The following is a 144,179-nucleotide window of genomic DNA, read 5'->3' as shown; positions in this document are numbered from 1 at the left end:
CCTGGAGGTGTGTTTGGGGTCATTGTCCTGTTGAAAAATAAATGATGGTCCAACTAAACGCAAACCGGATGGAATAGCATGCCACTGCAAGATGCTGTTGTAGCCATGCTGGTTCAGCATGCCTTCAATTTTGAATAAATCCCCAACAGTGTCACCAGCAAAGCACCCCCACACCATCACACCTCCTCCTCCATGCTTCATGGTGGGAACCAGGCATGTAGAGTCCATCCGTTCACCTTTTCTGCATCGCACAAAGACACGGTGGTTGGAACCAAAGATCTCAAATTTGGACTCATTAGACCAAAGCACAGATTTCTACTGGTCTAATGTCCATTCCTTGTGTTCTTTAGCCCAAACAAGTCTCTTCTGCTTGTTGCCTGTCCTTAGCAGTGGTTTCCTAGCAGCTATTTTTCCATGAAGGCCTGCTGCACAAAGTCTCGTTGTTGTAGAGATGTGTCTGCTGCTAGAACTCTGTGTGGCATTGACCTGGTCTCTAATCTGAGCTGCTGTTAACCTGCGATTTCTGGGGCTGGTGACTCAGATAAACTTATCCTCAGAAGCAGAGGTGACTCACTTTTTCAAGTATATAATTCCACATGTGGTAATTCATAGTTTTGATGCCTTCAGTGTGAATGTACAATTTTCATTGTCATGAAAATACAGAAAAATCTTTAAATGAGAAGGTGTGTCCAAACTTTTGGTCTGTACTGTAAGACCGAAACGTCACATGAACTTGTTGGGATTGCTTTACCTGAATACAGATATTCTAAATCATAAAGAGTGCCAGATTTGAAATTAATGTATTTAAGGAGTGGTATCCTTTCTGAGCCCCTTTCTCTAAGAAAATACGGAGTGACGTGTAGCCTATCTTATTATTTACATTTGTTTGTGATCTGAAACAAAGTGTGGCAAACATGCAAAATAATTGGAAATCAGGATGGGGCCAAACACTTTTTCGCACAACTATATATACATTTATAAGGTCTGCAGAGCGCCTGTGCAGATCTGGTATATACAACTATATGTGACTGCATGGCAGTAATATTAGTCGGTGTATAGTGGTTTTTAGTCAGTAAGACTGCATACGCCCCTGGGAATAGTCCAGATAATTATATCCCTTCACATCCAGAACACCTGCAAGACATTTACAGTATGTTCAAGTAAATAACAATGACTAACATTTTCTCTTGAACCTACTAATTACTGATTTTCCCCTCTGGTTCAGAGCAATTTAGTTACACAGTTGCTACAGTTGAAGAAAGACAGAAGCGCTGACATGTTGTTAAAGGTGTCATCAGATCAGAACATATTGAAGTCCTATACTATCTTGATTGAGAGCTATTCTGCAGATCTTGGCAGCAATCACTATACATTGAATGTAACTACGCAGTACACCTCCCTTCCATGTGCTTATACCTGGCCGAAGACTGTACTCTGGGATCAATGTACTCCGATCAGACAACCCCTTTAAGTTTATGCTGAGGATGCACTATAGGGCATACACTTGTCAGTTACAATCATAGCCTTCATAGCAAAGTCCCCATAAAAATGTCAGCAACCATGTCCTCATATCACTGGCAGTCACATGTAGGCTAAAGCACAACTTACCTACCAGACTTACCAGAGAGGTAGAAAGCAATTTTTCAGGCTTTTCCCCGCTTTAGTAATGAATATCATTACTGTGCAAAGGTTTTACACCCGGGTGAAAAAAAATGCTGCAAAGCAAAAATAAGTTGAAAAATATAAATGTTAATAGTTTATTTTTATTGAATAAAATTTTACTTAATACAATATTGACAAAATGCAAAGTGAATTTATTGCTATTTGCATGTGGAAACACAAGAAGCAATGGCATTAAACTGAAAGGGAGAAGACACAGACTAGATGTTAGAAAAAAATTTTTGACAGTGAGGGTGATCAATGAGTGGAACAGGCTGCCAGGAGAGGTGGTGACTTCTTCAATGGAAGTCTTCAAACAGAGGCTGGACTGACATCTGTCTGAGATGTTTAGTGAATCCTGCAATGAGCAGGGGGTTGAACACAATGACCCTTGAGGTTCCTTCCAACTCTAACATTCTATGATTCTATGGATAAACAAAAGAGAAATCTAAATCAAGTCAATATTTGGTGTGAGCACCCTTTGTCTTCAGATCAGAAAGAAAGAATAAATTCTGTTAGATACACTTAAATGCAGTTTTTGAAGGAACTTGGTAGGTAGGTTGTTCAAAAAATTTTGGAGAACTGACCACATATCTGTGGATGTAGACTTGAGCAAATCCTTCTGTCTCTTCATGCAATACCAGACAGACTTAAAGATGTTGAGAGCAGGGGACCATATCAACCCTCCTTGTTCTTCTTTAACCCCTTCATGACCCAGCCTATTTTGGCCTTAATGACCTTGCCATTTTTTGCAATTCTGACCAGTGTCCCTTTATGAGGTAATAACTCAGGAACGCTTCAACGGATCCTTGCGGTTCTGAGATTGTTTTTTCGTGACATATTGGGCTTCATGTTAGTGGTAAATTTAGGTCGATAATTTCTGAGTTTATTTGTGAAAAAAACAGAAATTTGGCGAAAATTTTGAAAATTTTGCAATTTTCACATTTTGAATTTTTATTCTGTTAAACCAGAGAGTTATGTGACACAAAATAGTTAATAAATAACATTTCCCACATGTCTACTTTACATCAGCACAATTTTGGAAAGAAATTTTTTTTTTGCTAGGAAGTTATAAGGGTTAAAATTTGACCAGTGATTTCTCATTTTTACAACAAAATTTACAAAACCATTTTTTTTAGGGACCACCTCACATTTGAAGTCAGTTTGAGGGTTCTATATGGCTGAAAATACCCAAAAGTGACACCATTCTAAAAACTGCACCCCTCAAGGTGCTCAAAACCACATTCAAGAAGTTTATTAACCCTTCAGGTGTTTCACAGCAGCAGAAGCAACAAGGAGGGGAAAAATTAACTTTTTAGTCACAAAAATGATCTTTTCGCAACAATTTTTTTATTTTCCCAAGGGTAAAAGGAGAAACTGGACCACGAATGTTGTCCAATTTGTCCTGAGTACGCTGATACCTCATATGTGGGGGTAAACCACTGTTTGGGCGCACGGCAGGGCTCGGAAGGGAAGGAGCGCCATTTGACTTTTTGAATGAAAAATTGGCTCCAATCTTTAGCGGACACCATGTCGCGTTTGGAGAGCCCCCGTGTGCCTAAACATTGGAGCTCCCCCACAAGTGACCCCATTTTGGAAACTAGACCCCCCAAGGAACTTATCTAGAAGCATAGTGAGCACTTTAAACCCCCAGGTGCTTCACAAATTAATCCGTAAAGATGAAAAAGTACTTTTTTTTCACACAAATTTTCTTTTAGCTTCAATTTTTTCATTTTCACATGGGCAACAGAATAAAATGGATCCTAAAATTTGTTGGGCAATTTCTCCTGAGTACGCCAATACCTCATATGTGGGGGTAAACTACTGTTTGGGCACATGGTAAGGCTCGGAAGGGAAGGAGCGCCATTTGACTTTTTGAATGAAAAATTATCTCCATCGTTAGCGGACACCATGTCAGGTTTGGAGAGCCCCTGTGTGCCTAAACATTGGAGCTCCCCCACAAGTGACCCCATTTTGGAAACTAGACCCCCCAAGGAACTTATCTAGATGCATAGTGAGCACTTTAAACCCTCAGGTGCTTCACAAATTGATCCGTAAAAATGAAAAAGTACTTTTTTTTCACACAAAATTTCTTTTAGCCTCAATTTTTTCATTTTCACATGGGCAACAGGATAAAATGGATCCTAAAATTTGTTGGGCAATTTCTCCTGAGTACGCCGATACCTCATATGTGGGGGTAAACCACTGTTTGGGTGCACGGCAAGGCTTGGAAGGGAAGGCGCGCCATTTGACTTTTTGAATGGAAAATTAGCTCCAATCGGTAGTGGACACCATGTTGCGTTCGGAGAGCCCCTGTGTGCCTAAACATTGGAGCTCCCCTACAAGTGACCCCATTTTGGAAACTAGACCCCCCCCAAGGAACTAATCTAGATGTATAGTGAGCACTTAAAACCCCCAGGTGCTTCACAGAAGTTTATAACGCAGAGCCATGAAAATAAAAAAATATTTTTCTTTCCTCAAAAATGATTTTTAGCCCGGAGTTTTTTATTTTCCCAAGGATAATAGGAGAAATTGGACCCCAAATGTTGTTGTCCAGTTTGTCCTGAGTACGATGATACCCCATATGTGGGGGTAAACCACTGTTTGGGCGCACGGCAGGGCTCGGAAGGGAAGGCACGCCATTTGGCTTTTTGAATGGAAAATTAGCTTCAATCATTAGCGGACACCATGTCGCGTTTGGAGAGCCCCTGTGTGCCTAAACATTGGAGCTCCCGCACAAGTGATGCCATTTTGGAAACTAGACCTCCCAAGGAACTAATCTAGATGTGTGGTGAGCACTTTGAACCCTCAAGTGCTTCACAGAAATTTATAACGCAGAGCCATGAAAATAAAAAAAATATTTTTCTTTCCTCAAAAATGATTTTTTAACCCACAATTTTTTATTTTCCCAAGGGTAACAGGAGAAATTGGACTCCAAAAGTTGTTGTGCAGTTTCTCCTGAGTACGCTGATACCCCATATGTGGGGGTAAACCACTGTTTTGGCACACGTCGGGGAGCGGAAGGGAAGTAGTGACGTTTTGAAATGCAGACTTTAATGGAATGCTCTGCGGGCGTCACGTTGCGTTTGCAGAGCCCCTGATGTGCCTAAACAGTAGGAACTCCCCACAATTGACCCCACTTTGGAAACTAGACCCCCAAGGGAACTTATCTAGATGTGTGGTGAGCACTTTGAACCCCCAAGTGCTTCACAGAAGTTTATAACGCAGAGCCGTGAAAATAAAAAATGTGTTTTCTTTCCTCAAAAATATTTTTTTAGCCCAGAATTTTTTAATTTTCCCAAAAGTAACATGAAAAATTTGACCCCAAAAGTTGTTGTCCAGTTTCTCCTGAGTACGCTGATACCCCATATGTGGGTGTAAACCACTGTTTGGGCACATGGCGGGGCTCGGAAGGGAAGTAGTGACGATTTGGAATGCAGACTTTGATGGAATGGTCTGCGGGAATCATGTTACGTTTGCAGAGCCCCTGATGTGCCTAAACAGTAGAAACCCCCCACAAGTGACCCCATTTTGGAAACTAGACCCCCCAAGGAACTTATCTAGATGTGTGGTGAGCACGTTCAACCCCCAAGTGCTTCACAGAAGTTTACAACGCAGAGCCGTGAAAATAAAAAATAATTTTTCTTTCCTCAAAAAAGATGTTTTAGCAAGCAATTGTTTATTTTCACAAGGGTAACAGGAGAAATTGGACCCCAATATTTGTTGCCCAGTTTGTTGTGAGTGTGCTGGTACCCCATATGTGGGGGTAAACCACTGTTTGGGCGCACGTCAGGGCTCGGAAGGGAAGTAGTGACATTTGAAATGCAGACTTTGATGGAATGGTCTGCGGGCGTCACGTTGCATTTGCAGAGCCCCTGATGTGCCTAAACAGTAGAAACACCCCACAAGTGACCCCATTTTGGAAACTAGACCCCAAAAGGATCTTATCTAGATGTGCGGTGAGCACTTTCAACCCCCAAGTGTTTCACATAAGTTTATAACGTAGAGCCGTGAAAATAAAAAATAATTGTTCTTTCCTCAAAATTATGTTTTAGCAAGTAATTTTTTATTTTTGCAAGGGTAACAGGAGAAATTGGACCCCAATAGTTGTTGCCCAGTTTGTCCTGAGTACGCTGGTATCCCATATGTGGGGGTAAACCACTGTTTGGGCGCACGTCGGGGCTTGGAAGGGAGGGCGCACCATTTGACTTTTTGAACGCAAGATTGGCTGGAATCAATGGTGGCGCCATGTTGCGTTTGGAGACCCCTGATGTGCCTAAACAGTGGAAACCCCTCAATTCTAACTTCAACACTAACCCCAACACACCCCTAACCCTAATCCCAACTGTAGCCATAACCCTAATCACAACCCTAACCCCAACACACCCCTAACCACAACCCTAACCCCAACACACCCGTAACCCTAAATCCAACCCTAATCCTAACCCTAATCCCAACCCTACCCACAACTGTAACCCCAACACAACCCTAACCCTATCCTTAACCCTAACCACAAGCCTAATCTTAACCCTATTTCCAACCCTAGCCCTAATTCCAACCCTAAGGGTACCGTCTCACATAACGATTTACCAACGATCACGACCAGCGATACGACCTGGCCGTGAGCGTTGGAAAGTCATTGTGTGGTCGCTGGGGAGCTGTCACACAGACCGCTCTCCAGCGACCAACGATGCCAAGGTCCCGGGTAACCAGGGTAAACATCGGGTTACTAAGCGCAGGGCCGCGCTTAGTAACCCGATGTTTACCGTGGTTACCAGCGTAAAAGTAAAACAAAAAAAAAACGTACATACTCACATTTCGGTGTCCTTCAGGTCCCTTGCCGTCTGCTTCCCGCTCTGACTGAGTGCCGCCGTACAGTGAGAGCAGAGCGCAGCGGTGACGTCACTGCTGTGCTGTGCTCTCACTTCCCGGCCGGCAGACAGTCAGAGCGGGAAGCAGACGGCAAGGGACCTGAAGGACACCGAAATGTGAGTATGTACGTTTTTTTTACTTTTACGCTGGTAACCACGGTAAACATCGGGTTACTAAGCGCGGCCCTGCGCTTAGTAACCCGATGTTTACCCTGGTTACAAGTGAACGCATCGCTGGATAGCTGTCACACACAACGATCCAGCGATGACAGCGGGAGATCCAGCGACGAAAGAAAGTTCCAAACGATCTGCTACGACGTACGATTCTCAGCAGGGTCCCTGATCGCTGCTGCGTGTCAGACACAGCGATATCGTATGGATATCGCTGGAACGTCACGGATCGTACCGTCGTAGCGATCAAAGTGCCACTGTGAGACGGTACCCTAACTCTAATTCCAACCCTAACCCTAAGGCTATGTGCCCACTTTGCGGATTCGTGTGAGATTTTTCCGCACCATTTTTGAAAAATCCGCAGGTAAAAGGCACTGCGTTTTACCTACGGATTTACAGCGGATTTCCAGTGTTTTTTTTGTGCGGATTTCACCTGCGGATTCCTATTGAGGAACAGGTGTAAAACGCTGCGGAATCCGCACAAAATTGACATGCTGCGGAAAATACACAGCGTTTCCGCACGGTATTTTCCGCACCATGGGCACAGCGGATTTGGTTTTCCATAGGTGTACATGGTACTGCAAACCTGATGGAAAACTGCTACGAATTCGCAGCGGCCAATCCGCTGCGGATCCGCGGCCAATCCGCTGCGACTCCGCGGCCGATCCGTGGCGGATCCGCGGCCGATCCGCTGCGGATCCGCGGCCAATCCGCTGCGGATTCGCAGCCAAATCCGCACTGTGTGCACATGCCCTAACCCTACCCCTAACCCTAACCCTACCCCTAATTCTAACCCTAGTTCTAACCCTAACCCTAGCAGAAAAAAAAAAAATATATTTTATTTATTTTTATTATTGTCCCTATGGGGGTGATAAAGGGGGGTCATTTACTATTTTTTTTATTTTGATCACTGTGATAGGCTATATCGCAGTGATCAAAATACATCTGAAACGAATCTGCCAGCTGGCAGATTCGGCGGGCGCAGTGCGCATGCGCCCGCCATATTGGAAGATGGCGGCGCCCATGGAGAAGCCGGACGGACACCGGGAGGCCCGGTAAGTATGTAGGGGGGGTGATCGGATCACGGGGGGGGGACCGGAGCACAGGGAGGGGGCACCGGAGCACGGGGGGAGCGGACAGGATGACGGAGGAGCGGACAGGACGACTTAGGGGGGCGGACCACGTAACGGAGCACTGGGGGGGCGATCGGTGGGGTGGGGTGGGGGCAGATTAGGTTTTCCAGCCATGGCCGATGATATTGCAGCATCGGCCATGGCTGGATTGTAATATTTCACCGTTTTTTTGGGTGAAATATTACAAATCGCTCTGATTGGCAGTTTCACTTTCAACAGCCAATCAGAGCGATCGTAGCCACGAGAGGGTGAAGCCACCCCCCCTGGGTTGAAGCACCACTCCCCCTGTTCCTGCAGATCGGGTGAAATTGGAGTTAACCCTTTCACCCGATCTGCAGGAGCGCGATCCCTCCATGACGCATAGGCTGCGTCACAGGTCGGATTGGCACCGACTTTCATGACGCAGCGTATGCGTCAAAGGTCGGGAAGGGGTTAAGCTGAATCTGAATCTCTAGCGTCTTAACAGTGCCTGTCTTTAGGAATCATGGCCTTACTATTCACTTACCCTATGGCTATGGGCATGAGAGTAGCCAGGGTTCTGGGCAATTTAGAGGGTGTGCCCCCCTCCAGCACCCGATGTATCATGTGACGTCACATGATTTCTTTGAGAGATCTAGGTCACATGATTAACACACAGTTTTTTCCCTTATGTACAGCACTATGCATAATAGAGGATACTATGTAATAAGAAACAGCGCTATATATAACAAGAGGACACTATATAATATGGGATGGTGCTATACATAGCAAATGAGAATACTATGTAATAAGGGACAGTGCTATATACTACAACAGGGAATGCTATAAAATACTGGATAGATTGCAAAGTGCACGTTATTTAATAGTCTGTTTACACAGATAGACCACAGTAAACGACTGCACATTGGTAATGGTTCACAGTTACACGCCCCCATCATTATAAATGTATGCCCCCCCTCCCTCCAATCTTTTATGTCATGTCCTCTCTCCCACCCGCATTTCATTAACTTTATTAAAAAAAAGTTTGTAATACTTACCTCTCCATACGTTTTCCTACGGCACCATTTCTTGTGGCCAGTGCATAATAATAATTATTTATATAGTGCCAACATATTCCGCAGCACTTTACATTTTATTATTATTATTATTATTATTTATTGTTATAGCGCCATTTATTCCATGGCGCTTTACAAGTGAGGAGGGGTATACATAATAACAAGTACAATAATCTTGAACAATACAAGTCATAACTGGTACAGTAGGAGAGAGGACCCTGCCCGCGAAGGCTCACAATCTACAAGGGATGGGTGAGAATACAGTAGGTTAGGGTAGAGCTGGTCATGCAGCGGTTTGGTCGATCGGTGGTTACTGCAGGTTGTAGGCTTGTCGGAAGAGGTGGGTCTTCAGATTCTTTTTGAAGGTTTCGATGGTGGGCGAGAGTCTGATGTGTTGTGGTAGAGGGTTCCAGAGTAGGGGTGATACGCGAGAGAAATCTTGTATGCGATTGTGGGAAGAGGAGATAAGAGGGGAGTAGAGAAGGAGATCTTGTGAGGATCGGAGGTTGCGTGTAGGAAAGTACCGGGAGATGAGGTCGCAGATGTAAGGAGGAGACAGGTTGTGGATGGCTTTGTACGTCATGGTTAGGGTTTTGTACTGGAGTCTCTGAGCAATGGGGAGCCAGTGAAGGGATTGACAGAGGGGAGAGGCCGGAGAATAGCGGGGGGACAGGTGGATTAGTCGGGCAGCAGAGTTTAGAATAGATTGGAGGGGTGCGAGAGTGTTTGAGGGGAGGCCACAGAGCAGAAGGTTGCAGTAGTCAAGGCGAGAGATGATGAGGGCATGGACTAGGGTTTTTGCAGATTTTTGGTTGAGGAATGAACGGATTCGTGCAATATTTTTGAGTTGAAGTCGGCAGGAAGTGGAAAGGGCTTGGATATGTGGTTTGAAGGAGAGATCAGCGTCAAGGATTACCCCGAGGCAGCGAGCTTGTGGGACTGGGGAGAGTGGGCAACCATTTACTGTAATGGATTTTAGAGGGAACTTGTACAGACAATAAAATACATTACACCATAACAATAAACACATAGATCAACAGATACCAAGAGGAATGAGGGCCCAGCTCGCAAGCTTACAAACTATGAGGAAAAGGGGAGACACGAGAGGTGGATGGTAACAATTGCTTTCGTTGTTCGGACCATCCATAGTGTAAGAATGTGTTCATGTAATGCTGCATGAACCAGTTAACAGCCTAAGTATGTAACAATACAGACACAGAGGGCTATTAACTGCATGTGTATGAGAACATGATGCGAGGAACCTGATTAAGGTTTAAGTTTTTTGAATTGGCAACACAGGGATAGTTCGGTTAATGCGTTGAGGCGGTAGGCCAGTCTGAACAAATGCATTTTTAGGGCACACTTAAAACTGTGGGGATTGGGGATTAATCGTATTAACCTGGGTAGTGCGTTCCAAAGAATTGGCGCAGCACATGAAAAGTCTTGGAGACGGGAGTGGGAGGTTCTGATTATTGAGGATGTTAACCTCAGGTCATTAGCAGAACGGAGAGCACGGGTAGGGTGGTAGACTGAGCCATGGAGTGCTTTGTGGATGAGGGTAGTAGTTTTGTACTGGATTCTGGAGTGGATGGGTAGCCAGTGTAATGACTGGCACAAGGTAGAGGCATCGGTGTAACGGTTGGTGAGGAATATGATCCTGGCTGCAGCATTCAGGACAGATTGGAGCGGAGAGAGTTTGGTAAGAGGGAGACCGATTAGTAGAGAGTTACAATAGTCCAGACGAGAATGAATAAGAGAAACAGTAAGAGTTTTTGCAGAGTCGAAAGTAAGAAAAGGGCGAGTTCAAAAATGCTTTTGAGGTGCAGATAACAAGAGCGAGCCAGTGATCGGATGTGAGGGTGAATGAAAGCTCGGAATCACGTAAGACCCCAAGGCAGCAGGCATGTTGCTTGGGAGTAATGGTGGAACCACACACGGAGATAGCAATGTCAGGCAAAGGTAGGTTAGTAGAGGGAGAGAACACGAGGAGTTCAGTTTTTGACAGGTTCAGTTTCAGATAAAGGGAGGACATGATGTTAGAGACAGCGGTAAGACAATCATTGGTGTTTTCTAAAAAGCATAAGTGCTGACATGATTACGTCATCACGTTGGCTGAGTCACATCACAGAGAAGGCTATGGGAGCTCCTCTAGCTTCACTGAGGTTCTCCATTGCCAACAGTGGAGTTTCAGGAAGGCTCCCTGTGTGGAGATATAATGAGGTCCCCTGGAGCCATGGGTCGTAGCCCAGAATGTCCTCATTACAATCCACTATGGCTGTGTGCACACAACAACTTTGCTCCGCCGATGGAGCCATTGTTGTCTTTCTTGTCGAAGCCACTTCAGGTTTGCCGCCAATTCTTACAGCTGTTCTGCCTCCGGTGTAATTTGTCTGTATTTCCGCCATAGTGGCGTACTCCTTTCTTGCAGAAACAACCCTTAGTATCAGCATGTAATAAAAGACAGAAAACGTGCACTGTTATTGCTGTGCATTATGTTCATTGTTTGCGGCATTTTTCTAGTGCATTTCATTCGGAATCCGCATGAATCCTAAAAAGCTGCAAAAAACACTTCAGGAAAAAACGTCTTTGAAAACTGTTTAAAACCGCATCAAAAAGTAAGTAAATTCCAAAAACTCCCGAAATAAGAAACGTTTCTTGAGGCAGTTTCTGCTTGAAAACACACATTACATATAAAACTGTGTGCACTTCACCTAATCGTTTACCACTAAAAAAAATGACACATTTTTTAATTTACAGTTATGTCTATTGGTAAAGATTTTGATTCTCTGGAAATGATTTGATGTAATACCATAATAGCTCTGCACATAAATACCAAAGCCATTAATAACAACCTAAATACATAAAATATGGCTGTTTATAAAGCCCTGATATCACTTTTCACTAACATATAAATGTGTCCCAAAAAGAAACAAGGCTTCAGAAATCAGTTATCAAAGATTTTCAACACTTTTGTATTTGGAAAGGTGTTAGAAAACCATGGCAGGTCTGACTTGGCTTTGTTTTGAGATAGTGGCTTATTAAATAAAATGTGGCTTAGTTATATAGACTCGTATTAATAAATCCTTCCCTACTGGTTTTTTTTCCCCAAAAAATTTAAATATTGAAAATGTGATGATAGTGTCATGTGTAAAACTGCAACAACTCATGAATGAAAAAAATGAAGATCCATTTTCTTAATAACGTACGTTTAGTCACAGCCACGTACAGTGGTTATCAGTGTGTGCTGGCTATGCAGTTTTACTTGGTGACCAGCAGGTGGTGCTTGCTGCATGCTTTGAAGGTAACAAAAATGCTTACATTGTATTATGTGCCTAACATGATTGGATCAGTCCCTGAGTATTAGGACCGGAATCAGTGCTGTAAATTCATTAAAGTCAAATGAATATCGACTAAAGTTAATGAATCTGTTCTCCAGTCCGCTGTTGCCTTCTCACTTTATATTCCTGAGATGAGTCTCATATAACTGTGTCAGCTACAGAGTTTACAGTTCAATGCATGTGACTGGGGTTCTCAGTGTAGTGATTTTCAGCAACTGACAAATTTTGAGCGCTGCTCCAACTTTTGAGTTACCAATATATGGTACTTCTTTTTACTTTCCACCTGGAATTGCTCTCTAAGAAGTCAACCACAGACTAAAGTGGCTACAGAGATGGACATTTTCGTTAAAGAAGACCTGTCACCAGGTCAAGAGTGACTAGTTTTTGCTATTATATTATTCCAGCTGCTAGAGTTTTTTTTGTTTTTAAATCTGCTGTATGGTTCCAGAGATATGTGCTTTTTTATCTAGTGTTAATCTTTGTGGCAGTTCCAAGGGGCCGGGGCTCACAGGTAATAATGCAGGACACCTTAAAGACATCCCCACCTCCCAAGTAACGAGAGCAGCGCCCCGTTAGAAAAGACCACCAAAAATTGCCTACAGTCAAAAGGCTCATATCCATGGAATTGTATGTCAAATTAGAAAAAAAATACAGATTACACAGAGGAGAAGCAGAATAAAACAAGAGCAAAAATTCCCTACTTCTGACTTGGGTTCATTGTCACCTAAAGCCACCATTTTTTATTCCACTTATCCAGTAACTCTCTCCAGACTCAACGCGTTTTCCACAAATCAGTTTTCCATAGGAGTTTGAAGTGACTTTAGCACAATTCTTATGTACGTTGTAAACCCCAAATGATCACTCATTTTGCTCCATGGATGATTTTAGCAAGAGGTGCACACGCGCCTGGCATGAATCTTATTTTTAGAGGCTTCAAATCCTTTCTTCCAACATGTTACTGCATGACGTGACCTTTTGGCAGAAATTTTTTGAATTTAGACGGATATATCGTTTTTATTATCGTATTTTAGACATTCTATACGTTGCTGAACAAATGTCTAGCCAGACACCAAACATTTGCTAGCAGGAATCTATCAACAGATGTAGGATGATGAATGGAGATGAAAAGCTGGAAATTTGCTCTCATGTTACAGCCTTGTCATAACACTAATATATATGGGATATATTTACATTGAAATGGTTATTACACCTAATAAGGCTTCATAAAATAATGTATTGTTTATAGAAAAAGCTGGAAAAATAGATCAGGAAAGATCTTTATAGTTTTATCATTCCTAGAACATTTGGTGATTGTGATTATTCAGGCATCAGGTTCCCAGGATTTTCTGTTACTGTGTGATTTCTACTTTGTTGATGCATCTGTAGTGAAAGTGTCATTTATCTCTCATCCTAAATTTTATTTACTGGTACTCTTTTTTTATGTTGGGTAAGACATTAGATGGTAGAAGTAGATTGTTACACAAGTGCCTTTTTTAAAAGATAAAGCAGGAGAAAATGTACTATGTGACCCTACCATATATTAGAGCTGGGAAAGATTTGTAGGCAGATTACTACAGTGGTATGTAAAAGTTTGGGCACCCTGGTCAAAATTACTGTTATTGTGAACAGTTAAGTAAGCTGAAGATGAAATGATTTCTAAAAGGCCAATAGTTAAAGATGACACATTTTTGTGTATTTTAGGCATAAAACATATTTATTTTCATTTCTTACATTTTAAACCTTAGAAAAGAAAAATGGTTCAATGCAAACATTTGGGCACCCTTGGAGATTTATGTGCTCAGATAACTTTGACCAAGGTTTCAGACCTTAATTGGCCCTCTGAATATGAAAATGGTGGAGGGCAACAAAGCAGGTGAAGGCTATAAAGGATAGCAAAGTGTTTTCAAGTTGCCCTCTTCTCAGTTTGAAATGTAACAGTGGAATTCAAGATAAGATCTGGAAGACCAAGCAACATTTCATTGAGAGTTGTTTGTAGGGTTGTTAGAGAGGCAAATCAGCATCCTCACTTGACTGCAAAAGACCTTCAGAAAGATCTAGCAGACTCTGGAGTTGTGGTACATTATTCTACTGTTCACAGACACCTGCACAAATTTGGCCTTCATAGAAGAGTCATCAGAAGAAAACCTCTCCTGCATCCTCACAATAAAATCCAGCTTCAGAACTATGCAAAAGAACATCAAAACAAGCCGGATGCATTTAAAATAGAACTATTTGGTCACAATGATCAAAGGTATGTGTGGAGAAAAAAGGGCATGGAATTTCAAGAAAAGAACATCTCTCCCACCATTAAGCATGGGGTGCATCAATCATATGTTGGGGTTGTGTTGCAGCCAATGGCACTGGGAACATTTAACGGGTGGAGGGAAGAATTGATTCAATAAAGTTTCAACAAATTTTTGATGCAAACAATAGCATCTGTAAAAAGCTGAAGTTGAAAAGAGGATGGCTTCTCCAAATAGATAATGATCCTAAACACACATCAAAATCCACAATAGTCTACCTCAAAAGGCACAAGCTGGCTGGAGTGCCTTGTAACCCAAATGGCATCATCATTGAAAAGGCAGTTTTCTCCTTGGCGTCTTGGGACATGGGAATTTGACAATACCCTTTTGTAAGGTCAAGGGTAATAATATACCGAGCCTGCCCTAGCCTCTCAATAAATTCATCAACACAGGGCATTGGGTATGCATCACACTTAGAAACCTCATTCAGCTTCCTATAGTCATTGCAAAACCACCATTCTCCATCTGGTTTCAGCACTGAGACTATTGGGCTGGACCCGCCACTCTTGGATTCCTTGATGACTCCCAGGCTCAGGATCCGCTTCACCTCTTTTGAGATCACCTCTCGGCGGGCTTCGGGAATCCGATATGACTTCAGGACCTGATGCTCTATAACCTTCGTACAACCAGGAAATTCTGATAACAGGTCTCTGTTTTGCTGTAGCAACTCTCGGCACTCCTGCTTCTGCGAGCAGGACAATGTGCCACCTTAACATCCTCCACACTGACTTCGGACTTGGCCAGCAGACAAGGAGCTTCCATGGGTTCTCTGTCCTGCCTCGGTTTAATCAGGTTCATGTGGTACACCTGGTAGGACTTCCGCTTTCCCGGTTGGTGGACTTTGTAGTTGACATCACCAAATTTACCCACCACCTCATAGGAACCCTGCCACTTGACCAGGAATTTAGTCTCCACTGTTGGCACCAGCATAAGTACTCGATCCCCTGGATTGAACTGTCTCACCCTGGCTGACCTATTATACATTCTGGACTGTTCTTCCTGAGCCTTGAGGAGGTGCTCCTTCACAATGGGCATCATGTTGGCGATCCTTTCTTGCATCTGGGTGACATGCTCTACCACACTTCTATAGGGGTTGGTTTCGGCTTTCAAGGATTCCTTTGCCACATCCAGGAGTCCTCGAGGGTGTCATCCATAGAGCAGTTCACATGTGGAGAAGCCGGGGGAAGCTTGGGAAATTCCCTAATGAAGAACAACAGGTAAGGAAGCAGACAGTCCCAGTCTCGGCTGTCCTCCACTGCTTTCTTCAGCATAGCCTTCAAGGTTTTGTTAAACCTCTACACCAGTCCATCAGTCTGGGGATTGTATGCTGAGGTACTCAGTTGGGGAATCTTCAGGGTCTTGCATAACTCCCTCATGACCTTTGACATGAAGTGGGTTCCTTGGTCTGTCAGCATCTCCTTCGGCAGCCCGGTTCAGGTGAAGATATGGATCAGCTGCCTAGAGATACACTTGGCAGAGGCATTTCTTAAGGCTACCTCCTCTGGGTACCGGGTAGCATAATCCAGGATCACCATTATATAATGATGTCCTCGTGCGGACTTTACCAGGGGTCCCACTAGGTCCATCACTATTCACTCGAACGGCACCTCGATAATGGGCAATGGTACCAGAGGACTGCAGAAGTGGGCCACTGTGGATGTCAGATGGAATGTGGGGCAGGAACGACAATAGTTCACAATTTCTCTGTAACACCCAAGCCAGTAGAATCTCTGCAGAATATGCTCCTCTGTCTTATCTGCCCCCAGGTGACCACCCAACACATGGGAATGAGCCATGGCTAACACTGTGCATCTATAGGGCCCTGGTACCAATAACTGGCTCCTGAGGCACACCATTTAACACAATTACATTTTCAAATGCCTCCTTAAGAGTTAGGTCCCTGAGTTGAGCAGTTCCAAAGTTTCCCTCGGACACCCCCAGCTCAGGGATGTTGGCCTCACTGGACGCTGCCTCATTCTCATCGCCAACAAGTACACAAAACAGAAATCAGTCAGCTGCAGCCTGCAATGAGGTTTCTTTGGAAGCAACCTGGCTGTTGTCTGGACAACCAGACATCCTCCCTTTCTCCTACAAGTCCCAAAATAATTCACAGTCCCGACCTATTATAATAGGGTGCAATAGGTCCTTGACCATGCTGACCTCATGGGACTCGGTGCCACAGTTTGTGTTTATGACCACTTGGGCCACAGGGTAGTCCTTAGCATTGCCATGGATACAGTGGATGCCCACCCTTTCAGGAATCAGCAGATAGGGAATTGTGGCCCTCACTATGGTTACCAAACTCCCCGAGTCCAACAGACCAGTCATTTGTACCTAGTTTACTGTCACAGGGCATGTCTACGGTCCCTCGCCTGGTTGAGGGACAGCAGTGCAGGTGGGATTTGCAAAATATGAGCAGTGCCGTCCTGTACTGCAGTCCATTGTCTCAGTGGTCATGGGGCAACAGGCGGTTTTGTGACTTGGGAAAACAAAAGAACAGGAGTAAAAGTCCAAAAAGTTACACTTTATTAATCCGAAAGATACATAAGTCAAAAAAAATCATAAAATTTACTGCATAAGTAAAGACTAGATGACATGGGAGGGCATAATGAGAACAAAAAAACACCAGTACAGAAATGTATTAAAAGTGGATATGGGAAGAATGTAAGAGAAAGATATATTTGTATAATACCAAATAGGTTATCTATAGAGTGCCAGTAAATCTAGCAGTCACCGCAAGTTGCCATTTAGTAGAGGGTATCTCACATAATGTAATCCACATCAAATAATGACACAAGTCCCCACACAATATCAACCAAATACTACTCTACCCCTGTTAACACATATGCGCTGCCAAAAAATACCATCTCTCAATGTATAATCAGGATAGTGTCCGGTTCTTTATGCCTTAGCACAAACCAATGCACAGGAGACCCACACATCTCCAGCTCCAGACCCTGAATGACTCGGACTCCATTTTATCTGCTAAACCACGCCCCTGGGGTTGGGATATGTGAGCAGTCATTCCCACCCATCTCTTATGACTGCTCGTAAAACCCAGCCCTGGAATGGCCTAATAACTCTCTCAGCACTATATGTGCTGGAGCATGCTTCCGAGCTCACATCACCGCAGCTAATAACTGGGATGACACATATCTCCCCTCAAGGACTCATCCGGTGGCCATCTTACATACCTCCCCCTCTGTCCAAAGCTGGGTGCTTGGCACCTTCTGCCAACAAACAGTGGGCTTTCGACAGAGCATCAGCATTGCCATGCAGTTTCCCTGGCCTATGCTCCACATGGAAGTTAAAATCCTGAAGTGCTGGAATGTGGCTGGAGCGCCTTGTAACCCAAACTGGAACCATAGTGTGCTGAAAACATCCATCCGGCATTGAAAAGGCAGTCTCCCATCAAGGACTCGTCCGGCGGCCATGTTACAGTACCCTTGTTTTTATTTTTTTCTCCCCATTTTCTCTTGTTTCAGTATACTCTGAACATTTTATGCCATGTGTTCACATTTACCAGATACATGTCCCATTTGTGGAGAATGATTTCTTATTAATACATTACATGTATTGTGAACTTTTTTTTACAATTTTATTTACTAATTTTACTGACCTACCGTATATACTCGAGTATAAGCCGAGATTTTCAGCCCAAATTTTTTGGCTGAAAGTGCCCCTCTCGGCTTATACTCGAGTCACCGTCGGCGGTGGGGTCGGCGGGTGAGGGGGAGAAAGCGTGTTGCATACTCACCTAGTCCCGGCGCTCCTGGCGCTCCCCCTGCCCATCCCACGGTCTTCGGTGCCGCAGCTCGTCCCCTGTTCAGCGGTCACATGGTACCGCTCATTAGAGAAATGAATATGGACTCCACTCCCATAGGGGTGGAGCCGCAAATTCATTCCTCTAATCAGCGGTAACGGTGACCGCTGACAGAGGAAGAGGCTGCGGCACCCGGAGACCATCTGTCCGGGATAAGGAGCCAGGGACGCCGGGAGCAGGTAAGTATCTCATAGTTACCTATCTGCGTTCCACACGCCGGGCGCCGCTCCATCTTCCCGGCGTCTCTCCGCACTGACTGTGCAGGTCAGAGGGCGCGATGACGCATATAGTGTGCGCGGCGCCCTCTGCCTGATCAGTCAGTGCGGAGAGACGCCGGGACGGGACGCTGAGGAGCTGCAAGCAAGAGAGGTGAGTATGTGTTGTTTTTTTTTTTTATTGCAGCAGCAGCATTGTATATAGCACAGATTTATGTGGAGTATCTATGGGGCAACGGTGCAGAGCATTATATATATGGCACAGCTTTATGTGGAGCATCTATGGGGCCATAATCAAAGGTGCAGAGCATTCTATATGGCACAGCTATCTATGGGGCCATAATCAAAGGTGCAGAGCATTATATATGGCACAGCTATCTATGGGGCCATAATCAAAGGTGCAGAGAATTGTATATGGCACAGCTATCTATGGGGCCATAGTCAAAGCTGCAGAGCATTGTATATGGCACAGCTTTCTATGGGGCCATAATCAAAGGTGCAGAGCATTGTATATGGCACAGCTTTCTATGGGGCCATAATCAAAGGTGCAGAGCATTGTATATGGCACAGCTATCTATGGGGCCATAATCAAAGGTGCAGAGCATTATATATGGCATAGCTATCTATGGGGCCATAATCAAAGGTGCAGAGCATTCTATATGGCACAGCTATCTATGGGGCCATAATCAAAGGTGCAGGGCATTGTATATGGCACAGCTATCTATGGGGCCATAATCAAAGGTGCAGAGCATTGTATATGGCACAGCTATCTATGGGGCCATAATCAAAGGTGTAGAGCATTCTATATGGCACAGCTATCTATGGGGCCATAATCAAAGGTGCAGAGCATTGTATATGGCACAGCCATCTATGGGGCCATAATCAAAGGTGCAGAGCATTGTATATGGCACAGCTATCTATGGGGCCATAATCAAAGGTGCAGAGCATTGTATATGGCACAGCTATCTATGGGGCCATAATCAAAGGTGCAGAGCATTTTATATGGCACAGCTTTCTATGGAGCATCTATGGGGCCATAATGAACTGTGCAGAGCATTATATATGGGGCAGCTTTATGTGGCGCGTCTATGGGGCTATACTGAACGGTGCAGAGCATTATATATGGCACAGCTTTATGTGGAGCATCTATGGGGCCATAATGAACGGTGCAGAGCATTATATATGGCACAGCTTTATGTGGAGCATCTATGGGGCCATAATGAACAGTATGGAGCATCTATTTTTAATTTTGAAATTCACCGGTAGCTGCTGCATTTTCCACCCTAGGCTTATACTCGAGTCAATAAGTTTTCCCAGTTTTTTGTGGCAAAATTAGGGGGGTCGGCTTATACTAGGGTCGGCTTATACTCGAGTATATATGGTAAATTTATCTCTATTTTAGTGAAAGAATATATTAGAGTGCTGTAATTTTTCTTACTGTGATATTCTCTTACAAGCACCTGCTCATACTGAGTGCCAACTTTCTTTTTAACATGATAACTTATCATTGGTGAGTCTGATCTAAAATATGGATTATAGTAGTGCATGCACGTAGACCATCAGTGTGTAAAATGTTCATGTGAACTACTACATTGGCTTGCACTGGCCAGTGTGCTGTCCGTATCCTCAGTGTCAGACTGGGGTACCAAAAGGCTACTGTTAAGCTACATGCAAATATTACTTTACCCTCATTCACAAATTTACCTTTCCTATAAAATAATAAACTGGGTAGTTTTTTAATTGAATAATTAGACACTGCCTTTGTCTGTCTATAAGAATCAAGTGTGTTGTGCCAACTGCTGCTTGCAGAGGGGCCTACCAGGGGATTCACCTGTGCCCCTGACGGCCAGTCTGAGCCTGTGCATGATATCTGTTACATACAGACAGTACATTGACAGATTACACATTCTTCTGAATAAGCCCCAATACTGATGATAATTTCCATGGGCTTTGGCGCAACCTGTTCCTCACCTTTTTGATGTTACAATGAAGTGCGTTAGAAAGCCCAAGACAGTGGCAACCAGGCCCTAATTCTCCCAGCTGTACATACCCTGTTTGCCTGAAGAATGACTAGTGACATACATATACCACTCCAGTGGCTACATTGTCACACTATGTGCTGCAGAAGGAATGTGTTGACTCGATGGATGGAGCATGAATAAATACTGAACAATTGGACAGTGGCAAACAGACAGAAGGGGTCAAAATATAAATACGGTAACAATGTATACAATGCTAAAAATAGTCATGTCTTAATCGGCCTAAATGGCCAAATCCTTAGAGTCTGCTCTATCACATTGTATCTAAAACTAAAAGGTCATTTTGCAAACTCCTGTGAAGGATTTGTAATTTCTTCTTGCTGCTTCATTTTCCTCGATGCCTTAATTGATTGTGACTGCATGTATAATCTTTAATTATGGCTCTAATAGATTCATGTGCCATAACTTTCTGTTGCTTGTATTACTTTATTCATTTTTATTTTTATTATGTCCCCAAATCAATTCCTTTTCAGAAAAATCTATAAACAATGCTGTATTAGTGGTGCTTGCATCTTTGTATGATTATCATGGTAACCTGTGAAAGGTTGTGAGAGGTTACAGCAGGTGATGAATGGATGATTGTTGGGAACACAATCTATAGGACGCCCACTGATCACAAACACTGGGTCCCAATTTCCCTGCGACTTCTCACACGCATGACTATAATTGAGTTTTCATTACTCCTATTCAACTTGAATTGACCAGTAGTTTATCAATGTATTTGCTGAAAAAAACATTAAAGGGACTCTGTCAGCACATAATGACTGTTCAAAAAAACTACAGTCACATCATGGCAAGGCAAAACATTTAAATATACCTTCCCACCTGTTTGTTTTACATACATCTCTGCCTCTTTAAAGTCTGAGCTGTCAATCAAAGAAGAGGAGGGGCGGAGATAGATGGAAAAGAAGCAGGTGGGAAGGTATATTTAAATGATTGGCGGTGACATGATGCAATGAGCCACAGCAGTTTGCACAGTCATTATGTGCTAACAGAGTCCCTTTAACTAGGGATGAGTGAACCCAAACTGTAAAGTTCGACGTTTGTACTGGACACTCCGCATGTAGGAGTACTGTACCTTTAAGCCTCTGTGTGTACTCTGCACCGCTGCCTGTTGGAATATTATGACTTTAAACTTCTGTGTGTGTTCTGAAACCATGCTTGTGGGAGTACTGTGCCTTTAAGCCTCTGTGTGTACTCTGCAACCCTGCCTCTGGGAGTACTGTGCCTTTAAACCCCTGTGTGTAGTCTGCTCCGCTTGTGGGAGTACTGTGCCTTTAAGTCCCTGGAGATCTCTGCACCCTCACCTGTGGGAGTACTGTGCCTTTAAGCATCTGGGTGTATTCTGCAACCCTGCCTGTGAGAGTACTGTTCCAATAAGCCTCTATGTACTCTGCAGCCATGTCTGTACGAGTGGCGTACCTAACAAATAAATGTACTGTGCAGCTGTTTTTGTGGGCCAAACAAATAATTTTACTGTACCGCTGTATCTATAGGAGTAGTGTACCTAAAAAAGAAATCTACTCTGCAGTCGTCTTTTTACCATTTGTAGGCCAAAAAATATTACTCTACCACTGTGTCTACATGAGTAGTGTGCCTAAACAATAATTCTACTCTGCAGCAGTCTTTTTGCGACTTGTGTGCCTAAAAAAGAAATCTACTCTGCAGCCGTTTCTTTGCCATTTGTGTGCCAAGCAAGTAATTTTACTCTACCGCTGTGTCTGGAAGTGTAGTTTGCCTTGACACACTGATAGCAACACTGCAGAAGAAATGCTAGCACAGGCTTCAAGTATCCATTGCTTTAGATGCTGCACATCTCGTATCTTCACAGCATAGACAGTTGAAACAACAGATACTGGAAGCCTGTGCTAGCATTTCTTCTGCGGTGTTGCTATCAGTGTGTCAAGAGTGGGAGAAGAGGGTTGCATTGACAATCCAACACAAGGGGCAGCACTTTGAACACATTTTATAAGTGGTCATAAACTTTTAAATAACTCATGAAAGAATAAAGTTATGTTAAAACCAAGCACACCATTGTTTTTTCTCGTGAAATTCTCAACGAGTTTGATGTGTCACATGACCCTCTTCCCATTGGAAAAAATAAAGTTGGATCCAAAATGGCCAACTTCAAAATGGCCACCATGGTCACCACCCATCTTGAAAAGTTTTCCCCCTCTCATATACTAATGTGCCACAAACAGGAAGTTGATATCACCAACCATTCCCATTTTATTTAGGTGTATCCATATAAATGGCCCACCATGTATGTAGTATATTAAAAACTGACCTTGACATTAAAATATTAGAAAAGGATCTGGATAAGATGTCTGAATGGGCAAACACTTGGCAAATGAGATTTAATGTTGATAAATGTAGAGTAATGCACCTGGGACGGAGTAGTCCTATTACTGCATATACATTAAATGGGATTATACTTGGGACTACAGAACAGAAGGACTTGGGTATTCTGGTCGCAAGTAATCTGAGCAGTAGTGCTCAATGTCAAGCAGCAGCCGCAAAAGCAAGCAAGATTTTAGGATGTATAAAAAGAGAGAGAAAATCTTGTGATTCCAACATAATGCTGCCCCTCAAGAAATTCATTTTAAGGCCACATCTAGAATGTGGGATCCAGTTTTGGGCTCCACATTTTAAAAAGGATATTCAGAAGCTAGAGTCCGTTCAAAGGATGGCAACTCAATTATTTCAAGGCAAAGGTGTATCTTGGTTTTGCGACACCATTGGGCAAGAATTCAGTTTGGCTCCCCTTCCCAAGCACATATGCGATTTACACAGTTACAGTTATGTGTACCTGATCCAGGTACCTATTAGATGATGTTGTCTCTAATTGGAGTTGTTCAAATTCTTTTCTTCATCTTGTATAGATGCCATGATGATTTTTTTTATCTGCAGCTCATCTCTGCAGACTTCCATCTCCTCTGTCCTTATGCAGAACATTGCACACATGATACCCTTAAAAATAGCAGTGTCACTATAATGCTCCTGAATAAAAATATCTGCAGAGTCACTGAATATATATATGCTGAGTCACTGAATCAATAATTGCCCCTCTCTATATTCCCTGCACAAAATATGATCCCCACACTGTCCCTCTTATGGTACATGCCCTCCACTCTGCCCTCTCCTCTCCATACTGAGCCCCCTCTTCACTTTGTCCTCTAACACTATGTCCCCCCTATAGATCCCAGTCTCTATGCTGTGCCCCCTAATCACACTCTCCCTCCTTGCCATACTGTCCCCTCTTGGCTGTGCCCTTACACTGTCGTCCTATGCTACCCCCACTACTCAGTCTCTATTTTGTGCCCACTCACACCTTTCTCCCACCATACTGTCTCCTCACACTATTACCCTCAATACTCTCCTCACGCATTTCCTTCTCCCTTGTCATGCTGTCTACTCTCACATCCCTGCAGCTACATACTGCCTCCTCAAATATCGCCCTCAATTCCCCATACTGTGTCTGCACCCATCCCATCACCCTCTCTCCCCATACTGTGTCCTCATACATTCTTCTCTCATTTCCCATATTGTGTCCTCATTTCCCCTCACTACTCATACTGTGATGCACCCATCCCCCACTCACCATTATGTCTGCACCTATCCCCACTTGCTTCCAGAACTGTGTCCACATACATTCCCCTCCTTCGTTCTCCATACTGCGTGTGTGCAGCGCCCCAGAGTCCTGGTCGTTGCAGTACTGATGCTCCGCCGCTAAGGGGGGCTATGGTACGTCTGATGGCACTGAAGGAGTTCACCTGACCAGGTATCACAGACACCAATACACTTCACAGTCTGGCCTCCAAGGGGAGCTAAGGGTGCTATGTATTAGGCCACTCCTCACAATCTGGTAAAACTGAGGGTTAGATAGGAAGTTAGACAAAAGCTGACTGGGTTGGAACCAGGCAACATCCTGTGGCAGAGGGTGTTGCAGGGGAAGATTCAGGGGGGTCCCTGTCAGGGGTGGGATCCTGACAGAGGCCTAGCGAACAGAAAGAACGTTACGGGACCGCGCCTGCACTTCATCGCGGTGGTACCCCAAGAAAGGACAAGAAGCGAGGTTTATTGTGCTGAGTGAGAAACGAGATCAACGCAACAAGGAGAAATACCAGTAGGAGTCGTGCTGTAAGACGAGGCAACATCCTACTGAGGCGCGTAGCCGGTGGCCGGAAACACCGAGGAAGTATTGAGCTCCAGGCCTTACTTCAAACCTACGGCAGGACAGTCAGTTATAGGCGGGCTGTCTCACTCAAATCACCTAAGAAGACATAGGGGGCAACATTTGGAGAGGGACGACACTAGGGTCCCGGAAGAGCTCCGAGCCTACCCGTCATACGGGTGCGTCCTAGCCATATCATCTGGGGGGATGAAGAAGAACATCATAATCGAGTTGTGAGGGAACTTCAGAAACAGACACAACAGTTGTGGGGACTATCCCGTAAGCACAGCAGGGGAGGACCACAACACACAAGCGCTAGAAGGTAGGCACAGATTTCCACCTGCAAAGGGAACTCTGGAGGTGCCATTGGACCGGCCGGACTCAGGTAGCTTGGTTAACCGTATTCCGGACTGAGGATCCTGAAGCCTTCAGTAAAGAAGTAAAGAGACTGCAACCTGGTGTCCTCGTTATTCACCGCGACCTGCACCACACCACAACAACATCACTCTCCACCTTCATTGGACGCCCCTCAGCAGGGTCACGGGCCGGGTCTAGCCACCGTGACAACCCCAGAACTGCGACAGAGAGGCCCGGTACCGGGTACCCCTCGGCCCTGCGGCAGTGGGGGCGCTCCATGTGCACCCATCCTCCCCATTCTGTGTCCGCTCAATACCCCCATATTTTCTTCATTATACTGTGCCTTGAAATTTCTCCCACCCCAGTTACACTAATTCGCCCCCACCCCTCCCGCCAACACTAAATCTACCCACAAACACACACTAAATCTCCCCATTGTTGCACTAAATCTTGTGTCTTCAGCTCCACTGGTCTGGAGCACTTACCACCATTACCTCTGCAGCGCTGGCAAGTGACATCAGCAGCATGATCACATGACCTGAGCTTCAATTGTACTCGCGTTTGAAAGACGCCCCAATGTCATATGTGGGTGCTGCATGACAACTGCACATCCGGAGCAAGGGCTTCAAGGAATCTTGGGCAGTTTCTAATAGATATAGTTTTGGCTTACAATTACGTTTTAATGGCTTTATCACCAATTCTTGAGAAAAACCTGAGAATGTTGCTGGTTTATGAAAATTATTGAATTCAACAAATATGATAAATGTAAAAAAGCACAAATATTTATTTAATATTTTATTTACAGAATAGTCCACAAACCACATGTCCCATTCATGTATATTCAGTGTCTTTCTTGTGCATTGTGTTTAAAAGAGATACCTGAAGCTTTGAAAACTGCAGGTATAGGCCAACATTTTTCCTTTTTTTGCAGCAGCCTTTGTAGAGCGGAAGTTTATTTTAAGAGCATATAAGTTGATTCATACAGATTGGTGCAGAATCTTTGAGGAAAATATAAATAAGGTATATGCTTAATTGAGAAAACATACCAATGGGGCATGGAGTGTGAAAATCTCCATACCATTTACCCGCTGGGGACACCATGTAAAATGATAGTCAATCAGCTTATTATAGGAATTGTGAGAATAAAATAAATTATTGCATGATACATCATGTTGTGTTTTAACAATATAGATTTTATTGTGGAAGAAATACAAAAATATCTTAAAGACTTTTTTTTTTCTTTTTTTCTTTTTGACAAGAGCATTAAAATAACAGGGTACCATGCTTCCTCAAACCGGCTGAAGTACAAACTGTGTCCTCCATCTCGTAACACAATAACTGTTGTATATATACACAAAGAGCTAACACAAAAAACACACTCATACAGAATCATATTGTTTCCACATTTCTACCCAAGGAGATCACAGGTATGGCTTCATTGCATCCCTATGCTGAAGGTTATTCGATCTGTAACACAATGATGGATACTGTTTAAGGCTTGAACAATGACACGAGTGTACAGTACCTCTTTATTATTGCTATATAACAGACCACATCCCTAGTTCAGTGGTATTCCACAGGTCTGAGACCCATAATATCAATGTTCCATTATTGTAGACAATACTTGGAGACTTTCAGAAACTTTTTTCTAAGAGACTTGAGGGTGCAGTGCACAAAGCCATTTTTTGTGGGGGGTCATGGCAAATAAATGCTGCTGTAAAGGTAACAACAGTCATGAGGGGTAATTTTGTGACTAAGTGATAAAAAAAACTGTTCTAGTCCCTTGCATGTGCATTTAGACGCTGTTGCTAAGTCTCGTGACGCCGCATCCAAGCATCACAGACAGGAATATTCAGGTAGTTCTGGGAGGCTTTTAGGTACCCTAAAACTTGCTAATTGATCCAGGGATCTAAGGGGTAATGTTCTCCTTGTGGAGAGTGACAAGCCAGGCCTGGTATGTCAGACTAAGGAGACTTATACGCCATGCATCCTGCGGAAATTATGAAATCTGCATATTGTCTCTTCAGAGGGGAAGAGGGCTTGAACTCTAGTTCCAACTTATTGGAAGTAGCAATCCTAATAGTCAAGGGTCTATACTGATTTTTAGGATTGCTACTTCCAATAGGAGGCACTAAAGTTCAATTCCTCTTCCTGTCTAAAGAGGCAATTTACATAGTCAACTTAAGGACGTTCAAGGGGCATCATTGAGTATATCCTAGTTACTTGTTGGGTCAGTATAGCATTGTTCTGATTTGTCATACTGACATCCTTGTAGGGGCACGCCATAACTTATAAAATCCTTTAGAACTTTTTTTATCTTACAATCAAAGAACCCCAAAAACAAAGTTTGAGATACCTAGCTACAGGTTCTGTACATCAGGCTTAAATCACATGTGGACTTTCTAATGGTTTATTAAATTAAACTAATTAGTTTTTCAGCTCCTATTTTACTAAATTATGCATTTAATCATAAAACAGATGAACAAATGAATTTCATACCAAAAAATACAACCTTCAATTTACAGCAAAAATAAAACAAATTATTTTAGAGGAAAATCAGGAAAGTAAATGGAAAAAAATGACTTAATAGATAACTCTATACAAATGCATATATTATCTTTGGATAGAATTTAAAGAGATACCAACATCAAGGATGAAACAAGCATGGCGACTTTCTTCTAAAAATAGCGCCAAATCTGTTCACAGGTTGTGTGTGGTATTGCAGCTCAGTCCTGTACACTTTGATGGAGCTGGGCTGCAATAGCCAACATAACCCATGCACAAGTGAGGGATTGTTTGAAAGAAAGCAGCTATGTTAGTCTAATTCAGCACAACTGTTTTAAGCCCTTTATCAATGCGAAGGTTAGAAACTATTCTTTAAAATATCTGCTCTGCCTATGAACTTTAGAGACTAGAACAACCATTGCAACATGGAAAGTATAGAAATAGTTTTTTAACTTACCGGTATTACAAATCTGGAAAGATAAAGTACTTTTTATGCGCTGACCTGTTTGGTCGCACTTATAACTCTTGGATAGTGACGAGGACTATAGAGAGAAGAGAAGAATTCAAAATTGTTCTTAAAGTTTGGGCATGTTTAGGTTTTGTAGGATAGACTCATCCTATGGTCATTAAACCGAAAGATGGGGCAATTACTGTATGAGCTCAACCATACAAAAATCACAAAAACCCGAAAGAAGAATGGAAACCAGAGCTAATAAAATATAAAAATATACATTTTACTGAGATACTCTAAAATAATTAATAATTACAAGACAATAATAATAACTAGATAGTAATGACGCAAAAAGAAAGAGAGGGACGACAACCTAGTACCACATGCAGGAAACAAGGAGGTAAAAGGATTGCAACTTGCTAAATACACCTTATAAATCTCATATATAGATAGATAGATTGTCACAAAACAGTACTAATCAAGGGTGTACGAGTACATGGTAGAAAATGCATATAATTAGATGATAAAATATAGCCAACCAGATCCTTCAATATCCACTAATGCAAATAAATATAAAACAGTATAGAAAGTGCCAATAGTGCAATGGGTGAAATAAATACCATATTAAAGTGCCAATAGTGCACTAACTAAACCTAAGTAGGTACCGCATTAGCAACTATAATAAGCATATGCACTGCACTCAATCCACGTATAGTGAGGTATGATTACCAAATATATATATTTATATATATAGAAAGAGAGTCCCACTGCTGTGGTAATCCTCTTAAAATATATATGCGCTGCCAAATGGCAAAGTGCAGAGTATATAACAAAGAGTTTGTGATGGTGATATCACATACAAAGTAGTAAACTTAGAGGAGACCACAGCAGACAGTATTTAAACCCACTGTACGAGGAAAGAGACTAAATGGTAGAAGGGAATCGTTATGGTAGGCTAGACCAACCTGCTCCTAGATGTGGGAAGAAAGACCCACATCTACTGTAGGAGCAGGTTGGTCTAGCCTACCATAACGATTCCCTTCTACCATTTAGTCTCTTTCCTCGTACAGTGGGTTTAAATACTGTCTGCTGTGGTCTCCTCTAAGTTTACTACTTTGTATGTGATATCACCATCACAAACTCTTTGTTATATACTCTGCACTTTGCCATTTGGCAGCGCATATATATTTTAAGAGGATTACCACAGCAGTGGGACTCTCTTTCTATATATATAAATATATATATTTGGTAATCATACCTCACTATACGTGGATTGAGTGCAGTGCATATGCTTATTATAGTTGCTAATGCGGTACCTACTTAGGTTTAGTTAGTGCACTATTGGCACTTTAATATGGTATTTATTTCACCCATTGCACTATTGGCACTTTCTATACTGTTTTATATTTATTTGCATTAGTGGATATTGAAGGATCTGGTTGGCTATATTTTATCATCTAATTATATGCATTTTCTACCATGTACTCGTACACCCTTGATTAGTACTGTTTTGTGACAATCTATCTATCTATATATGAGATTTATAAGGTGTATTTAGCAAGTTGCAATCCTTTTACCTCCTTGTTTCCTGCATGTGGTACTAGGTCGTCGTCCCTCTCTTTCTTTTTGCGTCATTACTATCTAGTTATTATTATTGTCTTATAATTATTAATTATTTTAGAGTATCTCCATAAAATGTATATTTTTATATTTTATTAGCTCTGGTGTCCATTCTTCTTTCGGGTTTTTTTTTTCATCCTATGGTCATGTTCAAACGTTCAGTATTTGGTCAGTAGTTGTAAGCCAAAACCAGGAGAGAAACAATCAGAGGAAAAGTATAATAGAATCACGTCTCCACTTCTAGATTTATCACCCACACCTGGTTTGGGCTTAAAAATACTGATGTGAAATACTGACCAAATACTGAATGTGTGAACATGGCCTAAACCATGTTCACCCAAACACATGAATCATTTTGAGTTCAATGATCATTCATAATTCTGTAATCAGTGACCGAATGCTAGAAAACTTGCTACAAAAGAAAACATAGGCTGCATTCTCATTATCATTGGTTGGCCTACACCATTGGGGCCTTTTAGATGTAGCATAGATAAGAAAAAATTACAGCAGTGGCAATAGCACAGCACAATTACATAAAATGCAGTCATTCATCAGCACGCCTAAATTTTAGGTACAATACAAGATTGCAGGAAGTGGTTTACAAATTTTGGATTATCCTTAACAAGTTTTATGTGTCCTTCAAACTCAGGTCTAAGAGGTAAATTTTCTCATTGAGAAGCTTGTCACAGTTGTGTAGAGCGACAAATAGGCCAGGCAAGGCTCCCTGGGATAAAGGTATGCAACTAGCCTCTTCAAAAAGGAAAAGAACAGAGTCACTAGAAAAAACAGAATCTTCTCTAAAAGGAAAACATGGAGTATATATCCCCCTTTGTAGAAGAGTCTGTTTTGGCTTTATGACTTAAAGGGAATCTGTCAGCAGGATTTCAGCACCCAAACTATGTGCATTTTGAATTTTCAAAGACAAGTCCAGCAACATATTTTACATGGTCAGAGCTTTCCTCCATTACTTAGAAATCAGCGTTTCAATTACCGTAGTATGTAAATAAGGCAGAAGAGCCATTTGTAGATCTGAAGCCTCTATCACTCCACATCTATTTACCGCCCCAAAATGGCTGCGTCCTCCTGCTTGACTGACAGCTTCTATGCTGTGTAACTTGAGGCAAATAAGTCGTCAGTTAAACAGGAGGAGGCGGCAGCGCTGGGCCAAGAATAGAGCTGGAGTGACAGAGGCTTCAGATCTACAAATAGATTTTCAACCTTATTTGCAAAACAAATGAAACACTGATTTCTCATTAGTGGAGGAACAGACTGGCCATGTAAAAGTATTGCTGGACTTGTCTTTGAAAGAACTAGATGTGCATACAAATAGTTTGGGGTGTGAATTCCTGCTGACTTTCCTTAAAGTCATACTATATGGCTCTTTAGAGAGTCAATATTGACTTCTAATATTGCTACCTCCAATAGTTGGTACTAGAGACCTTGTTCTCCTTAAAACTCAGATTATAAAAGTTTCACTCAATTCAAGTTTTCTCAGTCACACAAAAAAGAAATATTGTGGAATCAAGACCTTGCCCCTAAAGGAATGTGGTGTTATAATTATATGATGTGTCATTATATTTGTTTTTTAGTTGGCTGGAAAACTGACCCAACATTAAATTGTGTAAGTATGTACTTTGCACGCAAAACTGAAGTAAAGAATACAAAGAAGGTTCTTGGATAGAAAAATTAGAAAAAAAAGGTTAGAAGAATAACATTAAAGAGCTATGCAAAAGTCCAGCTTAAGCATAAAGCATAAAATCTAATTTAATTATAAAAAAAAAGAAAAAAAAATAGAAGGTACCTTAAGTATGCACAGGAACTCAACTTTTGTTGCATAAAATAATCTACACATGGCACTGTAAAGTATTTGCTATAATACAACACATATTTAAAAAAACTGGAATTAATAACACTGGTCTTGTACAACACTCTGCAGGGTCACTATATTCAGGAGAAATAAAGAAATACCATAACTAGTAATAGTTGCTGATATGCACCTTGCATAATGCAAAAAAATAGTGATCCAAATATGTGCAGAGATATTTGGATATTTGGCATTTACAATAGTTTCATGAGTCCTGAAGGTTAATGGCCAACCACAATTTGCTACAGGTGTAGGTTTCCATTAGGACCGATCATCTTACTTCCAATGTACCTTGCAAACAATTGGAAGAAATTCCATTCGGCTCATAAAGTCAACATTTTGTCAATCACACCAAAAAAAAAGCTAGATTCTTACTAGCGTTCTAAAATTATATTTTGTGCAGCTATCTGCCATCCTTTTACAATGTGCAGCTGTTTACCCAGTAATTACCCAGAATGGAATCTGCAATTTTGTGGGTTCTGGCGATATCCTTAAAATTGCAAACTATTTTTATAAACAGACTCCTGGCTCACAAAACGACTTCTTAGAAGGTAATTTATATGTAATTATACATTACTCAGTTTACCTTGGGTAAATAAACAGTATGCTAATCTACAGTGTTAAAAGGGGTTTTCTGGGTCTTTGCCTTGGGACAGTGATGCCCTTAAAATACGACTGTGCCCAGTACTGCAGCTCTGTAGATTGGTGAAGAGCTTGTGGGTCAGACCAACACTGATCATACACTCATAATCTATCCTATAGATAAGCCATCTATTGAAAAGCCATAAAAATGACCCTTAAATATGTAATCTTCCCATCTTATTTATTACCATGGGGTCATGTAGTCTTGATGTAGAATTCTTGATCATTGGGTATAATCAGCAAGCTTTACACTAGTACACGTTTTAGCCTATCTTATTCCCATATGTTGATTATAGCCGACCTTCAATATACCTGGAAACGTATTACCCATTTTAGTCTTGTTACACTAAAGCATCAAGTTTGATTTGTGAAGGGTTCACCAAAATAAGTATAAATAACGCCCACGTTGGAACTACCATACAATAATAAAATGTTGTAGACACCACCTTATGGCAGGGTTTATACATATGTACACACAAATACTTCCACTCATTGACTAAACCCTGGCTAAAACATCATGTAGTGGTTTAAAGAGGTTGTCCACTACTAGGACAACCCCTGCCTAAACTAAATGTTTGGCCCGATAAAATAATGAAGCCTATACTCACCTCCTGTGCCACTGCCGTTCCTGCAGTGTCGTCACTGTCTCCACCTTTGGACAAACTGAGCATGAAGAGGAAGCCAGTGCTACAGCTGATCCCGGACTTCCTCTTCATGTTTAATTTGTCTGAAGGCAGAAACAGTGATGCCAGCGCTGATTAGGCAGCAGGCATCATGTGTCATTCCACCGCATCACAGCCCTGGGACAGCGAGTGTCGACACCGCTGGAATGGAGGCGACACGGGAGGTGAGTAGAGACTATTATTTTATCGGGACCGAACATTTAGTTTAAGAAGGGGTTGTCCTAGTAGTGGACAACCGCTTTAACATGTGGTCTTCAAATTTCCATTCATGTGAGTTGTATCTCTACAACATCGCTACCATACTAATACACAGTACTATTATACACGCACTCACTGACTTGTATAACAAAGCCAGGTCAGTGCAAATCAAAGAACAATGTAAAAATGTATTTTCGCCATCAGGAAATTAGAACTGATCAATATGGATCTATGGAATGAAAGCTTTCCGGCTCCTGCGGGTAAAGTGTTAGTGGTATGTATTTCAAAGACTTGAAATATTCTCTATTGTTATACAGCATATCGGTGAGCTCAATTAACAGCCCTTGTATATTGTCAAGTCAGCATTGCTACTTCATCCATCGCGTCTTTAGGGTTGTCCTTCACTTGGCAAAACAGGTTTCCAGCTTTGCTGGTGCAGTCATGTAATGCCGAGGACAGTAGTCTCACTTGATAACAGTCTAGTGAACTGAAGCATACAGTTCAGCAGGAGTCAGCGTAGTATGCTGGGGAGTGATTGATTGCTACTATCATTCACTAGTTGCCTCAGTTTTAGTAGATGAAGTGCTGTCCCGGACAGGAAGAAGGTCGTAGTGGCATGGAATGTGACTGTTCTTAGGAAGGTCATAGAGATCCTGGCTGGCTTTACCGGTGCTGTTGAACCCTCCTTGGGCATGACTCACAGTAGGCTCTAAGGAAAAGATGTAAATATATAGTACTGTCATTAATTATCTTGTGAAATTAACCAATATTGGAATTGCAAATTTCTTTCTTAGAAACATTTAGGGCCTTATTCATCAAAGCTTAATACCAGAAAACTGGATTAAAATGTTTTGAACAGTCACTGTATGCAAATTGCCTCTTCTGAGAAAAAGAGGACTTAAACTCTACAGCGCCACCTATTGGAAGTAGCGATCCTACAAGTCACAATCAACCCTTTAACGAGTCGTGCAATATGACTTAGGATAAAAGCCAAATCAGTATCTCAATTCGCAGACATGGTGTTTCGGGCTGTTGGCCCTCGTCAGTGCGAAGCATGAGAACTGATTTGGCTAGGTGAGAGGCTCTGGACATGGGGTCTAAGGGGTATCGTTTCTCCTTATGGAGAGTGACATACCATCTCTGGCTTGTCAAGGTAAGGAGGCTTATTTGCCGTACAATGCTCCTCTAGGAATTTAAATATGCAAATTGCCTCTTCTGAGAAAAAGAGGACTTAAACTCTACAGCGCCACCTATTGGAAGTAGCGATCCTACAAGTCACAATCAACCCTTTAACGAGTCGTGCAATATGACTTAGTCCTAAGTCATATTGCACGACTCGTTAAAGGGTTGATTGTGACTTGTAGGATCGCTACTTCCAATAGGTGGCGCTGTAGAGTTTAAGTCCTCTTTTTCTCAGAAGAGGCAATTTGCATATTTAAATTCCTAGAGGAGCATTGTACGGCAAATAAGCCTCCTTACCTTGACAAGCCAGAGATGGTATGTCACTCTCCATAAGGAGAAACGATACCCCTTGAACAGTCACCACATTTTTGCACAAGATGAAGTTGCACAAAACTTTTTCAAATTATGAAGTTTTCACCCCAGTTTTAAGCATTTCCAACAAAATGGACATAGCTGGGGAAGAGCCAGCATATGGCTATGCATGCTTGACAAATTCTTTAAAGATGCCCGCATTTTTTACAGCAGAAATGCTACACCATTTCTGGTGAGGCATAAAGAGGTGAAAGCCACTGAGAAGACGCGCAGAATTAATTAAGTGGCATATCTTAATGAATTTTTTACGCATTGCACTCCAGCGAGCCGGTCATTAAGAATGGTATGCGCAATGCCAGTCTTGATGAATCTGCCCCTTAGAGTTAATTTTTCTCTAGCAAATCATTTCACAAAATCTAAATCTTTGTAAAGACAGTCATTTTCAAATACATAATTTTTATGTTGGGGGGTGGTTGCTTCTTTTCATTTCAACATATTGTATGTGCAGTGTGAGGTCAATCATTATTATTTGTTTTATGCCCTGTAGTTTTTTTTAATAGTAGGTTTAATAGATACTCCAGCTCAGGTAACAGTAATGGCATGGGAATATTGACAGCACATATTATTGTGTTCTGCTGTCACCAGGAAAGTCATAGCATTACTTAAAGGAGTTCTCCACTTTGAATAGTCCCTTTCTTATAGGAGGGTCACCTGACAAATTCATCACAGCGTGGAGTGCAACTGAGATCCACATGGATCAAAAGTAGCAGCAACTGAAAGCATTATGTGGTCTAGATTGCTGTCAACAGGCTGTCCATGTAATGCACAGACATGCCAAGTAAACCAGAAATATGTTAAAAAAAACCACAGCACACAAATGGTGTGATAAAGATGAAGATTTATTCTAGCAAATACATATTGTAGCATTTTTCAACCCTCAATAGGTCTGTCTCAAGCATCAAAAAGACTCAAAGACGTTCAAAATGTTTCAACAAACTTTTGGGAGAATAAATCTACATTGTTATTACACCACTGGAGTGTTGTGGTTTCTCTATACTTTGCATTGAGGATTTCCCTGAGCCTCGAATAGCTGTTTGGAAACCTTTCTGCTCTTCTATGTTGTATCATGTATGTCGTACTATTTGTGGTGCTGTTTTCTTGCATGTAAAGTCCTCCAGCAAGAGACTTTTCTTGCAAACTTTCTTTATTATGACTAATGGATCAGGATCTTGAATTGTGACCTGCCCTTGAAGTAGGATTTTTCTTCATTATCTTTTTTGCAAATTGGACAATTCCTTTAAAGTTAACCTGTCAGGCAGGATTTTGCTAAATAACAGGCATTGTCAGGTTAATGCTGTTATACTGATTGAAACGATACTTGGGGTGGAGAAATCCGTCTTGTAGTTCTTGTGTAATCAGTGTTCGAAGTTTTCAGCTCATGAGATGCTCGTGCTCTGGAGCAGGACTGGAGGCAGAGTCTTATCTTCCTGCTCTAAAGGTACCTTCACACTAAACGATATCGCTAGCAATCCGCGACGTTGCAGCGTCCTGGCTAGCGATATCGTTTAGTTTGACACGCAGCAGCGATCAGGATCCTGCTGTGATATCGCTGGTCGTTGAATAAAGTTCAGAACTTTATTTGGTCGTCAGACCGGCATGTATCGTCAGATTTGACACCAAAAGCAACGATACCAGCGATGTTTTACGCTGGTAACCAGGGTAAATATCGGGTTACTAAGCGCAGGGCCGCGCTTAGTAACCCGATGTTTACCCTGGTTACCAGCGTAAAAGTAAAAAAACCAAACAGTACATACTCACCTGCGCGTCCCCCGCCGTCCGCTTCCTGCTCTGACTGAGCGCCGGCCCTAAAGTGAAAGTAAAAGCACAGCGGTGACGTCACCGCTCTGCTGTTAGGGCCGGCGCTCACACAGTGCAGGGAAGCGGACGCCGGGGGACGCGAATGTAAGTATGTACTGTTTGTTTTTTTTACTTTTACGATGGTAACCAGGGTAAACATCGGGTTACTAAGCGCGGCCCTGCGCTTAGCAACCCGATGTTTACCCTGGTTACCCGGGGACCTCGGCATCGTTGGTCGCTGGAGAGCGGTCTGTGTGACAGCTCTCCAGCGATCAAACAGCGACGCTGCAGCGATCGGCATCGTTGTCGCTATCGCTGCAGCGTCGCTTAATGTGAAGGTACCTTTAGTCAGAGAAACCAAGGAAAGACCTGCCCACAGGCCACCCCGAAGCACTTAGAGCTTGTAGTTCGGGCAGTAAATTAATCCATGTAACAGGTTGCCTATAACCTAAGCCTTAGGGTCAAAAGCCCATCATGGACAGATAAATGAGTCTGCCTCATAAATAATCATTTGTCATCTATCCACAAGATAAGTGAAAAATGCAGAATCTCTGTACCTCACTGAAGATCCAAACAAGCTTAATCCACATAAACAGAAAGAAAAAACATTTCAGATAATCATACATGCACACTAAAATGTTTCATTCAAGAGTGCCTTACCATTTTAGGTGGCCTTGAAAAATAATGTGCTGCAATGAAAAGCAACAACAATGTAACTATCTAAAATAATTGCTTGCCTTTTATCCCATAAATGACTCATCTGTTGTACGACATAGCAAGCTTTTTGGGTAAAAGGAAAATTGCTAGAAATTAGATATTAAAGGGGTATTCCAGAGAAGCAAAATTATGTACAAAGGCATACTCACCACACCGATTCCCTGCCACTCGGGTTTGGATGCTGCCCACCCCCAGCCTATATTCCCTGATGCAATGGCCATTACAAAGACCTGCTCCAGCTAGTGATTGGCTGCTGTGCTCACATTTCTGTGTCGAAACATCAACGAAGCACCAGGAAATAATGATCAATGGAGAACTGGGCAGTGTGAGAACAGGAGCGGAGGGGGGTCAGTGATTGAGAACTTTTTTGTATCGTTGTACACCATTAAGGGCTTTTTTGAAAATGTTTTCTTGTTTATAGAGATGCCTTTAATTATTCCATGAATAACATCATGTTTATGCTCCTCCCTTTTAAATTCAAGTATGTTACCATTAAGAAAATTCAGGAAACAGATGTCCCATATCAAAGACACAGACTAAAGGTCCATTTACATGCTGCACAAAGAACTGGGAATTTTTTAAAAGGAACTTGTCAGCACTTTTTATAATATGGAAGCAGTTTTATAGTTGTTAAGGTTTTTTCTAGCAACTTTACGTGCCAGTCACTGGAAATCTAGCATAGCAGTCATGTGAAAATCAGTCTGGTAGAGCACTGGGGTGAGTCCATGCACTTGATCTGCTTCTTCCTCCATAGCACTTCCAGCCTGATTTGCAGTTGACTTCTACACTAGAATTCTTAAGACTGGCACATCGGATATCTACAAAAAAGGTGTTATTTTTATTGGGGATGATTGTGTCTACAGAACCATACCATTATTTCCATATGTAAAAATTTGCCGTCAAGTTTCCTTCTTAACGAGAAAAGGAAAAAAAAAAGTAAAGAATGAGTTAAAGGAACACTTACCGACTTCATACACATTCTTGGTGGCCAGGCTGGTATTACTTATCTCTGCATAGGCAGAGTCTCGGCGTGCCGGTGACTTCATCTCCACATAACCACACTCAGTGTGCTTTGGTAGAAGAACTGGTGGATCCTTGATGGTTGCATATGGGTTTTCAGTACTGCTTAATGAACAGCTGCTAATACTATATGCAGAACTCTTCAAGAGATCTGGGAAAACCATAAACCAAAAGGTTCAGATAAGTGTACTTGATAAAGAGCGTGTTATGGTATAATCGTATCTTTTCCTTCTAATAGACAGAATTTGCACTGGAGATATCAAATACTTGTAATTTATAGGATTAAAATGTGATGTCAACTAACTGCAGCATTTTGAAAACACCTTACTACATTCTACTCAGTGCAGGAGTTTTAGGGTCATTTACACAAGTAAAAATATTTGGTTGAAATTTCTTACAGTGGCATGTAAAAGTTTGGCAACCCTGGTCAAAATTACTGTTATTGACAACAGTTAAGCACGTTGAAAAGAAAATGATCTCTAATAGGCCTAAAGTTAAAGATGACACATTCCCTTTGTATTTTAGGGAAAAAAATGCCCATACCTATCTCATCGCCGCTAGCTTCCACGATTGGCTCCTAATCGGTATTCTTCTCCTTTCGAACGTTTCCAGGTTTTCTCTTTTCTGGCGACAACACTGATTAGACACCAAGCAGTCATGTAGAGGGCATCAGTAATGTCATTGACATGCGTCTTGCCCCACATGAATGTGTCAACAGCAAAGCCAGAAGAAAGAAGATCTAGAAGCGACCGGAAAGCAAAGAAGGCCGAAGCGAGACAATCGAATGATCGGACAGCAGTTGGGCATGTATAAGGGAGAATGAGGAGCAGACTGCATGAGATTTTTATTTTTTTTTTTCAATTTCTTCCAGGCAAAGTTCCCTTAATCACCCTAAATTAAGGGAATCTGCTCAAATCGAATTTCAGGAGATTTGCACAATGCTAGTTTACATTATACTATGAAATAAATAACTCTATATAAAACTACTTTTCCTCTTCATATACTGCTGATTTGCAGCCCATTCTTTGTGCACAGTGCATAAAGCTCATGTTGCATCCTTAGTATTACCATGTTCAGTCAGAAATCCTCCTTGCTTCCAGTCTGCTGGCAGCGTTCCTGTGTAATCAATAGTGTGTGATCTCTTCCCAGGATCCAAACTCTTGAGGTTTCCAAAGAGTTGACTGCTTTTTGACTGCATAAAAAATGAAAATGCAAATTCTAATGCAATAATTTGTTACAGATCAGTTCCATCACTATTACTGCATCTGTCGATAGCGGCTGTCATCTTAACAGATAATGAATAGGTCATGACAGTCAATCAGTCAATAACGTTTTATTTTTGTGGAACTCTACTTAAGGTTATTGCTTTAGTCTGAAGGACTTGTAATGACTTAATTAACAGACCAAAGAGAAATGTTAAATAATTAAATGGTATTATTGATTTATTGATAGAAAAGTCCTTTAAGAATAGTCCTCTTTACTCCTAGTAATATATAAATAGGAATTCATGATGTTGAATTTATAGACTTAGACCTAAATTAAAAAAGAAAATACAGAGCTAAGTAATAGATTTATTGTTTTGTGGTACATAGACCCAGATTCAGCTTTTGCACAAGCAACAAAGGTGTCAAGCTCCATCAGCCACAATTTGAAAGCCTTGTTAGGTTTATAGAATCCTGAAGTTGGGGTCTTAGAGAAGCTAGGAAGGAAGAGGTAACTATGTAATCATTGAAGATAAATCTAGTGTAGTACTTTTAGCCCCAAAGCTATTCCCATGAATGGCAAGTCAATCTAACCAGCAGGAATATCATCGTGACCAGTTGTCCTCAAAACACCCCAGCAGAACATGAGTAGAGGGCAGACTTTCTGGAACTCCTCCAGTGGTTGGTTCAATTTATACTTTACCAATATCATGTTATGCACATGTCATCATCATTTGCAATGTTTTTATAATCTTTCCATGCCACCAAGATGACTGTATGGAGAAGATAAGGTATGGGACAAAGGAAACAATACTGGTGGTAGAACATAGTAAAGGGTCATTCCCTTGTCATAAAATGATGTTATGTCGCTGGGATTTGTCATGAACTTATGATCAGTGGAGGTCTACCCTTCGGTACCCTAACCAATGCTAAGGATGAAGGGGCTAAGTACTGCAGCTCTTTTCAGCCCTAGTTGTAGTTGTGTAAAATAACCATGAAGATATGATGCCTTACCTTAGAAACCACCATTCTGTCCATATTACTAAGATGAAGTCCACTTGTGCACTGACTCAGTGTGTGATAGCTTGGATTAGAGAAGTACTGGCTGTTGGGATTTGCTCCATTATTGTGCGGGAGAGTATCTATGTGAAATAAATATTTAAAAATTAGTATTTCCATTGTTACAGCTAAACCTGCTTTTCCCCAATGAATACATTACATCTTCGAAATCTCAGGGGTTTTCATCTGAAGAGGCAGCAGAGTGTAGCATAGGGAACTCACCAACAAATCTATTTTATGTCTACATTTTTCTTTTGTTTGCTGTGGTCTGTAGGTGTGATGCGTTATGTAACATTAGATGTCCATACATGTTGAGCTTCTATGGCAGCACATGGCGTCTATAGAGCCATAGGCACTCGGCTGCTATATGGAGCCTGTGTACAATACAGAGGTTTTCTGAATACTTCCAGATAAATGGTTCTATTTTCTGGGTCACATTCCACATGAATCTTACAGAATCAAATCAGAGTACAGAATGGCCACATTGACTGCTTATAGCTATAATTGAAAGAAAATGCAATAGGAAAATGAATGAAAGCCAAAGAATGACTGACAATTGGTATATTCTTATTTCATTTTTTACATTTTTTTCCATAAAACACACACACTGGCCCTGATTAATTTCTGTGTTTTTTCTTTGAGAGTACTATTTGTGCAATATTTTATGTCCTGCAGTGTATAAATATGTGACTCTTCAGTTTTTGTGTTATAATATGCTATACTATTTGTGATTTTTGTTAGTGTGAAAGTCAGACATTTCTCTAAATGGCTCACAAATTTTCAACAAAATAACTAGATTTCATTAAATTTACTCTCTGATGAAATTGAGTACATTTGCGGCAAATTTTGTGACTTTTTAAAAAAAAGTTGCAAATGATGAATGATCCGAATACAAATCTGAAAAAAACACACCCACATTGATGAGCATAAACCCCCCCCCCCCCCCAGAGACCAGAAATAAAAATAAACTTTTAAAAAGGCACGAATTAAAAGAAGAATTAGCCATAAGTGAAAATCCGGCCCAATGAATGTATTATTCTATAGAAAACTATTACCTGCAATGGTATAATCTGTGCTGAGGACTCGGACGGTTGGGGTGTAGGATACAGATGGCATCGTTGTCTCTTTGCCCTTCTGTTTATGTCTGTAGATAATAAAAAGGGCTAGCAGGAACAGGACCACCAGGACAAGGATAATGATGCCAGCAATGGCACCAATCTGGTAAGTGTCAGCAGGGATGGCAGCACTTGTGCGGGTCAGGCTGTTCAGGTTTCCTACAATTATCATTACAGCTAGAAAGGAAGATAAATGAGAACATTAATTAGCACACATAGATATGAAGGGTGAATTGTGTAAGAGGTCATTAGCTGAGACAATTAATTGATCTTACAGAAGACAATAAATGACTATTTAATAATGTGGGCGCCTCATTGTACAGAACAGATAATTACACTTTCTACATATAATATGCTCATTGTGAGTCCACCATTAATAACATAATTAAGTGAGAATCACATTAAATCCAATAAAATATTACTACTTTTCTATATCAAAAACTGAAATAATCAAATTCCTTCATTTCCTTGTGTGATACTTCTTATTAAACTGTTTGGTAACTTCATTACTTAGTATAACTCCGTAACTAACACAAATAGTCACTGATACAGGCCAACCATAGGACTAACTACTAGACAGCTGCAGGATGGTTATCGCATCTAGACCCCTCACCTTGGTCACACCTTGTCCCTTTCCAGCCTGGGCTGCAGTAACAGGTTCCAGTAATGTGGTCGCATGTGGAATTATTAACACAATCACAAACTTGTCGGCATCCGTATCCGTACGAACCAGCTGGGCATTCTAACAGGACACAGAAAATGGTCATGAGTATAAGTAGATTAGTGCTCCTAGATAATGGAAATCTGTCGCAACAGTAATTGTCAAACAAAAGTACTATGGTTATTTGGACTTACTCTGTTCACAGTGTTTTCCCATGAATCCTGTGCGACATGTACATTGCCCAGTTATGTGGTCACAGTCGGCACCATTCTGACATTGACACACTCGGGAACACTCCTTTCCAAAGTAACCCAGTGGGCATCCTATGGGAATGATAATAATGTTATTACTTATAATATCGCGGGGGCCTCAGCAGTCACTATAGCAAAGGAACAGCATGTCCACATTCAGGTGGAGTTGTATGTTGTACCACAATAAAAAAAGAGCAAAGAATCTGCACCACTGCAACAAGGGTTCACTGCGCCTCACATTCACCACAGCCACGTGCCATAAATGCCCCAAAAGGATCGGGTGCTCAATCTGAAAAAACTATGCAGGAAAATTCCAATGAAAAAAGAAAACTGAGAGCACTCACCGTCCTAAAAATCAGTCCTTTATTGCAACGGAAGAATCTTCAGCAGGGGAGAATGTGAATTGTGACAGACGACGGCCGTTTTGCCGTGGAAGCACAGCAGCACGAAACGGCCATCGTCTGTCACAATTCACATTCTCCCCTGCTGAAGATTCTTCCGTTGCAATAAAGGACTGATTTTTAGGACGGTGAGTGCTCTCAGTTTTCTTTTTTCATTGGAGTTGTATGTTGTGTTGGCGGACCATGTGTACTGCTGCTTCATATGGTAGATATTTATTTTCATAAATCACCAGTACAAGCGATAATAAGAAACTTTGTGATATGTATTATAACAGAAAAATGCCTCTTTTTGAAGAGAACTTGTAATCACCAGAACCAATATCTACGTTATTTACCTACTGATATAGTGGTGATCTGCAGGTAAGGGCTCATGAAGACGTTCGTACAACAGATGTCAATGCATGGACTCGTCACGGTTCTTTTGACCCGAGCACAACGGTTTCACATGAGCCTGTCATGTTTGGGTTGGGATACCCATGGCCAGTGTGTGCATTGCGGTCCATGCTCGGACCAAGTTGTATGGATGACTGCATGACCCCTAAGTAGCACTTAAATCTTGTCTGGCAGGCTTACAGGAGCAGCAACTACAGGGAGAAAATGAAGCTTTGCTGTTACGTACGCAGGGGCCGCAAGTGGTTTGTGCAGCCACTGTGTCGTGGAGTCAGGCTTGGCTGCGGGTAGCCGCCAGGTACTATTCGTAGGCAGTCCCCGTTACTGAAGCTGATGACCCCAGGAGTCAGGTACGTAGACATGGATATGGACTCTGACTCCATTCAGACTACTAAGTTCTGGATCCTCTGGCAGAACGGTTACTGACACGGACACGGACTCAGGCTCTGTTCAGACTACTAGGTTCAGGATTCTCAGGCAGAACTGTTAGTGATACGGACGGACGCCGGCAATAGCAATACATACATTATTATTAAACCTATTTATGACATTGGGAACAACCTTTTAAAAGCTTATTCTCTTTTTCAATATTCAGGAGCCTACTTCTCCCCTGCCTTCTGGCTTCCTAGTTGCCGTAGCATCATTGCTGCGTCGCTGATTTCCATAGGGATATCTCAGATGCTGCTATCAGAGATTAGTGCTTGCAAGCGCTCGCTCCTTGCCTAGGAAACCGTCCACCTCTGATACTCTGCAGAGATCACTAGTAACCTAGCACAAGCTGTACACTATAGAAATAAAAATTCCTTCTGTCTAAGGTAAACTGCAAAGTTGTTTGCTTTACAAGCACTTTGCAATTTTGCCCATTTCAAAAGCCAGGACTACCCATTGTTGTTGTATTGTTGTATAATGTCCACCATGCTGCTGCTTCTGAGGGTGTGCTAGAATCATTGTGTAGCTGAATCCCCTCTTTTTTGTGTGCTGTGCATTGGAGACATAAAAGCAGCTAGTTTCCTCCCTTTTTGGAGCTGAGGGAAAACTAAAAATTAGAAATCAGTCCCACAGAAATCTGAAAATGCAGAATCCAAGACATACAGATATAATGTTAAAAAGTACATAAAGTATGACTGTCAATTCTGAAAAATCCACAAAAACAAGTCACATTGTAAGAGTTTGCACGCTGCTATTTTTGGTTACTCACTTTAGTTGAACGCAGGATAAATAAAGAAAAAATAATTGTTACATTGAATTTAATCAGCCATTGCACTTTATATAGTGCAATGATTCCCAGTCCTTCGCTGACTACCATAAGTTCATGTTATTGATACAGTTTATATAAAACACATTATAGAAACAATTGTTTTAATGGAAGTTAAATTCCTTTTAATCTAACAATGTATTACTTACAACTAATACATATTCTGCTGCAGAACGTTTAGATACCACGACCTCAAAATGATCAAAGTAGCGAGTCTCCAGGGGACAGATGATTACGACTCGACGCTTGAGTATTTTAATTCCTGGATTTTCAGATCATTCACAAATTCCTTCATCATGCAGAATGTATGCAAGTACAAATATAAATACCTGATGTTTTCTACTATCTGTTTGTATTGAGGGATATGAATTTTTAATATTGTAACATGATGCACAAATGAAGTTTGTATACAGATCTTACTTTGGGTGCAGTAAAGTCCAGTCCATCCAGGAGAACATTTGCACTCTCCATCATACGCACTGCATAAGGCCCCATTATGGCAGTTACAGGTGTGAATACAGTTGGGTCCCCAGTGACCGGGAGGACACGCTGAAATTAATCACATTTTTTATAAGTTTAGCCTCATTCTTGTAAAATTCTCTAAACTTATTCAATTCTGACTCAAATTTTAATTATTGACTTCGGAAATTATGTAACTTTCTAGTGTGTGTATCTTACTGTAATATTGCTTGTACAGATATTAAGTATTGTGCGGAATTCATACAATATGTCTCTGCAGGCTACTAGGAGCCTGAATATACATTGGTGGCTTAGCCATTATGTATTTCAATTCCCCATGTAATCTGATGTATCAAGGGAGGTTTCATTTTAATCAGTATAACGGCGCCAACCTGACAGTGTCTGTAGTTTACTGAGCAAAATCTTGCAGACAGGTTCCCTTTAAGTCATGTTATGGACTGAATGGATGCTGTGAGGGGGGAGTAGATGATGTAAAGTAAGGGTCCATTCACAGATCAGTTTTTCACGTCCCAGTGTTATCCATTTTTTTTTTCGAAATTAGCACTCAAACCTATGATAGTCTATGGGGCTGCTCACGTGTGCTTGATATTTTATGGAGATTGCTGATCTGTGTGTCTGATGAAACTCGGTAATGAAAGTCTACGTGTCTATGAAAAAAAAAAATCAGACGGCACTCGTACTGTTCGTTTTTCACTGACCGATAGATGTGAAGGAGACATTCTGATGAAAATCACTGATGAGACTCTGTCCATTAAAAAAATGACTGACAAATGAAGCCTAAAGGATGTGGCATTACAGAAAACTACGCAGTGGCTAATCTTTTAACAGCGTGAGTCTAGTAGTAAATCAGTAGCACGAAATTGGCATTTATGCTATTTCTAATAAATGAGAATAAATACTGTGTTGTCTTCTCAGGTTAATTCACTTTTCAAATAGTCTTGGAATGTCTGTGTAAAATTTTAGGTCATGTCCTCTTATGTGAAAGCCATGGCTTATATAATTAGAGAGTGAAAGGTCTCTTTTTTTCCACATGAATTGGATCATTTTACACCGAGGCCTTTGTCTGCATTTCACTCCATTTAGTTCCTGCTATTAACAGAGTGTCATAACTCTTTGTGCTCATGTCGGCTTCCTTCCTTGTGGGCAGATAGTCTTATTACTGAGTGTATTAGGATCTTCTGCCTCTAATGTGGCCTTAACAGACGTTTCGAATGTGTTAGATGTAAAGAGTTGGCTAACTCTTTGGTGTCCTAGATTCCTGCTCACTGTTAATTGCTCCTAATTCGTTATTGAATCTGATGACTGCCTCAGCTGCCGCTACATGTCTCTGAATAACATGATGTTTCCGCCTGTAACCAAAGCTACATAGGACAAACATTGTCTACAGATGATCTAAACTTTGTTGGAAAAATACATTTACAAGTATAAATACAACATGGCAGCACATAAAATAATGCTGGTCCAATAAACAAAATAGACTTACACTGGGAGCAATCGTTGCCAATCCACCCAGGGTAACATTGGCAAGATCCATCGATGGGGTTACAAGTTCCGTTGTTGGTACATGTACAAATACCAGCACAATTCTTTCCATAACGGCCGCTGGGACAAACTAATGGGGAAAGTAGTACAAGAGTTTGGTTATACATTATGAGTCCAGCAGTTCTCATATTGCCTTGTGATAAAAGAAGTGAAACGTCCTCACCTTCATTGCACAGTGAACCCATGAATCCAGCTAGGCAGTCACACATGCCCGTCATATGGTGGCAGGGACCATTGCTGTGGACACATTGTGGACAAGCTTGGCTACATCGATGTCCAAAAAATCCAGGAGAACAGACTGCAAGCACATAAAGCAAGAAGTAATAAGTAAATGTTATAGAAGCACATCCACATAGATTACAAGAATATATATATATATATATATATATATATATATATATATATATACACTCACCGGCCACTTTATTAGGTACACCATGCTAGTAACGGGTTGGACCCCCTTTTGCCTTCAGAACTGCCTCAATTCTTCGTGGCATAGATTCAACAAGGTGCTGGAAGCATTCCTCAGAGATTTTGGTCCATATTGACATGATGGCATCACACAGTTGCCGCAGATTTGTCGGCTCCACATCCCAAAGATGCTCCATACAAGGCAGGATGGATCCATGCTTTCATGTTGTTTACGCCAAATTCTGACCCTACCATCCGAATGTCGCAGCAGAAATCGAGACTCATCAGACCAAGCAACGTTTTTCCAATCTTCTACTGTCCAATTTCGATGAGCTTGTACAAATTGTAGCCTCAGTTTCCTGTTCTTAGCTGAAAGGAGTGGTACCCGGTGTGGTCTTCTGCTGCTGTAGCCCATCTGCCTCAAAGTTCGACGCACTGTGCGTTCAGAGATGCTCTTAGGCCTACCTTGGTTGTAACGGGTGGCGATTTGAGTCACTGTTGCCTTTCTATCAGCTCGAACCAGTCTGCCCATTCTCCTCTGACCTCTGGCATCAACAAGGCATTTCCGCCCACAGAACTGCCGCTCACTGGATTTTTTTTCTTTTTCGGACCATTCTCTGTAAACCCTAGAGATGGTTGTGCGTGAAAATCCCAGTAGATCAGCAGTTTCTGAAATACTCAGACCAGCCCTTCTGGCACCAACAACCATGCCACGTTCAAAGGCACTCAAATCACCTTTCTTCCCCATACTGATGCTCGGTTTGAACTGCAGGAGATTGTCTTGACCATGTCTACATGCCTAAAAGCACTGAGTTGCCGCCATGTGATTGGCTGATTAGAAATTAAGTGTTAACAAGAAGTTGGACAGGTGTACCTAATAAAGTGGCCAGTGAGTGTATATATATAAGACCGGTTATACTCACTTCTTTGACATGTGGTCCCTCTGTAGCCTGGTGCACATTCACAAATCCCTTCATCCGGTGAGCAGGAGGCCCCATTCATGCAATTACAAGACTTAGAGCAGTTCGGTCCCCAGTGTCCTCCTGGACAGACACTGTCACAGTGCATACCTGGTAAAAAGAACATATAAGATAATGTAAGAAGAATGTTTTTAGCCAATAATAAGCTTGTAATAGTGTTAATGTGATGTGTGCATGATGTGTGCTACTTCCAGATTACTTATGTATATAATAATAATCTTTATTTTTATATAGCGCATCGCTTTACAGTTTGCACACATTATCATTGCTGTCCCCGACGGGGCTCACATTCTAAATTCCCTATCTGTATGTCTTTGGAATGTGGGAGGAAACTGGAGAACCCGGAGGAAACCCACACAAACACGGAGAGAACATACAAACTCTTTGCAGATGTTGTCCTTGGTGGGGTTTGAACCCAGGACTCCAGCACTGCAATGCTACCCACTGTGTCACCGTGCTGCCCTTTATAAAGTAGCTTTACCAGTTTTAAGGCTTGGTATTAACCTGGAAGCATATTTCATTTTTCCCAGATTAATATTAAGTGCATTTTTTTGAAAGGCTTGTTAATTCAGTGTCTTGATTTTAGAAAGTGCCAGAGACTGCACCATGTAGCTTTGTCTGTATTCTCCGCTAACTCTAGATCTTAACTAACAAATAAAGTTGCACTCTGTATCCTACAGCATGCAAACATGAAATATACATTAGCGACAAAAAGTTTTGCTTTTTTTTAAAGTGTGATTACTTCTGTCTGGTTGTTGTGATGCCATTTTCATGGTGATTTTAGTAAACCGAAACCAAATGGTTATCAGCTATAAGGATGAAAATTGTGTTTGACATTGTTTTATTCCTCTGTGTGTTAGTTTCCAACATTTGCTAGGTCAAATGTTTCTCATATTTTATTATGGTTAGTCAAATTTGCCTAATTTTTTTGTGTGGTTTTTGGTTTAAACATGGCATAGACAAAGCCAAATTTATCAGCAGATGTCAGGAAGCTTATTATTCTGAGAGTGAAGTCAGTCAAAAAGCGAAAAAGAGGGAGCTATGGAATTCAACTGCTCTCAGAGTCAAGTGTCACATATAATAAAGAAAAATAGGGTTATGGAACAGCTGACAAACTTAGAAGTGGACGATCACGGAAAACTTCCTCCTAAGTTCACATTATTAAGAAAAGTCAGTATCTCATGTCCATAAAAGTGCTGTACAGATTTCTCATGAAATGAACCAAGAATATGGGGTCAAATTGAGTCGCCAAAGGTGGTGCTAAGAGCAGTAGGGTTGAATGCACCAGTTCCAATCAAGAAGCCTTTCATCTCTGCAAGAACCGGAACATCCAACTTGAGTTTGCCAAAGAACACAGCTAATGGAAAGAGTCAGATTAGTCTAAAGTGCTGTCGTCAGGTGAATCCAAGTTCAATCTGTTTGTTAATGATGGCAAGCAATATATATACTGCCCAATTGAAAAACAACGATACCTACAGTGAAACGTGGTGGAAATGTCATGGTTTGTGGCTGCTTTTCTGCTACTGCCATTGGACCTCTGCATAGAATTGATGGAAATATGAATGCTACTATGTACAATGATATAAAGGAGAATGTAATGCTGCCACATGGTAAAACCCAACTAGGCATGGGATGGAAATTCCAGCAAGACAATGATCCTAAGCAAAGCATTTATCCAATTTAGTAAAAAATTGGTTAGGAAAGAAAAAGGTTTGCCTTAGTGTTGCCTTAATGTTGTTGTATTGCTGATCTAGAAAATAGGAAAAGACAAAGATACAGTACTTAGCGTATAAATTGGCCAATTCATGTATGCACAGCAGCCACGACAAGGAAATCCTCTTTGCTGGGAACCTAACCTAATGTGATTCCTGTCGTGGGCTGATAGCCTACATTTATATGGGTAGGTAGGATCCTGCTGTGACTTAAACTGCCATAGGTTAATGGGTGGAGTGCTCGGTCAGACAGACTATGTATACAAATATCAAAGACTGAACGTCACTTCCAATCAAAGACCAGGTGTAAACAGGTGCATACTAAGAGTCTGCCACCTACATATATAACTAACAAATAAAGTTGCGCTCACATTAGGTTAGGTTCCCAGCAAAGAGGATCACTTTGTCATTGGCTGCTGGATTGGCCAATGCTATAGCATTCATGCTATAGCATTACACAGTGCAACTTTATTTGTTAGTTATATATTATTATTATTATTATTATTATTTATTGTTATAGCGCCATTTATTCCATGGCACTTTACATGTAAGGAGGGGTATACATAATATATGTATACACATATACAGTATATGGAGGTGGCTACTTCTAGTATGCACCTGTTCACACCTGTTCTCTGTTTGGAAGTGACGGTCAGACTTTGATATTTGTAACTCCAGATCTTACACATCTTCTGCCAGCTTCTTCTTGCCTTTAAGATGACATCTGTTCTTTATCCTCTGTTCAGCCTTAACCCCCGGAGCTTTTTTCGGTTTTGCCTTTTCGTTTTTCGCTCCCCTCCTTTCCAGACCATAACTTTTTTATTTTTCCATCAATATGGCCATGTGCGAGCTTGTTTTTTGCGGGATGAGTTGTACTTTTGACCAACACCATTGGTTTTACCATGTCATGTACTAGAAAATGGGAAAAAAAAATTCAAGTGCGGTGAAATTGCAAAAAAGTGAAATCCCACACTTGTTTTTTGTTTGGCTTTTTGCTAGGTTCACTAAAATGCTAAATGCTAAAACTGACCTGCAATTATGATTCTCCAGGTCATTATGAGTTCATAGACACCAAACATGTCTAGAATATTTTTTATCTAAGTGGTAAAAAAAAAAAAAAATTTGAGCAATTTTCTGATAGTCATAGTGTCTCCATTTTTGGTGATCTCGGGTTGGGTGAGGGCTTATTTTTTGAGTGCTGATGTTTTAATGATACTATTTCAGTGCAGATACGTTCTTTTTATAGACCAGTGTTGCATTTAAATGCAATGTCGCGGCGACCAAAAAAAGTAATACTGGCGTTTTTAATTTTTTTTATCGCTACGCCATTTAGCGATCAGGTTAATTCTCTTTTTTATTGATAGATCGGGTGATTCTGAACGCGGCGATACCAAATATGTGTATGTTTGATTTTTTTTTACTGTTGTATATTGAATAGGGCGAAAAGGGGGCGATTTGAACTTTTATGTTTTTTTATTTTTTTCATATTTTTAAACAAATTTTTTTTTTACTTTTGGCATGCTTCAATAGCCTCCATGGAAGGCTAGAAGCTGCCACAGCTTGATCGCCTCTGCTACATAGGAGCGATGCTCAGTTCGCTCCTATGTAGTAGAATTACAGCATTGCTATGAGCGCCGACCACAGGGTGGCGCTCACAGCAATCTGGCATCAACAACCATAAAGGTCTTCAGGAGACCTCTGGTTGTCATGCCGATGGACTGCTGACCCCCGATCATGTGACGGGGGTCAGCAGTGCGTGTATTTCCATCCCAATGACCGGAAGCCCTTGTTAAATGCCGCTGTCAGAGTTTGACAGCGGCATTTAACTGGTTAATAGGTGTGGGCGGATCGCGATTCCACCTGAACCTATTGCTGGCACATGTCAGCTGTTGAAAACAGCTGACATGTCGTGGCTTTGAGGTGGGCTCACTGCCGGAGCTCACCTCAAAGCGGGGAGTGATGTCGGACGTACTACTCCGTCCGACGTCAGTAAGGGGTTAAAGAACACTTCTCCCTGCAGCCTCTAGCTACTCCTATACACACTTATTTACTTCATGTGTATTGGACACATGACACATTGAACACAAAAAAATTTAGGAAAAAAGGCAAATTGGACATATTTTCACACAAAACCCCAAAAATGGGCCGGACAAAATTGTTCACACCTTTTCAAAATTGTGGGTAAACAACTTTGTTTCAAGTATGTGATGCTTGTTCAAACAGGTGTGGGCAATATGAAAATCACACCTGAAACCCTGAAATCAGATAAAAAGGGGAGACGTCTCAATCTTTGCATTGTGTGCCACACTAAGAATGGAGAACAGAACGAGGAGAAGAGAACTGTCTGAGGACTTGAGAACCAAACTTGTTGAAAACAATCTCAAGGTTACAAGTCCATCTCCAGAAATGTTGATGTTCCTTTGTCCATGGTGCGCAACATAATCAAGAAATTTACAATCCATGGCACTATAGCTAATTTCCGTGGACAGTAGAGAAAAATTGATGAAAGTTTGTAACGCAGGATGATGGATAAACAGCCTCAACATGCACAAAGTAAATAAACATGTGTATTTCTGGGAGAAATAATTAATTTTCTGGAACAATTTCAAGGGTGACAACACTTTCGGACATGACTATAGCTGAACGCTTCTCCTGCATCTTCTCCTTATTAGCCGCACCTTTTCTAAATCCTTTGCTTAGTCTTAGAGCTAATACTTCTGCAGCTACACACATGGGACACCAAACACATGATACTTTAGAATCTTGTATTCACTATCATACAGATGTCCTTATGCTAGTTATGTGTGCACCACTGCAACAATATCCTGAGTTATCTATAGGTGAGGAAATATCCTACCGATTGCTGGGAGTCCCAGCAAACCCAAAAACAGGACCGTGCACAGCCTCTTCTTGAATGGAGGTGAAGTGTGAATGCTCGACCTCTGCTTCATTTATTGTCTATGCCCATTTTGGGGGTTTTGTGTGAAATTATGTCCAATTTGCCTCTTTTTCTCTGTGTTTTGTTTAGTTGTTCCAATACACACAAAGGAGATAAACATGTGTATAACAAAACATGTATAATTGCAATAATTTTCTGGGTGAAACATTTTATTTTCTGAAACAATTTCTTGGGTGCCAACACTTTCAGCCATGACTGTAGATATATAAAGATGACATCACGTCAAACTATCCTGACAGATACATTCACATCATCTCTAGGAGTCTGCAGCTTGTTTTCACAAGATATTGAATCCTAGATTAACAAAAGGGTTAATTTCTAATGAGCCCTGAGCAGGTTACTATTAATCCTACAACAAATGATAGAGGCCACAAAGGAAATCACGTCATTTGACCGCTCCAGAACGCTGCACTGAGAAGCTCATTCATAGTGCCCTGTTTTGTTAAACTTTTTTCTCCTCCTTGTGTAATAAAATGGCACAGAAGAAAATCCTTGACCGAGCCACTAATCTCTAGCCAAGAACAAACCTATAACAAGAACTCCTAATTATGGCTCAGCCCTGCTTTAATGGACACGACATTTTAGTCCTAAGAAGAGTAATAAGTAAAATAGGGGGTTTTAGGAGGAATAACATATTCCTCTGCGAATACTCTGAAGATTACATGCCAGCAAGCGTCTCAAATCTAATTGTGTCTGCTCCGCTTTAACAATCAAAGCGGCCTGACAACTGAATGGATGATTTATGCTATAGTATAAAAGGAAAGTTGACAAATATTCACCTTCTATAAGTTACAGAAACTTGGCAAATTTACAAAGTGTGTGAAGCCTCTTGTATCACGCATACAAAATGTCCTGTACAGCGTGAAGGACACTAGAAGCCTTGGATGCTATCTACAAGAAGGTGCTTGTTGTGCTCTAAGTGCGGCCCCCAAAGGAAAACTGGTTTTCTGACAGATTTTGGTCTGTTTTGATGTCGATAAGGAGATTTGAGAAGGAATTTTTTTGCCAAGACTCTGGACAAAGAGGTCTTTGATGGTCTGCACAAGTTGCTAGGCAATTACTGAGGGCGCATGATAAAACTTCTCCCAGTTGCTCAGAAGTGCTCATGTCTTTATGCTTGCTGCACTATTGTAACTGACTGGTGTAACCAACATTCCCTCTCGAGCCACAGCTCTAATATAGCTTGTATCCAACAGACCGTAATGTACACCCATTGCCCAAGACAGGAGATATTTCCATTTTCCACTGCATTTTACTGTCATTTCTTTCCTGGCAGGTCACTAGTGTGTGGGTTTTTGGAGCTACAAGCTGGCCACAGTTTATTAGAAGTTAAGAAACAGAAACACAACTTAAAGAGATGTTTCCTTTTATCAGGGAAATCGTAAACTATGTACAATATGGTACAAATGTATAAAAGGTTAGAAACTTTTAAGTAAATTTATTATGTGAAAACATGAGCGGCTCTTGCTCTTGTCACAAGCAACCAGCCATCACTGAGTTTACTGGAAGTTATTGACTGACTTAAAGTAATGGAGCACCCATATTGTTTTTATGATGAGATTTTATTTTATGAATGTACAGTATGTACTTTTATTCTTGTATTGGTAATGGCCTGACTAGATACAAGCTACTCTACAGGGATTTGGCCTTTGCGGTTTGGGCCCAGTTGGTCGGTGGAGAGAGTTGAATGTAAAATTGTTAGCTAGCCTTGGTCAGTACCAGAGAAATGGGAACAATGACAAAATCAAACACCAGGAACATAGTCAATGGATAGCCAAAGTCAAGTCCAGAAAGTCAGGCAGCGATATGAGGCAGATAAGTAATCAGCAAGTAGGTCAACACCAGAAGGAAAAGGCATCAATGAGGTTAATCAGCAGAGTAGTAAAGATACAAGAGCTGAGTGTGAACATAGAGAGTCAATCCAGTATTAGGCGCATCAGGAGCAGAGTAATACATTGTAATAACTGACAAGGGCCAGGAAATATACAGTAATTAGGGTGCCATGCTCCCTCATTGAACCACTGAATTCGCCTTGCCATTGGTCAGCTGACTGGTCCCACCGATTGGCTGATCAGCAAGACATTCATTTACATTCCTTAACTTTGATATTAACTTTTATATGCATGACAACCAGCAGGTATAGAGAACAGATATCCTTCAGAGGAGTGAACTACAGTAGGTGCTGGGCACCACTCAGTGATGATGTCAGAACTACCTCTCCTGCTGTAAGAGCCACCCATAGAGTCAAAATAGCAGTGCCTAACAGCCGAAGAACTTGGGTACATTATACATGGAAGGGTAGGAGGGGAGATACATTCCTGATGTCAGATTACTGATGATGTAACGATATACTAATCTTTGAATCTGATAACAGCATCATGGCCTACAAACGTAACTTACCTGCCCATCCTGCTAAGCAGCGGCAGTACCCAGTGGCTGGGTGACAACCATCAGCATGACTACAGTCACAACGTTCAGTGCAATTCATTCCATAGGTGCCATCCTTAAAATAAATACAATATCAACAATTGTATAAGTGTAAAAAGAACACTGAACTTGTCTGTGACAGAAAATACGCTACTGTACATCATAAATGTGCTCAATCCTAACCACAGGCTATCCGTAGGGCCTATGTTAGCATAATACGGCCTCTGAAATATCGCAGTCCTGATACTTTTTTTGCCTTCCTTTGATTTTCACAAGATATATATTCAATACTGTCTGGTAACATATTGGTAGATCAGCTGTTAAGACATTTTATGGCTCAATCTCTCAGAGACACATCGATGGAGAATTTATTTATTGTGAAGGGAAGAAATATATATTTGTGTCAGGTACCAGTGCGGCAAAGGGCTTTTGGAGTCTATGGATTCATGATTTGCAGATTTTGTGAAGCCTAGACCTAAAAATTCCAGTGTATTACATAATATTTAGAGTGTATCTATCTTGGTTATTTTTAAAGGTGAATAAAGGAAATTGAAATATTGTCATCCTATAAAAAATAGAAATATCTGTGCATTTTACCTGGCATGAAAGTTCACAGTTCACCCCCCTCCAGCCAGGGGGACAGGTGCATGTTCCTATCAATGCGTTACAGGCTCCCCCATTCTGACACTGGCAGGTAAAATTACATCCCAAACCCCAGGATCCTCGGGGGCAGTTAATAGAGCAGTCCACACCATACCAACCTGAGAACAAAAATATATGTCCATACAAACAAACATTTACTAATACAAAATATGGCATAAAATATAAATATAGTACTTTGTACAATATTTAAGGGTTTACATTAGACAACAGAATGTTACCGTTATACAAGGCGGTTATATGTCCTTCACATACGTGTATGATGTTCTTCCAGGCACTTTTTGTTTGTTTTCTCTTACATTTTAAAAATGCACCGAAAAGTCAAGAAGCTTCCAACATGTCTAACCCCATAGGAAATTAGCCAACTTGTGACATGTCTGATTGCGATTTATTCCGCTCTCCCTACTAAAATGAATATGCTTGCTCAGCCAAGTATGCATATTTATAGAAGTGGCAGGAGGAATATAAGGCAAATGATGAAAGCACCTTTATTTGATATACAGACATTGGAGAAATTATTAAGAGGCATGCGCAAGAATTGTGGCTGAAAAAGTAGCACATTTTGGAGCATACCTAATTTGTGCAAAAATGGGTGACTTTTTTTTTTCAGTTTTTCACCACTTCTGCAGGCAGTTTTTGCAGGCAGAGGCTTAGCAAAATGGAAGGGGCCTCCTGCAGCCCAGCAATCTCCTAAAATCTATATCCCAAATTAGCATAAATTATAGCATTATGGATCTGATTTTCTGGCAACTGACAGCCAAGTAATAAAGTGGGCACATCTTACACCAGCGAACCTTTGAGTAAGGCTAAGTTCATACTAGGCATTTTTGCAGAGTGGTTTTTTGCACAATGGAACACGTCACTTCTTCCAGAATTTTTTTTGGGGGGGTTTTCAGCGTTTTTCACCCATTAAAATGAATGGGTGATGAGAAACCGCTGAAAAAACGCACCAAAACACAGGTATCAGGTTTTGCTGATTCTATAGAATAGGATTTATTTTTTCAACACTAAGCTTTATCAGCATGCACAAGAAACAAATCTAGCATGCCAAAACTGCAGCAAAAAACGCAAGGAAAACCTGCCTTTTTCTGCAGCTACTTCCCTGCCAAGAGATCAGGTTTTGTTGCAGAAAAAAAGCTGAAAAACCACCTAGTGTGAACTTACCCTCTGGCCGAGTCACACTTTACGTATGAAAAATCGGTCCGTTTCTCTAGGCTGAGAGTCGCACAAGTGTTCTCCGTATGGTCATCTGTGTGTATTACGTTTGCAATGCGATAATGTGATTTTCTCGCACCTATGTATCCGTATGACATCCATATGACATGTCTATGGCTTTACATGTCTCACTGCTTTTCCCCAATGAATTTAATGGTTCAATCGGCTGAATGAGGAAAATGTGTGTGTTTATCTCGCAAGTCACACTGATGGTCCTTGTGGTGTCCGATTTTTTCTCGTATACATAGACTTGCATTGGCGAGACTCAGACGATATACGGATACAATCACAGCATGCTGCGATTTCACTCGCACATAGAATACGCCCAAGAAAAAAAACAGTGATGTGAGCTGCCCCATAGATTAACACTGGTCCGAGTGCTGTGCAATGCTTTCTCCCATAACACACGTCCGTATTATACACTAGTGCAGTGATGGCGAACCTATGACACGCGTGTCAGTGCTGACACGCGTAGTCATTTTCAGTGACACGCCGGCCGCCGGCCGCGGCCCCATAGAAATTGCTTCTTTCCCAGGGTCTGAAGGAGAGGAAACTCTCCTTCAGGCCCTGGGAACCATATTAATATGTAAAATAAAGAATTAAAATAAAAAATATTGCTATACTCACCTGTCCGACGCAGCCTGGACGTCCGCGAGGGAACCGGCAGCGTTGTTTGCTTAAAAATCGCGGTTTTCCTTCCTTCCTTGAAGTCCCGGCTTGTGATTGGTTGCGTGCCGCCCATGTGACCGAGACGCGACCAATCACAGCAAGCCGTGACGTAATTTTAGGTCCTTCAGGATTTTAAAATTACGTTCCGGCGTTGTGATTGGTTGCGTCGCCCATGTGACCGCACGCAACCAATCACAACGCCGGAACGTAATTTTAAAATCCTGAAGGACCTAAAATTACGTCACGGCTTGCTGTGATTGGTCGCGTCTCGGTCACATGGGCGGCACGCAACCAATCACAAGCCGGGACTTCAAGTAAGGAAGGAAAACCGCGATTTTTAAGCAAACAACGCTGCCGGTTCCCTCGCGGACGTCCAGGCTGCGTCGGACAGGTGAGTATAGCAATATTTTTTATTTTAATTCTTTATTTTACACACATTAATGTTGTTTCGATACCGATACCCGATACCACAAAAGTATCGGATCTCGGTATCGGAATTCCGATACAGCAAATATCGGCCGATACCCGATACTTGCGGTATCGGAATACTAAACAATGGCATCCGATCTGATTTTTTATCGGATCGGATGCCATGCAGGAGGTCTGTGGGTCCAAACAACAGAGCTCCGGTGCAGAGCGTCTAGGCCTGGGACTTCCGGTAGGCCAGGCGCAGCTCCCGGAAGTCCCAGGCCTCTGCGTCGGATCTGTGTTGTTTGGGCGACATTGCGCTGCTCCCTGCTGCGCCGACCAGAAGTCCCAGGCTGCACTTCTGAGGCCTGAGGAGATAGCTGTCTGGAGGCCCTGTGATAGCTGTCTGGACTCAGGCCCTGTGATAGCTGTCTGGACTCAGGCCCTGTGATAGCTGTCTGGACTCAGGCCCTGTGATAGCTGTCTGGACTCAGGCCCTGTGATAGCTGTCTGGACTCAGGCCCTGTGATAGCTGTCTGGACTCAGGCCCTGTGATAGCTGTCTGGACTCAGGCCCTGTGATAGCTGTCTGGACTCAGGCCCTGTGATAGCTGTCTGGACTCAGGCCCTGTGATAGCTGTCTGGACTCAGGCCCTGTGATTGCTGTCTGGACTCAGGCCCTGTGATTGCTGTCTGGACTCAGGCCCTGTGATTGCTGTCTGGACTCAGGCCCTGTGATTGCTGTCTGGACTCAGGCCCTGTGATTGCTGTCTGGACTCAGGCCCTGTGATTGCTGTCTGGACTCAGGCCCTGTGATTGCTGTCTGGACTCAGGCCCTGTGATTGCTGTCTGGACTCAGGCCCTGTGATTGCTGTCTGGACTGAGGCCCTGTGACTACTACAGCAACCATCATCCAGTGAACTGTGGGGTGTCATTGGCCATTACTGAGATAAGTGAGAGGGAGGCATCAGTGATGGCGAACCTGTGGCAGTCCAGCTGTTGCAAAACTACAATTCCCATCATGGCTGGCCATTCAAAGCAAAGGCTTTGGCTGTAAAGACATGATGGGAATTGTAGTTTTGCAACAGCTGGAGTGCCACAGGTTCGCCATCACTGGAAGAATTCCCCCTCCCCCTCACTTATCTTAGTTCACGGCACCCCACACAAGTTAAATAATAGCAAGACCAACAAAAGAAACCAACTGACAGATGAACAAAGAAGTCACTAAGCAGGTAAGTTAATTCTAATTATACATATTTGTTATTTAAACTATACATGTCGCAAAATTATGTTTTTTTATCAAGGTGACACACCACCCAAGTTATGCTCGGTTTTTTGGCGAATTTTGACACACCGAGCTCAAAAGGTTGCCCATCACTGCACTAGTGTGACCCCGGTCTAAGAGTGATCTATAACACCTTGGTTTGAAAAAATCCCATTGACTTAGAGTAAAATGACGTTCATAGGACAAAGTGTGCCAAACTGTACAGTTTCTGCATGTGTAATTCTAATACTGCTACTGACAAATGTTAATCACCACCAGTAGTTCACACTGTAAAGAAAGATATCTTCAGCTTTGATGATTTAACAAATTGGAATTTCTCATCTTATACTTATGATACAGAATGTGAAGCAGTCCTACCTGCTTTACATGTGCAGGAGCCATCCACTGGAGAGCACACGGCATTATTCTTACACATACACGCAGAGGAGCAGTTACTTCCATATGTGCCAGCTGGACACGCTATTGAGCAAGCCACACCCTGGAACAGCAACGTTTTATGAGATCATTAACATCATCAGTTCGTGACACACTTGGAGTTGTTAAAAGATGGCTAAAACAAACACAGACTTAAAAACACTTAAAGGATAATTTTCTCATGTTCCTTGCACAATCTAGTTTCATAAAATGCTTGAAAAGACGTTTAGCCTTATCTAATGCATACAAAGCCTTCATATTAGTCTTGTTACAACTGATATAATGTTGTCGGAGTTACAAGATTCTTAATTGTGGGCACCAAGGATGGATTCACACTCAACATACTTTTAACTGCCAGCAACAGGGGCCAACAAATCATTAGTGCAACCTGTGCAGTTGCAAAGGGACCAAAAAGGTAAAAGGGCCCATTTCAGATGATGACTATTTTCTGTTCGAATGACAGCCACCTATGAACAACTGATGGGTACAGGTGACTGCCTCCTAAATGCCTCTAAATAAGTAATACATTGATTTCCAGGCAATAACGTATTCAAGTAAAGTCCTGATTGGGGTGATGCTTCCTCCTCAGGTGAAATCCTGATTGGGGCGGTGCTTCCACAACAGGTGAAGTCCTAATTGGGGTGGTGTTTTCCCTCAGGTGAAGTCCTTGTTGGGGTGGTGCTTCCCCTCAGGTGAAGTCCTGATTGGGGTAGTGCTTTCCCCTCAGATGAAGTAATGATTGGTGTGGTGCTTCCACCCCAATTGAATTCCTGATTGGGGTGGTGCTTCCCCCTCAGGTGAATTCCTGATTTGGTGTGGTGTTTCCCCTCAGGTGAAGTCCTTGTTGGAGTGGTGCTTCCCCTCAGGTGAAGTCCTGATTGGGATGGTACTTCCCTTCAGATGATGTCCTCTTTTGGGTGGCACTTCCCTTCAGATGATGTCCTCTTTTGGGTGGCACTTCCTCTCAGGTGTAGTCCAGATTGGGGTGGTGCTCCTCCTCAGGTGAAGTTCTGCCCAAGTTGGACTTTATCTCAGAAATTTCAGGTAGCTTCAAATAAAGATGTATTTTCAGGTAAATTTTGCAAATTTCTGCACAGAAGCAAATTCTGTGGATTTTTAGCACAGAATTATATTAATTCTGTGCCAAATTTTTGTGAAGGGTAAAACAGCAAGTGGAAATGTGTAGTTCACTTGACAACTGGTGGCATTAAATAATAGCCAATCACATGTTTGCTGATTGACGGTCTTTTAATTGCTTGTTTACACAGGCAGTTTTAGATGTGCAGTAAATGATCAGTAAGATTATTCAGTGCGCATAGGATGCCAATGTTCTCAGCAGCATCAGTCCTGTTTACATAGCACGTTGCGCTGCCAAGAATGATGATCTTTTATGAGAACTATTATCAGGTGATGCATGTCATAGATCTTGTTCACATGTTGCGCCTTTGCCTTGTTTCTTCCACATGTTTTTTGCTTTGAAAATCTCATGCAAATGCTGCTTATTTTTTCCTTGCAGGTTTGAAGAATTTTCAAGTCTGCAACATATCAAGTCAGCATTTTTCACCCATTCAAATGAATGGGGAATAAAATATCAAAAACTCATGCAAACAAATGACAAAAACATTTAATGCAGTGTCGTTCCATCCAATAGACACATTTTTGGTGCAAAAGTGTCTGCTGTAAATACTTAACGTGTGAACATACCCATATGTAAGAGATGGTTGACACTGCTGTACTCTGATTCCTTCAGGTTATTATATAGACCAGGCTGCTGTGGTAACTCATGGTGTCCATCACTCAGGACATACAAAATGTACTTGTTTAAGTATAACCATTATTATTATTATTATTATTTTATTATTTTCATTGCTGTCTCCTTGTCGAATGGCTGAGAACTACCTATGAGGCTCCGCAAGGACAGGGTCCTCTCCCCTCTGTACCAGTCTGTCATTGTACATTTGTTTACTGTAAACGATATCTATAACTCTGTATGTATCCCCTTTCTCATGTACAGCACCATGGAATTAATGGTGCTATATAAATAAATAATAATAATAATGAAATAATAATGAGGTGAATTTCAGCAGGTGACAAAGACATCATGACATTTATCGGGGTCCAGTTTGGAGGCATTCATACACATTATAGACCATCGAACAAACCTGTCAGTATGGACGGGCTCAGCCAACTTCACTCTAATGGCCTTTACTTTGGATATCTACTGCTTGTGTTATGTTTTCTTGATAATCCTTATCTCTTTTAAAAGAACTAAGGGTCATCAATTTTCTTGACTTTGGTCACAAAATGAATTTGTTATTATGAATATTTATGATTGTTTTTGAGAAATTGAAAGGAGAGAGAAAAGGGAAAGAAAGAGAAGATTAAGAAGGGAGGAGTGAAAGAAAGGAAAAAAAATGGGGGGATTTAAAAAAAAAAAAAAGTTAACATTTTTTTTAGAAAAGTTTTTATTTTTTTGCTTTTTATTTTTATGGTATTTTATATGGTAGTTCCTTATACATAGTGTATATATAGATACAAGTAAATTAGTGCATTAATGAGAACATGTCCTGGCAGGATTTGTCCCTTTGGTATAGGGTGTTTTTTTCATTTATCTGGGTGGAGCTTTAGAGCTCCTCCAGTAACTCCGCCCTATTTGATCCTTTGGAAGTTGAATGTATAAAAAGAGAGTGTGGCTGATTTTTTCATATTATTTATTTATTTTTTAATGACCTGAAGAAGACTCCAGGGTGTAGACGTTGTACTGTAATTTTTTGTTACCTCAGTAAAGCAGATATTTATACATAACATCTATGAGAATCTCTATATGGGAGTGCCGGCTACATACTGGGATTTTCCTTGCTATCTACTGTTTTACCACGGATGTCTGAGAGCCTTTTCCGTGTGCGCAGTCGGCCGAGCTGCAGACCGTTCCTGTCGGATCCCCTTTGAATGCTTCATTTTCACCTTTGAGTAGATGAGTGCGATTATATCAGCGTGCAATTTACACCTAGTTTCTACTGCACTTAGATCATGCGCGGCGATGTTGCCTTTTTTTTCCCTATCCTCTGGGTTGTTTGGATTCATACATTTTCTATAGGTAAAGGACAGCCACCAAGGAACAACGTCCATCCCGACCACCCAAATTTTGCCCTTTAATTATTCTCAGAATTGCATCACTTTTGTAATGTGGGCATAACTAACTGTATGTTATTTCCAACCAGGAGTGTAACTACCGCGGTCGCACATTCAGCTGAAATGTATTGCGGCACTCAAACCCAATGAGTATGTGCATGGCAATGCAAGGTGTCGGCCAATGAGAGGCCAGCAGCTGATGTTGGCATGCAGGTGACCGGAGGCGCATGGCAGTGAGGTCATGCGCTCTTGTTGCTTGCACGCTGAAGTCAGTTGCTGGCTTCCTCGGGGGACGTCCCATGGCAGGGGAGTGGATGAGAGGTGAGAATTTTTCTTTTTAAATCAGTGAGTATACAGTGGCCATACTACTACATGGATGACTATGGGCTGTGTATTATATGCTACATGCATGATTATGGGCTGTACATTATACTACAAGAATGACTATGGGCTGTACATTGTACATTCACACTGAAGGCATTAAAACTATGAATTAACACATGTGGAATTATATACTTAACAAAAAAGTGTGAAACAACTGAAATAATGTCTTATATTCTAGGTTCTTCAAAGTAGCCACCTTTTGCTTTGATGACTGCTTTGCACACTCTTGGCATTCTCTTGATGAGCTTCAAGAGGTAGTCACCGGGAATGGTTTTCACTTCACAGGTGTGCCCTGTCAGGTTTAATAAGTGGGATTTCTTGCCTTATAAATGGGGTTGGGTGTTATGATCCTTAGTGGTTGAGGATCACAAAATACTCCAGCTAAGTAACAAAACATAGGACAAGCTCTAGGGAGGTGGTAAACTGGACTGACCGCAAATCTGAACCTATCCAACACACTAGAGGTAGCCGGTGAACGTGACTAAAATCCTAGACGTCTCGAGCCAGCCTGAGGAACTAACTACCCCTAGAGAGAAAGAAAGACCTCACTTGCCTCCAGAGAAATAACCCCCAAAGATATAGAAGCCCCCAACAAATAATAACGGTGAGGTAAGAGGAAGGCACATACACAGGGGTGAAAGCAGATTCAGCAAATGAGGCCCACTAATACTAGATAGCAGAAAATAGAAAAGGGGTCTGTGCGGTCAGTAAAAAACCCTTACAAAATATCCACACTGAGATTTCAAGAACCCCCACACCAACTAACGGTGTGGGGGGAGAAACTCAGTCCCCTAGAGCAACCAGCAAGCGAGGAAATCACATTTTAGCAGGCTGGACAAGAAACATGATGAATGCTGATAATCAAAAAATAAACAAACAAAAACTTAGCTTGTCTTGGAGAGACTGGGAGCAAGGTAGTCACAAGGAATCTGAAGAGCACTGAATACATTGAGAGCAGGCAAGGAACTGAGTATCCAGGTGAGCTAAATAGGAAACCAACCAAGGATAACGAACCAGCTGATGCTGCCAACCTGCAGAAAGACAACACTACACAGTACCGCTTGTGACCACTAGAGGGAGCCCAAAAATAGAGTTCACAACAGTACCCCCCCCTTGAGGAGGGGTCACCGAACCCTCATCAAGACCCTCAGGATGAGCCGCGTTGAAGGCACGAACCAAATCGGCCGCATGAACATCAGAGGCGACAACCCAGGAATTATCCTCCTGACCATAGCCCTTCCACTTAACCAAATACTGAAGCCTCCGTCTAGAGATACGAGAATCCAAAATCTTCTCCACCACGTACTCCAATTCGCCCTCGACCAGCACCGGAGCAGGAGGCTCAACAGAAGGAACCACAGGTACCACATACCTCCGCAACAAAGACCTATGGAACACATTATGAATGGCAAACGATGCTGGGAGATCCAAACGAAAAGACACCGGGTTAAGGATTTCCAAGATCTTATAAGGACCGATGAAGCGAGGCTTGAATTTAGGAGAGGAGACCTTCATAGGAACATACTGAGAAGACAGCCACACCAAATCCCCAACACGAAGTCGGGGACCCACACCGCGGCGGCGGTTGGCAAAGCGCTGAGCCTTCTCCTGTGACAACCTCAAATTGTCCACCACATGGTTCCAAATCTGCTGCAACCTATCCACCACAGAATCCACCCCAGGACAGTCAGAAGACTCAACCTGACCAGAGGAAAAACGAGGATGGAAACCAGAATTGCAGAAAAAAGGCGAAACCAAAGTAGCAGAACTAGCCCGATTATTAAGGGCAAACTCGGCCAATGGCAAAAAAGTCACCCAATCATCCTGATCAGCAGAAACAAAACATCTCAAATAAGTTTCCAACGTCTGATTAGTTCGCTCGGTTTGGCCATTAGTCTGAGGATGGAAGGCCGACGAAAAAGACAAATCAATGCCCATCTTAGCACAAAAAGTCCGCCAAAACCTGGACACAAACTGGGATCCTCTATCAGACACAATATTTTCAGGAATGCCGTGCAAGCGAACCACATTCTGAAAAAATAGAGGAACCAAATCGGAGGAAGAAGGCAACTTAGGCAAGGGCACCAAATGGACCATCTTGGAAAAACGATCACACACCACCCAGATGACAGACATTTTCTGAGATACTGGAAGATCCGAAATAAAATGCATGGAAATGTGCGTCCAAGGCCTTTTCGGAATAGGCAAAGGCAAAAGCAAACAGCAAGGCTTAGCCCGAGCACAAATCCCACAAGACTGCACAAAGGAACGCACATCCCGCGACAAGGAAGGCCACCAGAAGGACCTAGCCACCAAATCTCTGGTACCAAAAATCCCAGGATGACCCGCCAACACCGAAGAATGAACCTCGGAAATAACTCTGCTGGTCCATCTATCCGGGACAAACAGTCTCTCTGGTGGACAACGGTCAGGTCTATCCGCCTGAAATTTCTGCAGCACTCGTCGCAAATCTGGGGAAATGGCAGACAAAATCACTCCCTCTCTGAGAATACCAGCCGGCTCAGAAACTCCCGGAGAGTCAGGCACAAAACTCCTAGAAAGTGCATCAGCTTTCACGTTCTTCGAACCAGGCAGGTATGAGACCACGAAGTTGAAACGGGAGAAAAACAACGACCAACGCGCCTGTCTAGGATTCAGGCGCTTGGCAGATTCAAGGTAAATCAGATTTTTGTGATCAGTCAAGACCACCACACGATGTTTAGCTCCTTCGAGCCAATGTCGCCACTCCTCAAATGCCCACTTCATAGCCAACAACTCCCGATTACCAACATCATAATTCCGCTCGGCAGGCGAAAACTTTCTTGAAAAGAAAGCACATGGCTTCATCACAGAGCCGTCAGAGCTTCTCTGCGACAAAACAGCCCCTGCTCCAATCTCAGAAGCATCAACCTCGACCTGGAAGGGGAGAGAGACATCTGGCTGACATAAGACTGGAGCTGAAGAAAACCGGTGCTTCAGCTCCCGAAAGGCCTCCACGGCCGCAGGAGACCAATTAGTCACATCAGAACCCTTCTTGGTCAAATCCGTCAAAGGTTTAACCACGCTAGAAAAATTAGCGATGAAACGACGGTAAAAATTAGCAAAACCCAAGAACTTCTGAAGACTCTTAACAGATGTGGGCTGAGTCCAGTCATGAATAGCCTGGACCTTGACTGGGTCCATCTCCACAGTAGAAGGAGAAAAAATAAAACCCAAAAAGGAGACCTTCTGTACTCCGAAGAGGCATTTTGAGCCCTTCACAAATAAAGCATTAGCACGCAGGACCTGAAACACCATCCTGACCTGCTTCACATGGGACTCCCAATCATCAGAAAAGACCAAAATGTCATCCAGATAAACAATCATAAATTTATCCAGATATTCTCGGAAGATGTCATGCATGAAGGACTGAAACACAGAAGGAGCATTAGAGAGTCCAAAAGGCATCACCAAGTACTCAAAATGGCCTTCAGGCGTATTAAATGCTGTTTTCCATTCATCTCCCTGCTTAATGCGCACAAGGTTATACGCACCACGGAGATCTATCTTGGTGAACCAACTGGCACCCTTAATCCGAGCAAACAAATCAGACAATAGTGGTAAAGGATACTGAAATTTGACTGTGATTTTATTCAGAAGACGATAATCTATAAAAGGTCTCAAAGAACCGTCCTTCTTGGCCACAAAAAAAAATTCTGCACCAAGAGGGGAAGAGGATGGGCGAATATGTCCCTTCTCCAAAGACTCCTTTATATAACTCCGCATCGCGGCATGCTCTGGTATAGACAGATTAAAAAGTCGTCCCTTAGGGAATTTACTACCAGGAATTAAATTTATAGCACAGTCACAATCCCTATGAGGGGGCAGGGCACTGGACCTGGGCTCATCAAATACATCCTGGTAGTCAGACAAAAACTCAGGGACCTCAGAAGGAGTGGAAGAAGCAATAGACACCAACGGAGCATCGCCATGAATTCCCTAACAACCCCAACTTGACACAGACATAGCTTTCCAATCTAAAACTGGATTATGAGCCTGCAGCCATGGCAGACCCAAAACGACAACATCATGCAAATTATGCAGAACAAGAAAGCGAATCACCTCCTGATGTACGGGAGTCATGCACATGGTCATTTGCGTCCAATACTGAGACTTATTCTCAGCCAATGGCGTAGCATCAATTCCCCTCAGAGGAATAGAAAATTCCAAAGGCTCCAGGACAAAACCACAGCGCCTGGCAAACGACAAATCCATCAGATTCAGGGCAGCACCCGAATCCACAAAAGCCATAACCGGGTAGGACGACAAAGAACAAATCAAAGTAACAGACAAAATAAATTTAGGCTGCATAGTACCAATGGTGACAGGTTTAGCAATTTTTTTTAAGCATTTAGAGCATGCTGAGATAACATGAGTAGAATCACCACAGTAAAAGCACAACCCATTTTGACGTCTATGACTTTGTCGCTCAATTCTGGTCAGAGTTCGGTCACATTGCATAGACTCAGGTCTCTGTTCAGAAAATACCGCCAAAGGATGAGCAGATTTGCGCTCCCGCAAACGCCGATCAACCTGAATGGCTAAAGCCATAGAATCACTCAGACTTGTAGGGGTGGGAAACCCCACCATAACATTCTTAACGGCCTCAGAAAGACCTTCTCTGAAATTTGCAGCCAGGGCACACTCATTCCATTGAGTAAGCACCGACCATTTCCGAAATTTTTGACAATACACCTCTGCTTCATCCTGACCTTGAGAGATAGCCAGCAACGCTTTTTCTGCCTGATTCTCAAGATTAGGCTCCTCATAAAGCAGTCCAAGAGCCAGAAAAAATGCATCTACATTAAGCAATGCAGGATCTCCTGGCGCCAGAGAGAAAGCCCAGTTTTGAGGGTCGCCACGCAACAAGGAGATAACAATTTTAACTTGCTGAGCGGAATCACCAGAGGAACGAGGTCTCAGAGATAGAAATAACTTACAATTATTCTTAAAATTTAGAAACCTAGATCTATCTCCAGAAAACAACTCAGGAATGGGTATCTTTGGTTCTGACATAGGGCTATGAATAACAAAATCCTGAATACTTTGCACCCGTGCAGCAAGATGATCCACACTAGAAGCCAGAGTCTGAACATTCATGTCTGCAGCTGAGCTCAAAACCACCCAGAGTTCAAGGGGATGAAAGAAGCTAAACAGACTGCAGCAAAGGAAAAGCGGGAGGAAAAAAAAAAATGTACTCAGGTCTTCTTTTTATCCCACTTCTGCGATGCATTAAACACTTTTTGGCCTGCTCTACTGTTATGATCCTTAGTGGTTGAGGATCACAAAATACTCCAGCTAAGTAACAAAACATAGGACAAGCTCTAGGGAGGTGGTAAACTGGACTGACCGCAAATCTGAACCTATCCAACACACTAGAGGTAGCCGGTGAACGTGACTAAAATCCTAGACGTCTCGAGCCAGCCTGAGGAACTAACTACCCCTAGAGAGAAAGAAAGACCTCACTTGCCTCCAGAGAAATAATCCCCAAAGATATAGAAGCCCCCAACAAATAATAACGGTGAGGTAAGAGGAAGGCACATACACAGGGGTGAAAGCAGATTCAGCAAATGAGGCCCACTAATACTAGATAGCAGAAAATAGAAAAGGGGTCTGTGCGGTCAGTAAAAAACCCTTACAAAATATCCACACTGAGATTTCAAGAACCCCCGCACCAACTAACGGTGTGGGGGGAGAAACTCAGTCCCCTAGAGCAACCAGCAAGCGAGGAAATCACATTTTAGCAGGCTGGACAAGAAACATGATGAATGCTGATAATCAAAAAATAAACAAACAAAAACTTAGCTTGTCTTGGAGAGACTGGGAGCAAGGTAGTCACAAGGAATCTGAAGAGCACTGAATACATTGAGAGCAGGCAAGGAACTGAGTATCCAGGTGAGCTAAATAGGAAACCAACCAAGGATAACGAACCAGCTGATGCTGCCAACCTGCAGAAAGACAACACTACACAGTACCGCTTGTGACCACTAGAGGGAGCCCAAAAATAGAGTTCACAACAGTTGGGACCATCAGTTGTGTTGTGCAGAAGTCTGGTGGATACACAGCTGATAGTCCTACTGAATAGACTGTTGGAATTTGTATTATGGCAAGAAAAAAGCAGCTAAGTAAGAAAAAACGAGTGGCCATCATTACTTTAAGATATGAAGGTCAGTCAGTCCGAAAAATTGGGCAAACTTTGAAAGTGTCCCCAAGTGCAGTGGCAAAAACCATCAAGCGCTACAAAGAAACTGGCTCACATGAGGACCGCCCCAGGAAAGGAAGACCAAGAGTCACCTCTGCTTCTGAGGATAAGTTTATCCGAGTCACTAGCCTCAGAAATCACAGGTTAACAGCAGCTCAGATTAGAGACTAGGTCAATGCCACACAGAGTTCTAGCAACAGACACATCTCTACAACAACTGTTAAGAGGAGACTTTGTGCAGCAGGCATTCATGGTAAAATAGCTGCTAGGAAACCACTGCTAAGGACAGGCAACAAGCAGAAGAGACTTGTTTGGGCTAAGGACGTTAGATCAGTGGAAATCTGTGCTTTGTTCTGATGAGTCCAAATTTGAGATCTTTGGTTCCAACCACCATGTCATTGTGCGACGCAGAAAAGGTGAACGGATGGACTCTACATGCCTGGTTCCCACCGTGAAGCATGGAGGAGGAGGTGTGATGGTGTGGGGGTGCTTTGCTGGTGACACTGTTGGGGATTTATTCAAAATTGAAGGCATACTGAACCAGCATGGCTACCACAGCATCTTGCAGCGGCATGCTATTCCATCCGGTTTGCGTTTAGTTGGACCATCATTTATTTTTCAACAGGACAATGACCCCAAACACACCTCCAGGCTGTGTAAGGGCTATTTGACCAAGAAGGAGAGTGATGGGGTGCTATGCCAGATAACCTGGCCTCCACAGTCATCAGACGTGAACCCAATCGAGATGGTTTGGAGTAAGCTGGACCGCAGAGTGAAGGCAAAAGGGCCAACAAGTGCTAAGCATCTCTGGGAACTCCTTCAAGATTGTTGGAAGACCATTCCTGGTGACTACCTCTTGAAGCTCATCAAAAGAATGCCAAAAGTGTGCAAAGCAGTCATCAAAGCAAAAGGTGGCTACTTTGAAGAACCTAGAATATAAGACATATTTTCAGTTGTTTCACACTTTTTTGTTAAGTATATAATTCCACATGTGTTAATTCATAGTTTTGATGCCTTCAGTGTGAATGTACAATTTTCATAGTCATGAAAATACAGAAAAATCCTTAAATGAGAAGGTGTGTCCAAACTTTTGGTCTGTTCTATATATCACGATGGAAGACATATATATATATATATATATATATATATATATATATATATATATATATATATATATATATACTGTATATCTATCTATCTCAAGATGAGGGGGCACCACCGTCCAAATTTTGGACAGTTGCCCACCAGACTCTAGTTGCGCCACCATTTTGTAATTGTTGTTTGAGCAACAAATGTACAGACGTCGATAAGAATCCTGGACTCAGGGGGCTTACTGTACCAGCAAAATGAATCAGATTTGTGAAATCTCACACACGCTGCTTATTTTTTCCTTGCAGATTTGTAGCAGCTTCACATTTACATCATATGAATTCTTTTTTTGCAGCAGCATTTTTCACCCATTCAACTGAATGGGAAAAAAACGCATCAAAAACTTTATTACTTTACGCAACCTTTTTCCTGCCAACACTCCGGTATTTGCTCCAATTACTGAATGTGTGCACATTAGAAGATATGGTGCGCGTATAAGTCTGTGAAGACCTTCTATAGTGGAGGTGAAATGTGCCATATTCGTGTACAGCCAACATCCTATAGACATTAACATCTCTAAGAATTTAGGCTTCTCTCTTTTACACATACGAGAACAGGAAATAGAGCAGCTTAGCTTCTGATTTACCGTAAAACCTGGAGCACAGATGCATTTCCCAGTCACGCTATCACAGTCTGCCCCATTTTGGCAGCTGCAGATCTGCTGACAGGATTCGCCATAGAAGCCGGGAGAACAAGTCTCATTGCAGTACAGTCCAGACCAGCCAGGCTTACAGGAACATTCTCCAGACATAGGATGGCAGCTGAGGGGACAGGATGAAAGAGACAAGTCAGCAAATGATCCTGAGCCTGAATATGACACCAAAAGCAAAATTATTACAGTTTTCCCCATCTTTGTTTTAAGGACAAAAGTGCTAAACTATTAATTTCTGATGAACAGTCATTTTTACCTTTACTTTATACCTTGTTATTACAGGCATAATTGTTTTACAATTAAAAAAATCTACCGTATATCAAATACAATTTGAAGGATTACAATGTTATTTTCTTTTCTTGCAAATTCAATTTTTAGATTTTGCCTTGTTCAATAATTTTACTATAGTATAATATAAAAATATTTTCAACAGATGTGACTATTTATTTCCCGAAATGTCATTTTGTCTTATTGGGTTTGTCCAGTCATAACATATTAATCACATATTTACAGGATAGCTCGGGATTATCAGATTGGCGAAGGTCCGACACCCAGACTTACCACTGATCAGCTGTTATGTGCTTCAGTGGTGTGACAGATATAAACACATGGACAGAAGCTACAAAGCCCAGCTCCATTCAATATGTTATGAACAGTCAACCACTTTAGCTTTAGTCCCACTGTAACCTCATGGCCTGGTCATTCACTAACTCATTAGAATAGTGAAAGCAAGGCCATTTGGGAATTTTGTCAAACTTTGCCTTTTCAACGTAAAACTGTCCATACAATTTAGATAGCTGTTGGCTGACAACTTGTTCATCCAGACCAACTTGCCCTTGACCAATAAGTTCCCAAAACAGAAAGGAGAAAGCTTTTACTTAAAACTCCATCTCCTGTTAGAACAAGAGAATGTATTTTTGTTTAACATGTCCTAACCTTCTTCCCCTCCCATCATCTGCTAATGTGGACATCGTCATACACATGGGATGGTCATCAGTTCATTTAAACTCCATGGTCATCTTTGCAAGAGTGCAAGTACAGAAGTAGGGTCTAAGGGGGAATGATTCTCCTTGTGAGTGCCAACCAGGTGTAAGGAGACTTATAGGCCATGTAATGTTCCTCTGGGAATTTAAATATGCAAATATCCTCTTCAGAGAGCAAGAGGACTAGAATGCTAGTGCCACCTATTAGGGTAACAAGCCTAAAAATCAATGAAGAAGTAATAATGATGAGTTTAAGGAAATAATAATAATGCATGGCTGTCCTTCCAAAATGTCTAGGAGAGATTCAAAACAAGATTAGAGCTATAAGAGCACCGATAAGAAGAATTGTTTCTTTTATATAGCTATAGTGATTACTATAAGAAGGCGCTATAGTTCTCATTATATGCTCACTGTGTCAGTTGTAATGAGTTCACTTCAAAGTGCTCCCTTCATTGTTAACATATGACTTACCGTATATCATACACTCCATGACTTACTGTATATCATACACTCCATGATTTATCATATATCATACATTCCATGACTTACTGTATATCATACATTCCATGACTTACCGTATATCATATACTCCATGACTTACCGTATATCATACATTCCATGACTTACCGTATATCATACACTCCATGACTTACCATATATCATACAGTCCATGACTTACCGTATATCAAACTCCATGACTTACCATATGTCACACACTCCATGGCTTACTGTATATCACGCATTCTATTACTTATTGTATATCATACATTCCATGACTTACCATATATCATACACTCCATGACTTACCGCATATCATACATTCCATGACTTCCTGAATATCATACATTCAATGACTTGCTGAATATCATACACTTCATGACTTACCGTATATCATACATTCCATGACTTACTGTATATCATACACTCCATGATTTACAGTATATCATACACTCCATGACTTACCGTATATCATACACTCCATGACTTACCGTATACCATACATTCCATGACTTACCGTATATCATAAACTCCATGACTTACCATATGTCATACACTCCATGGCTTACTGTATATCATACATTCTATTACTTATTGTATATCATACATTCCATGACTTACCATATATCATACACTCCATGGCTTACCGTATATCATACATTCCATTACTTATCATATACGATACATTCCATGACTTACCGTATATCATACACTCCATGACTTACTGAATATCATACACTCCATGACTTACCATATGTCATACATTCCATTCCTTATCATATATGATACATTCCATGAGTTACCGTATGTCATACATTCCATGACTTACCGTACAGTATATCATACATTCCATGACTTACCGTATGTCATACACTCCATGGCTTACTGTATATCATACATTCCATTACTTATCGTATATCATACATTCCATGACTTACCATATATCATACATTCCATGACTTACCATATATCATACACTCCATGACTTACAGCATATCATACACTCCATGACTTACCGCATATCATACACTCCATGACTTCCTGAATATCATACATTCAATGACTTACTGTATATCATACATTCCATGACTTACCGTATATCATACATTCCATGACTTACTGTATATCATACACTCCATGACTTACCGTATATCATACATTCCATGACTTACCGTATATTATACATTCCATGACTTACCGTATATCATACACTCCACGACTTACCGTATATCATACATGCTATGACTTACCGTATATCATACATTCCATGACTTACCGTATATCATACATTCCATGACTTACCGTATATCATACATTCCATGACTTACCGCATATCATACATTCCATGACTTACCGTATATCACACATTCCATGACTTAACGTATATCATACATTCCATGACTTACCGTATATCATACACTCCACGACTTACCGTATATCATACATTCCATGACTTACCGCATATCATACATTCCATGACTTACCGTATATCACACATTCCATGACTTACCGTATATCATACATTCCATGACTTACTGTATATCATACATTCCATGACTTACCGTATATCATACATTCCATGACTTACCGTATATCATACATTCCATGACTTACCGTATATCATACATTCCATGACTTACTGCATATCATGCACTTCATGACTAATGTGAGAAAGTCATCAATACCTCTCATTCTCCCCACACTATAGTGCTACCCTGCACACAATTTACAGTAATATGCATGAGCACTGTTAGTCGATTTCAAGGACATCGAACCATAATCATCCAACAAATGCCATACCATGTGAATAATTATGCCACAAGCTACATTTTTTGTTGCATTTGCAGTCAGAACAGTATGGAGACATTAGTTTCTGTGATTGTTTTATAATGAGAATTAATTTGTTGCTTTTTGTGCGCTGATTATTTTATCTTCTGTTCCGCACGTGGCAAGGAAACAAATGACTGCATTGACCTTTGCTGTTACAGACTCCGACCGTACATCTATTACCTGGCGAGGAGACCATCTGTCTCCACCTGGAACAGCGGTCCCATTGAGCCCACAGTTAAAGCAGCTGCTGCCACATTGCAAACTGACATGGTCAGCTGTGTAATAAGACGCGTGTTAACACCAGCAGTACAATAGGACACTTGTGCCTCTCTCTGGTGCAGTCCTCCCGCTCACTACAAGGGCAGGTCTAAGAAGTAAATCAAATGTGTTGTCAATGCACAGATTGTTTTATGAGGCTCTTCAGACTGTCAGCCTCCGCTGGGCGTCTGTGGATTAACATGCTGAATGGGAGGTAAAGCAATGAAAACTGAACTACTTGAATTATTACTGTGGGAGAAGGTAGTTAAAGGGATCTGCCATCAGGCTTTTGACAGTAAATCTGAGAGCAGCATAATGTAGAGACAAACACCCTGATTCCAGCTATGTGTCACTAACTGGGCTGTTTGCTGAAATTTTCATAAAAATCACTGATTTATCAGCAGGAGATTATCACTAGTAAACCTGCTGCCATGTAGTCCTCCATCATCATGAGCTCCGTGTAACCCTGCCCCACCATTGATTGGCAGCTTTCTGCCTATGCACAGTGTACACAGAAATCTGCCAGTGATGTAGGCGGGTTAGAGCTCAGCATTCAGAGAACTCGTAAATCTGCAGCAGATATTATATCAAAAGTGCAGCAGGCAGTCCGCTAAGTTATACATCTCTGGAATCAGGGTCTCTGCCCCTACATCATATTGCTCTCACATAGGATAGTAAAAATCTGTTGACAGATTCTCTGTAATAAAACCCAAAGTATGCCCTTTTCCTAATAAGAAATATCCTTATTTTGGCATACAGTGGGGAAAATAAGTATTTGATACACTGACAATTTTGGAAGTTCTCCCAAATATAAAGACTGGAGTGGGCCGAAATCTCCGCTGCAGTGTGTGCAAACCTGGTCAAGAACTAAGGAAACGTCTGACCTCTGTAATTACAAACAAAGGTTTCTGTACCAAATATTAAGTTCTATTTTTCTCTTGTATCAAATACTTATTTCATACAATAAAATGCAAATTATCTATGTAAAAATCATATGTGATTTTCTGTTTTTTACTTTTAGATTCTCTCTCTCACAGTTGCAATGTTCCTATGATAAAAATCACAGACCTTTCCATTCTCTGAAGGTGGGAAAACTTGCAAATTCGGCAGTGTATCAAACTGTAAATACAAATGCCCTGATCTATTGGTATTAATAGCCAGTTTTACAAAATCCTTAATGAGGAAGATCTTGCCCAATACAGACATGAGCAAACTGAATGTTTGCAATGTGCAGCTATGTGATTTCTGCAGAACTTGCAGGAGCAGCAGAAGTTCCTGTGACTAAATCTGCTTTTATAATGTGATTGCTCTGTAAAAATAAGGAAACGCTTACACTTTGTTGCACAATTTTGCTTTCTGTGTGTTTTATTAAGGTCACTATATAAATTAGACTTATGTTAAAGGGAATCTGTCCCCCCTAAAATCGTATATGAGATAAGGCCACCGGCACCAGAGGCTTATCTACAGCATTCTGTAATGATGTAGATAAGCCCCCGATGTAACCTGAAAGGTAAGAAAAACAGGTTATATTATACTCACCCAGGGGTGGTCCCAGTTCTGTTCTGGTCCGATGGGCATCGCGGTCCGGTCCGGCGCCTCCCATCTTCATACGATGACGTCCTCTTCTTCTCTTATTGCGGCAGCTCCTGCGCAGGCATACTTTATCTACCCTGTTGAGGGCAGAGCCAAGTACTGTTGTGCGGGGGCGGGGAGAAAGGTCAGAGAGGCCCGGTGGCCTTATATCATATACGATTTTTGGGGTGACAGACTCCCTTTAACTGAACCTGCTTATAGCGAGGGCCTCTCAGATCTCTTCCGACAGATGATATTGGGGTACATGAGGATTTGGCATGTGCAATTTCAGATAGCATCTCTCTCATAGGCAACACAAGAGCACTGGGACCTGCCAAACACATCCCAGCACTCCTGTGTATGGAGTAGTCAAGACAGTAGACAGTCATCGTTTGGCCAACAGCTGTCTATTGTGTATGGGGGGCTTTACTTTATCCTAATCTCTAACAAAAGACAATCTATTATTCTTACAAGTGCCGGTAGATGAATGGGTATTGCAATTATAGGATTTTCTGACATGTCAAATCACATATGTACTGTATAAATCAATGCCCAAATCAGTCCCTCTCTTTAAATAAAATGAACAATTTTTCATATTGTCAGCAATGCTGAAGACCGTGAATATCTGGAATGTAAATGAGGGTGTTGGCTGTTCTACAGTGCCACATAAAACCATAAAACATATTGATTTCAATTTGTCTGAATAAAACATTTTTAGGTCCCACTATCCAGCCATCTTACGCGTGAGGAGGCCTTCTGAACTCTGATAGATGATGTTTTGGGACTTGATGGGCACACGGATATAAAAACTTTAAATACAGAGCGACAAACAAATGTTGTGCTGTCCAGCCATCGTCTACTCAGTTTATAACTATTACAAGGACTTATTATTTTCTTTCTGGTCATAGACGGGGAGATTCTCCTAGGATTCTCCTTGTTACCACTTTCCTTCCACCCATCATCTTCTACCTCATCTTCACCCCTTCATCTTCTACCTCATCTTCATCCCTTCATCTTCTACCTCATCTTCATCCCTTCATCTTCTACCTCATCTTCATCTCCCTAGACATCTGAGCTTCATCATTTGTCAAGATACTGTGAATAAACTACCTACGTGGATGATCTTCGTTCCTGGATCATCCACGGGCAGTTGGTCAGGCTAAGGAGGAGGGGATAGCGAGTAACCTATCTACCATTGCTTGGACAGAGATCCGTGCTCACATCCCTCATTTACATCTCGCCTACATACATCAGTGGCACAATAAGTGTAATAATACATCTTGAACATTTATTCTTATGTGGAGAAACAGTCCTATCTAATGCGTGGGCACTTTTAGCCCATAGATTTTATTACACCTCATTATATAAAGGCAGGATTAGGCTTTGCTCTATCAATGTGTAAAAATCCATACGGATGTTTTAATAATTCTGGTATGAGACCCACAGGATATTTTGATTTTGTTGATTACAGTTGTGAAAAAAAATCAGTAAACTGATACTGTGAATAGCAACTGGCAAAACCATTTTAATTATGGTATTTCCAGGGTTGGCTTCATACTTGTTATATATAATCATAGAGGGGAAGTCTGTGGCTACATGTGTAGGTGTTGGTTTTTAAAGGGCAAATTCACACATGTTAATCCTAAAGAAGGAATGTGGCATTACTATTTGACCTAGGAATAGCAAGAGGTATTTTTGCCATTCTATTCCTCCAATACAAAGCTGATATACTTTATGTTCATATAAAACAGAATATAAAAATACTTAGGGTGTAGAAAACAAACATAAAGCAATGGGCACATGGCAGGGGACACACTGAGCCTTTGTACTGTACTTTGTGGATAGGACTTGTGAAGTAACTAAATACAATTGGGAGTAAAAACTTTTTGACCAAATTCACAAAAGTCTTTGTCATCTTGAAATACATTGAGCCAGGTTATCCTAACAGAATTAGGAGCTGTGCTTGTTTTTATGATTAGTATGGCTTAGTATGAGTAATGACCATGCATCCCTTTCAGATAGTTTCTGAGCCAGGTTTGCTTGGGGGTATGTGTCTGGAATGAGTAGTTATAATCATGCATAGCCAAGATGAGCAAGCAAAGCATTAAGTATCGTCTCAACGCTGATTAATCACAGCACCTAAAGTCAATAGATGAATGGGCAGTGTTGATTCTGCCATTTTCTTCTACTACAGACTAGTAAAATCAGAGAAATGAAGAATACACTGTATATTAAATAAACAAATGTGAATCCAGATAATTAAAGGAAGAGAAACAATTCGCCTTTATGGCAATCCTTCCCAGAATGATACACTCCTAATTACACAAACTGCTTTACTAGACAGCTCTTTTATTGTTACAGTGGTCTTAACTTGCAAACTATGGCTTTATATAGGATAATTTAACACCTTCCCGCATTAGAACGTGAATGTATATCCTGAACAGGGGTCTGCATGTGTGCTGATTGACACCTGGCTCTCTTCTGCCTAATTACGGAAAACTGGCTGTCAATCAACATGACACCAGTAGTCCCGCCCTGTCAACAGGAAGAAAAACTGCTGCTCTGTTGACAGGGAGCAGCTAAATCTCTGGCAGGAGCAGTCAATGACCGGCGCCAGATACAACAGACAGCTGCCTCTGTCAGCAACTACAGTTTTGCTCAAATGTTTACATACCCCAGCAGAATGTATGCTTTCTTGGCCTTTTTTCAGAGAATATGAGTGATAACACCAACAATTTTTCTCCACTCATGGTTAGTGGTTGGGTGAATCCATTTATTGTCAAACTACTGTGTTTTGTCTTTTTAAATCATAATGACAACCCAAAGCATCCAAATGACCCTGATCAAAAGTTCACATACCTGTTTCTTAATACCGTGTATTGCCCCCTCTAACATCAATGACAGCTTGTAGTCTTTTGTGCTAGTTGTGGATGAGGTTCTTTATTTTCTCAAATGGTAAAGTTGCCCACTCTTCTTGGCAAAAAGCCTCCAGTTCCTGTAAATTAATGGGCTGTCTAGCATGAACTGTGAGCTTGAAATCTCCCAAGAGTGGCTCAATGATATTGAATTACACCCCAGAGTACTGAAGGAGATAGCAGAAGAAATTTTTGAACCACTTTCCATAATCTTTGAAAATTCTTGGAGAACAGGAGAAGTCCCAGAAGACTGGAGAAGAGCAAATGTTGTTCCTATCTTCAAAAAGGGGAAGAAGGTGGACCCAGGGAACTATAGGCCGGTGAGTCTGACTTCCGTACCAGGAAAGATCTTTGAACAAATTATTAAACAACATGGATCAGGGAAATGCTGTAGATATAGTATATCTTGACTTCAGCAAAGCATTTGACAAAGTATCTCACACCAACCTTATTGAAAAAATGTCTAAGTATGGAATGGACAAGGCAACTGTTAGGTGGATTCATAACTGGCTTAGTGATCGGACCCAAAGAGTGGCTGCACATCCAGTTGGAAGAATGTCTCAAGTGGGGTACCACAGAGTTCCATCCTGGGCCCTGTATTGTTCAACATCTTTATCAATGATTAAGATGAAGGAATTGAGGGTACACTGATTAAATTTGCTGATGACACAAAGCTAGGAGGGATAGCTAATACTAGAAAAGAGAGAGAGAGGATTCAAAAAGATATAAATAAACTGGAGCAGTGGGCAGCATCTAACAAAATGTTTTTTAACAAGGAAAATTGCAAAGTACTACATCTGGGCAATAAAAATGAAAAAAGCATATACAGAATGGGAGGAATATGGCTAAGCAACAGCACATGTGAAAAAGACTTGGATATACTAATAGATCATAAACTGAACATGAGTCAACAGTGTGATGCAGCAGCAAAAAAAGCAAATGCAATTCTGGGATGTATTAACAGAAGCATACAGTCTAGATCACGTGAAGTCATTATTGCCCTCTACTCCTCTATGGTCAGAACTCATCTGGAATACTGTGTCCAGTTTTGGGCACCACATTTAAAAAAGGCATCAACAAACTGGAGCAAGTTCAGAGAAGAGCGACCAGAATGGTGACCGGTCTGCAAACTATGTCCTGTGAGGAACGGTTACAGGATTTGGGAATGTTTAGCTTCCAAAAAAGAAGACTGAGAGGAGACTTATTAGCTGTCTACTAATATCTCAAGGGCTGTCACATTGTAGAAGGATCATCTTTATTCTCATTTGTACAAGAAAGACTAGAAGCAATAGGATGAAATTGAATGGGAGGAGACACAGATTAGATATTAGAAAAATCTTTTTGACAGGGTGATCAATTAGTGGAACAGGCTGCCATGTGAGGTGGTGAGTTATCCTTCCATGGAAGTTTTTAAACAGAGACTGGACAGACATCTGTCTGGGATGATTTAGTGAATCCTGCTTTGAGCAGGGGGAAGTGTTGTGAATTCCGTTCTTGGGCTCCATCCTGTGGTTACGAATGGTATTTTTGGGAGTTCTGCTCTTGGGCTCCCTCTGGTGGTTTCGAGTGGAACTTAGCAGCTGCTTTCACTAATCGGTTCCCTGGCCTTGTTATTTAACTGGGCTTTTGGCTGTAGTTGATGCCAGCTGTCAATGTTTTTCCTGTGGATTCAGTTCTTTCCTGGAAGTTCTCTGTTGGCCAGTCCATTTCAGCTTAAGATAAGTTCGGCTAGTTTTTGGGTGTTTCCCTGCTTATGACCTTCTGTTCAGTTTAAGTTATGTCTCTTTTGTCCAGCTTGTCATTATGAAATATTCCGGCTAGTTGGAAGCTCTGGGGTCGCAGATTTGCCCCTCCACACCGTGAGTCGGTGTGGAGGTTATTTTTGTAAATTCTGCGTGGACATTTAGTTTTTATACTGACCGCACAGTAGCCTTTTCTATCTCTGTCTATTTAGATAGTATTGGCCTCCTTTGCTAAAATCTAGTTTCATTTCTGAGTTTGTCATTTCCCTCTCCACTCACCGTCAATATTTGTGGGGGGCTATCTTCCTTTGGGGGTTTCTCTGAGGCGAGATAGTTTTCCGTTTCCATCTTCAGGGGTAGCTAGTTCTTAGGCTGTGAAGAGGCATCTAGGCAGAGATAGGAATGCTCCACGGCTATTTCTAGTGTTGGTGTTAGGAGTAGGGATTGCGGTCAGTAAAGCTACCACCTCCTCAGAGCTTGTACATTATTTGTTTTACCCACCAGGTCATTTCAGTGCTGCTTCGTAATCACTAGGTCATATCAGTGATTTCTGTCTGTGGAGCTGCCACCTCCTCTGAGCTTGTCCATGATTGGTTTTACCCACCAGGTCATCTCAGTACCGCTCCGTAACCACCAGGTCATAACAGGGAAGCACCAGATGACCCAGGAGGTCCCTTCCAACTCTACCATTCTATGATTCTATGAGGTCAGGAGACTGAGAGGGCTACTCTAGAATCTTCACTTTATTCTGCTGTAGCCAATGACAGGTCGACTTTGCCTTTGTGTTTTGGATCGTTGTCATGTTGGAACGTCCAAGTATGTCCCATGCGCAGCTTCCGGGCTGATGCAAATTTGCCTCCAGTATTTGCTGATAACGTGCTGCATTCATCTTTCCTTCAGCTTTGACCAAGTTCCTGTGTCTTTGTATCTCACACATCCCCAAAACCGCTAGTTTTCAGAGAGTGCAGTTTTTCAGCTGATGTTATTTGTGGGTTTTTCTTTGCATTCCGAAAAATTTTCCTGGCAGTTGTGGAAGACATTATTTGTTGGTCTACCTTACCGTGGTATTGATTTTACAGAGACCCTGATTTTCCATTTATTAATCACAGTTTGAACGCAGCTGACTGGCATTATCAATTCCTTGAATATCTTTTTGTATCCCTTTCCTGTTTTATACAGATCAACTACCTTTTCCCGTAGATCCATTGACAATTATTTTGCTTTCCCCATGACTCATCTTGAAAGATGCAAGAGTGTGTCTGGATCCCAGAAACTCGCTCAGTTTTTATGCACACACACTGATTACAAGCAAACAGGTCACAGGTGAGGATGTTACCTTTAGTAGCCATTCAAACCCATTTGTGTCAACTTCTGTGCATGTTATCAGGCCACAATCACCAAGGTATGTGAAATATTGATCAGGGTCATTTGGATGTTTTGGGTTGTCATTATGATTTAAAAAGAGAAAACACAGTAGTTTGATAATAAATGGCTTCACCCATTCACTAACCATGAGTTGAGAGATAGTTTTGGTGGTATCATTCATAATCTCTGAAAAAAGGCCAAGAAAGCAAAAATTCTACCAGGGTATGTAAATTTTTTAGAACAACTGTACATGCCATTTTTTTTTTAAAGCCCCAGATATCCCCTTTAATGTGTCTGTGGTAGTGGTGCCCTCTACATCAACATCGCTGCTCAGCCCACTGCAACCACATCAACTAAGACTGAAGACAGCAGCGCAGAACTACAGCTGGAGCAGGAATGAGTATAGCTGTCTGTGTTCGTTACTTTTATGCACAGGAATCCAACTAATCCAAAAATAATTAAAATGAACAACCCCTGTGACACAAAGTAGAGCACTGGATCCCAGTACCACACAATGACTGGATGCATTAGGCTACGTCCCCATGGTCAGTAATCAGCAGCACTTTGGACTCAGCACATGTCCTCTGCGTCCAAAGCACTGGCGGCTTTTGAGCGCAGGTGATTCCACATGTGTTCATTGGACCATGCAGAATCACTGTGTCCTAATACATTGGACGGGTGAAATTTATCTTGCAGAGACTTGCGTCTCCACAAGATAAATAGACATGCTGCGGTCTGGAGAGACGAGCCGCATGTCCGTCTCCACAGGGAATCCGAGGGTGTCTGTGCACACATAGTGGACATGGGATTTCTTGAAATCCCTTCCACTATGCTGTAACATCTGGATGCTGTGGGTTCGACACTGCAGATTTACGCAGCGTCCAACCCGCAGTGTTTACTGACCATGGGAACATGCCCTCAGTTGCTGAGCTGGTACACATGCATGTCTTTGTGCACTCCTACTTATACAATAGCCACAGAATATGGCTACAGAAAACTAGAAATCAAGCTTTTATTTTTTTAGAATCTTTGAAAACAAATTCCAGGTTACCTGTGTGTATTCTTTCCATGGCATGGGCACTGTTTATCACACTTCATCCCATAGACGCCCTCTGAGCACAGAGTCTTTTCACAGTTTTTCCCGGTGTAACCTGGTTCACAAAGGCAGGCACCACTGATGTGGTAACATTTTCCACCATTAAGACATCGGCACGTCTCCGCGCAGTTCATTCCATACAACCCTACAGGGCATTCTTCCTGGCATCTAAACACATATAAAAACAGAATATGGCTAAAGGTATGATTCATTAGGATGGGCAATATGCAGAAATTCACCTCAACAGCTTACATGAAAACAACAGATGGGAGGATGGTTTATAAAACAAATTCTTAAACCAATGCAATTCACTCAACAGAACAGAATAAAAGAAAATATCAACTTGTACCTTAATTCTCAGTTCTACAAAACTAAAAGGCAAGACTATAATTAGATCCTAAATCTACACATCATTCCAGCTCTTCCTCACCGTTCTCCGTTGTATCCAGGGCTGCAGTGACATTGACCTGTGGCAGAGTCACACGTACCGCCATTGTGACACTGGCACTCCTGAGTGCAGTTTCTGCCATAGCGACCCTCAGGGCAAGGCTGGCCACAGACTGTGCCCTAAATTAAAACAGAAGGTTATCACGCAGCGTCCAAAAATGATGAACGCACTGTGATAGCAGATAATTACAATAAGCACCTGACCCCATCAATTGTAGGCAATTACCCTGAGGCACAAGAATATAAACTCTTACAGATCATACCATGAAAGGTCAGGTATTACAACACAATATTATCTGACATAAAGCAATGTATGAAATATATTTAATATCTATGGATCAAAGTTCTAGAGTATTTAGGTGTAAATAGGGTAGATATCATTTCAAAATACTCAGAACTGAATATTATTTCATCTTTATGCCCTGGCTGGTATGTGCATACAGAAGGTCAGCCCAGGGCCACAGAATATGTAATAACTGTCTGACAGCTGGGGCACCCCCATACTGGGACTTTTGCTGACCACTAGAATGGGGGTCCTGAGCTAACCGTGTTTTCTTGCTGAAGTTGGAATTGAATGCAGAGATATGGATGCCCATGCGTTATTAGATGTCTATGGGACTGTGAGGGGTTGACACGCTTAGCTTCATGTAGACATAGAAACACTTTCGTAGTGAAACACCTGATGGTTTATTGAAGTCTGCATAGATCAAGGAAGGGTTTTGAAAACAAAAGCAGAGCCTTCCTGGCTCATCGGGCAAACAAAACAAAAAAAGTTCAAAGGTCCTTTCTCTGCAGGTTTCAACCTGCAGACACCACACACTGTCCTCAGCTCCTCCTTGGAGTTATGTGGGAGTACCTCCTCTCCCAAGACACACACACTGACTCTCACAGCCAGGTATTTAATCACCATGTGATGGTCACATGACCATGACAGATTCTGCATGTGGAGATACGGTGGACCTCCGCCGACCCCCTCTATGAAGGTCCATTAAAACCAGCCCATAACATAGGTTCCTATTAACCCTCTCAGCACTTAGCATGCTGGAGGCAAAACATTCTGGATTTACATCACTGACCGCAGTATGTGCAGTGACACGTATCACCCTTCACATACTGTGCCAGTGACTCTGTCACAGGGACTGACAGAGATTGTCAGTTGTGTGAATGAGCAATATAATATTTTAATAGCTTTGACTTTATCAGTGCAGTAATGCCTAATTTTTTTTAGATATTTTAACAAAGTTTTTTTATGCGTTTTTTTACGTATCTTCTTTAGTCCCGTTGGCTGACATGAACATGTGATCACTTGATCGCTGGTACAATAAACTGCAATACTACGTATATTGCAGTCTATTGCCATATCAGCTTCCTCCTATTAAATGGTTGATAGATGTACCAACATAGCAGACTTGGGGCTCTTCATTAAGCCTCTGGCTACTATGGCAAATTATTCATAGTCCATGATCACATGGCACGGTGCTATGAGATGTCAGAGACTACTGTATATCTGCTTAGATGCCATGGTCATCCAGTGACTTTCAAAGTGCTCAACTCCTGCACCGGCGCCATATACTGATTTCAACATCGTAACATGGCAGGCATGGGGGCCTTATTTATGCTCCTGCAGCCGTGACATCCAATCTGTACCCTATGGTCATGCCTCCAGTGAGCTGTGAAGTGACAGAGACCCGCTCTGTTCTGCCTAACCACTTAGAGGTCACAGTCCATTTTGTCTATTTCATCTAAGGAGATAAACTGCCAACTAGCTCCGACACTGCTGCTAAGAGCGGGATTGCCTCCCCAGTCTCACGGCTTTCTGCTTGTCCAGGGGCAGTGCGCTTCTCATTGATTGATAGTTCAGACCAGTGGGATAGTCTTTCAAGACTTCTCCCATGCTTCCCCCATACTCTGGAACTCTCTACCCCAACACATCAGACTCTCGCCTACCATAGAAACCTTCAAAAAGAACCTGAAGACCCACCTCTTCCGACAAGCCTACAACCTGCAGTGATCCTGAACCTACTGAACCACCGCACAACCAGCTCTACCCTCTCCTAGTGTATCCTCACCCATCCCCTGCAGACTGTGAGCCCTCACGGGCAGGGTCCTCCCTCCTTATATACCTGTGTGCCTTGTTTTTTGCTCATGTTTAATGTATTTGTCTATATTTGCCCCGTATTCACATGTAAAGCGCCATGGAATAAATGGCACTACAAAAATGTATTATAATAATAATAATAGTCTTTCCACTGTCCTAAAATTTCCTTCCTCTAATGCTACACGCACAGAGATCTTTTCCTCTACAAGGTTGGAAGCGTGTAGGTGCACTGAAGTTGGCCTGATCCAGTGATCCTGACAGCTTTGAAGCAGCGCTGACAAGCTGGACAGAAAAGAGCTTGTAAGCCCTGCACTCCTGACCTAGGCACCACTGATAAACTGCGGTAACTGGTAACTTAGACAACGAGCAGTAATCAAGTCAGTGGTTTTTACAAGCACGTTGCAATTTTTAACCATTAAAGAGTATGGTAATAACCCTGAGAGTCAAGATTTGCAAGGTATTGCCTCACATCACTGATTCCTACCAGTGAAACATTCAAATGACTCCATAGCTGATGCAGAGACTTTTCTATAGTGGTGTAAACACATAGATACAATATTCAAACCTACGGTATGTAATAAGTCCAGTATTACTATTTGTCCAGTGTTACTAATAAGCTGTTTTGTGCTGCATTAAATTACTCTATATCTGCTAATATAAGTAACAAGTCCTGTTAATATAATTTTGTACATAATAGTGCTGGAGTGGATCGTTCTCCAGCAAATAAATCAATTACCTTAGACTAAGCTTTTAAATGTAATTATCTGACCTGCATCATATTATAATGGACTCACACTCCTTCAGGCGAGATTAAGAAGGCATTCTGGTGCATTGTGCCACTTAATTAATTACTATTTTCCCTAAAGGTCATTCAGCGAGATAGAAATGGCGTATTGACTGAATTAGTTAATTATTTTTCATTGATTACATTGCATAGTTAAAGCTGTTTGAATCTAAATAAAGTAATGAGTTCATGTGACGTACCATCCACCCCGCGGGGCAATTGCATTCTCCAGTGACATGGTGGCAAACTCCACCGTTCTGACATGGACATCTTTCTTCACACTGAGGACCATGTTTACCGGGAGGGCAAAGATCTTCACAGCTAAAGGGCAGACAAATGATATACTGGTTAATAGCTGGATAATAAAACTATATTACAGTGTATATACATACAGTATAGATAGATAGATATATATTAAAATGGCATTGATTAGCTCTTACTGTAACCCTATAGACTGCAATGGAGATGTTTAAGTTGCGGCCTGTCCTTCCTACATATCATGTTTTAGGAGGTCTGAAGAAAAAAAAATCCTATTGATAGCACTGAATCGATCATAAACTACCGATACAGTAATGTCCCAAAGAATTTTCTGGCTACATTTTTTACAAATAGTATGAAAATCCATGGAAAAACAAAAGATTAAAAAGATGACACCATTGGATACATTAAATTTCTTAAAGATAAATTGAAATTATTGAAGCTCAGTACTTTACAATACAAATCGAAGGGAAGGCTCGATAGATGCCTGGAAGAGACCGATTGTCTGTAAATGAGCTAGTGGTTTCTATCTTGTTAAAAGGAGTTAATGGCAATAAAAAGTTGCCATAAAAACACTGGAAAACTCTAAACAAAAAAATTAAAAATGTTGAAAAATCACACAGAAAATGGGAAAAAAAATTCTACACTAGCTTTTCCTGAAGTGTCTTCATGTTAAAACACTCAGTGGGTTTTCCTGCCTGAAAAAGATGTTGTGCACACACACCCCAAGGTGCCCAACATTTCCCCCGTACAGATGTACACAAGGTTCGGCTGTTCTAAAGGATGACAGTATTATGGGCTAGACCCAACAGACCTTCATTCAAACAAAATGGTCCTCCATTCCCTCCAAAATTGGTGGATTTGGTCAACTTTTATGTATTCGACTTTTATGTATTTGGGGGCTTGTAAGATTTAGCCCATGATACTGCAATCCGTTGGAAAAGCCTGTGACACTGAAAGGGAAATGCTGTTTACCTGCAGATAAATAAGGTAAAGCCCCCCTCTATAGTGAACAGTGACCATCATAGCCCCTTACACTGCCCCAATGAAGAGAGCGGCTGCCAGGAGAATAAAATGTAATTTTTGCCCTGTAGCTGTTGCTCCAGTAAAGGTACCGTCACACTCAGCAACTTTGCAACGAGAACGACAACGATCCGTGATGTTGCAGCGTCCTGGATAGCGATCTCGTTGTGTTTGACACGCAGCAGCGATCTGGATCCCGCTGTGATATCGCTGGTCGGAGCTAGAAGTCCAGAACTTTATTTCGTCGTCAGGTCGGCGTGTATCGTCATGTTTGACATCAAAAGCAACGATGTCAGCAATGTTTTACATGGAGCTAACAACCAGCGAGAACGATCAGTGAGTCGCCGTTACGTCACTGGATCGCTCCTGCATCGTTCTGGAGCTGCTGTGTTTGACGTCTCTACAGCGACCAAAACAGCGACGCTCCAGCGATCGGCTCGTTGTCTATATCGCTGCGTCGCTGAGTGTGACGGTACCTTAAGACTGCTACACAGCTGTGTACTTAGGAGATTAACCATATATCTGCAGATAAATAGTGCTTCTTAAGGTGCCCCCTTAAACAAAAGCATTTACCAACTCAGGTTGTGACAGTGTATTGACATAAAACAATATACATCTTTATAAGGTACTTACAAGGCTCCAGTATAACCGGGGGCACATTTGCACTCTCCAGTGGTATGATCACAAGTTGCTCCATTCTGACACTGGCATTTTTGCTGGCAATCATTTCCATATGTCCCTTGGTCACATCGTTCCTCACAACGCCAGCCCTTAAAACCAGCAGCGCAGTGACATGCTCCAGTAATGGGATTACAAAGAGCTCCATTTTTGCACTGGCATCGGTTGCTACAATGTGGCCCCCAATGATCAACATCGCAAGCTGCCAACAAAATGAGGGTAACATTCTAATTAACATCTAGCCAAGGAATCAACAATCACAACTGTTCATGAATAAGGCAACAGGCTTTTAATATTAGTTGAACTGGATCCAAATACTGAGTAATAATATATTAAACATAGCAACCATGTTTGAGTTAAAGCATAAATCCCACAGTGGTAAGAAGTGAATGCAAGTTGTTAATGACCTATTAGATGAAGAATGAAAAATATTGAAATGTCAGATGTCTTACATCTTTCAACAGCGTAAATGAGAAGATGGCACAAAGCATTGGATCAGGAGAGTCGAAGTCGGTTCTTCTGAGGCCAACATTGCACACACCACCCAACCAAGGAAAATATGACTTTCATGTCTTGGAATGCCAACTTAAACTTAAGCTCTTAATTGTTCCAGGATATGGTGGTGAAAGCATGAGTTGTACAAGAAATGCTATAAACTGGTAAATTTCTTTAGGATAAAATCTGGTGCTGTTATACAGTAATGGACAAGTTGTAACCTAAAGCGTATTGGTGACTTAAACAGTTATATTGTTGTCAACAGTTTTGCTGTTAACATGAACAAGTTGTACTGGGCTACATGAACACACTTACGTCGTGTTCACGAGTTGAGTATTTGGTCAGTATTTTACATCAGTATTTGTAAGCCAAAACCAGGAGTGGGTGATAAATACAGAAGTGGTGACGTGTTTCCATTATACTTTTCCTCTGATTGTTCCACTCCTGGTTTTGGCTGATGTAAAATACTGACCAAACACTGAACATGTGCACGTGGCCTAATATCAAGGCATTCATTTATACTTGATTATTCTCTGATGGACACCACTGAATGTAATGGTGCCCAATCAGGGACAGTTATTTTACATCAATAGCATTGCATACCATGCTATTTTTGCCATAAAAATTGACAGAAGCCCAAACGAAAACCCCACTGATGGCTCAAAATTGCAGTATAAATAATAGACGACATTGCACAGTTCATTGCCAAGGTACAGAAATTTTGCAATGTGATTATCTACTCATTAGAAAGCGGTTAATAGACCACAAACATAGGCTTATGTCTACAAAAACTCCAACCAAATCAAGACAGTAATTCATACAAAATCCTTATTAAGCAAAAGCTGGAAATCTACTTATTATATTTTCTAAAAGTTGGGTTTGTGAGAAATGAGCTTTCTTTTTGTCACTGGACTTTACACATCCTGGACAATTCTTATCCTGGAGTCTTAATATGGATTAATCCCAGGAACAGACTTAAGACGCCGGAAATGTTTATGCTCGGCCCAGTGTGAGGACTGTTGGGCAGGATAGCAAACTCAGCTGTTCCAAACAAAATACCCAAACTACAAGTAGGCAGAGATGACTCAGTTCGAGTTGAGCTCTTTGCTAAGTACCATTATGGGTGTGGTATTTATTGGCATGCACAGTTCTCAGATTTCCTAATCATTTTATTACAACTGGGTTTTGTAAATGTATTTCTGGATAGAACAGAAGATAAATTAATTACGTGAGAATGGTAACTCATCACCTAATCCATTGGACAAAAAAGATATAATTATTTAATGTTTTTCAGACCAACGGGTTTAGTGAATTAAGGAACCAGAATCTTGATTTCCAAAAAGCAGACATACGAACTAGGATACAGACTCTTGAATTACATGGGCATTAATATTATCCCAAGAAGAACAATGGATGTATGAGATATCCTAACATTTCTATCAGCAATACTGCAGAAAAAAACAGTTGCAAAGCAGATCATCCTGTAACGTAAAAAATAAATGGAGCTGGTTCAAGAGTTTAGTCTGGGAATGGAGAGAGTCTTAAAACTAACTTAAATGAATGTACATAGTTTTAAATGAGGTTTCATCACTTCTCACCCTGGGGGACCGAGACTTCCCATCTATGGACTTGCATTTATATAAGGGCAGTATGTAGTGCCATATTTCTTCTGTAGTAGCTGCTGTAGGTAAAACGAGCAACTAACTTCCTCTGATAAGATCAAGACCCGATTCATCAAAGTGTTGATGCCAAATGTATGGTGTAAAACATTTTCAAAAGTTATACGTTTTATGCACAATGTAAGGTTGCGCAAACATATTGTGACTTTTTGTATTTTCATGCCAGTTATGGCCAGTCTGGACAAAATTTTCAGAGTTGGGGTGAGACAGAGGTGCAATGGGGAGTGGCGATGCCAGCTCATGTAGTTCTTGAAGAAGCTGTGACATTCCTTATGCCACAAATCTTACTCTAGTTCCTGTGTGCACCTCTCAATGACTCAGGCTCCTCTAACTCCAACATGCCTTCTCTTGAAGACTGACGTGAACAATGCTGGCCTTGATGAATCAGGACCCAAGTGTTTGTACGTGATCTCAGTCAGTGGTGCCCCTCAGGTTAAAGAGGTTGTTCAACTGGTTTATGATGTATAAGCCTCTTTAAACACATGCATAGAAACAAAAAGGCCATTTCTCATCATTCCCAGAAGGTATCTTTTTCAAGACTTTCTAAATCTGTTACATTAAAAAATATACAGTTCTCGAAAATGTCACAGTCTGGCACAAATTTAAAGGAGTTGTCTACATCATACATTGTTGACTAAGAGGTGCTTTTGCCATTTTGCCATTGTTGCTTTTGCCTTTACTTTGTCTTGGTGTTATCATCTGCTACATCTGTTTTATTATCATCATTATAGCTAACACTAATCAGAAAAATGATTTGCTCTACAGAAATGTGTTAAAGACTAATGCATACAACTTAATTATCACAGATATGTTGAATGAATGCCATCTATAATGGCTGGTGGGTAACCTAAGAAGCACAGCTGCTTATCTGAAATAAAGATGTATTTGGGTTACAAGTCGTCATACGGAATTTAAGCTGACTTGGGACCACAAGGTCTGCTCTGTAACTTCAAGGTCAAGCTTATGGCCAATTGTCTGTCTATGTTACCCTAATTTTGTAGCTAAAAGCTCCATTATGGTAAAGAAATGAATCCTTCTGGTGACACTGTATTCCCCAAAGGTACCTCTTGCTGCCTGACAACTACCCAGTACTGGCAAATCTTATTTCATATGCTCCTACTCCATTCATACAGACATGGAAAGTAGTCTACATTTATGAGTTCTTGAGGAATATAAAAGTAATTTGCACGTTTCCGTTTATTTGTCTTCCCATTTAGCCATTCTCTCCAAATTTCCAGCCATAGTTATCCAGGTTTCTCCCATCTATATCTGTCATTATGTATTTTATGCGCAGTAGAAAACTGTTACTGCCATGCTGTAGATTATATTTTCTGGTGTATGTTTTTTCCACATTGCAACCGTAATATTGTATTGTTTTTCCTCTTGTGATACACATGGTCATATTATAGTTGTGCCTACTGTATATAGCTTTACATACTGATATAGCTGATCCTGGGCATTTCACAGTAGCTCCACCAAAGAGATGTTCTTGAGTGAGGACAGTAACCACCATACAGAAACACCATCTTGGTTTGTGGATTAAGCCACCAAATTTGCCTTTTGGGTCAGGTATCGTCCACATAATATATCACCCATGGAAATCTAGGAAGCCTTACCGGACCTCCATTTGTATCTGGAGACATAGAGTTTTTTTTTCACGATGACTCCAATAGAAAGAAAAACGTTGGTTGGAAGGCTATATGAGATAACTGTTGATCCTACAGAGCCGAAGAGTCAGTATATTTTGGGGTGCAGTTGTCAGTATGAAAACAAGATTTCAGGATTTTTTTTAATTTAAGAAAATAACATTAAAAATATACAACTAGATTCAAACAATCTGTCACTAATTAAACTTTTTTGCTTAAAAGCAAAGATGCAATATGGAGGCAAACTCCAGGGCCTTAGAACCTCCATGTGTCCATTCTTAGGCTGTGTTCACATGCAGTGTTTTTGCTACATTTTTTCTGCATCCACAACCTGTTCTCGTGGCAGTAAAAGGGTATGTGCACGCTGCGGATTTTGCTGCGGATCCGCAGCGGATTTGACGCTGCCGATCCGCAGCAGTTTTCCCAAAGTTCACAGTACCATGTAAATCTATGGGAAAAAAAACGCTGTGCACATGCTGCGGAAAAATCTACGCGGAAACGCAGCGGATTATTTTCCGCAGCATGTCAATTCTTTGTGCGGATTCCGCAGCGGTTTTACACCTGCCCTAAATGCTGCATTAAAAAAGTTTTGCGGTGTTTTTTCTGCTTTCTTTGATGCATTTTTGCTGCATTTTTTGGTGCGGATTACGGTACATGTGTGATTTGTCTACAGTGCATGTTTGATAAAGTTAGTTTTATTCACCAAAAATGCAGCTTCTTTTCTGCTGAAAAAAAACGCAGTAAAAATGCTGCAGTGCTCAAATTCTGTCAGGCAAAAAAACAAACACGTGCAAGTTCTACAAAAAAATCTGCTGTAAAATCTGCATGTTTAACATATTAACAATGTGCACCACGTGTCAATTTAGCCGCAGAATTTTTCTCTTAAAGATTTGTTAATCTCTCATACACATTCCTGTTACTGTATCACACTGTGGATTTTCTGTCCACCTGTCAAGATGGAAAATCTTCAATATTTCCTCTATGTGTTAACATAACCTAATAGTTCTCAACTGTGTGGGACGCTGAGGTGTAATATCGATTGGAAAAAAACTTAGTCTGGTTCTAAGTTGCATTGAGTAACTTGGTGATTGTGGTAAGGTTAATTACTGTGGAGAAGGCAGAAATATCACTAAATTATTATGAATGATCTCAGCGGCAATGCAGGCTCTTGACCTAATACTGACCGTGTAGCAGAAAGCCATAATATCTAGAGCAAGAGTATGAAAATCGATCCAGGCTCTCGTGTCCTACATAAAAGCTGAGCTGCTTTGAAACTCAAGACAACAATATCAAAATGTGGATTTTATTTCCAACCCTTTGTTTCTCTGAGATTCATTTACTGCACGGTGGGTTTTCTACCCCTATGGCAACTGTGCCCTCATGCAGTGTCCTGCTTTCTAAAGAAGGATTTCTATTGAAGAATCTAGGCCATTTTGTCATTTTGTCGATGCTTTCTGAGCCATGAAGAGCACACACAAAAGAAATGTGCAGTTTTGTTTGCTTTCTTTGAAGATTTTCAGTCAGCTTTCTTTTGCGTACTCTTCAAATCCATTTCCTGAGGTAAAATTTTCTTACTCACTTGCGCATGTATTGTAATACATTGCTATTGTCCTAAGAAATTCAATTCTTGTTCTTTAAATTAAAGAGGGAAATATAGATTTAGCATCAGGATTGTGTTACTAACAAGGTCGAGTAGTTGTGAAAAGTATCTACTAGTGTAAACCTATGGGTATGGTATGAAAAGTAAAGGAAAATAAAATAAAATAAGCAAGCAAACGCATAAAAAATACAATTAAAGGTAAATAAAAAAGTTCAGATATCAACCTGACACCAGGTTGGCCTCCTAAATCCCACAGATCATGTGCAGCTTTCCAAACAATTCTCCGATAGCAGCTATTGTGGGTGAACTGTAATACTGGGTGGTATGTTCATATGTTTCCTGTAATATTTGGACATGCCAGGTCCAGAAAAGCAGGAGCTGTCGATGCTCCATGGCTCCTAGCTCTAGCTCATAAAAGGGAATATTGAGCAAATTAATTTGCTCCTCAGACCATGTGGGGTCTTCATAACAGAACAGACCCCAATCAGAGGACAATAAAACATTCCTTATCTATTAACTCCTCCAATATTTATGGACACAACTGTTTATCACTCATATAATGGCAATTCTGCTTCACGTCACCTGTCTTGTCTATGGCATTTTTCTGTGCTGTGTTGTGCATAAATATGTGATTCTTCAGAATTTCTTTCAGTCTATGCCTGATGAAGAGATCTGAGTAGTCTCGAGAGCTTGCAATTTGTTACCATCTTTTCAGTTAGCCATTAAAAGGTATCAACTACTGAGGACTCTCAATTCTAAATATTTTACAAGTAATAAAAGCAGGCAGGGACTCGGAAAAATCAAGTGTTGATTATAAAGAACAATACTTTATGGTCACAAAAAGTAAGTAATGGAAAATGCTGGTATTTAATCAAGAACAGTTACTTTTGACCATATATGAATACAATCAATACAGATTACTATGGAAAAGCACAAATATTGAAAACAGACACTGAAAAGTATGGCGGTGTGTGCCATAGAAATTACCAGCAAATATAGCACAATAAATAATCAGCTTTACAATAGAGATATATATATATATATATAATTACTAACAATAAAGTGCAAGTGCAGGTAATAAAATTGCAGCTAATAGTATGTTAATCAGTACAATGTTCAACAAAATTCTTCACATAGGATGTAAGGCCATAAGTGTAGGTATTATCATAATAGGGGTCACACCCCTAGTAAAAGCAGTGGCGAAACGTGCGTCGGAGCAGGCGGCAGGCGAGCACTCCTTTTCTGTTACTATGGGTAATCAGTAATTATCTTCTTCCTTTACATATTGTTTACCCCTATTATGATGATAACTACACTAATGGCCTTACATCCTATTAAAGACTTTTGTTGAACATTGTACTGATTAACACAGTCCCCGCTTGTCCTTTATGACTTGTGTCACTTATGCAAACCTCTTTTTTATTTTGATATGTTTTTATTTGCATTGAGATGTATTCTTAATAAATTGTTCTAAATATATAGTACAATTACTGATCAACATTTACAAGGATTTTTTTGAATGAAATCATAAAGGTCACAATCATTTTCTCATCTCCTTTAAATGTCTCAGCATGTGTATCCTGTAGGACAGTGCAGTGGAGGATACATTGACGCTCATAATGTTGTAAATCAAGTCACCATTCATGTCGATAATTGCTGTGATCTGTAAGTAGTACTTTTGGGAGCAGGAGGGAAATGTGAGCACAACACATAAAAGACTAGGGGAAAAGTTCCAAAATGAGTATTTGGCAGACTGACTCTTTTTCAGGTGTGGTCTAATTATAACACTGTACATAATTAATATATTTTACATCATTTCGATACAAAATCTGGAAGAAGCCTTCTCTTACTTCTCTAAAAGACCTGTTTGCTGCCAAGGACAGGTGATGAAAGATTGACACAAAGTACTAATAATAATAATATGAGGCCTTTCTTTGATGAATATCGTCTACATGGCTATTATAAATGTTATATTTGCCCTACATTTTTGTGCACCTTTGTATATCAGCATGCAACTTTATCTTACAAATCCAAGTGAAACTGAAAAATAAAAAAAACAACTGGTTTACCGGAACACAATGTACCAGGTCTCCTTAATTCCTCTGCTTTTTGCTGCTTTATAACTAAACCAACAAAATCGCCAAATCAATGTTAGAGCCTTTAAAGTCGATGAATAGTATTTTCCTACGTGATCCTGATCATGTCTGATGGATGGCTTGATAGAGTAGCTCCAAGGGATGAGTTCAACACGTCTGCTATCTTGTCAGGTTACATGGAGGGCTCTATTGTGTTTGCTCAATAAATCTTTATTGGACTAATTTACTGCACATGCATGTCAATGGGTGTATACGTCAGTGTTAGCATATTACAAGGAAAGCCTTGTTATTCACCCATGGTTCCGTTACAAGGATACGGTTTTGTCACATTTTAGAGCTGAATACAGCTTTCAGCATTATATACCACAGTGATAGAGAAAATGCCGGCTTCAGAGGAACTGAAAAAAAGATGGATTATGTTGAGGAATTTCGGTTGTGATATCGGTACCAATTCCAGTTAACAAAACTAATTTCAGAAGGAAAATCCTCAATGGACAGACGAATCCATGGCTAAAATGAACAACCAATCTGCAGCATTATTTTTATGTGACATGCGGAGTTAACATTAGCATTCCATATTCTATTCATGGCCCTGTTCCTTATCAGTTAAGAAGTAGTGATGAGTAAACATCCTTGGATAAAGTGTTATCCGACCATGCCCGGGTGCTAACCGAGTGTCTTCAGCGTGCTTGCGTGCTTCAAAAATATGTTCGAGTCCCCGTTCCTGCATATCTCACAGCTGTTCGACAGCCGCAACACATGCATGGATTGCCTAACACATTTTAGGCAACCTATACAAGTGTTGCCGCTGTTGAACCGCCGCGTCGCACATGAGCATGCTCAGATAAGCGCGTTCACTCATCACTATTAAGAAGATGTCCCCACGATATATAGGACCATAACTATTGTTTTTGCCCCTAAAAAGTGACTTGTTATCACTAGGCATTGGAAAAACCCACACATTCAAGAAAATGCTTAGATTAAAGAGTAACCATCATGTTACTTTATTTTGTATAAATCAATAGTACACATTAAAATGAGAAACTTTGGAAAATATCTTATGAAAGAAATCTACACCAGGACTGATCAATCATTTTCAAAATTCTCAGTTCCTGCGTAAAATCTATATTCAGAGAATAAAGACTTTCCCATTACTGAGATAGGAGATAGCGGTTGGTGCTGATAAGATTCTATGTACACGGGAGAGAGAAGGAGGAGCTAGTGGCAAAGCTCCTCCCCCTTCTCCCGTCTATATGGAATCTTATAAAAACTAATTGACATCTCTTTTCTCAGTGATGTAACAATCTGTCTTCACAGAATACAGATTTTACCTGTGAATTGAGAATTTTGAGAATGAACGTTCAGTCCTTGAAGATATGATCAGATATATTACAAAGTTTCTTATTTTCATGTGTACTATTGATTTATAAATCATGTACCGTAACTCTTCTGTGTATTCTGCTTTTCTTTGTATTACATGAAAAATGTAATAAAACATTGGAATAAAAAAGTTTAATAAAAAATGTTATCTGATATTATAAGAATGATGGGGCTATAACAATATTATGGACACATGGACATAGATCATATTATCGATGCAACAGAGGAACCAAAGAAGCCTTGGAATTGCAGTGTTTGAGAGATGAAGGATTTAGTGGGTAAATATTGGCAACTTTTCGGAGTTTTTTTTTTACACTTTTTATAAGGGATTTTTTTACAATATCATTCCATAGGTTAGGTAGGGTCAGCTTCTTGATCACACTGGCTAATTATTAATATCTAATATATAAAGCTGAATGTGTGTGTGTGTGTGTGTGTATGTCCGGGATTGGCATCTGCACTGTCGCAGCTACAGCCACAAAATTTTGCACAGTCACATGTCTGGACCCTGAGAGCGTCATAGGCTATGTTGTGAGGCAAAATTTTAACCCCGCGCGTTCCAATTCACCAAACAATTTTGCCCCTATCTACATAATGGGGAAAAAGTGAAAGGAAAAGTGTTGGAGGCAAATTGACAGCTGCCAGATGTGAACAAGGGCGACTTAAAGAGTGAGAGCGATGGCGCCAAAGAGTATATACCGTACAGTTGCTAAGGTGGGGCCCCGACATGGGATACTCACCACACACGGGGATATGAACACACACACAAAATGCGCCACACACTACCACGTGCTTGAACACATATACCACCCTCAGCACACATTTCACCACACATACACCAACCTCGCCACATAAAAGTCGAAACACAAAAGTCGCCGCTCAAAACTCGCCACATGCAAAACTAGGCTCACGCAAAACTCGCCACACGTGCAAAACTCACCTCATGGAAAACTCGCCACACGCAAAACTTGCACACGCGGAAAAATTGCCACATGCACAAAAGTTGCAACACATGCAAAAGTTGCCTCACACAAAACTTGCACATACTCAAAACGCACCACACATAAAACTCGCCATGCGCAAAACTCGCCATGCGCAAAACTTGCTGCACACAACTTGCTACACTAACCTGTCACATGCAACTCGACACAAACAGTTGCTACACGCATGTCGCCACACAAAACTCATCTCACAAAAGTCGCTACATGCATGTCGCCACATGCAACTCAACACACACAACTTGACACATGAAACTCACCCTAAAACACACACAAGTCTGGTATTATCCTTCAAAAATAAAAATCTGATTAATAAGCAAACTACAAGAGCAACAAATGTACCATATAGGAAATACGGCAGCTGTCAGTCACATGACCTGTCTATTATGTGTATGTGTGAGCTAATATATACTGCCAGGGGGGAGGGCTTCCTGTTGGCTGGGGATTTATCAGGCTGCCAATTTAGCTTACAAATACTGAGGTAAAAATACTGACCAAATAACGTGTGAACAAGGTCTAATACAGGAGGAGATGACACACTGATATATACTATATACATTAGGAGATGACATACAGGTACAGTATATACTATTTACAGGGGAGATGACACACAGGTATATACTATATACAGGAAAGATGACACACAGATATATACTATATACAGGAGAGATGACACACAGGTACATACTATATACAGGGGAGATGACACACAGGTATATACTATATACAGGAGGAGATGACATACAGGTATATACTATATACAGGAGGAGATGACGCACAGATATATACTATATACAGGGGAGATGACACACATGTATATACTATATACAGGGGAGATGACACACAGGTATATACCATATACAGGAGGAGATGACATACAGGTATATACTATATACAGGAGATGACACACACATATATACTATATACAGGGAAGATGACACACAGGTATATACTATATAAAGGATGAGATGACACACTGGTATATACTATATACAGGGGAGATGACATACAGGTACATACTATATACAGGGGAGCTGACACAGGTATATACTATATACAGGGGAGATGACACACAGGTATATACTATATACAGGGGAGATGACACACAGGTATATACTATATACAGGAGGAGATGACACACAGGTATATACTATATACAGGAGGAGATGACATACAGGTACATACTATATACAGGGGAGATGACACACAGGTATATACTATATACAGGAGGAGATGACACACTGGTATATACTATATACAGGGGAGATGACACACAGGTATATACTATATACAGGAGGAGATGACACACAGGTATATACTATATACAGGAGGAGATGACACACAGGTATATACTATATACAGGGGAGATGACACAGGTATATACTATATACAAAAGGAGATAACATACAGGTATATACTATATACAGGAGGAGATAACATACAGTTATATACTATATACAGGAGGAGATGACACATACATATATACTATATACAGGGGAGATGACAAACAGGTATATACTATATACAGGAGGAGATGACACACTGGTATATACCATATACAGGGGAGATGACATACAGGTACATACTATATACAGGGGAGATGACACACAGGTATCTATATATATAATTGTCTAAGGGTTTTTCCGTCTGTCTGTCTGTCCCGTTTATTCATTCTCTGATTGGTCGAGGCCGCCCGGGCCTCGACCAATCAGCGACGAGCATAGCATGGCGACGATGATGTCATAATGGAAATCCCGCCTCTCTGATTGGTCGAGGCCGCCAGGCCTCGACCAATCAGCGACGGGCACAGTATCGACGTAGATGTCATAATGGTTGCCATGGCGACCATGATGTCATAAAGGTTGCCTCGACCAATCAGCGATGGGCACAGTCTGCCGCGAATTCTGGAATCATCATTGTCCATATACTACGGGGACATGCATATTCTAGAATACCTGATGCATTAGAATCGGGCCACAGTCTAGTATAATATATACAGGAGGAGATGACATACAGGTACATACTATATACAGGGGAGATGACACACAGGTATATACTATATACAGGGGAGATGACACACAGGTATATACTATATACAGGGGAGATGACACACAGGTATACACTATATACAGGAGGAGATGATGCACAGGTATATACTATATACAGGAGGAGATGACATACAGGTACATACTATATATAGGAGGAGATGACATACAGGTACATACTATATACAGGGGAGATGACACAGATATATACTATATACAGAAGGAGATGACACACAGGTATATACTATATACAGGGGAGATGACACACGTATATACTATATACAGGAGGAGATGACACACAGATATATACTATATACAGGAGGAGATGACACACTGGTACATACCATATACAGGGGAGATGACATACAGGTACATACTATATACAGGGGAGATGACACACAGGTATATACTATATACAGGGGAGATGACACTGGTATATACTATATACAGGGGAGATAACACACAGGTATACACTATATACAGGAGGAGATGACACACAGGTATATACTATATACAGGAGGAGATGACATACAGGTACATACTATATATAGGAGGAGATGACATACAGGTACATACTATATACAGGGGAGATGACACACAGATATATACTATATACAGGAGGAGATGACACACAGGTATATTCTTTATACAGCGGAGATGACAAACGTATATACTATATACAGGAGGAGATGACACACAGATATATACTATATACAGGAGCAGATGACACACAGGTATATACTATATACAGGAAGAGATGACACACAGGTATATACTGTATACAGGAGAAGATGACACACAGGTATATACTATATACAGGAGATGACTTACAGGTATATACTATATACAGGAGGAGATGACACACATATATACTATATACAGGAGGAGATGACATACAGGTATATCTATATATATAATTGTCTAAGGGTTTTTCTGTCTGTCTGTCTGTCTGTCTGTCCTGGAAATCCCGCGTCTCTGATTGGTCGAGGCCGCCTGGGCCTCGACCAATCAGCGACGGGCACAGTATCGATGTAGATGTCATAATGGTTGCCATGGCGACCATGATGTCATAAAGGTTGCCTCGACCAATCAGCAACGGGCACAGTCTGCCGCGAATTCTGGAATCATCATTGTCCATATATTACGGGGACATGCATATTCTAGAATACCCGATGCGTTAGAATCGGGCCACAATCTAGTACTATATAAAAGAGGAGATGACACATAGGTATATAGAGGAGGAGATGACATACAGGTATGTACTATATACAGGAGGAGATGACACAGGTATATACTGTATACAGGAGGAGATGACACACTGGTATATACTATATACAGGAGGAGATGACACACAGGTATATACTATATACAGGGGAGATGACACACAGGTATATACTATATACAGGAGGAGATAACATACAGGTATATACTATATACAGGAGGAGATGACATACAGGTACATACTATATACAGGGGAGATGACACACAGGTATATACTATATACAGGGGAGATGACACACAGGTATATACTATATACAGGGGAGATGACACACAGGTATACACTATATACAGGAGGAGATGATACACAGGTATATACTATATACAGGAGGAGATGACATACAGGTACTTACTATATATAGGAGGAGATGACATACAGGTACATACTATATACAGGGGAGATGACACAGATATATACTATATACAGAAGGAGATGACACACAGGTATATACTATATACAGGGGAGATGACACACGTATATACTATATACAGGAGGAGATGACACACAGATATATACTATATACAGGAGGAGATGACACACTGGTACATACCATATACAGGGGAGATGACATACAGGTACATACTATATACAGGGGAGATGGCACACAGGTATATACTATATACAGGGGAGATGACACTGGTATATACTATATACAGGGGAGATAACACACAGGTATACACTATATACAGGAGGAGATGACACACAGGTATATACTATATACAGGAGGAGATGACATACAGGTACATACTATATATAGGAGGAGATGACATACAGGTACATACTATATACAGGGGAGATGACACACAGATATATACTATATACAGGAGGAGATGACACACAGGTATATTCTTTATACAGCGGAGATGACAAACGTATATACTATATACAGGAGGAGATGACACACAGATATATACTATATACAGGAGCAGATGACACACAGGTATATACTATATACAGGAAGAGATGACACACAGGTATATACTATATACAGGAGGAGATGACATACAGGTACATACTATATACAGGAGGAGATGACACACAGGTATATACTGTATACAGGAGAAGATGACACACAGGTATATACTATATACAGGAGATGACTTACAGGTATATACTATATACAGGAGGAGATGACACACATATATACTATATACAGGAGGAGATGACATACAGGTATATCTATATATATAATTGTCTAAGGGTTTTTCTGTCTGTCTGTCTGTCTGTCTGTCCTGGAAATCCTGCGTCTCTGATTGGTCGAGGCCGCCCGGGCCTCGACCAATCAGCGACGGGCACAGTATCGATGTCATAATGGTTGCCATGGCGACCATGATGTCATAAAGGTTGCCTCGACCAATCAGCAACGGGCACAGTCTGCCGCGAATTCTGGAATCATCATTGTCCATATATTACGGGGACATGCATATTCTAGAATACCCGATGCGTTAGAATCGGGCCACAATCTAGTACTATATAAAAGAGGAGATGACACATAGGTATATAGAGGAGATGACATACAGGTATGTACTATATACAGGAGGAGATGACACAGGTATATACTGTATACAGGAGGAGATGACACACTGGTATATACTATATACAGGGGAGATGACACACAGGTATATACTATATACAGGGGAGATGACACAGGTATATACTATATACAGGAGATGACACACAGGTATATACTATATACAGGAGATGACATACAGGTACATACTATATACAGGAGGAGATGACATACAGGTACATACTATACATACTATATACAGGGGAGATGCCACACAGATATATACTATATACAGGAGGAGATGACACACAGGTATATACTATATACAGGAGGAGATGACACACAGGTATATACTATATACAGGGGAGATGACATACGTATATACTATATACAGGAGGAGATGACACACAGATATATACTATATACAGGAGCAGATGACACACAGGTATATACTATATACAGGAGGAGATGACACACAGGTATATACTATATACAGGAGGAGATGACATACAGGTACATACTATATACAGGAGCAGATGACACACAGGTATATACTATATACAGGAGGAGATGACTTACAGGTATATACTGTTTACAGGAGGAGATGACACACGTATATACTATATACAGGAGGATATGACATACAGGTATATGCTATATAAAAGAGGAGATGACACATAGGTATATAGAGGAGGAGATGACATACAGCAGGTATATACTATATACAGGGGAGATGAAATACAGGTATATACTATATACAGGAGATGATATACAGGTATATACTATATATAGGAGGAGATGACATACAGGTATATAGTATATACAGAAGAGATAACATACAGGTATGTACTATATACAGGAGGAGATGACACATAGGTATATACAATATACAGGAGGAGATGACATACAGCAGGTATATACTATTTACAGGGGAGATGACATACAGGTATATACTATATACAGGAGATGACATATAGGTGTATACTATATGTAATGGAGATGACAAACATATATATATACTGAGGGGAAAATTTGGTGTCAGGTGAAAATGAGGGGTGTGAGGTGAAAATGAAAAAGTGTGAGTGCAAAATGAGAGGAGTGAGGGAAAATAGTGGATTGATAGGAAAATGACAGATGTGAGGTCGAAATGACAAGTGTTAGGGGGGAATGAGAGGAGTGAGGGGGAAAATAAGTGGAGTGAGGGGGAAAATGACAGATGTAAGGGAGAAAATAAGATGTGAGGGGGAAAATGAGAGGCGTGATGGGAAAATAAGAGAAGTGAGGTGCTATAACTAACCACAGATATTTACTATGCCCAGGCAACGCCGGGCTCTTCAACTAGTATATATATATAACTGATATTCACACTACACAGACAATGAAATCTACATAAGCTGACATGGATTTTATAGGCCGCTGTATGGTCTGGGCTTTATCACTGTAATATAACACCTACTTCTATGAGACATTCCAGACAAGTCCACAGAAGTGGAGCGTTAACACGGTAAACCCAAATTAGGAGCCTCCTTTGTCTAGTGGCTAGTCATGTTACTGCCGCATAACATGGAGAGATTTAGAAAAACCCAGTCAATGAAACAAGATCTGAATTTGTATGTCTGTGTGACCACTGGAATCTTTCCAAACCAATGTCTGACAGTCTGATTCAGCGCCCTGTGAGGAGTTTGCTCCTTTCTTTATAATCCTCTTCTGAATGACAAGATGTCAATGCAGGACGCAGTCTGGAATGCAGACACATTATGGAGGTGCCACTGAGTCCCCATGGCTCCGACCAATTTCTTTATATGACGTCTGAATATGCTCCTACTAAGTATATTCATGATATACGCCTCCTGATTCAAATTAACTTGACTTTATACATTATTAAATAGATCTCTTAGACCTGATAAGGCTGTTGTTGTTACTTTGAAAATCCTTGGCTGAATGGCTATGTGATCCACCATTATAACGATTTTATGAGTCCAGCTGCAGCATTAAATAGCTCATAAGACCGTGTGCATTCCGTCTCAGTCCACCCGGCCCAACTGACAGCTTCATCTTGTACTGAGCAGTGTGAGATTGCAGCAGTGAGGAGGAACACTTATGAGCTCTCAATCTGGCTATGTGTGTGTGGAGATAAAGTTACATTTTCAGAAAGCATTATATAGCCACTCTTGCATGTGGTTTCAAAGTAAATGCAGCATTCGAAGTACTAAATTTGATGAAAAATCTAGTTTTAGAAAAAGGCAAGTTACATTGTCAAGAAGGGCCACAAACAAGTTCCTATCATCTTATTTAACATAATATTACTTTACAAGCATTTTCAGAAATGTCTTATATTTAATATAAAAAATAATGCTGTAATATTTTTGTGCATATTAAATTATATGACAAATTATATGACAATTGTCTAAGTACTTGCCCAATGTAAAGTGCATACACAGTATCTTGATATACAGTGTTCTTGACGGGTATAGGCTAATGCAAAAGTAAAACTTAAAGGGGTTGTCCACATTTGACACAGAACTCTGCAGTCACTCTACATGACTGCAAGCTTGTGACTACTCACAGTGCGCACGCAGCAGGTGCTTGGTTTCGCTGAATACCAGTGAATTGAGTGGGGTTGTGCACATCTAGTCGGAATGTGGCTAGAAGTATGTACTGCGGATGAAATAAGTATTGAACACGTCACCAGTTTTCTAAGTAAATATATTTCTAAATAAATATTTTCCTATTGGATTCAGGTCAGGTGATTGTCTAGGCCATTCTAGCAGTTTTATTTTATTTCTCTGAAACCAATTGAGAGTCTCCTTGTGTTTGGGATTAATCCACCTTCGTTTCATCTTCATCATCCTGGTAGATGGCAGCAGATTTTCTTCAAGAATGTCTCGGTACATTCTTCCTTCGATCATATGAAGTTTGCTAGTACCATATCCTGAAATACAGCCCCACACCATGATGTTCCTACCTCAAAACTGTTGGTATGGTGTTTAGGGGTGATATGCAGTGCCTTTTGGCCTCCACACATGCGTTCAATTTTGGTGTCATGTGACCAGACTATATTTTCCCATTATTTCACTGGCTTGACTAAATGTTGTGAGCAAACTTTAAGTGAGATTGAACATGCTTTTTGTTCAGCAATGGAGTCTTGCGTGGTGAGCATGCATATAGGCCTTGGAGGTTGAGTGTTTTAATTATTGCTTTCTTTGAAACAATTGTATATGCCAATTCCAGTAGTTCCTGGAGTTTTTTCTGTAGTTCTCCACAAGTGTCCCTTGGCATTAGGACAAATTTGCAAATAATTCTTTTCACTCCTCTGTCTAAATTTTTGCGGGAAGCACCTAGTTCTGACCGGTTTATGGTGAAATGATGTTCTTTCTACTTCTGGATTATTGCCCCAACAGTGCTGACTGGAACCTTCAGTAGTTTAGAAACTCTTCTGTAACCAATGCCAGCAGTATGTTTTGCAACAATAAGGTTGCAAAGGTCTTGAGACAGCTAACTGGTTTTACCTATCATGAGATGTTTCTTGTGTGGCACCCAAGTCATGATTTTCCATAGCTTTTTGCACATCTCTTTCTTCATGTGTTCAATACTTTTTCCCTGTGTCATTTCTCATTGTTACACATAACTTAATTTATAGATATCTATGGTTTGATTTCTCTGCCTGTGTGTATTGGATGGGTTGTTAAGCACTCTGAGCACATTGAAAATTCACAAGTCTGCAGTGACAGAGTGACTGCAGACCTTTGTGCCACACCTGGACAACCCCTTTTAGCTGGCTACAGGCATACAGCAAATTATGGGGTCTTGTATCAATAACCATCACATCTACGGTACCAGAAGACTCAGACATGATCAACTGAAATTAAATGTTAGGAAAATGTAAATGTTATTATGAAATATCAATTCCATGTGCATAATAATTAATTAGATTTTACATTCACAAACAAATTAAGACAGTCAGTATTTTTATCAATGTCATCACTAAATATATACAGTACATATCTATACACTATGAGAAAAAACTACTTATAAGAGATTACGTAACAAATGTGGCAGATATTACTAGCACCACCTAATAATTAGAATTCAATAAAGTAATCCCAAAAGCTCAGCACCACACACCAAGATAAGTAATAGGTAATAGCCAAATTACACACCACAGAATGTGTCAGTGTACACATACATAAATAATAAGGTACAAAATACATTGTATAATAATAACACAACAAGCCTCATGTTAAGAAGACAGCCCTCTTAGGCCTCCCATTCACACACTTTGTTTCAATGATTTAAAATGTACCGTATGTAAAAAGAAAAACGAGATTCAACTCTCCAACCTTTTTGGACCCATCATCTGCCAATGGGGAAGAGGTGGTGGTCCCACATTAAGGGAGCAGAGTATCAGGCAGGCATTTATTTTGGTAGAGGATAACTGAGTGTTTTTTCTGCACTGCTGGTGGAGTCCCACAGGAAGGATCCAGGACACACAGACATGCGGTTTTATTATCAACACGTTTCAAAGGTTGTGACTGTATCCTGACAAAGGAGTTCTAAAACTTCAAAACGCGTCGATAATAAAACCATATGTCTTCTACCTCTGTGTGTCCTGGATCCTTAATGCGGGACTCTACCAGCAGCACAGAAAAAAACACTCAATTTTAGTCTACAAAATGCTCTTGGTTTTGTGACCGGCGGTTCTGAAGCAGATGTTCTACTAAAACTGTTGTCAGCTACAGACCCCATCAGGTGAGCAAGTACTCCCCACTAATATACCTGTTGCTATTGGATAAGACGCTATTGCTCTTTTTTTGCTCCCCAGCTCCAGTAGGCAGACGTTTATGAGTATTTCTTTACACTTACACATTTGTCATACCTCCTGGAGTTAGGACTCACAGTATTGGAGTCTAACAAGTACAAAAAGAAAAACTCTCACAACTCACAGTATATTTCCAGCACTGAATGACTGGTGCTAAAATACAAGTCCCTACTCGAGTGGCAATTTTACTAGATATTAGAACAGACACCAACTTAGTTATAAACTTACAATTGCTCTTTTCACTTGTATCTAGAACTATTCAAAGTTTCTTGATAAATCAGATTATTACGTCCCCCAAAAATGATTTTTGAGGTCACACTTAACCTATAATCGGGATATTATCTAAAGAAAGTATATATTAAAATGTCTAGAAATGTAGGAGATCATTACTACTGTGAACACAATATCCCCAGAGACAAGAGCAGAAACATCCGGAGACAGACAACGGCAGCTGTGCACTTACCACTGGAGCAGTTGGGTCCTCCCCATCCCGGCTCACACTGACAGGTGTTGGGAGCGATGCAGCGGCCGTGAACACATTTATCAGCGCAGTGAGCTGTCACACATCAAAAGAAAGAGAAGAGTAAACCGAACAGCACCAAATGGTCTATAGCAGATCTGGACTGAATCATATTTATTCAGCTTTACTAATTTGTTCAAAATATATAGTGTTTCTTTACTTCCAATATTTAATCTTTATGTATATTTTGAAATATATTATTTCCAAGAAACAGGAATTAAAAACCAGATGACGACGTACTGTATAAATTACAGTTAAATAGGGGGAAAATTATCCAGGCCCCTGATCATCATTTTTAAAAAAAAAAAATCTTTTTATTAAATGTTTAATGGGGAAATAATGTACAACTATTACAAGATTAGAATAAAATATAAACACTATTTATTTTTAATGTTTATTCCCCCCTCCCAATCACCTCCCTACCCCATGTGTGTCTCAATCAAATTGTGAATGCCATCAGCTCAACAACTCAGTGATCTGCTGATAAAGTAATGAGTGTTCACCCATTAAATATCTCAGTCTAGTACCAATTTGTGACTTCAAGCTTAGATACCAACCTTTTCTTAATTCTCAAGGAAAGAGGGGTAACCAAATTTCCAAGAAACATTTAGGTATGTGCACACGTTGCGGATTTTGCTGCGGATCCGCAGCGGTTTTGATGCTGCGGATTCTCAGCTGTTTTCCATGAGTGTACAGTACCATGTAAACCTATGGAAAACAAAATCTGCAGTGCACGTGCTGCGGAAAAAAACGCGCGGAAACGTAGTGTTGTTTATTCCGCAGCATGTTCATTCTTTGTGCAGATTCCGCAGCGGTTTACACCTGACCCATAATAGGAATCCGCAGGTGTAAAACCACATGTGAAATCCGCACAAAAAATGCAAAAACCACGGTAAATCCGCGGTAATTCCGCAGGTAATCCGCAGTGCGGTTTACCTGCGGATTTATCAAAATCAGTCCGGACAAATCCACACACCAATCCGCAGCGTGTGCACGTAGCCTTAGTAAGTTTTTCTGTATCTGCTAATGTATTTAATCATTTCATATTATTTAACGTTTTGTATATCTTTTCATACATCCCGAATGCCCCCATATGATTAAAACTATCCAAATTGTATAGACCAGATTTTGTACAAGTATATGTTTCATTTTGAAGAATCATTAGGGCCATATCTCGATTGGTAATGACTGATATACATATATATATATATATATATATATATATATATATATATATATTTATATATATACAGTACAGACCAAAAGCTTGGACACACTTTCTCATTTAAAGATTTTTCTGTATTTTCATGACTATGAAAATTGTACATTCACACTGAAGGCATCAAAACTATGAATTAACACATGTGGAATTATATACTTAACAAAAAAGTGTGAAACAACTGAAATTATGTCTTATATTCCAGGTTCTTCAAAGTAGCCACCTTTTGCTTTGATGACTGCTTTGCACACTCTTGGCATTCTCTTGATGAGCTTCAAGAGGTAGTCACCGGAAATGGTTTTCACTTCACAGGTGTGCCCTGTCAAGTTTAGTAAGTGGGATTTCTTGCCTTATAAATGGGGTTGGGACCATCAGTTGTGTTGTGCAGAAGTCTGGTGGATACACAGCTGATAGTCCTACTGGATAGACTGTTAGAATTTGTATTATGGCAAGAAAAAGGCAGCTAGTTAAAGAAAAACGAGTGGCCATCATTACTTTAAAATAAATGAAGGTCAGTCAGTCCGAAAAATTGGGAAAACTTTGAAAGTGTCCCCGCGTGCAGTGGCAAAAACCATCAAGCGCTACAAAGAAACTGGCTCACATGAGGACCGCCCCAGGAAAGGAAGACCAAGAGTCACCTCTGCTTCTGAGGATAAGTTTATCCGAGTCACCAGCCTCAGAAATCGCAGGTTAACAGCAACTCAGATTAGAGACCAGGTCAATGCCACACAGAGTTCTAGCAGCAGACACATCTCTACAATAACTGTTAAGAGGAGACTTTGTGCAGCAGGTGGTGTTGAGCGATACCTTCCGATATTTGAAAGTATCGGTATCGGATTGGATTGGCCGATATCCAAAAAATATCGGATATCACCGATACCGATACAAGTCAATGGGACACTAATATCGGAAGTGATCCTGGATGGTTCCCAGGGTCTGAAGGAGAGGAAACTCTCCTTCAGGCCCTGGGATCCATATTCATGTAAAAAATAAAGAATAAAAATAAAAAATATGGATATACTCACCCTCGGACGAGCCCTGGCTGTCACCGCTGCAAGCGTCTGCCTCCGTTCCTAAGAATGCAGAGTGAAGGACCTTCGATGACGTCGCGGCTTGTGATTGGTCGCGTGACCGCTCATGTGACCGCTCACGCGACCAATCACAAGCCGCAACGTCATCACAGGTCCTACACTCACTGCATTCTTAGGAACGGAGGCTGCCGGTTGCACCGCTGAGGTCCAGGGTCTGTCGGAGGGGTGAGTATATCCATATATTTATTTATTTTTATTCTTTATTTTTTACATGAATATGGATCCCAGGGCCTGAAGGAGAGTCTCCTCTCCTCCAGACCCTGGGAACCATACGCACCGCACACGCCTGGGAACTTATAGGAACTTCCGATTCCGATTTCCGATATCACAAAAATATCGGAACTCGGTATCGGAATTCCGATACAGCGAATATCGGCCGATACCCGATATTTGCAGTATCGGAATGCTCAACACTAGCAGCAGGCCTTCATGGTAATATAGCTGCTAGGAAACCACTGCTCAGGACAGGCAATAAGCAGAAGAGACTTGTTTGGGCTAAAGAACACAAGGAATGGACATTAGACCAGTGGAAATCTGTGCTTTGGTCTGATGAGTTCAAATTTGAGATCTTTGGTTCCAACCACTGTGTCTTTGAGCGACGCAGAAAAGGTGAATAGATGGACTATACCTGCCTGGTTCCCACCGTGAAGCATGGAGGAGGGGGTGTGATGGTGTGGGGGTGCTTTGCTGGTGACATTGTTGGGGATTTATTCAAAATTGAAGGCATACTGAACCAGCATGGCTACCACAGCATCTTGCAGCGGCATGCTATTCCATCCGGTTTGCGTTTAGTTGGACCATCATTATTTTTCAACAGGACAATGACCCCATTGGAAGGAGAGTGATGGGGTGCTACGCCAGATGACCTGGCCTCCACAGTCACCAGACCTGAACCCAATCGAGATGGTTTGGGGTGAGCTGGACCGCAGAGTGAAGGCAAAAGGGGCCAACAAGTGCTAAGCATCTCTGGGAACTCCTTCAAGATTGTTGGAAGACCATTCCCGGTGACTACCTCTTGAAGCTCATCAAGAGAATGCCATGAGTGTGCAAAGCAGTCATCAAAGCAAAAGGTGGCTACTTTGAAGAACCTAGAATATAAGACATAATTTCAGTTGTTTCACACTTTTTTGTTAAGTATATAATTCCACATGTGTTAATTCATAGTTTTGATGCCTTCAGTGTGAATGTACAATTTTCATAGTCATGAAAATACAGAAAAATCTTTAACCCCTTAAGCCCTGAGGGTGGTTTGCACGTTAATGACCGGACCAATTTTTACAATTCTGACCACTGTCCCTTTATGAGGTTATAACTCTGGAACGCTTCAACAGATCTTATCGATTCTGACATTGTTTTCTCGTGACATATTGTACTTCATGATAGTGGTAAAATTTCTTCGATATAACTTGCGTTTATTTGTGAAAAAAATGGAAATTTGGCAAAAATTTTGAAAATGTCGCAATTTCCCAAATATGAATTTTTATGCCCTTAAATCACAGAGATATGTCATGCAAAATACTTAATAAGTAACATTTCCCACATGTCTACTTTACATCAGCACAATTTTGGAACCACATTTTTTTTTGTTAGGGAGTTATAAGGGTTAAAAGTTGACCAGAAATTTCTCATTGTTACAACACCATTTTTTTTTTAGGGACCACATCTCATTTGAAGTCATTTTGAGGGGTCTATATGATAGAAAATACCCAAGTGTGACACCATTCTAAAAACTGCACCCCTCAAGGTGCTCAAAACCACATTCAAGAAGTTTATTAACCCTTCAGGTGTTTCACAGGAATTTTTGGAATGTTTAAATAAAAATAAACATTTAACTTTTTTTCACACAAAATTTATTTCAGCTCCAATTTGTTTTATTTTACCAACGGTAACAGGAGAAAATGGACCCCAAAAGTTGTTGTACAATTTGTTCCGAGTACGCTGATACCCCATATGTGGGGGTAAACCACTGTTTGGGCTCATGGCAGAGCTCGGAAGGAAAGGAGCGCCATTTTACTTTTCAATGCAAAATTGACTGGAATTGAGATGGGACGCCATGTTGCGTTTGGAGAGCCCCTGATGTGCCTAAACATTGAAACCCCCCACAAGTGACACCATTTTGGAAAGAAGACCCCCTAAGGAACTTATCTAGATGTGTGGTGAGCACTTTGACCCACCAAGTGCTGCACAGAAGTTTATAATGCAGAGCCGTAAAAATAAAAAATCATATTTTTTCACAAAAATTATTTTTCGCCCCCAATTTTTTATTTTCCCAAGGGTAAGAGAAGAAATTGGACGCCAAAAATTGTTGTGCAATTTGTCCTGAGTACGCTGATACCCCATATGTGGGTGTAAAGCACTGTTTGGGCGCATGGCAGAGCTCGAAAGGGAACGAGCGCCATTTGACTTTTCAATGCAAAATTGACTGGAATTGAGATGGGACGCCATGTTGCGTTTGGAGAGCCCCTGATGTGTGTAAACATTGAAACCCCCCACAAGTGACACCATTTTGGAAAGTAGACCCCTTAACGAACTTATCTAGATGTGTCGTGAGCACTTTGACCCAACAAATGCTTCACAGAAGTTTATAATGCAGAGCCGTAAAAATAAAAAATCATATTTTTTCACAAAAATTATCTTTTCGCCCCCAATTTTTTATTTTCCCAAGGGTAAGAAAAGAAATTGGACCCCAAAAGTTGTTGTGCAATTTGTTCTGAGTACGCTGATACCCCATATGTGGGGGTAAACGACTGTTTGGGCGCATGGCAGAGCTCGGAAGGGAAGGAGCGCCATTTGACTTTTCAATGCAAAATTGACTGGAATTGAGATGGGACACCATGTCGCATTTGGAGAGCCCCTGATGTGCCTAAACATTAAAACCCCCCACAAGTGACACCATTTTGGAAAGTAGACCCCCTAAGGAACTTATCTAGATGTGTTGTGAGAACTTTGAACCCCCAACTGTTTCACTACAGTTTATAATGCAGAGCCGTGAAAATAAAATTATTTTTTTTTTCAGAAAAATGATTTTTTAGTCCCCAGTTTTGTATTTTCACAAGGGTAACAGGATAAATTTGACCCCAAAAGTTGTTGTCCAATTTGCCCTGAGTACGCTGATACCCCATATGTGGGGGGGAACCACTGTTTGGGCGCATGGCAGAGCTCGGAAGGGAAGGAGCGCCATTTGGAATGCAGACTTAGATGGTCTGCAGGCGTCACGTTGCATTTGCAGAGCCCCTGATGTACCCAAACAGTACAAACCTCCCACAAGTGACCCCTTATTGGAAACTAGACCTCCCAAGGAACTTATCTAGATGTGTTGTGAGAACTTTGAACCCCCAAGTGTTTCACTACAGTTTACAACGCAGTGCCGTGAAAAAAAAAAATCCTTTTTTTCCCACAAAAATGATTTTTAGCCCCCCAAATCTTTATTTTCCCAAGGATAACAAGAGAACTTGGACCCCAAAAATTGTTGTCCAATTTGTCCCAAGTACGCTGATACCCCACATGTTGGGGTAAACCCCTGTTTGGGTGCACGGGAGAGTTCGGAAGGGAAGGTGCACTGTTTTACTTTTTCAATGCAGAATTGGCTGGAATTGAGATTGGACACCATGTCGTGTTTGGAGAGCCCCTGATGTGCCTGAACAGTGGAAACTCCCCAATTCTACCTGAAACCCTAATCCAAACACACCCCTAACCCTAATCCCAATGGTAACCCTAACCACACCCCTAACTCTGACACACCCCTAACTTTAGCCCCAACCCTAACCCTAACTTTATCCCCAACCCTAACCGTAACTTTAGCTCCAACCCTAGCCCCAACCTTAACCCTAGCCCTAACCCTAGCCCTAACCCTAGCCCTAACCCTAGCCCTAACCCTAATGGGAAAATGGAAATAAATACCGTACATTTTTTAAATTTTATTATTTTTCCCTAAGGGGGTGATGAAGGGGGGTTTCTTTTACTTTTATAGCGTTTTTTATAGCGGATTTTTATGATTGGCAGCTGTCACACTAAAAGACGCTTTTTATAGCAAAAAAGTTTTTGCATCTCCACATTTTGAGACCTATAATTTTTCCATATTTTGGTCCACAGAGTCATGTGAGATCTTGTTTTTTGCGGGTCGAGTTGTTGTTTTTATTGGTAACATTTTCGGACACGTGACAGTGTTTGTTCGCTTTTTATTCCGATTTTTGTGAGGCAGAATTACCAAAAACCAGCTATTCATGAATTTCTTTTGGGGGAGGCGTTTATACCGTTCCACGTTTGGTAAAATTGATAAAGCAGTTTTATTCTTCGGGTCAGTACGATTACAGCGATATCTCATTTATATCATTTTTTTATGTTTTGGCGCTTTTATACGATAAAAAACTATTTTATAGAAAAAATAATTATTTTGGCATCGCTTTATTCTGAGGACTATAACTTTTTTATTTTTTTTGCTTATGATGCTGTATGGAGGCTCGTTTTTTGCGGAACAAGATGGCGTTTTCAGCGGTACCATGGTTATTTATATTCGTCTTTTTGATCGCGTGTTATTCCACTTTTTGTTCGGCAGTATGATAATAAAGCGTTGTTTTTTGCCTCGTTTTTTCTTTTTTTCTTACGGTGTTCACTGAAGGGGTTAACTAGTGGGACAGTTTTATAGGTTGGGTCGTTAAGGACGCGGCGATACTAAATATGTGTACTTTTATTTTTTTGTCTTTTTTGTTTAGATAAAGAAATGTATTTATGGGAATAATATATATATTTTTTCTCTTTATTTAGGAATTATTATTTTTTTTTTACACATGTGGAATTTTTTTTTTTAACTTTTTTACTTTGTCCCAGGGGGGCACATCACAGATCGCTGATCTGACAGTTTGCACAGCACTCTGTCAGATCAGCGATCTGACTTACAGCGCTGCAGGCTTACCAGCGCCTGCTCTGGACCCGGAAGTAGTCCCTGCAGGACCCGGATGCAGCCCCGCGGCCATTTTGGATCCGGGGCCTGCAGGGATACGAGGTAAGAGACGCTCAGAGCAACGCAATCACATCGTGTTGCTCCGAGGGTCTCAGGGAAGCACGCAGGGAGCCCCCTCCCTGCGTGATGCTTCCCTATACCGCCGGAACACTGCGATCATGTTTGATCGCAGTGTGCCGGGGGTTAATGTGCCGGGGGCGGTCCGTGACCACTCCTGGCACATAGTGCCGGATGTCAGCTGTGATAGTCAGCTGACACCCAGCCGCAATCGGCCGCGCTCCTCCCGTGAGCGCGGCCGATCGCATACGACGTACTATCTCAACGGGATAGTACGTCATATGGGATTAAGGGGTTAAATGAGAAGGTGTGTCCAAACTTTTGGTCTGTACTGTATATATATATATATATATATATATATATATATATATATATATATATATACTCACACACTTTTTTGTGTTCTTAAGGGGAATCTTCCATCATTTTTGCCACCCCATCTGAGAACAGCATAATGTAGGGGCAGAGACCCTGATTCCAAAGATGTGTCACTTACTGAACTGGTTGTTGCTAATGATAAAAATCTGTGTTTGTTGCAGATCTGCCAGCTCTCTGATTGATGAGCTCTGTATAACCCCGCCCACACAACTAATATGCAGATTTATTAATATATACTTTATATGCTTTAGTAAGCAGCCCAGTAAGTGACACATCATTAGAATCAGGGTCTCTGTATCTACATTATGCTGCTTTTCGAGTAGGTGGCAAAAACCTGTTGAGATTCCCTTAAAGTAGTTTCAGAATTTTTGTTAGGTAGATTTAAAGGACATTTTTGTGGTACTGAAGACATGTCATCCCAAGAAATGGGTGATTTAATCAGTTTATATAAAGAACTGATTAATGAAATCTGAACTCTAGATCTCTTAAGAAATAAATTTAAATTGACCTTAAAAACTTTTGTTTCCAGATTACATAAAGTATTTGATAAAAATGAAACCACTGGCTTGTAAAAATGAAAATTGTCACCCGCTTCAAGTCAATTCAAATGAGAAAATAGAGTAATTCTGGTCTGCCAAATGAAAAATGAAGTGTCAAACCTGATCTGATATAGGATGAATATAACAAGTGGACATCCTTCAAAAAAAATATGGCTTTCCCATAAATGATTGATACAAGGAGATTTGACTTGGTCATCACTTTTTAAACCTTTCTTTTTATTTGAAAAGTAAAGAAACTAAAAATCAAATATAGGTAAAAACAGTCACGTACGCACAAAACCCGCCTGTGCACAATATATTTTGTATCGATAACACTAGATGGAGTCAGTTTCTCTGCATCTCATCGTATTCCACATAACAGCATTGCAGTGATCTTGAAAGGAAATGTGGAAACACTACATAAGGTATAGTACTACATACAGTAGATTGTGAGTGTAATTCCGATAATATTATTACTGATATAAGGCGCGGGGTTCTTATCTTTAACTGACTATTCATTGATTAGCTTGTTATAAACTAAGACCACCCCCCCCCCCCCACTCCGGGGCAGAAAAGAGAGTCTGTGACAAGCATGAAGTGGGCAGGGACTGACACCAGCTGTTCCCAAACCTTTGGAATTTGGCAGGACGTGTTTTATGTACAGAGACTGCTTGTTCCTATGGTATAATAGAATACAGTAAGTTTTTACACATTGCATGTTCGGAGTCTCCTATCCATCGATCACAGTTCAATAGGTTTTTTTGCCATGCATAATGAAGGAATCAAAGATTTCCAACTGCTCAAAGCCATGGCGGGAGGTCTAGAGGACTTGTGTTGGATGATGTGCAAGTATATCGTGGATACTAACTCACGAAGGCCTTAAGACTTGATGATCTCAATAAAGATGAAATGTGAAGTTTAAGAAGCACTCCATCAACATTGTACTATATAGCACTGTGTACTTACAATTGCTCATTTTGCCTTTCTACCCAGTTCATTCTTCTCATTTCCATTAGGTCTATGACATTATGTGATTAAACACAGACTAGCTGCAGCCTTCTAAGCTCTGTGTAGAAACACGAGGCCAATTTTCCCTACATGAGTCATCATTAGACCTATAATTCTACATTACTGCAAAGTGACTGGCACGGAGGAGAAGCGAAGCAGCTGGGTCAGGAAATGAAGACGGACATGACTCGTGCAGGGAAAAAGACTTCCTGTTTCTACACAGAGCTTAGAAGGATTCAGCTAGTCAGTTTTTAATCGCGTGGTGTGATAGACCTGATAGAAAACAGAAGAATTAGCTGGGTAGAAACGCAAAATGAGCAATTGTAAGGACACAGTGCTATATAATGTGATGACTGCAATATACTAAGAGGATAAAAACTTTGATGGGAGGAGGAGGAGGAGCGCTTCGTTAAGGGTTCCGAAACTGAGATAAAAAAATGCTAAATTAAAAATATTTGTGGAAATGGGATAAATCTGGAATGTGGCTTGTTCTTGGTTGAAGGACAGCAGAATAGTTTTTTTCAAGAATGCAAAAATGTTGTTTGGAGTAATTTCTCCCAATTCCTGCCAGTATTAGCAATCCAAGCAATCATTACTGGTGATGTAGTTGTTAATATCCCAGTGCCTGGCACTTTCATCATATAAGTGGCTGAGAGGTGTCAGTTGCACCCAGAACCTAGTGATAAAAGAGGCCTAAAGATCCCTCCCTACACTACATGAGGAGACGCCAGTATCAGAGATGTCTTGTAAGGTAGAAGGACCATTACCAATGCTGCCTTGTGGCCCAGGAGCTGTCATCTCTCTGTAACTGAGCAGACTATACAGCAGATCCTCCAATATGTTTGCTCCAAATGTCTTCAAGATGCCATAAATCCGACCTTCACCAGTCATGAAGTCATGGTATATCCTGGCGACATGCTATCACTTTATAAACTATCAATAATCCTTTGATGTTCTCAGGTTGTGTAGATTAAGCTAAATTTGCTACCTCTCCAAATCTATTGTACACTATCTTAGGCGAATAAACGCTTTGTAACTTCCTCCTCTCTGTCTTCGGCTTAGTAATTAGGGGCGTAATACGGCATGAAGCGTTATGTTTGAGCAGCTGCTTATACAATAATATTAGCAATGCCAAGTCCAAATTGGGGAAACTTTTACTGGGAAGTCTCTGAAATTGGAGCTGAAAAATGTGATCCTTATAATAGAAGGAGTAGGAGTTTGTAGCCTTCCTCGAGCTCCATAGGGTTAATCCTGAACTCAATACCGTTCTTCCCCCGCACTGTGAGTTGGCCTATTATTTCAGTTTGGCTTACTTAATTGGCACACTGCCATCCGGAGTTACCAACTGAAGGGAACGCTTGGGCGCAGCAGCTGGCAGGAGACCCGATGGTGGTATTTATGTAGTATTATGTTGGTGCCAGATGTAGCGGAGGAGCGTCTATTGTTACATATTCTGAGATTAATCCAGGTAATTAAAATGGGGACTACATTTGAAATATGTTTAAATCATAAAAGCAAACAGGTTGGCTTACCAATATTTTCTATTTTTCCAAATCTACAGAGGACTTGTAAGATAGAGAACATGAGATGCTGAACCCTCCTGCCAGGTCTCCTTACACCATCCTCCCAACTTCTCTGCAACGAAACTGCAGAACATATGTAGAGCTACTTTTCTCAGACACCAGCTTTCTTCCTACACAATATCCTGTTCAGAAATTACTTGAGGATAGATTAAGTTTGCTACTTGTTAAAGTAAAAAACTATATGAACTCCTTCACTCACTGGCATTTTTTGATTTTAAATTTCTTTTGCAATTCCATTTTTAATCTTCCCTTTTTCGAGAAGTCGTAATATTTGTAGCCAACATAACTATATGAGGACTTGTGTTTTTTTAGGCAGGACAAATTGTAGTTGTGAATGCCAATATTCATTTTACCATGAACTGTGAGAAATATTTTAAATCCCGTAAAATGAAAAAAAAAAATGCAATTCAGCCATTGTTTTTTGTTGTTGTTTTTTTTGGTATTTTTTTTTAAGTTGTTCATTTTGAGTTAAAAATAACCTGGAAACATGATTCTCCATGTCACTAACATTACTGTGTTACTAAACATGTATACCTTTTTTTTTATTGAAGTGGTAAACAATATCCAGAATTTTGTAAAAGTAAAAAATTGGTTTGTGTCATCAACCAGAACTTTTTTATTTTTCCGTTGATGGATCTCCATTAGGGCCTGGGGTTTTTAATACTTTTTATTGCATTTATTTTAGAGTGTTGCAGTGACAAAAGATGCAATTCTTGCATTTCACTTTTTTTTTTCTCTCTTTGGCGTTTACCATTTTGGTTAATTCATTTTATTTTTAATAAATTGAACTTTTTGGACATAGCAATATCAAATATGCGTATTTTTTATTATGTATTTGCAGCGCCCCAGAGTCTTGGTCGTTGCAGTACTGTTGCTCCGCCACTAAGGGGAGTGATGGTACGTCTGATGGCACTTAAGGAGTTCACCTGACCAGGTATCACAGTCACACATTACACTTCACACTCTGGCCACCAGGGGGAGCAAAGGGTTCTATGTATTAGGCCACTCCTCACAATCTGGTAAAACTGGGGGCTGGATAGGAAGTTAGGGAGAAGCTGACTGGGTTTGATCCAGGCAACATCCTGTGACAGAGGGTGTTGCGGGGGAAGATTCAGGGGGGTCCCTGTCAGGGGTGGGATCCTGACAGAGGCCTAGCGAAAAGGACAGATCATTACGGAACCGCGCCTGCACTTCATTGCGGCGGTATCTTAAGAAAGGACAAGAAGCGAGGTTTATTGTGGAGAAGTGAGAAACGAGATCACAGCACAAAGGCGAAAGAACCAAGAGGAGTCGTGCCCCGAGATCGGCAACATCCTACTGAGGCGCGTAGCCGGTGGCTGGAACGCCGAGGAAGTATTGGGCTCCAAGCATTACTTCAAACAGCGGCAGGACAGTTGATTATAGGTTGGCTGTCTCACCTAAATCACCTAAGCAGACATAGGAGGCAATTGTGGGAGAGGGGCGACTCTAGAGTCCCGGAAAAATTCCAGGCCTACCCGTCATACGGATGGGTCCTAGCCATATCATCTGGGGGACGGAGAAGAACATCAGAACAGAAATGAGAGTTGTGAGAAAGAACATCAGAAACAGACACAACAGTTGTGAGGACTATCCCGTGGTGCTCAGCAGGGAAGTACTACAACACACAGGCGCTAGAAGGTAGGCACTGATTTCCACCTGCAAAGGGAACTCTGGATGTGCCTTCGGACCGGCCGGTCTCAGCCAGCCCTGTTAGCAGTGCTCTGGATTGTGGATCCTAAAGTCTTCAGTAAAGAGGTAAAGAGACTGCAACCCTGTGTCCTCGTTATTCATCGCGACCCGCACCACGCACCCTCATCACACCTTTCATTGGACGCCCCTTAGCAGGGTCACGGACCGGGTCTAGCCACCGTGACAACCCCAGGACCGAGACAGAGAGGCCCGGTACCGAGTAACCCGCGGCCCTGCGTCTGGGGGCGCTTCAACTTGTTATTAATAAGAGGAAAAATAATGAGATTAAAATATTAACTTTTTTAATTATTATTTTCATATTTAAACAAAACCCTTTTTTTTACTTTTTAGTCTTTAGGGGATTTGAACCTGCGATCTACCACATTATTACAGTATACAGACAAAATGACATTTTGCCATGAAGGTCAGCCACAGGCTGCGCTTTACAGGAGGTCAAAAATAGCAGCTGTGGGAACCTCCAGCCTTGGCTGCCGATGACCCATTGGTATCAGTGGGAGATAAGCCAGTGCACACAATCATGTAACAGCAAGATTCCGGCTATGTATTACAGCCGGCATTACCGGCACTTGACGTACTATTACATCACTTTTCGGTAAGGGGTCAATACTCATACACCAAGCTTCCACTCTCTCAGCGTGGGTTGCTATGTATGGTGGAATATCTCAGTTCAAAAATAAAATTATCCATACTTTGCCATTTTTTTCTTGGCAAGAAATCCATCAGAACACGAGTACATTTCATTCCCAACTTCATGACTATTCGGAACAAATAAGTATTGTGTAAGTTACTGGAGTTTCAATTGCATGATTGCACATGGTGTTATATACTGGTAGTGTCCGAGTTCTGCAAACTTCTGCATGAGTTTCATATAATGTTCTGTACAAAGCTCAGAATATGGCATGTAGCAATTATACATTCTTATGCCTGAGACTTTAAAGGGAATGTGCCGCAATTTTGTTTTTGTATTAAAAATGATTGTTTATATAAACAATTATTTTTAATACAAAATTTATTTTTTTAACTTTAAGATTTTTATTATTATTAATTATTTTTGCAGCCACTGGGTGCCGCCATTTTGCTTTGCAGGAGTGTAAGAGTCCCAGCATGACACTTACACTCTGCAAATACGGCTGCCCTGGGCATAGGAGGCTGCGGTCGGCGTCCGACCCCATACCTAGCATTGTGCTGCTCCCTGCTGTGATGTGGCCACGCCCCCTGGGCTGTCTCCACATCATAGCAGAGGCAGGAGGTCGGCGCCATCTTCCTTCAGCCCACAGTGTGTGAGCTCCACTGTGACTTGAGAGCTGCGCTGTTATAGGAGGGACAGCTCCAGCTGCCTCTCCTTTCACACTGTCAGCAGTCGGCCATTCCCTGTCCTCTGCTGCCTGGTGCACTGGCTCTAATCTCTAGAATCGCTAGAGAGGGTGAAGTGCTGCGGTTTGATGTCCTCTTATCAGGAGCTGCAGAGAGGTAACAGAGGGGGGATGGGGGAGGCTCTCAGTGCTGCTCTGACCCTGCCTCTCACTGCAGCTCCTCACAGGACATCAGACCATGTATCTATCGCTATACTGTGCTGAGCCGTGTATCTAATCCTCTCCTGTGTGATATTGTCTGCTGAGCCGTGTATCTAATCCTATCCTGTGTGATACTGTCTGGTGAACCGTGTATCTAATCCTCTCCTATGCACTCCTCTCCCCCCTGCATGTCTTTCCCCATTGCACACACAACTCTATGCGTGCGATAACAGGAGCTGCAGGGGTCATGCTGTATTATGGCATTATGTGTGATCTATATGACGGTATTATGTGATCTGTATGGTGGTATTATGCTTGATCAGTATTGAGAGAATTATATGGTGGTATTGTGTGTGATCTATATGCCGGTATTATGTGAGATCTATGTGGCGGCATTGTGAGAAGTATGTGGCGGTATTGTGTGATCTATATGGCGGTATTATGTGAGAACACTGGCAGCATTATGTGTGATCTATATGGTGGTATTATGTGAGAACACTGGCGGTATTATGTTTGATCTATATGGCGGTATTATGTGAGAACACTGGTGGTATTATGTGTGATCTATATGGTGGTATTATGTGAGAACACTGGCAGCATTATGTGTGATCTATATGGCGGTATTATGTGAGAACACTGGCGGTATTATGTGTGATCTATATGGCGGTATTATGTGAGAACACTGGCGGTATTATGTGTGATCTATATGGTGGTATTATGTGTGATCTATATGGCGGTATTACGTGAGAACACTATGGCAGTATTATCTTCAGAAAGGGGACCCATGCTAGGGTGGTCCTGGCTGAGCAGCTGCACACGGCTCTGGGATAATAGAGGGGGCAGCATGACCTCCAGTTAGGTGCAGTCAGGGGAAGGCGGGTGAGGCAGCTGAAGAGAGGGGTCTCATTTTTATCGTTACTATATGGCTACATTTCCTTCCCAGCGTCACCCCGGACTGCGCCTGTCGCCTCGCTTTCACACATCGCCAGGACAGGATGGAGAAGACAGGAGCTGAGGAGGGGAATGGGGTCTTTGCATGCAAAGTCTGGATCAGAACAGGCCATCAATCCGCAGAAATGTTTCCTGGATTTCTGTGGAGCAGACAAGCAGACTGTCCATCCATGTGTATAAAAGGCAGCGCTCTATGTACAATCCCTGGCTGCTCCGCGCACCGAACAGGGTGCCCCCCATAGACCAGCACACTGCTCTCCTGAAATACTCTGTGCTGCTGTCACCCTGCTCCCTCCACCATATATCTCCCAGAATCCTTGCTGCCTGCCATCCTCTGTGACTGTCTGCTTGTCAGTATAAAGCTACTTTCACACTAGCCCGATGCACGTTGTGAAAATAATGAACAGCGGGGGCAGCGGATGCAGTTTTTCAATGCATCCGCTGCCCCATTGTAAGGTCTGGGGAGGAGGGGGCGGAGTTTTGGCCACGCATGCGCGGTCGGAAATGGCGGACACGATGCACAAAAAAACTTTACATGTAACGCTTTTTTGTGCCGACAGTCCGCCAAAACATGACGCATCCGTCGCACGATGGATGTGACGTCTGGCGATACGTCGCAATGCGTCACTAATGTAAGTCTATGGGGAAAAAACGCATCCTGCAGACAACTTTGCAGGATGCCTTTTTTCTCCAAAACGACGCATTGCGACGTCCGTCAAAAGACGCTAGTGTGAAAGTAGCCTAACTCTGCAGTCAGCAACAAAATGGCTGCTCACTGGGTTCCTGAATATCATCCTCTCTTATCCCTTAGCAAACACCAGAAGGGGAGGAGAGGAGACATCACACACGTCAGCAGACTCCGCCCATAATTACTGCAGTGCTGTAATGTGAGCTATTTGTACACTAAGTTTTTGTGAAATTTCAGCAGCTGCTCCCCCTAGTGTTTAAAAGTGGAAATTCCAAAACTTTTCAAATTATTTTTCATATTTTACTAAATTATAAACAAATGATAATATTTTTTAATGTAAACATTAATTCTTTACATTTTTTCAATTGCGGTAAAAAAATTTTTTTTTATGGCACCTTCCCTTTAAACTGATGCGTTAATGACTAAGAGTTCATTATGGTCTTATACTCTTCTAACTTAAAATAATTTCTAAAATTGATCTTACAAGATACACAATCTGCTGAATATCAATCTGCAAATTGCTTTATTTTAAATGGTGTTGTCTTACTGTAAGGAGATGCACATGGTGCCCATGTTCCCCTTTAAAGAAACTAGTTTATTGTTGTAAAATGTTATGGGATGTAATATGACGTATGATGTATAGTAAGAATTGCAAAGTGCGTTAGCATTAGGTATTAGTAATATTGATAATGTGTGTAGTTTGACCATAGGGACAGTTAGAGTTAATGTTTGGGACTAGCCCAGAGTGGGAGGAGTGGAGTTGAATGGAAAGTGACAATTTCCTGTCAGATAGTGAGATAGGGCTTTGAGTGCATAGAAAAAGAACCTAAGGACATTGAGAACAGTAGTGCATTCTGGGGTGTCTCTAAAGTGAGAGGAGACCAAAGGAACGGGATAGCAAGGTCCATAACAGAATTGACTAAGAGACAGAGTGATTGCTATGAGACTGGTCCTGAGAGAGGATGACTAGCAGAATGGTCCAGAGTTTATAACTTTTGAAGGTAACGGGCTTAAACAGGACTGAGAACATGAGAGGAGTAGAAAGCTTTGGGAGTTCCAAAGAGTCAGAGAGCTTGAACTGGAGTCTGGTCATACAAGGACCGTGAGAAGAAAGAAGATGCGGAACTGTGCATGTTCATAAGGCTATGTTCCCGCTATCTCTGTTATATTCTCCCTACCAAGTTTCTGTTCAGTACAATGTATACTTTCAAATGGTGGTCTTCCTTATTAAACTGTGAAACACCTGGTCCTGGCAAACCAGCAACATCGGTTAGGTGCGGCCTGCATGGGCGTAGCGCCCTCACAGCCCAAGTCCACATACTCAGCCCGGACCCCTCTTTCATGTAATGTGCCTGTGCATAAGAGACGAGTACCTCGCCGACAGCTACGTTACATTACTGTGAAAAGTGGCGGCAACTATGGCTCTCCCTGCTGTCTATCTTACTATCCACTACCTGCAGTCAAGTGTAATCCATCTCTGGCAGCAGAGAAATCAAGACATAGTACAGGAAGTGCAGCGGGTCTTCGTCTCTCTTAGCCTGGTCTCCTGTCAGACAGGCTTTCAGTTCGGGGTAAGCGAGCCAATGGACAATGACAAGAGCAATGAATACTGGGAAGTTATAAAGGAGAACAGCTCACATCAAAACAGTGGATGGCAAGTTACAGTCCATGGGAATCCTAAGGCCATGTGCACACGTAGGTTCGGGTCCCTGCGGGTTCTCCCGCAGCGGATTTGATAAATCTGCAGAGCAAAACCGCTGCGGTTATCCCTGCAGATTTATCGCGGTTTGTTTTGCAGTTTCCGCTGCGGGTTTACTCCTATACTATTGATGCTGCATATGCAGCAATATGCAGCATCAATAGTAATGTTAAAAATAATAAAACATGGTTATATACTCACCCTCTGATGTCCCGATCTCCTCGCCGCTGCACGCGGCGGTCCGGTTCCAAAGATGCTGTGCGAGAAGGACCTTCGTCACGTCACGGTCATGTGACCGCGACGTCACCGCAGGTCCTGCTCGCATAGCAAACCTGAGACCGGACGGCCGCGTGCAGCGCTGAGAGGTGAGTATATCATTATTTTTTATTTTAATTCTTTTTTTTTTACCACAAATATCGTTCCAAGGGCCTGGAGGAGAGTCTCCTCTCCTCCACCCCGTGTAGCAACCGCGCATTATCCGCTTACTTCCCACATCGTGGGCACAGCCCCATGCGGGAAGTAAGCCGATCAATGCATTTCTATGTGTGCAGAATCGCTGCGATTCTGCACAAAGAAGTGACATGCTGCGGGTTGTAAACCGCTGCGTTTCTGCGCGGTTTTTCCCGCAGCATGTGCACAGCGGTTTGCGGTTTCCCATTGGTTTACATGTTTACTGTAAACGCAATGGAAACTGCTGCGGACCCGCAGCATCAAAATCGCTGCGGTTCTGCAGTAAAAACCGCAACGTGTGCACATAGCCTAACAGTTCTGGGACATATTGGACTAGTATGAGAACCAAATGCAGCATTAACTGTTTGTGGGGAATGAGGGTAGCAGGACCATGCATATTTACATTTTTTGTGTGAAAGGACATGTAGACTTTAAAGTGGTGCTCTGCTGAAAAGGTAAATTCTACAGTGGGATGTCAGGGGGTTAAAACAGTAAAAGATTGCATACTCTCTCCTGCCCCCTTTCACTTATCCTTCCACAGAAATGCTGCATTCCTCTGGTCTTTGCCGGGCCTCGGGCCGTGACATCATTGACTACCAGTGACCTCCTAAGCAGCTTGGATTTTTTAGGTGGATTTGGTGGAAATATGTACATCCTCTATTAATACGTGTAAGCTATACAAGGCTTGTACATTATTTTATCTATATCTAAAAGTTGTGATTAGATGTTCTGTACTCTGAGAATCATACTGCATGATTACAAGTTTAGTTGAACTTCTGTAACAAATTCCTGAAACAGTTTTGTCCAGACATCTGCTCCTGTCATGTAGCAGAAAAAGGAGCATAAAGCGTAAAGGAGATAGACACTTTCCTATGTCTGTGATTTCTGTGCATTACAGATAATAATGGATGTATTTACCCTCACAGATGTCAATCACGCCTGTCAACTATTAGTTCTGCTGTAGGAAATCCTTTAGAAAATGATGTGTTTAGCATACAGCATGTGTATAGCGCTCAGAATGCAGAGCTAACATGACAGGGAAATTGCAAAAATTTAGATACAGTAATATACTTGTAGTATATAGTCAAATATAAACATATCTGTGCTAATATTATACTGGTTTATATGATAAAGGGTCACAATGTTACTATTCAAGGGATTGTCTTATGAAGAAAACCCTTCCCCGTAGATGACAGAGTGGGGTCCCTACTAAGGACACACTTTCATAAAACAGAATATGGAGCTTTTCTGTAATGGCAGCTTATGCTTTGGTGGATAAATTGCCAGGTGAAATGGTCAGATAAGCATGGCTTCCTCTGACTATACAACCTGATCAACTGGGGTTATAGTGGTAGAGATAATCCCTTTAATTCAACATATCTGTACAATAAGACACTAAATGCAATGTTTTTTAAAGTCAATAGCATTTACTGACTCCCACACTGACCTTTGCAGTAGTCAATACGTGTAGTCAGTGCAGATGATACCAAGTCAAGTGTAAAGTGACCAAGAAATATGTTCACATCATTGGACACCATGCTCCAACTTATGAGACATAGATGAAGCATCTGTTAAGAGCTCGCAATAGAGGAAATGGGAAATTCCATGTCTTATTTCTGGCTAGATTTGACAAATGTTTCAGGGTCAAAAACTACCACATTTCTAAACAGACGTCATCAATGAAACCTCAACCCACAATATCATTATTCTGTCAAGCCACAGGTGGCAAGTACTACTCCATTATGGTCAGTCTATCATATACAGTAACACATGGTGGGACACATCAAGACAATTATAAAAATTTGATATTATGTAAGACAACCTGCACCACCCAAGCTGCAATGATATTCTATGATAGCCGCACACCAACTATACATTTTTTTTAGAATTTTTGAAAAATACTTACGCACACACACGTCCTTGCTTTCGTAAAACCCAGGGCAACACTGAGATTTACGTCTATACATTGTCTTTTCTCCACGCCTATATGCAGTGCGGTAACTAATTCTGCAGAAAATACAAATAAAATTCATTAGAAATGAAAGTTTAGCCAATGTATACTGTAATATTTAATAACATATAAGACAAGTGTGGAATTGTGTTCTTCTAAACAACGGACACCTCTACTTCAAGATCCCTAGGAATCACCACACGTGTGTGAATGAGCGCAGTGTCCCAAGGCAATGATGCAGAATTATATTGTATACAGCTTACTACTAGTGATGAGCGAGTATACTCGTTGCTCGGGTTTTCCAGAGCACTCTCGGGTGGTCTCCGAGTATTTGTGACTGCTCGGAGATTTAGTTTTCCTTACCGCAGCTGGATGATTTGCGGCTACTAGACAGCTTGATTACATGTGGGGATTCCCTAGCAACCAGGCAACCCCCACATGTACTCAGGCTGGCTAGTTGCCGTAAATCATCCAGCTGCGGCAAGGAAAACTAAATCTCCGAGCAGTAATAAATACTCGGAGACCACCCGAGCAACGAGTACACTTGCTCATCACTACTTACTACATTATAGAATAGAAGTTTCTGAAATGTTATACCTCTGGGGTCTCACATACTGACCCTGACTTCTGGGGATGTCACCACTTGAAGTCTGGTAGACCATCAGCAAGCCCCAGCTTCACAGCCTGATCACCCAGTATCTGAGCCACTTACCCTCATTTCTGGGGGATGTCACCACTTAATGTCTGGTAGACCATCTGCAAGCCCCAGCTTTATAGCCTGATCACCCAGTATCAGCCACTTAGTGGCTTAGCATCATGGTTAAGGTTCTATAGGACAGACATGGTGCCTCACTGGATGCAGAAGCATAGGTCATTGGGATAACCCACTGCAGTTTTACAGCAGTTACTATACAAGTCTAGAGGAGTACATTATAGGGAAATATGCCCATAAAGTTCATGAAGTAGCAACTCACTTTGTATTTACACTAAAAGGACATGAAAAATAAACATTCGGAGAATTTACAAACCTTATTATTTAGTCCAAATACGTTTGAACAGTGCTAAAAGCAGTCTATGATTCTCCCAGATGTCCTTTAATATAGGACTTCCATCTGGAGGTGGCAGTCAAGGAGGGGATCTGTTTACAAGTTTTGTCTCACCATCCACAAAGAAAAGTCACTATAGCAATGATTCCAAACCTTATTACTTCAAGGGAATTTCTGAAGAATGTTTCCACTCCTGAGGAACCCTAATGCCAGTATATTTTCCATTGAAGCATTTAATTTGTACTTGAAAGGGTCATTGTGAAGGGAGAGGGAGCAGGGTCAGCTGTCTGTTTTAATATTAGACAGCGTAGGACTGTCCCGACCAGGGTCACCTTGTCGACGGTTTATGCCATTTTTGATCAAAAACAGTATTACTAAAAACCCTTTGTTATTTAAATGCACTTTTGCTTTTTACTCATTTAGTTACAGCAGGGTTTTTACTCATTTTGTTTCTTGTAGGCTTTGTATGCTTTATGGCCAATGTGAACATGCGTTTATGTGCTGCATGTATACCAACTTAAACCAAGCTCAGTTCTTGTGTTTTTTCTTTGTATTTTTGCATTCTGTGCAAGCCGGGGTGTGGCCTCCCTCTCCTGAGCTGTAAATTACATTTAAAGGTTTCCCCAGACTGGTGTCCATAGGTCGGGACCCAGTCCTTTTATCTGCCCTTATTTACACACTGAGGTCAACTCTGACACATGGTAAGGTTTTTAATATTAGACAGCGTAGGACTGTCCCGATCAGGGGCACCTTGATGACAGTGGGATGGCTTTATGCTCTTTTTGATTAAAAAAAAGTATTACTAAGAACCCTGAGTTATTTAAATGCACTTTTGCATTTTACTTATTTAGTTACAGCAGGGTTTTTACTCATTTTATTTATTGTAGGTTTTGTATGCTTTATGGCCAATGTGAACATGCGTTTATTTACAGCATGTGTACAAACTTAAACCAAGCTCATTTTTTGTGCTTTTTCATCTATGACCTAATTTATTGGGAATGGTGAATCCTATGTTATCTGCTATGAGTAGAGGTGTTAACTGTCTCTGATGATAATACGTCTGCTGGAAACTCTTCTTGAAAGGACAAAAAGATTAATCCCAGTGACCAGTGTAAAAATGCAAGATTACTTACTTTGTTTTTGATACAGGTCATGATATAAAAAAGGCAACAATGTTAAAAAATACATGTAACACAAAAACCTGATTTTGATAGATAATTTTCTGATGACACATTCACTTTAATGAAACATTTTTCAATTGTCTCCTCTTCATTTCACACTCTACAGACTGCAGTATACTTGAACATCAGTAGAGGACATATATTAAAGTCAAAGCATTTACCATGTGCCCAAGAAAAATGAGGCAATTGTAACCTACATATACAGTGCATAGCTGACAGTATTATACAGTATTTAGTAGGTAGATTGGTGATTACAGCAGTGAACAGCTTACCTGTGTCTTGTGCATTTGAACCAATTCAATATATCTGTGCAGCTGGTGTAATAGACCTGGTCAAATGGATGTGCATACGATTCCTGAACTGTTACAGAATAGCTGTGAAAATATGAATTACAATTAGGTTTTTTGAGATTGCCATTTAATATTTGATACCGTGAAAAAATCTATTATGAGTATGATGTGTTAATTTTATTTTTTCAAGACCATGGGTCTATGGGTAGGGTATTCCTTCATGATTTTCTCCACAATTTTCCCTTACAGAGTGATCAAGAAAACACCACAAAAGAAATAGTGGAAAACTGTCCAAAACAAGTAAAAGAAATATGCAATATAAATGTTATTATAAATACAAAAGGTAAGAGACAGGGATGAAGCTAAAACAAGCAGTGAACCATGTCAAAGTACAAACGGTGGGAGACCGCACATAGTGCCCGATATCACAAGAGTGGAAGCATAACACATATTGAAAATAGCAGTCTAAACGTAAATATCATGCTTATCCAACATACCTAGTGGTGTGTAACAGGGGCACATGCAGTCACCCTCACCCTGTCTCTTACCTTTTGTATTTATAATAACATTTATATTGCATATTTTTTTTACTTGTTTTGGACATTTTTCCACTATTTCTTTTGTGGTGTTTTCTTGTTGACTCTAGTGGGTCCTGATGGTCCTATTATTCTGGCTATGGATTGCCTCTATACTCTTATATATACCGTATCTGCTTATGATCAATGTTGATTATGAGGTACGTCTGTAGCTGTGTGTGTTTTTCTGCTTGTTACTCCTTACAGAGTGATGTAGCATGATTGTTTTGGAATCTGTGGTTTGCCATATTTTGTCAATCTTTTTCATACCTTATAATTTGTACAATGGGGAAAATAAGTTTTTGATACACTCCCTATTTTGCAATTTTCCCACCTACAAGGAGTGGAGAGGTCTGTAATTTTTATCGTAGGTACACTTCAACTGTGAGATAGACTCTTAACAAAAAATCCAGAAAATCACATTGTATGATTTTTACATACCGTATATACTCGAGTATAAGCCGACCCGAGTATAAGCCGACCCCCTAATTTTGCAACAAAAAACTGGTAAAACTTAATGAATCGAGTATAAGCCTATGGTGGAAAATGCAGCAGCTACCGGTAAATGTCAAAAATAAAATAGATACCAATAAAAGTAAAATTAATTGAGACATCAGTAGGTTAAGTGTTTTTGAATAACCATATTGAATCAGGAGCCCCATATAATGCTCCATACAGTTCATGATGGGCCCCATAAGATGCTCCATACAAAATACGCCCCATATAATGCTCCATAAAATTTATGATGCTCCATATTAAAATATGCCCCATATAATGCTGCACAAATGTTCATTATGGCCCCATAAGATGCTCCATATAAAAATGTGCCACACATAATGCTCCATACAGTTCATTATGGCCCCATAAGATGCTCCATATAATAATGTGCCACATATAATGCTCCATACAGTTCATTATGGCCCCATAAAATGCTCCGTATAAAAATGTGCCCCATATAATGCTCCATACAGTTCATTATGGCCCCATAAGATGCTCCATATAACAATATGCCCCATACAATGCTCCATACAGTTCATTATGGCCCCATAAGATGCTCCATATAACAATGTGCCCCATAAAATGCTCCATACAGTTCATTATGGCCCCATAAGATGCTCCATATAACAATGTGCCACACATAATGCTCCATACAGTTCATTATGGCCCCATAAGATGTTCCATATAAAAATGTGCCCCATATAATGCTCCATACAGTTCATTATGGCCCCATAAGATGCTCCATATAAAAATGTGCCACACATAATGCTCCATACAGTTCATTATGGCCCCATAAGATGATCCATATATAAATGTGCCACATATAATGCTCCATACAGTTCATTATGGCCCCATAGATGCTCCATATAACAATGCCACATATAATGCTCCATACAGTTCATTATGGCCCCATAAGATGCTCCATATAAAAAATGTGCCACATATAATGCTCCATACAGTTCATTATGGCCCCATAAGATGCTCCATATAACAATGTGCCACATATAATGCTCCAGACAGTTCATTATGGCCCCATAAGATTCTCCATATAAAAATGTGCCCCATATAATGCTCCATACAGTTCATTATGGCCCCATAAGATGCTCCATATAAAAATGTGCCACATATAATGCTCCATACAGTTCATTATGGCCCCATAAGATGCTCCATATAAAAATGTGCCCCATATAATGCTCCATACAGTTCATTATGGCCCCATAAGATGCTCCATATAAAAATGTGCCACATGTAATGCTCCATACAGTTCATTATGGCCCCATAAGATGCTCCATATAACCATATAACAATGTGCCACACATAATGCTCCATACAGTTCATTATGGCCCCATAAGATGCTCCATATAACAATGTGCCACACATAATGCTCCATACAGTTCATTATGGCCCCATAAGATGCTCCATATAACAATGTGCCCCATATAATGCTCCATACAGTTCATTATGGCCCCATAAGATGTTCCATATAAAAATGTGCCCCATATAATGCTCCATACAGTTCATTATGGCCCCATAAGATGCTCCATATATAAATGTGCCACATATAATGCTCCATACAGTTCATTATGGCCCCATAGATGCTCCATATAACAATGCCACATATAATGCTCCATACAGTTCATTATGGCCCCATAAGATGCTCCATATAAAAAATGTGCCACATATAATGCTCCATACAGTTCATTATGGCCCCATAAGATGCTCCATATAACAATGTGCCACATATAATGCTCCAGACAGTTCATTATGGCCCCATAAGATTCTCCATATAAAAATGTGCCCCATATAATGCTCCATACAGTTCATTATGGCCCCATAGATGTTCCATATAACAATGCCACATAGAATGCTCCATACAGTTCATTATGGCCCCATAAGATGCTCCATATAAAAATGTGCCACATATAATGCTCCATACAGTTCATTATGGCCTCATAAGATGCTCCATATAAAATGTGCCACACATAATAATGCTCCATACAGTTCATTATGGCCCCATAAGATGCTCCATATAACAATGTGCCACATATAATGCTCCAGACAGTTCATTATGGCCCCATAAGATTCTCCATATAACAATGTGCCCCATATAATGCTCCATGCAGTTCATTATGGTCCCATAAGATGCTCCATATAACAATGTGCCCCATATAATGCTCCATACAGTGCATTATGGCCCCATAGATGCTCCATATAACAATATCCCCCATATAATGCTCCATGCAGTTCATTATGGCCCCATAGATGCTCCATATAACAATGTGCCACATATAATGCTCCATGCAGTTCATTATGGCCCCATAAGATGCTCCATATAACAATGTGCCCCATATAATGCTCCATACAGTTCATTATGGCCCCATAAGATGCTCCATATAACAATATGCCCCATACAATGCTCCATACAGTTCATTATGGCCCCATAAGATGCTCCATATAACAATGTGCCCCATAAAATGCTCCATACAGTTCATTATGGCCCCATAAGATGCTCCATATAACAATGTGCCACCCATAATGCTCCATACAGTTCATTATGGCCCCATAAGATGCTCCATATAACAATGTGCCACACATAATGCTCCATACAGTTCATTATGGCCCCATAAGATGCTCCATATAACAATGTGCCCCATATAATGCTCCATACAGTTCATTATGGCCCCATAAGATGCTCCATATAAAAATGTGCCACACATAATGCTCCATATAGTTCATTATGGCTCCATAAGATGTTCCATATAAAAATGTGCCCCATATAATGCTCCATACAGTTCATTATGGCCCCATAAGATGCTCCATATAAAAATGTGCCACACATAATGCTCCATACAGTTCATTATGGCCCCATAAGATGCTCCATATAAAAATGTGCCCCATATAATGCTCCATACAGTTCATTATGGCCCAATAGATGCTCCATATAACAATGTGCCACATATAATGCTCCATACAGTTCATTATGGCCCCATAAGATGTTCCATATAACAATGTGCCACATATAATGCTCCATACAGTTCATTATGGCCCCATAAGATGCTCCATATAACAATGTGCCACACATAATGCTCCATACAGTTCATTATGGCCCCATAAGATTCTCCATATATAATGTGCCCCATATAATGCTCCATACAGTTCATTATGGCCCCATAAGATGCTCCATATATAAATGTGCCACATATAATGCTCCATACAGTTCATTATGGCCCCATAGATGCTCCATATAACAATGCCACATATAATGCTCCATACAGTTCATTATGGCCCCATAAGATGCTCCATATAAAAAATGTGCCACATATAATGCTCCATACAGTTCATTATGGCCCCATAAGATGCTCCATATAACAATGTGCCACATATAATGCTCCAGACAGTTCATTATGGCCCCATAAGATTCTCCATATAAAAATGTGCCCCATATAATGCTCCATACAGTTCATTATGGCCCCATAGATGTTCCATATAACAATGCCACATATAATGCTCCATACAGTTCATTATGGCCCCATAAGATGCTCCATATAACAACGTGCCACACATAATGCTCCATACAGTTCATTATGGCCCCATAAGATGCTCCATATAAAAATGTGCCACATATAATGCTCCATACAGTTCATTATGGCCCCATAAGATGCTCCATATAAAAATGTGCCCCATATAATGCCCCATACAGTTCATTATGGCCCCATAAGATGCTCCATATAAAAATGTGCCACATGTAATGCTCCACACAGTTCATTATGGCCCCATAAGATGCTCCATATAACCATATAACAATGTGCCCCATATAATGCACCATACAGTTCATTATGGCCCCATAAGATGCTCTATATAACAATGTGCCCCATATAATGCTCCATGCAGTTCATTATGGCCCCATACGATGCTCCATATAACATTGTGCCACATATAATGCTCCATACAGTTCATTATGGCCCCATAAGATGCTCCATATAACAATGTGCCACATATAATGCTCCAGACAGTTCATTATGGCCCCATAAGATTCTCCATATAACAATGTGCCCCATATAATGCTCCATGCAGTTCATTATGGCCCCATACGATGCTCCATATAACATTGTGCCACACATAATGCTCCATACAGTTCATTATGGCCCCATAAGATGCTCCATATAACAATGTGCCACATATAATGCTCCAGACAGTTCATTATGGCCCCATAAGATTCTCCATATAACAATGTGCCCCATATAATGCTCCATGCAGTTCATTATGGTCCCATAAGATGCTCCATATAACAATGTGCCCCATATAATGCTCCATACAGTGAATTATGGCCCCATAGATGCTCCATATAACAATATCCCCCATATAATGCTCCATGCAGTTCATTATGGCCCCATAGATGCTCCATATAACAATGTGCCACATATAATGCTCCATGCAGTTCATTATGGCCCCATAAGATGCTCCATATAACAATGTGCCCCATATAATGCTCCATACAGTTCATTATGGCCCCATAGATGCTCCATATGACAATATGCCCCATATAATGCTCCATGCAGTTCATTATGGCCCCATAGATGCTCCATATAACAATGTGCCACGTATAATGCTCCATGCAGTTCATTATGGCCCCATAAGATGCTCCATATAACAATGTGCCCCATATAATGCTCCATACAGTTCATTATGGCCCCATAGATGCTCCATATGACAATATGCCCCATATAATGCTCCATGCAGTTCATTATGGCCCCATAAGATGCTCCAGATAACAATGTGCCACATATAATGCTGCTGCAATAAAAAAAAGACATACTCACCTCTCGTCGCTGCCCGCTGCTCCTCAGCATCCCGTCTCTCCGCAGTGACTGTTCAGGCAGAGGGTGGCGCGCACACTAATACGTCATAGCGCCCTCTGACCTGAACAGTCACTGCAGAGGACGCGGAAGACGGGGCGGCGGTGGAATGAGGAAAGGTGAATATGAAATACTCACCTGCTCCCGGCGCAGTCCCTGGCAGCTTCTCCCAGACAGATGGTCTCCAGCGCTGGCAGCTTCTTCCTCTGTTCAGCGGTCACATGGTACCGCTAATTACAGGAATGAATATGCGGCTCCACCCCTATGGGAGTGGAGTCCATATTCATTACTTTAATGAGCGGTACCACGAGACCACTGAACAGCTGAAGAAGCTGTCGGAGACCATGGGACACGCAGGGACCGCATCAGGAGCACCAGGAGCAGGTGAGTATGTGACCGTCGTATCTCCTCCTCACCCGCCGACATCCCCGCCGACCATGACTCGAGTATAAGCCGAGAGGGGCACTTTCAGCCCATTTTTTGGGGCTGAAAATCTCGGCTTATACTCGAGTATATACGGTAATTAATTTGCAGTTTATTTCATAAAAATAAGTATTTGATGCAACAGAAAAACAGAACTTAATGTTTGGTACAGAAACCTTGCTTGCAGTTACAGAGGTCAGATGCAGCAGGGATTTTGGCCCACTCCTCCATACAGATCTTCTCCAGATCTTTCAAATTTCGGGGCTGTCACTGGAAAACTTTGAGTTTCAGGTCTCTCCAAAGATTGGGCTCTGGTCTGGAGACTGGCTAGGACACTCCAGGACCTTGAAATGCTCTTTACGAACCACTTCTTAGTTGCCCTGGCTGTGTGTTTCGGGTCATTGTCATGCTGGAAGACAAGCCATGACCCATCTTCACTGCTCTTACTGAGATAAGGAGGTTGTTGGCCCAGATCTCGTGATACAAGACCCCATCCATCCTCCCTTCAATATGGTGCAGTTATCCTGTCCCATTTGCAGAAAACTACCCCCAAAGTATGATGTTTTCTCCACCATGCTTTATGATTGGGACAGTGTTATTGGGGTTGTACTCATCCTTTTTCTTCCACGGTGAGTGGAATTCATACCAAAAAGTTCTATTTTGTTTTCATCTGACCACATGACCTTCTCCCATGCATCCTCTGGATCATCCACCTAGTCACTGGCGAAATTCAAACGGGCCTGGAGAAGGGGGCCTTGCGTGCCCTGCAGGATTTTAAACCATGACGGTGTAGTGTGTTACTGACGCTAATGTTTGAGACTGTGGTCCCAGCTCTCTTCAGGTCATTGACCAGGTCCTCCCTTCCTGACCTTTCTCAGGAGCATCCTTATCCCATGAGAAGAGATCTTGTATGGAGCCCCAGACCAAGGAAGATTGACAGTCATCTTGTTTCTTCCATTTTCTAATAATTGTGCCAAACTACTTTCCTATTGTCCTGTAGCCCATCCATCCCAGCCTTGTGCAAGTCTACAATTTTGTCCCTGGTGTCTTTAGACAGCTCTTGTGTCTTGGCCATGGTGGAGAGGTTGGAGTGTGATTGATTGCATGTTTGGACAGGTGTCTTTTATACAGGTAACAAGTTCAAATAGGTGCAATTAATACAGGTAATGAGTAAAGAGTAGAAGGGCTTCTTAAAGGAAAAATAACAGGTCTGTGAGAGCCAGAATTCTTTCAGGTTAGTAGATGATCAAATACTTATTTCATGCAATAAAATGCAATTTAATTAAATAAAAATCATCTCAAAGTTGAAGTGTACCTATGATAAAAATTACAGACCTCTCCATTCTTTGTAGGTGGTAAAAATTGCAAAATCGCCACTGTATGAAATACTTGTTTTCCACACTGTATATTACATAGACACTTTGTACATTTGAGGCACAGAAAATCTGGTGGAAGTTAAGCTGGTCTAATTTGTAACTAAAAAAAATATGTTATACCTCATGGCAATGAACAGGCTGAGCTTTGGAAGTAGCCAAAGTATGAAGAATGTGGTAATGGTAATGTCATTCAGGTGGCATAGTGGTTGAGATCAGGAGTGAGGAAGTTCATTAAGGTCATTGGTGCCCATGTAATATACTGGTCCTGCTAGAATGGCAAGCCAGAGCTAGTCACCCTTATATTGAATTCTGTCTCGATGCTAAGGTAGATTTTGAGCTTACAATATGAGTGAGTCCCAATGACCTTACATTTTACTTGACTAACACAGTGACTTGTAAAAGTTGCACCCAATTTAACACCCAAAGTAAATGTTTTGTGTATTTATTCCATAGTCTAAGTTTACTGTAGTTTGAGTTGTTGTACTGTGGAGTGAGCAACCTTCCCATTCCCAAAGTCATTATTTTTTGCCTACTGATATTTTCACACAAATCAGGTCTTAGAAAATGGAGAGCAGGAAAACATCCTTAATTTTACACTTTACAAGTCTTAGTTATTAGTCCCGAGAGACCCTTTTTCTGATGTGTTCTAGGAAGTCTCTGAATTATATAGCATTTCCCATAAAATAATAGATATTTGCTTTCTATTCTACACTTAATATTTTTGTAGGTTTATCAAAATGCAAGTTAGAAAAAGCCAGCGTTAGAAAGAGTTGGGTCTTTCTTTCAGCTTTGCAAATACATTGCACAATTTAATTCCCAGTCTGTATATATTAGAAGTATAATAGAAACTATAATTGAAAAAAAGCAACAAAGAACTGAGATATAGGCAGATCAAATAAACTGCTCCAAGTCAGAACCACAAGTCTATGGGTAGTGTAATTTATGAGTGAGATAGCCAGAAGCCTATTCCATTAAACTGTTGATATTGACTTATTGTCTCCTGGGGATATGGCGTATATGCATTGCAGAATTTTCTTACTTATATAGACAGAGGAGAGAAAGAGATATTTTAATAAAACCTTTGTGGTGATTTATTATAATTAAGACTATTTACATATTGTAAATATTTGTAAACATTTGGATTAATTACCATAAATCATCATCAATAGATCAGTAGTTTCAAAACTTACTACCATGGGGGAGCCCATGAAAATTAAGTATTTGGAGCTAATTTTCCCATCAAAATTACAGACACCATGACTAAATGCTACTAACGGGTTCTGTTGGGTATCATTGGTATCTGTGGCATGGTTTCTGTTATAAAGCGCAAATCTAATGGGCATTGAATCCCTTTTCCACACAGTGCTGTTCCATGCAGTGTATCATATCCATTTGTCAGAAGAAGGTCCTTTCGACCAAACCATCACCATCAGCAACTCAATAGGGTGTGAGATTTTTCTTCGCTGATTATATGGATTGTTGTCCTATCCTGGCACCGTATTTTTATACAGAGTGACATGCATCCCATCTACATACGCATTACGGTTCTGTTATAAACAGATAACTTTGACATCAGGCTTACCTTTCCCAGTGGCTGCACACATTTGGATCCTCGAGGTTGAGAGAGAAAGAAATTCCAAGCCATTGGTACAAAACTAATGCAAAGAGCCCATGGCAGTGAGATATTGACAACATCTTCTTGCACGAAAGACCTGTTGAAAGAGACAATTACCCATGGTGATATGTAACCATTGTAACCAAGCATGAATAATAATGTATAATCTACAAGGTTCACCTATGAGGACATTTATCATGTCACAGAAGAATTTACCATCTGTTAATTACAAAAAGGTATGAAAATTCATGGACAGCTGCAGCATGGTGGAAGTCAGACGGAACAGATTATTATCTTTGAACGTAATCCTTTTATAAAAGGACACATATAAAAAATGGACAGAGAAGAAGAGATGTGTTTCCTTTGGTAACTTGGATATAACAATGATAGTACCTAGAGAAAGTCTTTATTTAATCCCTTTCACAATGAAGTATAACACTATGCTGACATTTTGCCGATACTTTCGTAAAAAGTATAATATAGCCCATACACTATAAGATATAATCCATGCTTGGAGGGCATTACATAAAACTTTTCACACCAATATGTTAGTTTACCTATCACCTTAAAGAGTGTAATGGATTTGGACAATTCCTCATTCTGTAGCCTGTTAGGCCTCATTCAGACATTTGTCTATCAAAGAATGGACTTTGACTTCCGGTCTGTGCCCACAGGTCTCCTGACCTGAGTTCAAGAGTCTCATCAATGCCTACGAGCAGGGGTGTATCTGCAACAGGTGCAGGGGTTGCAATCGCCTCCGGGACCTGGAGCCCTAAAAGTCCCTTTGGCCTATAGAAAAAGACTATTGCTATTAAAGATTTAAAATATTTGGGGGTTCCGTTGGAGCTTTCACATTGGGACCCATGAGTTTCAAGTTATGCCACTGCCTATGAGGCTGTTGAGTTTGGGTCAGGAGACTCCTGGTCAGTCCTTATGCCGCGGTCCTTACTTAAGATATACAGGCATCTACATGATGCCTAAATCAGGTTGCTCAGAGGTGATGTCACTACGGAGATCTTCCTCGATCATACACTGGCTTTGGGAAAATCCCAATATCAAAACCCACCAAGCATTGCAGGATGGCAAATGATTTGGATGCCCATAGTGCAGAGGGTTCTATTCTATACATAAAGGGCTGCATCTGTTCATAAAGAAGAAATATCTATTTCATGTTTAGTCAAAATCATAACGTGACTTCAGAGCAAAAATGTATGCAGTCAATTTATTTTTCAATATGGCCTCATTGACATGCCCATTTTACAGCTTTGCGTTGTGTACGGTATCTCTGTGAGCCTCTGATTTAATGTGAAGACATAATATGATGGAGATATTCTTTCTTATAGGGCACAATATACAAACTCTAAGGATATACAGGCCACATTTTCAAAACGTTGCCGTGCACATGAGACACTACCATGATTAACTCTATAAATCCACATAATGAACAATTGTTTTACAAATAAATTCTGAATCACATGAAGTTAAATTCGTTTCATGACTGTGTTGTCTGTTATTATCTTTACCGCTGGGTTAAATTACAGATCTCTATCCTGATGCTGCCATAATACTACAAACAACACAAATTAGAAACATCTCAGATTTTGATTTCAGCTTGTTCACAGCAGTAGAAAAATATCATTAATTATGCCTTTATTTCATGCACATGATACACTGTGGGAAATAAAGCATGGGCTTTAACACCAACTTATTCATTATATATGTAGAGCTACTTGTGGATCACCAGCAGAATAGGAGGCTAGTTTTTAAACTCCTTTTTGTGTAAGTAGCAATAACTGAGAGGAAGCTATTTTTTCTGCATAACATCGCAAAACAATTGAATCCTATAAATTGGGGTTCTAAAGCATTGGGACTTATAATTGTGGTTTTATATAATACAGTTTATACTTACCCAATGCCCTCCCAGCTGCCTTTGTGCAGCTATTAAAGGAAGTGTGGATATCTGTGGAAATTGTTCCCAATCAGCCAAAAGAGCATTTGCGAGGTCAATCACTGATACTAGACAAGAGGGTCTGCTTGCAATCTCTGGTCTAGTTTATCTCAAAGGTGTTTGATGAGGGTGAGCTCAGGGTTTTAAGCTGCTGATCACGTTCTTCCACATCGAACTCACCTAAGCATTTCTTTATGGACCTTGCTTTGTGCAGTGGGCACAGTCATGATAGAACGGAAAAGGGCCTTTCACAAACTGTTCCCACAAAGTTGGAAGATACAACTGACCACAATGTCTTGACATTCTGAATCATTAAAGGTACCTTCACACTCAGCAACATTGCAATGAGAACGACAACGATCCGTGACGTTGCAGCGTCCTGGTTAGCGATCTCGTTGTGTTTGACACGCAGCAGCGATCTGGATCCCGCTGTGCCATCGCTGGTCGGAGCTAGAAGTCCAGAACTTTATTTCGTCGTCAGATCGGCGTGTATCGTCATGTTTGACATCAAAAGCAACGATGTCAGCAATGTTTTACATGGAGCTAACAACCAGCGAGAACGATGAGTCACCGTTTAGTCACTGGATCGCTCCTGCATCGTTGTGGAGCTGCTGTGTTTGACGTCTCTACAGCAACCTAAACAGCGACGCTCCAGCGATCGGCTCGTTGTCTATATCGCTGCAGCGTCGCTGAGTGTGACGGTACCTTTAGGCCACCCTTAAAAAACAACCTCATATCATTTTCCCTCCCCTGAAAGAGTTTACAGTTGGCACAGTACGGTCAGACAGGTATCGTTCCCGCCAGACCCAGATACATCCTAACTGCCGGTTCCAGAAGTGCGATTCATCTCTCATAATCAGTTGCCTGTGCAACTTGTTATGTCAATGGTCTGCATGCTTGCTATTTTAGATCCCCTGTAGCTGTCAGCCAGTGTGCCTGCCTGAAATTGTCTGCTTGTACTTACCGTGTGCTCCTGTATTCCAGCTGTGCCCTCCAGCACCTGCCTGCCTGTAAACCAGCCATGCCCACCAGCACCTGCCTGCCTGTACAGCAGCCATGCCGCCAGCACCTACCTGTCTGTATACCAGCCGTAACTGCCAGCACCTGCCTGCCTGTATACCAGCTGTGCCCACCAGCACCTGCCTGCCAGTCTGTATACATCCGTACCTGCCGGCACCTGCTGCACCAGTCCATGTTCCAGCCGTACCTGCCAGTTCTTGCTGGGCCTGCCTGTACCTTAGTCTATCCATACCTAGCCATCCTAACTCGCTGCTCCTTTGGAGGTCAGATGCCGTGTGTCTGAAGTCTGTCCTGGATTAGCACTTGGCATCCATCCGGAGCCACATCTAACCTCACCATCAGGACCCCTAGCAAAGAGTCAGGCGTTTCCTAGTCATACCCATAATGTTAGGACCATTATACAGTTTGGGGGCTAATGTGAAGGCCATTATATAGTTTGAGGGCTAGTGTGTGGGCTATTATACAATGTGAGAGCTAATGTGGGGCCATTATACAGTTGGTGGACTACTGTGGGGACAATAATACAGTATATGGACTACTTTGGGGGCCCTCATACATTATGGGGGCTCTTATACTGTGGTTTGACCTGTCATAAATTGTAGTGACATCTGCGGGGGTCCTCAAAGTGTCGGGGCCATTATACACTGAGTGTGTAAGCTAAGGTGGGGACCATAACTCAGTTTGGGGCCTATCCTGG

The 144,179-nt window shown here is 41.2% G+C and overlaps 1 protein-coding gene across 1 annotated transcript; it reads right to left on the bottom strand.

Moving 5' to 3' along the window:
• Positions 1-29,784: 29,784 nt before the first annotated feature.
• Positions 29,785-140,607, bottom strand: MEGF10 (multiple EGF like domains 10). Its single transcript, XM_077291435.1, has 23 exons — positions 140,482-140,607; positions 131,154-131,255; positions 128,610-128,710; positions 108,779-108,871; positions 88,724-88,970; positions 87,010-87,130; positions 83,911-84,047; positions 83,436-83,648; positions 71,156-71,330; positions 59,607-59,727; positions 55,611-55,774; positions 54,987-55,089; positions 47,859-48,005; positions 46,688-46,822; positions 46,466-46,594; positions 44,923-45,051; positions 42,400-42,528; positions 42,158-42,286; positions 41,485-41,721; positions 40,385-40,512; positions 39,237-39,360; positions 38,113-38,319; positions 29,785-33,789 (listed from the first exon to the last, which is right to left on the bottom strand). Exons 1-23 carry the CDS (start codon positions 140,592-140,594, stop codon positions 33,629-33,631), a joined length of 3,345 nt encoding a protein of 1,114 aa, XP_077147550.1. The 5' UTR covers positions 140,595-140,607; the 3' UTR covers positions 29,785-33,628.
• Between the last annotated feature and the right edge of the window lie 3,572 nt (positions 140,608-144,179).

The sequence above is a fragment of the Ranitomeya variabilis genome, chromosome 1 (assembly GCF_051348905.1).
Source record: "Ranitomeya variabilis isolate aRanVar5 chromosome 1, aRanVar5.hap1, whole genome shotgun sequence".
NCBI lineage: Eukaryota > Metazoa > Chordata > Amphibia > Anura > Dendrobatidae > Ranitomeya > Ranitomeya variabilis.
This window is presented reverse-complemented; position numbering and strand designations above follow the sequence as displayed.

Coding starts and splice junctions, on each gene's coding strand:
- MEGF10 (XM_077291435.1), bottom strand. CDS start 140,594: ATGTTGTCAATATCTCACTGCCATGGGCTCTTTGCATTAGTTTTGTAC. Junction 55,090..55,610: donor ACTGTGAACTTTCATGCCAG/GTAAAATGCACA, acceptor ATTTATTTTAAG/GATGGCACCTATGGAATGAA. Junction 48,006..54,986: donor CTGCTTAGCAGGATGGGCAG/GTAAGTTACGTT, acceptor TCTTTTTACCAG/GTATGCACTGTGACAGTGTC.